This window comes from Panicum hallii, chromosome 2 (genome assembly GCF_002211085.1).
Source record: "Panicum hallii strain FIL2 chromosome 2, PHallii_v3.1, whole genome shotgun sequence".
Classification (NCBI taxonomy): domain Eukaryota; kingdom Viridiplantae; phylum Streptophyta; class Magnoliopsida; order Poales; family Poaceae; genus Panicum; species Panicum hallii.
The window spans coordinates 56,566,654-56,670,226 of record NC_038043.1 but is presented as its reverse complement, the minus strand read 5'-3'; the positions used below and the strand labels follow the sequence as shown (position 1 = coordinate 56,670,226).

Sequence of the window (103,573 nt, the reverse complement as noted above, 5' to 3'; positions counted from 1 at the left end):
GCCGAACGTTCGTGCCACGGATCCTTCCGTGATCCGCGATAAATGCACGCGCCTTCAAGGCGGGACATGCGTCTGTACGCCTGCGCTGCGCCGATCGTATCGTGTCGTACGTAGGTACGTAGCTTTTCAAGTAGTCCGTCTGAACCCTACGGCGTCCGTGGAAATGCAAGGCACCAGCCGTCTGACGACAGTGCTGTCGTCTGTCACCGCGGCTAGCGCTGCTGGCACTCCGTAGGGTGCGGCGTGTTCAGGTCGGTCCATGTCAACCAATGCAACCTTGTTGTAAGTGACCTGACCGACCTCTGCAACACAAGCCGCTGCCTCGTTCTCCTCGGAGATTCGGAGAAAGATACCGGGAGCTTGACGCCTCATCGGACCAGGCCTGAGGCCTCCAGCCATGCAATGCAAGCGGCCAGGGGAGCGCCGTGAAAGACGGCACCAGTTACTACTGTAGTTACTACGACGGGGAGAGATGACAAAGGATGGGCGTGCGCGCGCCTTTTGAATGGAGTGCTGCAGCTGCAAGAAGGTGCCAAAGGTTGGTGCCGCCTCTAATGGCCCTGTCGAGCTCCGATCGATCCGCGCCGGACCTGCACCGATTGGCGACACGTCGACACCGCTCCTGACTGCAGATTGGCCAGGAGAGAGAGAGAGAGAGAGAGAGAGAGAGAGAGAGGACCTTATCAGGATCACCTGATCTTGTTCTTGTGTAGTAAAAGAAACGGGTGTATCTGTATCGGGCAGGCTATCAAGCCATCAGGTAAAAAAAAGCAACACCAACGACTCCTAATCAGGGAGCGCTCCAAGCTGCCATCATGCATGCACCATGATCAGGCCGGCTCCCTCCACTCCAATGATGTCACCATCCCTGCCGAACGAGATCCGCGCCCGGAGCCGGAGGCCCCCTGCCGCCTGGCTCATCGACGCGGATCACCGCGCCTGCACGTCCGGGCCCACCGTACCTGTCGGTCTTTGCACGCCGCCATGGAACTGCTTGCTATACATGGCTACCGCGCTTGGTGGCCCGTGGCCATTATAAAGGTTGGCTGCCTAGGCGTCCACCCCTCCCTTGCCACCACCTCGAGCCTCAACAGAGCGCCAGGGAGTTCAGCTCGCTTCTCGCAGCTTCAGCTTCAGTGCTCTGCTCCACGCGACGAGCTCCACTGAAGCTAGCTACTCTGCCTCTAGGCTCGCCATGGCGTCAGGGGAAGCAGAGCCGCTGCAGTACACGGTGAGCCAACGCGAGGTTCTGCAACGGGTGGGAGGGCGTCTCGCCTGATGAGGCTACACACCTGACCTCTCGCCCTTTCGTGTTTGCAGACCACCGTGCTGCGGGTGTCCATCCACTGCGAGGGATGCAAGAAGAAGGTCAAGAAGGTGCTCCACAACATCGAAGGTACGGTATCTGACGCGTTGGTCCTGGTCGGCAATTGAAATCCCCTCGCTGTTCGTCGTTCTAGCGACTGATCGAGTGGCTTGGCCGCTGTGGAACGATCAGGAGTGTACAAGGTGACGGTGGACGCGGCGCAGCACAAGGTGACCGTCACCGGCAGCGTCGGCGCCGACGCGCTCGTCAGGCGGCTGCACAAGGCCGGCAAGCAGGCCGCGCTGTGGCCGGACCCGGCCCCTGCCGCGGTCGTCGAGGCAGCCAAGAAGCCTGAGGAGGTCGCTCTGGCGCCGCCAGCGGCGGCAGGGGAGGGCGACAAGGTCAAGGAAGGCGCGGACATGGCGGAAGCGAAGCCGAAGGAGGCGGCCAAGGACAAGAAGCAGCCTGAAGCCGAGGGCAAGGAGAAGAAGCCGGAGAAGGACAAGGGCTCGGATAAGAAGCCCGAGAAAGCCGAGGCCGCGAGACCCAAGGACGAGGCCAAGAAGGACGTCGATGTGACTGCACCGAAGGAGAAGGGCTCCCCTGAGCCGGCCAAGGAATCCGCCGCCGCCGCCGAGGAGGCGGGCGGGGAGGAGGCCGGCAGCGGCAAGAAGGGCAAGAAGAAGAAGAACAAGCAGAAGGACGGCGGCGAGGCTGAGGCCGCGCCGCAGCCGTCGGTGGCAGCGCCGGTCCCGGCGCCCGCGCCCGCGCCCGCGCCCGCGCTGGGTCCGGAGCGCCCGCCCGCCGGGTTCCCCTACTACGCGGCGCAGCCGGTGATGAGCTACAACGTGGCGCACCCGAGCTCGAGCGTGTCGTACTACGCGCCCACGCCGGTCGGGCCCATGCCGCCAATGCCGACACCGCCGCCGCCGCAGATGACGCCGTACGGGTACCCGCCGTACCCGCCCATGATGCCGCCGCCGGTGCCGGAGTTCCTGTACGGCCCGCCGGGCATGCGGTCGTCCCCGCCGCAGGAGTCGTACAACAACATGTTCAACGAGGAGAATGCCAACTCGTGCAGCGTCATGTGACTTCCGCGCCTTCGCGGCCGCCGCCTCCTCGCCGGACTCCGGTCGTTGGCTGGTCTGGTGCGCCGCTGCACGGCGTCGAGTTGTAGTTAGAGAGAGGCTCTCGTAATGGAGGCCTCTCTTGTCGATCGTGGTTACTAGGGAGTAGAGAGTGCTGGAGTACTGTCAATTAGGTAGTCAAAGCTTCTCTTGACCAGAATTCTCTCTCTCTCTCTCTCTCTCTCAATCTCTCTCCTTATTATAAATTAAATTGCTCTTAGTGCACGCACCTTACCATGTAATCAGATGATCATATTCTAGTACCACTACTTGCAATGTGTCTTTTTGCTAGTACTTGAGCTCCATCTTTTGATGTTAAAACAAGAAACATGAAGCTTCTCAACCGTCCAATTGGAAAAGGAGCTTCATGAATTTTCACCACGAGCAAATGCAAGAAAGCAAATAATTCAGGCAGGCAGGCAGGCAGGTGGGTGAGTGGAATTTTAAAGGCAGAGGTGTTGGTGGGACAGCGAGTGATGGCAGGTTTTAAATGTAATTGGTGGGTGGGGGCAATCCCTCTTTAGCAGAGGCAGAGGCAGAGGCAGAGAGGGGGCGGGCCCTGCCCCTGGGGGCTAATGAAGGTGGCCTGTTGGTTGACAGGCCTTTTCTGTGATGATTGCTGGTCTGCAGGCAGGGAATGTGTCACAGTTTGTCACATGTAGCGCAGTGATTCCCTGCATTGCATTCTCGGTGATTGATTGGTACTCCTACGTACCGTTTCCTTTCAAAACAGGAGGAGAAGGTAATAGTTTGATACGGTACCTTCATGATTTTATACTGTGTCTGTAGCATTGTTTTACAGGGCTGCTCTGCTTGCATTCTTCCGTGCACGCAGTTCGTGGTTAGATTTCCTGCCTCCCCCGTTCCGTTCCGTTGCTTTGTCTAGAGTTACTAGAGGCCAGCTCCGGGCGGCCGGTGACGACGAGGCGCGGCCTGGGGCGCCGCGCCAACCGGCCGGTTTGACCGCTGCACCTCGCGGCCTGCCGTGGCGCCGGCCGGGCTCGTCTCTCTTACCTCTACCTCAGAGTGAGTGGGCATCGGGAGCCATCAGGGCTCGTCGCCGCCCGGCCGGGGGAATGGATGGCTTTGCGCCGGCGGATGCGGCGCCGAATCACGGCTGTAACCTCTGTTTGTTCTCTAGCGCATGGTGTTTTGCGAGGAGTGGAGGTTGGGCGGCTGATCCCCAACTGCAACGCAACGCAAGCGCAACAGCAAATGTATGAACGAGGGATCGAGGGTTCAGGGTTCAGGGTGAGCATCTACGATGAGGCCTGGCTCAGGGTTCGCCTCAGACCAGACGGCTGCGGCGGCATCGAGGGGAGGGACAAACCTGGCACTCTGGCACGGGGTTTCATTTCATGGCCCTGCCCTTCCTTCAATGGCAATGCCAGAGGACTGAGACCCCGCAGCAGCTCGGGACGGGCATTCATGGCGCCCCTTGCCATTTTCCAACTAAATACTCCTCCATGCCAACCCAATCCAAACCCCTGCAGTTGCTGCTGCTCCGTGACGCGTAAATGAGCTGACAGGCAGGTGGGGCGATCCATTCACCATGCCATTCTGCTTGACATGATGATCGTAACCACTCGTCTCTGTCTCTGTTAGGCCTGGCCTCGCAAGATCTAGCTAGATCCTTAGCATAATATAATACTAGCGTTGCAACGCAGTAGATTATGCATGCTCATAGGTAGGATTAGCTCGTCCGTCCTTCCATCGATCCACAATGCAATGCGCTCACCACCGCACATGCACGCTATGCTGCAAGTAGATTGTAGATTCCTGAGACCTAGCTGATCCCTTCTCTGGAATCATTTCACCTCTCATGGCGCCGCATGTGTCGATCTGCATATGCAGGTGTGCATCTGGCTCCCAACGCTTAGCCATCACCATGGTTCGACTAACCAACTTGCGAATGCCTCCTCTGCCAAAAGACTGAAAGCTTGTCTTGTTTTGCTTTAACATTAGTCCCGGCTTTGAATTTTGAGAGTGCTAATCCAGGCTGCATCATAATGGGCTGACGCATACCAGTACGACATATCTAGGGTAATTCATAGCCTGTAGAATACAGTATGTACAGTACACCGTGCAGCAGCGTAATTTTATTGAGAGTAGTATTTTCTTGCTTCATTTCACCTGAAAAAGGTGTGGGTGGCCTGGTACGTACTGTACGTACATGCGCCCAGTATCTCTTGGTACCGTACGTCCTGAAAGATCCGGGCTCAGAGCTCTGAGCTCGAGATCGAGCAGACTAGCTAGTAGCGGCCAGTAGAAAAGCAAAGGAAAAACAAATTCGACAAGGGCCAGCGCCACACTGGTGCTGGCGACGACTTTACAAAGGCTGACATGGAGCTGTGTGGGCTGTGTGCTACTGCTATGCTAGCTCCATGGCCAAACTCTCCTGCATTGCTTTTTATAGCGCGCGCACACGCAAACGCACACGCACCAGCGAGCTGCAGGTCCGTCTGAAAAGGAGATCTTGTTGGGTCCATTCAGAGCGCAGGCACGCACGTACTCCCTACGTGCCATCACTTGAGATGTCTGATGTGTGTGTGCCCCTCCAAAGTCCAAACTTCGGAAGCAATGCAAGCAATAAGCCCCAGCGTGACACGCCATGATTACCGTGGTTGAAAGAAAGAAAGAAAGCTCGTTGCATGGCCTCCGTTTCTGATGCAGCTTCATCAACGCACAAAAAGTTGGATGTGCAAGTGCTGTACAGCCGTAGCCGTAGAGGGGGAGAAAGAATATAGAGAGGCTTTGGCGGCGGCGTCTGAGAAGCTTCAGTTCGGGTGTCCACGTCGGACGGGCCCAGGTGGCAAGAGAAGAAGCTTCCAAACCGGCCAGGTCAGTCGGCTTTGCTGGCAGCTAAAAAGCTTGGGCCCGGCCTACACGCACGCGTGCATGGCGTCGCATTCTACTCGGCTCTCTGTGGCTCTCTGCACGTACCGTCATGTATAGCGGGGCGTCTTTGTCACTTTAGGTCCGACACCGTGGGACAGCTCGTGGCCACTTCCCTGCCAAGCTGCCATATTGCTGATTAGCTGTTGATCACAACGGATGACGAAACTGTGCAGTGCAGGGCAGTTGATCGCAAAGGCTGACGAAAATGTTGTAACCGAGCTATATTTAGGCCCAACATAACCATAAAAACTTTAGGCCCAGAAACCAACTCGGCCTGGTGTAGCAGGCTACCCGTAGCAGTCTAGCAGATTTCAGACTACCAGGTATGTTCAGAGTTTAAACAGCAGAGGCCAGTTTCTATTAATCTGCAGAAACATATGGTTGTCAGTGTCCATAATCGTTATTGCTCTCTTGAGGGAACATACGCATGCTCCATGCTGCTCTAATACAAAATCATACAGAGAATCGCATTATATGGATGCAAGCACGCACATACAGTACCAAAGAAGAAAAGATGAAGTGTATGCGATAATAAACTCAGATGAAACTTCTCGAATTATTTAAATTTAACAGAGGAGCTTCTGAACAGTGAAGCCACACAAACCAAGCGAAAGGCGAGGGAAAGCTCCTCCTCACAGCGCATACAGTGAACAGAGAGCTTGGAACAACCTCGGAAGCATAGCACACCAGATCGCTAAACCTGAAAGCTTACACAGTCCATTCAGGATCCCGGGGGCTAAAGAACGAGCCAGTGACCCTGGAATTGAGCAGCTTCAACGCAGGACCGGACTCGACGCATCTCGGAGTTTTGTACTGGTTAATGGAGCTGCCCTGGCTGACCAGCAGATCCATTAGACCATCAAAGGCGCCAGCTTCAACCAGCCGGATCTCCAGCGGCCCTACCGACTTGTCGTGGGCTCTGCAGCGCCTGTAGACATAGTCGAGTGCCTCCTCGACAGCGATGCAGCAGCTCTCAAGGAGCTGGGCGTCGAGAGGGACGCACGGTGTTGCCGCGCCTTCATAGGTGGTAGATTTGATCTCCCAGAACAACACGTAGTGGCCAGGGACAGTGGAGGTGTCGGTGCAGCTAGTGTACTCCAAGAGGAGGTAGTTTCGGTTCTCCAGGAGTTTCTTGGCCCGAGTGACGCTGTTGTGGAGATCCTCCTCGTTGGTCTTGTCTGAATCAACGGTGAGGATCACATTTCTCCGGCAGACGAATTTGAACTGTGGTGAACGGTTGTAGAAGCCTGTAACCTGAAGTACATCACCTACCCTGTACCTGTAAAGACCTGAGCGAAATATAAAATTCAGAATGTTGCTCTTCAAATAAAGTACACAGCAAGTAAACTGTATTTTTGTTAAAATAAAAACCGCTAGCAGGCTACATGTGTCAGGGCAAAGATCACTGTTCCAGTAAGCAGTATTATTGTTTTCAGTTAACCTTGGTGCGTACTCCACACAAACTTGAGCTATCAGATACTTGCAAGAGGTTTCTTACCGGAAAATGTGGTGACAACAAGCTCATAGTAGCATCCGACCTTGACATCCACCAGGCTGACAAGCTTGTCATTCTCCACTACCTCATCATCCTCTATCAACTTGAGACCATCCTCCAACGGTATGAATTCAAAGTAGGCCATGTTTGGAAGGATGGTGTAAGACACGTCTTCTGGGCTGCACAATGGCCTCAGATTGACACCAAAGTAGCTCTCTGAGGAAGCATACATGGTGCAGACCAAGGGAATCTTGCCATCACTGTAGAATTCAAGCATGGGGATATATTGTGCCATCGTGCCTGTAAGGACAGCTTCAATGTACTTAACATTAAGCCAGAGCTTGCCAAGAATTCCCTTCCATGACTCAGAGCTGCATATCGCCTCAATTTCATCAGCTAGCTCAGGGTTGGGCAGTGCAAGAAAACTTTGTGTGGCCAACCGGCACGTGGAATTGGTGATGTTGGAACTGAGCTGACCGATTCGGATGTCATTAACTAGGTCACACCAATGTTGCTCAAGAAAGCTGATTGATCGAAGGAATGCTGAGGCAAAAACTGCTCCAAGACGAAGGACATGCTGGCGTTCTACCAGTCCACAAAGTAGTTGGCAGTACATGCTTTGCTCGCTGTCAGGACAAAGAATGACCTCGTCAGGACCGGTATACTTGTTGTACAGGTCATGTTTCCGGTGCAAGAAGTGAGGGCTCTTATAATAGCTAGTGAGGACTGATCGGACTGGAATGCCAGCGTTTGTCAATGTTTCAGCTTTTACAAAGAGAAGATACATCGCCTTCCCCTCACCAAGGCCTCGTATATACCTGCAGATTTGACTAGGTCAGAAGTTGTTACCCGCCAACTAAGGGTTTTATTTAATTATATTCAGTACATGCAAGAGCAAAACTATGAGGTGAATATAACACATGCAGGAATTCAAGCATTTAATCCAAATTGAGGTTCAGTATCATGCTAAAGCAAAATACCTTATGAGACCGCTACATGATCTAAGAAATACTGAAACACCTCCATTAACAGGCTAATTTCATAGGTTAAGTAATGGTTGTGTATGATCTTTCACTCTGCTATAGAAGAAATCGAATATTTCAATTTGTTTTTTAACTAATAAATTGAAGGGACCAGTTCAACTTGTGTACTGCAACTGGACCCAGCTTATGTAGCTAACATAAAAATACAAAAAAAAATGTCATTGATCAGGAGACATCCAAATTGGTGAGTTGCCTTGAGAGCTTCTATAAGAAAGAGAGGTAAGAATCATTTGTCATTTAACTCTTAAATAGCAATCGCGAGAAGAAACTTTGGATAAATATCATCATGAATTAAGCTATCTCCTTTCGAGAGAGCAAGGAGGTGGGTCAAACAATATGATATTTAGAGTACAGACGAATCTTGATCTAGCTCCATTTATTTGTCTTTGCTAGTGCCATGGCGAGTGATAGTGAATCTATAAAAAAAAAGCAAAACCTTACTTGTTCATGATAGGCATGATGAGACTATACAGGTACGTTCGACGATAAAGATCCTCTGAGATGGATGGCATCAATCTTGGCTCACCACGAGAAGTTCCAGAGCTATAAATTAATAATTTTGGTTAATATCACTCACAGATCTTAAAAACAGTAAAAACCTAGCACTTACATCAATCAGTTCTTTCAAGAAAGAAAATAGTGATAAGCTTTCATGCACATTTGCAACTTTAATGTTCTACTAAATTTCCATTCTTCTTTATGGGGACAAACAGAGACGATCTGTAAGGCGTATGGTTCACAAAGTGAAAGATAATTGCTAGCAGAGAATGAAGTAGGGGAGAAAGGCATTCAATCCGTCCTGGCAGCTCAGAGAGCGCTGCATGACCTAACCTACCAAAATTTGGAGAAGACTAATAGTGAAGCAGTCCCTGAGAGTTACTATCAAAAGAGAGTCACCAGAAGTAAATAGAGGAGAAACTATTTTCACCACATTAACAACATATAAAAAGGTTAATGCTTTTTCACATAGGTTAATAGACTTTTCAGATGTGGGGCTATGGAGAAAATCCTCCTAAGCTGTTCAACACATAGCAGCAACCGGTGCTAGATTGGATGGGACATAGATGCAAGTGCATAAAGGATGAGAAAGCATGAGTAGAAGATCCTGTTGGTTGGGGGGGGGGGGCGCTTTAATAGCTTGAAATTTTAGCACAGATAGATATTTCTTCAAATACTTTAAGGGCTGCTTGTCAATTAGTTACAACTTATTGAATAGGTATTATATTGTCACATACTAAGAAGAACGCTACCATGAACCTCTCAGGGTCGAAACAATTTGTAGGCAAAAGTGGAAAAGCAGGACAGAGCATTTCCATTTACTAACAGATCAGAATTTATACCCATTATATGAAAACCTTAACTAGTGCCGGATTTTACTTTACATGTATTTGAATAACCAATGGTCTAACATTAATGCTTGTTTTTCCTCCTATTAGTCGCATTATACAATAAAACCAGCTTCGATCGGTACAAAGGGACTACTAATAAATGTCTGATGATCCTTATAGCTCTACTGTACGGATGCAAAAGCATTAACTACTGAGAAAATCAGGAAGAGATGCACACCTTCTGAGCAGCTCTACAATTTGTTCTCCGCATAAAATTGAAGATGGTTCACCAGCTGCAATCCTTGCAATGTACGGTTGGACCACATCATATGTCACTACTGGAACCTGGCTCTTGAAGGCAGAAATGTCTGTGGACCCATTCATGAATTGGTTCAAGTATTCAGTAACATGATTCTTCTCAAGGATTTTTCTCAATATAAGCTCTTGGGCTGCTTTGGCATTCAAAGTCAGTATTTCAAGCTCTTGGAGAACATCATTTCCCTTGTAGCCTAACTTATGCTCATCCATATTAGAAGCAAAATACGAAATAAAGATGGACCTACTTTGAAGAGGAAGACAATGGCTCAGAGTAATGATTTCTGGAGCTTGTGCACCCCTTTTATAATGTGATAGTGCATGATCTGAGACACATATCTTCTTAATATTTCTACTTTATCAGAGAGATTCTGGACCAGTTGGACAGAACACCCCATGTAAGATGATCCACGTACAATCTTTCTAGACGCGACAATATGTTTCAGTATATGTGGAACCCACTATTACTATTCTACAGAAAAATGTAGTGCAATTCAATGGCAGATTTAAATTGTCCCTGTCTTGACTTTCTTCTTTAACCGTTACCTTGTTTTATCTAATCACATAGTACCCTACCTGTGTTCCGATGTTCTCATGATGTGCCTGTAAACTACAGCTCTGCGGCCTTGGAGAGACATTGTGCAATGTAGGTCAATTTTACCTCCAATGGTATAGGGGAACTGTACTGTGCCAACACCTCTATTCTGAAGGGCATGGCTAAAGTAGTTAGAGGGATATGATAAACTGGTACAGAAACAACAATTTTGGAGATTCTTATTTTCTTTTAATCGCAGTAATTTTCATATTTCTAGTTATCCTAGTAACAAATACTGACCACACTTTCCACATTTGGATAATACCTAAAACAACCTTGATGCTTTCTCTGTTAGACAATCCCATGGACCTTAGAACAAAGCTACTGAAACAAGAGATCAAAAGATGAACCTATTAGAATTGACATTTTATTCTTATCATTACTACAAAATATCTGAAGACTACTTTTTACTTCAACAGGCCTGAAGCTAAACATCCAATCAGAACATACAGGCAACATAATATCTCACAGAAAAACCTACCCAGTAACACTTGTGAGACAAAAGGTGCAGGTGGAGAGACAATGATAATTGTCTAACCACCCCTAAAGCTACCAATAATACACCTAAGGAATGCACGCGATCTGCCAGGATATAGAAGGCAGACGCAACCAGAAAGTGGGCAGCACTGGAAGATAAGAACGCATTTAAAAAGTTATTCTTGAAATATTGTATCGGCACCTGAAGGCTTCATATGACACTATGAAAAAGATGAAGAGTTACATCATAACCTAAACGCAATATGTGTTCCGTACATTATGCGGTACAGGTGCTTCAGCAGGATCGAAAGAGCGCAAGCCTTAGATTGCATAGCTAGGCCCCAGCTCCACTGAACCCATAAAACATGTGACTATAATCAATGCCAAATGTCTACTTGAAGGATCCAAGGATCAAACTCGACCATAAACATGGGCAGGCTGCTTATAAAGTAGAGATGTGTATATGTGATCAATTAGTAAGCTCAGTATTTAACTAAACACCATTAGAAAGGCGGTGGTTGCAATTTAATTGAAGAAACGTCTCATGCCTAGCAATTGGTGGACACATTCTCCTATTAGAAGTGGCAGAATTGTACAGCATTTCAAAAGGAGATGTAGATGGAACGAGTGTGTACCTGATAATTGCGGCAGCTGTACTTTCTTTGTGTTATTGTCCAGTCAATTCAGGATAAAGGGTGTGGATTCACAGTTTGCGGATGCTCGCCGCATATGGTGGCCTCCTGGTGGTGGTGCGACATAGATTGCTGGCGTGCGTGCCCCCTACTCCGCATCCATCAACTACCTACAGAAAAGGAAAACAGTGCACAAATTCTTTGCTAAAGTTGCAGTGTTTAATGAACCTTATTCGATCATTTGTAGCCTTGTTCCTATCATATCTCCTCACCTTTCATGTCTTTCGTCCTTGCTAGATCTCGCCTTCTTACTCGAGCAGCAGAAACTAGAGTGAATGTCCTCTTCAAAACGGATAGCATGCATCCACCACTATCAGAATAAGGCCATGTGCACGCACAACTCCACAGATACATTACAAGATCTCCTCGCCTTGTTACTCGATGGCAGAAGCTGAGTGCCCCCTTCGAAGAAGCCAACCTGCGTCCACCATGATCAGAATAAGGCCATGTGCAAGAAATGCACAGTCCATCAAGTGTATTACACATATCATACAAACAATACTGCAGAGTTCAACTCAACCGTTTTGCCGAACAGGTGGGCAGTGGGCACGGCATAAAGCAACGTTACGATCTGCTGCTTAAAAGGTAACTCGAACAGATCTCTCCGTATATTTGTTCTCTTCTATACTTCACTCAAGTCACTATCACCCAAAAGACTGTCTGCATAGTATCTCACACATCGCAATTCCAACGTAACTACGTAAGTGTATCACAACCAACTCTGCTTTAAAGGAGCCAATTCTATACCGAAATCCTTGGTATTTAAGAAAACCAATAATTCCACCAACCTCTAGTTAAATGTCGGTAAGACAGGTAATTTTGGAGATCAGACCGCGCACCAAACAGCCGGTTTCTTCCAGCAACCAAAAGGGGATGAAAGGACAAAAGAAGTATAGGGTTGAGGGGGAGGAGGAGAGCACTTTCTTGATGGGAGCGCATGCGCAGCGTGAGATTGAGAATGCTTGAACTGTGTTTAGCACAAGAAGCCGGACACTGCCACATTGGTGATTCCGGGGCTTTACATCAAGTAGAGTAGTAGGGGGGTAGTGCCTATCCAGCTCTGGTTTTCTCTCTTGCTTGCTTTGTGTGCGTGTGCCCGGCCCTCCCTGACCTAGATTAGTAGCTTCACTTTGGAGGAGGATGAAGGTGGGAGACACTCACTGCTAGGTAGTGGAGCATAGGACCAGCCTCGGCGCCTTACGGTCCGGCCTCCGGCGTCAGCTCCTTGCTTTGGTGTCGAAGTGCCGATATTTTACAGTAAAATACACTGCTGGTTCTGGAACTTGACTCCGAATTAATACTAAGGGCCTGTTTGTTTGGACTTATAGATTATACTATCCAGCTTATTTAGTAGCTTATATAATCTAGCTTATTTTTTCTGGATTAAATAAGCTGAGTCTTGCTGTTTGTTTGCCTAGCTTATTTGGCCCAGCTTATTTGTCCTAGACGTGTAAAGACAACAATGCCTTTAGCGTGGGGAGCCAGCCAGGGAGAGGGGCGCGTGGGGAGGGGAGGAGGGAGTGGGCTGGTGGGACCCAATGGCAATTGCGGGTAATTTGCTCCTCTTTGCCATGGGTAGTGGGTCTTTTGGGTAGAAATAAGTTGAAATAAGCTCCACTTGACTAGCTTATGAGATTATGGTGTTTTTGACTCTAGATTATATAATCTGAGCAAATAAGCTGCCTGTTTGTTTCCTTTACAGATTATTTAAGTTGGTTTGTATAATCTACAGCTTATTTAAGCTCAAACAAACAGGCCCTAAGTCAGTCTCTAAATTTCCAAAATGCATATTGATTCTCAAACTTGCTAATTATTATATATTAGATCTAAGTCACAGTTATTTATGTTAAATTATATCATGTGGTGCTGACTGGATTACTCGATATTGAGATAGATCAGGCCACGGGTGAGCATGAGCCGCCGCGAGCGAGCGCTCTGCCCGGCGCGAAGATAGAGAGGATTTTGTTGCCGCAAGCAAATATTTACCTCGAAAGGCTAAATTCCCCTTCCAAATATCTAACGGAGGTACCAGCGTCCCGAAATCCGATGATAGATTTTTCATCGGACACTCCGATGCAACACTAAAAGTTAGCTAAGGCAATATTGAAAATCACTGCTTGCAATATTAAAAAGTATGTATAGAAATGACTATCCATCCAATTCGAAGATGGAAAATTCCCGCCGCAATATGGCACCGTGTTTCATACAACATTTATGGATAGCAGCAACATGCACAAACAAAGTTCGCAATATCGATGTGTTCTTTTTCAACATCTAAAATATGATAAAAATAACAGCTCATTAACATTGGATCTCAAGAGATTGTAAGAAAAATAAACTCCTACCGCAATAAATAGAGATTCGTAATTTTTTTCTTTAGAAGAGGGAAAGATATGGATGGAAGGTGTGGGGGAAGTACTATAATGATATACCGTCGGTGAGAGCTTTTTTTCGCGAACGTGTCCGAGCACGTATTTTATTAAGAGGAAAGCAATACGACCATTACAAACCTTAATAGGTAGACGCTATTAACATGGATATAAAGTACCGAGCAAGTGACGGGTGACCTCAACAACAGACAAGAACAACCGGGAGGAGACTAACCCGAACCTACGCACCGAGCCAAAACCAAACAACTGCACTTGCTAAAGAATACTACAATATCAAGGTGCGAAGATCGACAAACAACAAGGTGGCAAAGCATCCACCCGACCAACCAACCACGGCAGCAAAGCATCCGCCCGAACGATCTCCAACCAAGACGACGCCGGCAGCAAAGCATCTGCCAGAGCAGAGCGGCGGCAAAGTATCTGCCAGTGAAGAGAGAGTGGCAAAACGTCCGCCAACTGACGATCAACGCAATCCGGACAATGCAGAAGAAGCTAAACGAAGGCAGGTGCATAAGTGGAAACTCTCCGAGGAGAGCAGAGCAGATGGCTGCCACCAATAAAAGCTTCCAAAACGACACCTCCAGGGAGGGAGCGACGCCATAGGCGTTCTTGTTGTCCGACCAACGTAGTCTAGCTTCTCACCTGGAACGCCCACCGGAGAGGAGGGAATAAGGGAAAGAATGACGCCTCCAAGAAGGTGAACGGCGCCCGAGGACGTCGCCATCATAGGCTTTCACCTCCACCCCATTCCAATCCCAAAGCCGAAGGCCGACAAATGCCGCCACAACGCAAGAGAGCCCATCGGCACCTTACCCAAGCCACAACCAGAAGGGGCAGTAGCGGAGGCAGCAACCAGACGATAGGAGGCCGGCACCCCAGGCCAGAGACCGGAGGCCGGCAACCAACCCCCACGAGGACGGCCCACCGCCACCCGAGGATTGTGGCGGCGGCGGCGCGCGGCCAACGGCCCCAGCCACCCGAGGCACAGCACCCGGGGGGGGGGGGGCGGCGGCGACCACCCAAGGGCGGCAGTGGCGTGCGGACAAGGGCCCTGGCCACCCGAGGCACAACACCTCGGTGCGGCGACAGCACGCGACCATGGCCCCTAGCCACCCCGAGGCATAGCACCGGGGACCCGTGGGCAGCGGAGGCGGCGGTAGCGCGCCCTACTCGAGCCACCGGGGCACAAGGCTCCGGGGCAAGCGGCGGCGGCGGAGGTGACCCCCACTCAGGTCCGGTAGCAGATCTGGCTAACGGGACCCCGGATCCAATGAGGAGAAGGCTGTTGGCAGCGGCGGAGGGCGACGAGGTTGTAGACCGGAAGGAGGGTGGTGGGGGGAAGAGAAGGAGAGGTGAACCGTCGGTCGGAGCTTAATACAACCGGAGGGGTGGACCGCCTGGACGACCGAGGGCCAGCATTACCGAATACCTAACCTTAGCTTGCTAAGCAGATCCGGACTCGAAAACAAAAAAGAATCTATGTACGATATGGTCTCGGATACGGATCTACTCCTCTATAGGAGTAACTATGAATTGGCCGGGTAGCTAGGGATTGCATTGCGTATTTGCATGCGACTACTATAGTTTACGCGTGGCTTTGGCGGCGGATCATCGGAGGCCATGGCCGCCGCCGGTCACCGACCGCTTCTGGTGGAGGAGGACGTGGAAGGCCACTGTTCCGTCCACGACATCACCATCGAGGATGAGCAGACTGTGGTCTACATCATGTCACACCCCGTCGTTGAGCCGCTCCACTACCGTCCCCTCGCCGTCTCCGCCAGCGGCACCATCCTGGGCGTCACCCCACCAGCTGCGGTCCACATAGGCCCACCCATCATGCTCGCCGTCGGAGACGACACGGTCATCAGGATGGACACGGTCGTGTAAGGCGACTCCTCCCGCTTCGAGATGCTCCGGCGGCACTTCCCTGGCGGCGGCGGCGGCGGATGGAGCACCATCCCCCTCCCGAGGCCGCCTCTCCGAACCCTCCGGCTCCCATCCCAGAGTGTGTCCATCTCGGCCTACTTTGTCATGGGCACGCGCGTGTGGATCTCCGTCACCGGCGAGGGCACCTTCTCGCTGGACACCCAGCTGGGCATTTGGCGGATGGAGTTCCTCGAGGAGCTGCGGCGGCTGCAGGGCCGCGCCTTCTTCGTGCCGGAGCTCGGCTCGGTCGTCGGGCTCACCGGCGGGGACGACAGGTTCCTGTGCTCGTACAAGCTCAACGACGGCAGGGAGAAGGGGGTCCCGTTGACGTGGCAGCACACGTGGAGCGAGGCGGTTCCCTGGGAGTGCTGCGACCACGGCGAAGCCCCCTGGAGGGAGATGGTCAGCCTCGCGTACCTTGGTGAGGGCAGGTTCTGCATCTACAGGCCCATCAAGGTGCTAGGCAGTGCCCTCAACTTCAACTCCTTCCTGGTGCTGGAGCTGAGGCGCAGGCCGGACGGCAAGGAGCTTGAGATAGCTAAGCGCGGAATGGCAACTACCATGGCATGTGGCCGGACCAAGGGCTTTACCAAGACTCTACTTTATTCAGCAGTGTACTGTACACGTTGGCTCTCCCATTGAGCTAGGTCCAGTTATACCTGTCTGCAAGTCCAATTCCGAGCGAAATGGGGTATTCTCAAGTCATCACTGGCAGGTACCCAATAAAGCAAATCTTGGCTTTCCCTTGGATCCAGCGGTGGGTCTGGAGGGGCTCCTGCCCCCCGCCCCCCGGCGGCCGGACCCATGAAGCCCCCCCCTAAGCCCACCTACAATTTTTTGCCATGGATGCACTGCGAGGAGAGGCTGAAGTTGTGTGGAGGTGGAAGAAAGCCCCCCTAGCAATTATCGTGGATCCGCCAGTCTATCTGTCCCTGCAATATCATCAGCATCGCAAATGCAAAACTGAATGTTTAACCCAAGCACAGTGAATTATAGACCGAAAAGATGAACTTTCGTTTTCAGAAACGGCACAGCCATCAGCCAACATGCATCCAAAGGATCAACGCAGCAGTTAAAGAACACATCTGGGCTCTGGAGTAAATAGGTAGTTCGGAGTTCAAGGTTATTCTCCAGGACTACAACATAGGCCTGCACTTTCACAATACCCACCATTGACCATTCATAGCTATAGGACAAACATCCGTTACAAATTCTTCAAGGTTTACTAATAATAATACGTCAAGGTCTACCGAAACCTTCCATGTAAATTCATCTACTGTTTGATCTCAGCCCTTTTCTTCTGCCACAGCCTGTCCAAAGAACTGTCAGCATCACCCTGCAAAGCCAAACAGTACAAGAACCTCAGAAAATATCGCAGAAGCATTCTAACATCGGTGCTCAATAGATAATAATATCATTTGCACAGGCACCCAACCAGCTCCCTGCGTCATCACAAAGTTCAAATCACGGCGAGCAACTGCAAGAATGCTAATGCCAAACATTACCAAACCATGCAACTAATCCACAAATATTCACCTCCACAGGAACTGTTCTGTTAGCAACAAAATTTCAGAGCATCCTTGATATAATACAAAAACTGGTTATGGAATAAACACAAGCATTGGTGTAATATCATTTCAACAACAGAATTCATACTAAGACCTTTGAAGCATATATCATTAGGCCCAAAAATCATGGTCTAAGTCATCACACTAAGATCCAGTCAACAAAGGATAAACACATTTCACAAGAATGATAGCACAGAACAAAAAGCAAGTTAATATGCAAAATAAAAGCATACAAGCTACTGTCAGGATAGCAGGAGTACAGAACCTGAGCACGGACGAATCCAGAGAGAGCAAATGTGGTGAAGCGGCCGTCATACAGCCCATTCTCATCCAAGTGCCCAATGTTGATCTGGACTGAGGCATGGTCCTTCGCAGTAATGATCCTGTTCGTGGCAGAGCTGCCAAAAAAAAAAACAGCACAAGCAAGAATGAGAGGGGTTGCCATCGCATGCTAGTATTTCACAAAGCTCTTACACATAGAAGATGACTACACATACCACTTCCTGGGGACGTAAAGGTCCACCATCTTACCCTCCTCGTTCTGCATGATGGCAACTTGGGGGGATACGACAACAATGGATCCTTCTATCACAGAATAAAAGATGCAACCAATTAGAAGCACAATTAAATACAATGGATGCTTCTATCACAGAGAACTCTATATGCTCTAACTATGAATTCATATGGTTTATCCCAATATCTCCCTAACAACCACCAAATTCTATTACAGACAAAGCACCTCAGGCAAACAATTAGCATGATAAGCAAGTTATCATGTGAGTGAAAGTTAAGAACCAAACGAATCAAACCATCACAGATACTCATGGCATTTCATCGCAATTGACAACCAAGATTAAATTGTACACTTCTTCTAAGTCTACTCGCACCCAATTGGAACTACCACTAAACAAACATTGGTTACCTCGCTAACTTTTTTTTTTGTTTTGCAGGAACAGAGACAGACCCCATTTTCTCTTCGACGGCACATCCCAAGCATCATACAGAATAGATGGACAAATGTACAAGCACACTCGCAGGTTCTAGACAACAATTTTCGCAGACCCACATCGCTACTAAAGTATAGCAAAAAGATTTCCAGAACAACCGGATCGAAAAGGCGTACGAATTGAAGGAGGTTCGCGGCAAACTGGCACGGAATCAGCTTAAGACAGAGACAAGAGTTATCAAAGAAATAAATTCGAAGAATTAGGGGATGAGGAATCACCTCGGGAAGGGGAAGACGAGCACGAGACGTGAGCTGCGGCGGCGTGACGTCGAAGAGAGATGAGGGAAACAGGTGGTCGGGATTGGTACGTGAAAGGATTATAAACCCTAGACCTTGTTCTGGGCCTAAACGGCAGTTAGAGGTTTGGGTCCATTGGGCCCTCTGTGGGATATTGGGCTTTCGTCTTTCTTCTATTTATATTTTTATTGTATCATCTTTTAGCCCATTTTTTTTATAGTTTTATGCCCCTTTGTTTGATATGATGCTTCGATGTTTTTTAAGATGTGGCATTTTTCGTGTAATTACTTCTCTTATATTTATTTTCAAATGAGACATGGAGGATGCGGTGTTCAATCCTTAGGCCAAGAGTTTATGCACAACATTATTCAATAGGTGATTAGACAAAAGGAGGAAGTCAAATCTAAACTGACAATCACATTCTTGATCCTCCTGTTAGCGAGTTCTCTTTTGGGGAGAACATATATATCCTGTTAGTGGTAGCCCAATCCTAGCAACTGCGAAGAGAGAGAGCTCCAAAGTCAATGGCAGCTGGAGGCCCGGCTGTCCAAATGATTCCTCCTCCCCTTGGCCGTCTCGTGTTTAAAATCTCTGACCTGTGCGCGCCCTTGCCGGCCATATCACAAGTTCTCGACACAGCGCGAGATCGAGAGACTCCCGCACGTCGTCCATCGTCAATTCGCCATGGCACGGCACGCTCCGCTGCTCTTCACCATCGCGGCCGTGCTCGCCGTGGCCGCGGCGTCGGCGTCGGCCTACGTGCGCGCCGCGGAGAACGAGCTGATGATCATCGGCGGCGACGACGACGTGTTCGGGCTGGGCGGCGTGATCGGCGGCAGGCGGCGGCTGGACGACCTCAACGGGACGAGCCCCGACGCGAACGCCACGAGCGCCGACGCCAACTCCACGAGCGCCGACGGCGCCGCAGCGAAGGAGCACATCAGCTACCTCGCGCTGTCCAGGGACAGCGTCCCGTGCTCGCAGCGCGGCGCGTCCTACTACAACTGCCAACCCGGCGCGGAGGCCAACCCCTACAGCCGCGGCTGCTCAGCATTGGCGCAGTGCCGCGGCTGAGGTAGGCGCAGCGCAGGGCCTGTTCCAGGGCTTGCTGTCTCCGCTCCGCCATTCGCGCCGTTCTTTTTCTTTGCTTATTAATTTGTTGGTGCTTCTCTTGGGTGCGAGCAGCTGAAAAAGAATTGAGTTGATGTTTACCATTTCTCCGTGTAAATTGTTGCTATTTTTGTGCTATGGGTGACGTTGTGTGTTTGTGTGATGTATGGCCATATAACCATATACAGTATATAAGTCGATTGATTCTTACAGCATTCAAATGCGTGCTGATTTTTCTCAGCTATTTTGGGTTTGATCCACGCAATGCAAGGTCCCCTTGAAGCCGATACATCAATCTTTTTCATTCAGCTGTGCATTGCAGAACTGATTATCATAGGGAAAAAAATGCAGTAATCTGAACTCTGAGAAGACGCATCGTCGTCCCTCAGCAGCTGATTGTAGTATGTTCAAGTTGTATTCCGCTGCCATGGATGATGGACGATCTGGTGATCTCTGCGCTTTGGCTGCTTGATGAACCGTCCGAATAGAAGAGGGTCACTGAAAACCAAACGGTGTGGCACCGCCTGCGCGTTTGTGCAGCGCGTCCTGCTTGATGCCAGTTCGTATGAGAAGTTTCAGTTGTGAACTTCGCTGCAGCATTTCCTGACGATTTTGCAGCGGCAGCGATATCAAACCTGTTGTTCTGAGCTGCAACCAGCACTACAGAGAGGCCTACAGCTGTGCAAGGACTGCTGTTCCACCACTTGATGATTGGCGGTTGACCCGGCTGAGATAGAGGACATGCGGACCACTAAACTCCCCTACAGAATGGAAACAGAAAAGGAGGTAGCGATGGAATGAAGGATATCTCTAGACTTCTTAATCTTTATATTAGTAACTTACGACGGTTGCAGATGCTGCGATGTTGGAGTGTTGGGGAGATGTTTATTGATCCGATCATGGCGGCAAGTTATCCACTGGCATCTTCAGTTTAGGTGTTTTTATTTTTCATTTTTAAAGAGAGTATAGCCATTTGGAGTGGAGGAGGTTGTCAAGTGGCCCAATCCAAAATGCGAAATCGCCCAAACAACTACGGACCCCACAAGCGGACATTGGCCCACAAGTGGATTGGGCTTTCATTCAAACAAACCCAATTACTCCCAGAATGTCCTGAGAGCCCAATTCACAATTTACCCGATTTAGACGGGGGCATTAACAGCAAACCACTTGGCACTTGCACACGGTTGCGAAAGCGGCGAGCTCGCACGAGAAACCTGCTACTGACTCGTGGGCCCACTCGCCCGCAAACTCTGACGCTGGCGGCGGGGTCCGCGTCGTCGTCTCCTCCTCCTCCAATAAAAAAGCTATGCCTGTACGGGCCTCGCCACTGTGTGCAGGCCAGTCCACCCACGCGTACAAACAGCAGCTCGCCCTCCACGCGAGCCAAGCGCCCCTCCCGCCTCCGCCCCCACGCCCAAAACCCTAGCCCCCCGCTCCACTCCCCCGCCCCAAACCCTAGGCGGCCTCTGCGATCCCGGGGTCCCGGGCCCAATGGCGTCGCCGGACTTGTTCCAGAACGTCGCCTTCTCCGACTTCTCCGCCGCCGCCGCGCCGGCGGCCGAGGGGGCCACGGCCGCGTTCGGCGTCGCCGCGGCCACCGGAGGCCCGCGCCTCAGCCTCGTGAAGGCTGGGAAGCCCGAGGTGGAGCCCACGATCGAGATCGACCTCTCCGACGCGCAGGTAGCCACCCTGACCTCAGTGAATGTGATTTGGGGGTAGCGGGAGGGTAGTGGCGCTGTGTGCTGCCTCTGGGAGTGATTTGGCTGGACTGGGCGTGGTTTTGGGGAGGTGCGCGCTGCTTCCGCACGTTTGGGGGCGTAACACCGTTGGATTTTGCAGATATTTAAGCTGGGGCCGAGTGAGTGGCTGTGCTTGTGCGGCGAGTCGGAGGCTAAGGCTGGCGTCGAGGAGGTAATATTCTGTTTATTCGGCGATTTGCTCGTTAGTTTCGTGCTTTTGTTTTGTCGAATTGCCTGTGCTGACTTTGTGGAATAACCCGCTGTGTAGCGTGGCAGGTTGCATTGCATTCTGTTTCTGGAGCACAGATGTTTTTTCGGCATATTTTCTTCTAATCACGACTTAGTCAAGAGTATACAAGTCAGCAAACCTTGCGATGTTTATGTGAAATGATGATGTTTCTTGATGTAGTTGAATGTAGCTTCAGATTTGGATGGCAAACATGCAGTAGCACTGTTTTTGTCCACCTTCACTGGCTTTGACCCTATGCTTTTGAGTTTTGACAAATGAAGCATCAAGCTGTCAAGTACTAGTTAATTATACACTATCTTCGCTGAATTAGAGCATAAATAGCACTCTGATAAGTGGTTACTATATGTTGGCATGACATAAAAAAGGTGCATGTATTTAACATTCTGTTGCCATAATTGCTGACATACTAACGACTTTGTGCATAAATTCCTTACTGTGGACTAGATGTGTAATAAAGTTAATATGTGAATTCGAAGATCATTCTCTGTCCTTGTACGTTAAAACTTTCTTGTAGTACATATTAAATGGCTTCATGTTAACTCTCAATTCTTTGAGGCAGAAGTCATTTTCAAGAGCAATTAAGGTTGTTCTTAGGACAGAAGCTGAGAGCAAAGCCTTCTCTTTAGCTTTTCAACGATGGAAACACCAAGTTATTAGTGGAAAAGCTGGTTTGTCCTTTCATGACTTGTTTCAGATAATTTCAGCAGTACGTTTTGTTGCATTGTTTGAGTCATTTCCTTAATGTTGGTTGTAATACCCACATACATAGCACTGAATGTATCTCCCCATAGTCACAGTGTGAAACAATCGCCCAGTGCTTTAGTAAATTTCAGAGTACATGCTGGCATACTGACTTGCACTGTGGTTTCTCATGCTCATCTAACCCTACAATGTGATGAAACATCCGAAGAATTTTATTTCCATATGCACTTAAATTTATTTACCTTCATGACGAGAAGTTATGTTCTTCGTCATTTCCAGAACATGCATATTTTTGCTTTGTATCTGCACAGCCAGATCTTCCAGAGTCTAACTGTCATTCTATCAATCAGAATATTAGAGTAACCTGCGCATGATTTTAAAAATTGTTTGGCAAAGTTGCACAAACACTTGGGCACCCTCAGAGCATCAAAACAAAGATAAACATAGAACAGATATGTCGATGGCATAACTTATGCCGACATGAATGCAACAAAATTAACAAATCTTGTTTTCTTTTTTATGGGGAAAAATGTTTATCGGTGCTTATATGACAGGCGAGCCATTGGAGAATGGATCAATAATTGCTTCGAAAAGCAAATTTGATACAAAAATTGAGGCATCATCAGCAAAGATGTATTTCCATTACTATGGTCAGCTCTTACATCAGCAAAATATGCTACAAGATTTTGTGAGAACAGGTAACCTTTTCACTGAGACTCAGTTCATTCTATTCCTCAATCCACAGAATGTCATGATAGTCAACTTTCTGAATAAATATCAATAAGTTCTTTCCTTTCAGGAACATATTATGCTGCTGTAATGGAAAACCGGTCTGACTTTGAGGGCCGAGTTGTGGTTGATGTTGGAGCTGGTAGTGGTATTCTTTCGTTATTTGCTGCCCAGGTGAGCTTTAAACCTCCATTTCCTCTCCTACATCTGTGCGTGATATAGTAATATGATATGACAGATTGTGTTTGGTATGTTAATGTTAGGCTGGTGCCAGACATGTTTACGCAGTTGAGGCATCTGAAATGGCTGAACATGCTCAACGGCTAATCTGTGGGAACCCATCTCTTGGTCAACGGATCACGGTTTGTTTTGTATCCCTTGGATCTGTACCCTTTTTGGTTGCCTTTGGCCCTCAACTGATACTTTACCCCCTCATAAATAGGTCATCAAAGGCAAGGTTGAGGAAGTAGAACTTCCAGAGAAGGCTGACATACTGATTTCTGAGCCTATGGGTATGGTGGCTTCAAACACTCGCTTTATTTTCTGCCTTGTCCTGGTCTTTTTTCTTTGTCTCTGTCCAGATCCTAAAATCCTATTTTCTTCAGTATGCTGTACATTGATTACTTGTATATTATGGTATTCATAGTCTTTGCCGCTGGGTAAAGAAAATTTAATGTTATGTTGCAATGATGCGTTTAACCTGTTATTAATGACAAGTGTATCAATACGCAAAACTTTTTTTTGTAAGAAGTGTCATTCATTTTATGAGCCCATTGTATTAGCTGGGGCCAGTTGGTAACCTTATACGATAGGTGACAATGACATCACTTGCTTAAACCATTCATTGAGTCTTATGGAGAGTTGCTGCCTGAGCTACACAGGAACTAATATTTGTAATGTTTCACTCTTGTCGTTTTATTTTGAAAATATGGTTTAGAATTTACTTTCTTATATCAAATATACATTTTTAAACAATTTTAGTATAACTCGTACATGCTCATCTAAAAATATATTGATCAAATTCACTTTACTTTGGTTAATTAGTAGCGAATTATTGTTATCTGGATGTTGTGGCAACTGGCATTGTCCATACACCAAACACCTAGAAGGTATCATATATCACTTTTCAAACAAGTTTAGTTTATGTCAAATTTACACTATTGCCCATACACCAAAACTTTTTTGAGGAGTAATGATATATCAATTCGTCCCCCCTCCCCCCCCCCCCCCCCCCCACACACACACACAGATTGATTTGCATTCCTTGCTTTTAGGAACCCTTTTGGTTAACGAGAGGATGCTGGAGTCCTATGTTATAGCTAGGGATAGATTCCTTGCTCCAGATGGTAAAATGTTTCCAACGACAGGAAGGTATGTTTTGCCATAAGAGTTACATAAAAAGTTTAAATTGCTTTGGAACCAGCATGGTCTTAAGTTATTCTTGATTCCTTTGTCTGTTCGCATTCAGTTGGCATCATGCTTGTGTTACGCGGGGTTCATTTTTTTTCTATCTTGTGCAATTTGAGAACATGTCACTTTGGTGGCTCTCTTAATAATGGATTGCGAATTTTAAAACATGTAAAAACTATCAATACATTATGTGTGTCATACAGCAATAAATGTTTCCAAGTCACCAATTTACATGTTAGTATGATCTTAGACTTGGACCAACCTCTGCATTTGTTTGGTTCAGTTACATGTATTTATTGTAGCAAACTTACTGATCTGCTGCTTCCTAAGGTTTGAGGTATTGTTTGAACCTTGTAGTCAGGCACCCATGTTTTGGCCTTTGGCCATGTTGTTTTTGCCTACTGCTACTTAGAGAGTCACGCGAACGGGCCTTGAAACGAACCGGATTCCCAAATTGAGAATCCGACTCCCTGTATCGTCATGATAGTCCTTGGATCAAGCGTTATCACATACACAACTCATTTCAGGCATACTATTATAGTCATACTTCGCATAGGGTCAAATATGGGTTTAATTATTACATATTCCAACAGGAATGTAGTACGATCCCATTACAAGCCTCTTGGGCTAAATTGAGCAAGCAGAAAGCGGTAACTAGGCTTCTAGCTTATCCTTCATCTTCTGGAATCTCTTCATCTTCTGGAATCTCCACCATAGACAAACTTGAGCGTAGCACGGGCTTCAGTCAAACCAGTCATCATCGTTGGGGTTGAACTCCGGGTCGGATCTTGCATCGCACCAGGCTATCCCCAAGGAATGGGATAAGTCCACATCACCATCCGTATGCACGCTTTAAAGTGGTCTATACTAATGGTATAACAAAAGTTCAAGGAGATAAGCTGGGGGTTTCCTATGCATGCGCATCATCAAGTATATCTTCCAAACTCCGAACTCGGGCCATTCAGGCATCCCGGACTCCCGGCTCAACACACACCTTCCAAAACCACCAAGTCGGTGCAAGGACTCCCACTCCTCGCACCTCAGTTGCCCCCGGGCAGGAAGTATCCACTAGTGGGAGGTAGAAAACAAGAGTAACACTACTCTATGAAAGCGAAGCCGGATCAAGAGATGTTCATGACCGAGGATGCGGCTATACGTATAGTTTTCACCCTGCAGGGGTTGTACACTTGGACCCACTCGAATCGAAGCCAGCCGGGGATCAGGCAACTGGACGACGGGACACTGGTCTACTGAAACAGGACTAGGAGCCACGGCACCATCTAGCTTTCTCGGCTCTTGGGCGTATCCTCCTGCAAGAGGTGGCCCCGGGACTGTGAAGCCGCCCTTGCGTCTCGGGAAACGTGAGGTCAGCACCTCCTCCCCCTGCACCAATACTCGGTCCTCCTATCGGCTTGGTATCGCACGTGCTAGTCCCGGACTGGACCCACCCGCATAATGGGTAAGTAGTGTGCACGCTTAACATAGTTCCACCACCAGGTCCACTAACTCGGTCCTTACTCGCCGAAGCGAGCATCTTCGTCACGTGTATCCACCGCAATGGTCCGCAACTGCACTCATTACGGGTGCCACCAAATCCTCAACCAAGTAACCACAAAATTTTACCCGCCACAAGTACTCCGTATGGTGTGCCAAGATACACACCCCAAGCCCTCGATCCAAGATCGAGTTAAGTTCGCTCGCTCCCGCTAAAAAGCCCTATGCACCAACTCCTCAGAAGTGTAACTCCACTCACGCCAAGACTATCCATCCCTTCTCACACATACACATGCAAAGCATAGCAAGGTATTTCATATTTGACAAGTGTATAGGATAGCAAGGAATTCAGGTAAATAAAATAGGCTATGCAGGCTCATCTCATCATAACATATCTAGGAGCAATAGCATATCTAGCAAGCAATGCCTAATAGGGATTCAAGTCGAAGACGGGCGTGAACCTGGCGGCTCTTCGTAGTCCTCCTGGGCCTCCGGGTAGTCCTGGTCGTCGGTCAGCTCCTTGTAGCCGGGTCCTATTCGTGAATACGTATAAGGGCAAGGACCAAAGCGCAAAAGTGCACAAAAGGCATTCAAATAAGGTCCAAAACACAACAAAACCTTCTACAGGTAGATCATGATTTTAGAAAAATTATGAAATTGGTTTCATATTTTCGAAGGTCCGGTTGATTTATTATGAATATTCTAAGGAAAAACCTATTTCTGAAATTAATAAATGATTATCGAAAAAGAAAAAACTCAGCAGTGACTCGTGGCAGCACCAGAGCGTGCCACGTGGCATGCTGACGTCAGCATGGCATCGCTGGGGGGCTCAGATTTGCTGACGTCAGCAATGGGCCCTGCTGACGTCAGCGTTGACTGGTCAACGGTCAGTGGGACCCTCTGGTCAGCCTCACCCTGAGGCTGACACATGGGGCCCCTGGGTCAGGTTGGGTTAAAAGAAAAAAGGAAAAAGGAACACAGCTTGGGTTTTGGGTTGAAAGCGTTGGGCCAGCTCGATCCGGCCCAACGACTTGGCTCAGCACAACGGGCTGGCTCGGCTCCAGGCTTCCGGCCGGCTCGGCAGCTTGGCTGGTTAAACGGGCCGACTCGGCCTGTGGCTCCGAGGACCGGCTTGGGTCTCGCTCGGCCAGACAGGCCGGCCTGACTAGATGGGCTGGTTTTGGTCGAACTAGTCCGTTTCTTCCCCCCCCCCCTTTTCTCTCTTGTAGGGCGGACCCACGGGTGAGCGGCTCTCACTCGCATGCTGACGAGTGGGGCTCGCATGTCAGCCTGTCCGCTGGATCCGGTGTGGCTGCGCCCAGATCCGGTGTGGGAACTACGTGTGCGTGCGTGCGTGCGTGTGTGTGCAGCGGTGTGTCAAAGATGGCCGCCGCAGGGTGCTCGGCGAAATGCCGTAGTGGGATCTGCAGGCGCCAGGCCGCAACGTCGCGGGGGCGTGCGTGGTCACCGTGGCCGCGGCATGGCCATGGCGCAATGGTACAAAGGCTCGGCCTTTGGTCTTGCGGGTGCGCGCGCGTGCGTCAGCGGCATCCTGGCTTCCCAGGGCCGCGGCACAACGCCAGCAAGGTGGAAAGGTGGTGCTCCGGCGGGTTCATGGCCAAAGCTTGACCCTTTGGTCGGCTAGGTTCGGGTGCGCGCTCACGCGCGCCGCAATGTAGCCTTGCCATGCGGGCGGGGCGCTCCGGGCCCACGGCACGACATGGCAGCGAGGTGAGGCGACGGCGGGTTGCGGGGTGCAGAGGCGGCGCGACGGGCTCCTGCAGGCGAGGCAACCAAGGAGTGTAGGGTCCTACGGTTCTTCTACAGAGGGCTCATCGGCAGCGCCGGCAGCACTAGGTTGATGGGAAAAGGGCGGCGACCTACCGGCGGCTCGAGTGATGACGGGCTTGGTGCAGCGGAGAGGCGAGGCAGGCTGGTCGTGGCCGTGCAGGATGCACGGCTTCGTCATGGAGTCGATCGGGCGCAAGCCTGGTGAAGCTCCGGCGGTGGCTCCTCCTCCTCTCGGTGTGGCGACGGCGAAAGGGGAAAACCCCAAGGGAGCTAGGGTTTTGAGCAGCGGCCGAGCAGGCTTTATAGGGGCGTTGCTAGGGTTTGGGGGCGTGGCTGCGGCCGGCGGATTTCGGCGTCCGGGTCGAGACGTGTGGCGGCATCGCGGGATGTGGCGCTAGGGTTTCTGGCGCGGGCGGTTATGCTTTTTTGGCTGCTAACGCCCACGGTGTGGGGGCGGGGCGCGGCGTGGCTGGTCGCAGGGTGACTTTGTCGCGGAGCGGGTGTGGCGGCGTCGCGGAAGAGAGCAGGTGAGGCGCGGTGGGAGGAAGGGGGTGAAGCTAACATGCGGGGCCCGCATGTCAGTGGCTCGGTGGAAGGCAGGGATAGGGGAGCGGTGCTGGGCTGTGCAGACCAGGCTGGGTTGGGCCGTGCTGGGCCGCTCGCGGGTTGCAGGCTGTAACGGCCAGCTGGCTTAGCCCAAGGCTAGGTTAGGTTCCTTGGCCAGGCTTTGTAGGCTTTGTTAAAGGGGGTTAGGTTTTGAGTTTAAATTCAAATAGCCCATTTGAATTTAAACTCCACACAAATTCCACAATCAAATAAAATCCGAATAAAGCCAATTTCAATAAGAACCGAATGTCCACACTAACAATTATTCTCCTTATTTCAATTAGGTTCTTTACATTGCTAGGAATTCTTGAGGGAGATTAGAGGTCAACCTTTGATCACCCTACTCTATTATCACTTGCACACAAAAAGTTTTTGAAAACTGCACTTTTTGACTTATAACATTTCGTAAAAATCACGGGATGTTACAGGCCTCTAGTTGAGTTGGTTAGAGGGCTCTAGTAGCACCTCCTTAGGTCCTGGGTTCGACTCCCCGTGGGAGCGAATTTCAGGCTGGGGTTAAAAAATCCCCTCGTGTGTCCCGTGCCCAAGCACATGGTCAAGAGCCGGTCTGATTCACACAGGTTACGGTTCCCTGTGTAAGGGTGGGGCAAGGGTTCGGGGATTTTCTCAGCCTGTGTGAGAAACCTTCTTTCACTGACGCTCAGGGGTGGCTAGCCCCTCGCAGGCCGAGTTTACTTAGAGTCACAAGTATAGTCATTCTGTTTGTTAGCATGCACTTGTGGAGTTGACTTGAAATCATCATATGCCAAATTGCCAATAGAATGGCACACCGTAAGGATGCCATTTGAAATTTGGGTGGGATTGGAATATAATTAGGACATCATGTAGGGCTATTTAGAAGGTTGAAGTGCTTTCCCTTTTCAACATAGGTGTTTAATGATCTTATAATCAGTCCAGTAACATTTGAAATAATGGGCTCATAGTCATGCATACTTCGTCGGTTTTTTGTTTCAGCCTTTGCTATCTCAAAATTACTCATTGCTATTTCATGTCTTGAATATTTCTAGGATTCACATGGCTCCCTTTTCTGATGAATACCTTTATGTTGAAATGGCAAACAAGGTACTAAATCACCGTGGGTTTTTTATTACATTCTTGTTGTCTAATGCCTTTTTAATGTTTTATCATAAACATTCATTTGCAAAATTGCAAATGCAATCAAAGAGTTTGTTTTTGCTGTCTTGAGTACTTGTCGACTTTTGTTGAGACTATATGTAAGAGGAAATAACACCCATTCTTGATATTGCATGCTCAATCTTTCTTATCCACGAGACTGAAGGGCTGAAGGCTCAACTTAATGGCTACCGTGCTATTAAAGTAGCAGTATTGCCTTGACTGAGGCTTGAAATCCAGTGCTGCATCACTGGGCATTTTTACATATCCAAAGCAAATATTAAGGTGGATCTGTGGGCCAGTAGTAGGCTAACTAGATAACCATAGGGATTCTGAGCCTATCGAACTACCATGATATTTTTGTTCATCTTTTATTTTGATAATTAAATGTTGAAACCAAGTCTTTATTGATGCTTCCTATTAGCCATCTATCTAATATTAGAGCATGCTTTAAAAAAACTGCCTAGGTATTAAAGTAGGATAGGAAGATATCATCTGCTACGTTTGCTAGATTAAAGTGATGACTTCACTTCGGCAGCAATTTTGCTTATCAATCATTGATTTTCTTATGTATGTTGCCATCTTGTTTGCTTTCCTAGAATGTTGTTCTATTTGCCGGAAAAGATGAATCTTATTGATTAAACACTCTTAGTAATTATTTTCTCTGTGTGTCTTTATTTTTAATCTCAGATCTTTCTCAGGCAATGTTGTATAATAGGTTGTGTATGTATGTGCTTGCAGGCTCTCTTTTGGCAGCAGCACAACTTTTTTGGTGTTGATCTTACACCATTACATGGTTCAGCGTTCCAGGGATATTTTTCACAGGTTACATCTCACAGCACCACTCTATATTTTGCTAAGAGATATATTTACACCCTATTTGGCTTTTGTACTAATCTCTACTGCCGTTATGTGTGCTTGTAAATTGGAACAACGGGCATAGGTTGGGGTAGATATGACTACCGAATCACTTGTGTAGTGAATAGTTCTCCTGAGTTTTCTTCTATTACTCTTGCCTGGTCCGTTGCTAGAGATGGTCTAGTTAGTCTGAGTGGTTGTTCTTCTATTAAGAATCTAAATGCGTATTTTATTCTCATCATGCAGCCTGTTGTTGATGCATTTGACCCAAGATTATTGATTTCTCCACCAACATATCATACACTTGATTTTACTAGCATGAAGGTAAAAAAAGTGCTCTTGGGGACGAGGTCAAATTTACATGTGAATTCCTGAAAGTTTTATTGCGTTACTTGCAAAATATGACATGCTTATCTTTCTTTTCCAGGAAGAGGAGCTTTATGAGATTGATATTCCTCTGAGTTTTGTAGCCTCTGTTGGCACTAGAGTACATGGGTTAGCTTGTTGGTTTGATGTATTGTTCAACGGGAGGTCAGTTTATCCCAAATTTTATTGGAATTCTGTATAGACTGTAGTAGTACTTGAGTTGCAGCTATCCTTTTAGATTTGTCTTCCATTTTTCAAACATGCTACCTATACTGCAGCACTGTGCAAAGGTGGCTTACCACTGCTCCAGGTTCCCCTACCACTCATTGGTACCAGCTGCGATGTGTGCTTTCACAGCCATTGTATGTCATGGCTGGCCAAGAAATAACTGGTCGTCTTCATCTGGTAGCCCACAGTGCTCAAAGCTACACAATTTACTTGACTATGTCAGGTTAGGACCTCTCCCATTTTTTTCATCTCTCTTCAGTTTTCTATATTTGAAACTACAGTTCTTATCCCTGTTTTTTTAATAGTTTGTTCTTATGCTCTTTCGATTCGTTTCTTGAAGCTAAAATGTGGGGAGTGGGTGCGGAGCAAGGCGGTATCCTACAGACATCCACAGGAAAGCTTGAACTCAAGGAGCCATACTACAGGTTGTCTCAGCCACAATCCTACATGTTGCAACAGGATCAGCAGCAGCAGCAATTACCATCTTTGCAGCCGCAGGTAACTATTTCTTAATTCTGCCCTTCCAACCGTCCAGATCATGGTTCATCATCCTGTACTCATAACTCTAAAGCATGGTGGTCGATGTGTCTGTTGACCTGCTGCGCTCTATCCAATGCGCATGCATGGTCTTAAACTCGTACTGCTCTAGCAAGGTTTGCTAATAGTAGTGGTATTCTTATTACTACAAGTCACTTGAGGAAAATTCTTACAAAAATTCTAGGGATAGACATGGTGGGTACTGTGATATTTGTACCATGGTTGACATGTTGCAGCACTGAAGCAATGCAGCATGGCTCCTGTCCACTCCAGGGCCATCATAGTGGACAAAAATAGTTGTCTGGCCATTAGCCATTGCCATGAGATCATGATTAGGTAGGGCTCATATCCAACATATGGGTTGTATGTTGTTAGATGGATATTTATATTTTGCCTGAGAATCACCTCAGGTCCCGTTTGGTTTTCTAATTGCTATTTCAGTTTTCATTCAGCATTTTGTTTGCAATTTTTGCTGCATTCGTCATATGTGCTATTGTAACATTTGTACCTCGAACAGGGATCTGAGCAGCAGATGCAGGAAGGGCTTAGCCCAGGCATCACTATAGATCAAGTAGACCAGGAGTGTGGCCTTCACTAGATAGCGTGGAAACCTGAGTTGCATGCTTTGCTTCCCGCAACGAGCTCAGGTCTGTACACCAGTTTCAGTGTGCCCCTTAGCCTTTGTCGTTAGGCGTTAGCTGCCAAAGGCCAACACCACGTTCGAGGTGTAAGATCATTCTTGAGTTGTGCAGCTGCAGCTAATTGTGCTCGTGTCTGCTCCGTTACTTGCAAGGGAGTAAAGAAAACAGCAATTATAAAGTGTATCTCGTTTCAGGCGAAGCTAAACAGCGGAGGCATCTACTAACTGGGACAGTTGTATGTTGTTTCCTATATTCTTGTTACTAGAAATTAACTTATTTGGTCTTGAATACGTATTCTTGATTCAGTTGGCTGGATACTGCGTTTGTTTTTATCGTGGAGTGTCTTGACGCACGAATCTGCCCGGCATAGCCTTGCGGCAGGCAGGAGTTTGTTTTGGCCCCTCCTGTGTCAACTTCCGTTGGAATGCCCGGCATGTGAAATCATCATGGCCGCCGGGTCCGTAGTCTGCGGCCATCAATCGAGATGGAGTGGTGGTTTTGATGATATTTCTGATGGTGGATCTGTTCCTACTGTTAGAGTTGAAGCTCTGGATCGGCCGCGGTGTGGGAGAGATGCTGAAGGCTGGATCCGATCTGAATCCGCCGAGCTGCATAAAGAAGGCCTATGGCAAAGTTGAAAGGCGGCTGGAATCCGACACACGTGAGTCCGTGCAGGTTGGTTTGATCGATCGCAGAGTGCATCAGCCATCAAGCCATCAGCAACGCCGCCGGCAGAGGAGTATCCCTATGACTTGGGGTGATTCCCCGGTGTGCCATTCGTCCGTGGCGCGCGAGTCTGTCGTCTTCATTCTGGCACAGCATGAGCATGTCGTCGTAGCCACCTGCTATTCATCAAACTGCAATAAAATAAACAAAACTGAATTTTCGTACTAGCTGTGACTCCTGAAATTTGCAATGTATCTATCATCCGGTAACATGCTGTCGATCAGCTACGACTTGGAGGGAGATTTTACAGGCCGAAAACAAAACTGAGCAAACGGAAAGCCAACGTCGCCAAAAGAAAAGGTTCTCAAAAGGCAGCGTCTCGTATTATCTCCGTCAAATTATGCATTCCCAACCGAGACTTCTAGAATTTGGTGTCGACATCATCTGCTCACATCACCCCAGCAGCCCACACTGCCCTGCCCCACCGTTGCCGTCGTCCCAGCCCCACGGGCCAAGCCCTTCAACCACAACCACTAGTCTGCGCGCACACAGATCGATCCACCACGAGTAAAAGATACAGGCCGGTTACGCTGGTGGCGACGTGGCGGCCCCGCTCCAGAGTGTTCTCGCGCCGTCCCGACGGCCCCGATCGAGCGCCCCCCGCATCGGACGGCCGGAGGGCGCCGCTCGCCTCCTATATAGCCGCCTCTCCCGGGCCTTCCGTTTCCCTGTTCCCAGCGCAGCAGGAGAAAAGAATCGTCTCTTCTTCCCCGCAGTCCGGATTCCCGACCAAGGTTCCAGAGAAACCCCGTCCGATTCGCGAGATGGCGGAGCAGCCCAACCCCCAGCCGCAAGTGGTAAGCGTGGTCTCAATTTTCGGTTTCGAATCGGACCGATTGGTGCTGATTTGGTTTGGGATTTTGGGGGTTTTGATTTGATGCGATCTGTCCTTCCGCAGGAGAAGGAGGTGGTGGTGGAGCACCAGCAGGAGGCGAAGAGGGGCCCCAAGCTGAGGTACCTGGATTTCGTCCATGTGGCGGCGGCGCAGGCCGCGGTGTGCCTCGCGGGGCTCTACGGCCTCGCCAAGGGCCACGCCGGCCCGCTCCGCCCGGGCGTCGACGCCGTCGAGTCCGCGGTGAAGGGCGTCGTCGGCCCCGTCTACGACCGCTTCCACGGCGTGCCCCTCGACGTCCTCGCCTTCGTCGACCGCAAGGTAATCATCCCGCCCGGTCACAAAACCCCCTGCTTCTCCTACTCCCGCGGTTGGTCGTCCGGCCGCTGGTCTCGCCGTTCCTTCGCGGTCGCGGGGAAGCACGGTCCATCTCTGGCGCGGTTTCACACCGGCGGCCAGGCCGAGACGCCTGCGGCCGGCCGTGTCATGCATGGTAGTTTGGATGGTTCTGTGCCGCCGTCTAGATATTTTTCCTTTCCTTGTGCGGTGCATGATTGCTGTGCGGCCCCACGCGAGCGGTGTGCGGCTCACTGAGCTGCGGCCCCAAGCACTCGGGGCCTACTCGGGGTGGGTGTGCGGTGGTGACTTTGTCCTTGTGTTTGCGGGGAATCCGCCCATGTCTCGAGTGCCATCGCGCCAGATCCCCTTGATTCCGGCGCATGTTAGTGGCACCGGGCGGAGACTACGATGCTGGTGTCGCCAACGAAATTAGCAAGGGTTAAATTTGAATCTTAAGCTTGCTTTGTTACACATTCAGTTATGATAATCGTCTTTTGGGAGTAATTATTAGTAGATTTCGAGCATATATGGTAACAAAAGAGTTTGCGTGTGTACGAACAATGGCAGGTGGACGACACGGTGCACGAGCTGGACAAGCACCTCCCTGGCGCGTTGAAGGCCGCGTCGGCGCAGGCCTACTCGGTGGCCCGCGGCATCCCGGAGGTGGCGCGCGAGCTGACCGCCGAGGCGCAGCAGTCCGGCGTGAAGGGCGCGGCCCGCGCGGCGCTGGCCAAGGTGGAGCCCGTGGCCAAGGACGTGTACGGGCGCGTGGAGCCGGTGGCCAGGGACCTGTACGTGCGCTACGAGCCCGCGGCGGAGCACCTCGCCGTCTCCACCTGGCGCTCGCTCAACGGCCTGCCGGTGTTCCCCCAGGTCGCGCAGATCGTCGTGCCCACCGCCGCGTACTGGGCCGAGAAGTACAACAAGGTGATCGCCGCGGCGGCCAACCAGGGCTACACCGGAGCCAAGTACCTCCCGGCCATCCCCACCGAGCGCATCGCCAAGGTGTTCTCTTCGTCGACGCCGGAGTCCGAGCCTTTGGCCGAGACCAAGTAGTGTACTGTGTGTTGATTCCGTCAGCGCATTATAGCGTTACCCAGGTCATGGGTAAACTCTGGATTCCCCTCCAACTGAACTGAATAAGAGTGGGAATCCGGGGTCCTAGAGATGGTGGTAATGTTGTACTAGATATGGTGGTGGTGATGATGATGCTGTACTCCAGTAGTCCACTAGCTCTGCTCTGTGTGGTGCTCTGCTTCTTGCTTTTTGTATAAAAGCTCGTTCGATGTCGCAATCTCTCGCTAACTCGATGCGATTAGGTTGCTTTGTTGCGTTTGTTCTTGTGGCCCGGTTACGGGCGAAGCCGGTAAGCTGTGCCATTGGGTGGCTCCGGAATCCTGTGTGTAGATTGTTGATAGGTAGGTTTCGTTTTGGTGGGGGATCTGTTGGCTCGGCCTGTTGTATTTGCCCATCTGGTTGCGTGTAGAGAGCTCTAGGTGCCATGCTGCCATGGCGGCGTTTTGCGCGGCTCATCGTCATCGGTAGGGCCGAAAAAGTCGGCTGGTGCTACTCCAGAAATGTTATCTTGGATACACTGCGCTCTGCTTTATCTCATTCTGTTTGGCGTTGGCCGTTGGCGATGTGAAAGCCGGAACGACACCACGCGCGGTGTCTGTGACGACGCCCAATCAGTTGTTCTTTTTTGTGCGTATGCGTTCTCGTTTGTTTTTTTTGCATTGATATGCGTTCTCGTTGGTTGCGATCGCCAAGGAATTCAGGCCGCCTTCCCCGAATGTTTTCGCTCTCGGCGCCGTGTGGCCAGCAGGACCGATCCCACTCTCCCAGTGCGCTTCGTCTATGATGATAGCTATGATAAGGACGAGGCGATGGAAAGATTTTATTTTCATTTCTTTTGGTGGTGGAGTGTCGCCGCGGTCCACGGTATATCTTCTTCTCTGGGGTTGGGTATAATCCGTTTCTGAAGGCATCTACGGGCCTCGGCCCGTTCGTACATGGCCCGTGTGCGAAGAGGAGGAGGAGGAGCGCGCACCGCTGCCCGCGGCCTACCTGGGCCCAGGTTCTACCATGGCCCCAGCCCGTGCTGGTGGGCGCATGCGCCACTGCCCACCGCTGCCCGCGGCCTATCTGGCTCGGATGGTCGGCTGCCACGAAGGCCCAAACACTGCCCTGCCCTGCCTGCGCTCTTGTTTCTCAGAAGCTCTCCTCTGCTCGACGGCGATGGCAATCCTGCTGCCTGCCCTATTGCGGGCGGCGCTCCGGTAGCTCTGAATCCTCCTCGGTCCTCCGCTTGGACGGACGTTGCTTCACGCGGACAACTGCGGCGAGGCAGAAGACTAGAGCTAGCCGAAAATGTGAACGGCGATTCCCTCCCTCCCCGACGGCAACTCATCCCTCCTTCACATGTACGTAACAATACTCCAATAAGCATTTAAGATCAGCTCCCACGCGATAATTGAATTTACAGATGAGCTCGATTCTAAACACTTCTTTATTTAATTTTAAAAATAGATTGCTACCTTATAATTATGTTATGATTATGAACTAAGGTAAGGATAAAAAAATACTCAAGGAAAAGGAAGGGCTTGGAGGTGTGATGGACCAGCAAGGGAGCCCAAGCCGAGGTGGAGGCCAAACTGAGTCGACTTCGGGACCGTTTCGGTTGAGGAGCAGTCTGTGCTAAAACTGGTATCTCGATTGCATACAGGTTCGGATTTGGACATTCTTTATATGTATGGAAACTTAAGAAGACGACAGTTCCAATGGCTCTAGTCTCAGGCTCGAATTTGTCCGAAGTCGTTGGGAATCGTCAAACAAAGTTAACGTCCAGAATGTGATTCAGTGTTGCGATGCTGTATTTTGGCCTTTGGGCCTTGTACTGTCAGAGGAAATCTCCAGCCGGGTGCCGAAATGCACCCGCCTAATCCTAGTCTAGAATGAGTTTGGGGGAAATCTAGAGACGCTTGATCAAAGGATGGATGAACACGGAAAAGACACGGGAATTTAGAGTGGTCCGGGCCGCCGGAGCGTAAAACCCTACGTCCATTGTGTGTTATATTGCCTGTGAGCCAGTGAGTCTTGTGTGTTGTTGGGCTTGAAAAAGCTCATATTCTAACGGGCGCACTCTCCATTTTGTAGGCTAAGGGGAGTGCATGCACTAAGCGGGGCCCCGACAGGTGGGCCCGACTATACATTAAACAATGCACCGACTGGAGCCTGTAATGTGAGAGATCCAGAGATCTTCCTCTCCAGCTCCTTCCTGTAGCCCTCTCGATCGAGAAGTTGATGTGCGTATCTACAGCCAGGATATGGTCATGTGCCGCCTTTCCGGCACAGTGCCTGCTGTCAGTGTTACGCACAGTGGAAGACGTGTTGTCACTGTTGGGTTAGTACCCTCTGACAGGCGAAGGGGATGCGCTGACTTGCTGCGCCGCTGCCTCCGTACACACTGTGGCAGCGCACGCCTCAGCGCTCCTGCAGCAGGCCATCATTTCCCTTTGCTCACGCGCGCTGCGTTGTGATATGACTACACGCCGCGCGCAGAGAACAGTGATGTGACGCGCCGCCTTGGAAACAGGCGGGCTTACCGTGGTGTCAGTATACCTGCCCAGTGTGTCAGTGGGCAAACCATGCCTTGTCTTGGGCACGCGCGGCCCACCTACCCGCATTTAATGCGGTAGTTGGGCTGGCGTCCCACGGAAGGCCTTCTGCTACGGGCACGTGGCAGGGTTGGCCCAGCTGTCGCCACCTAGGCGGCGCGTGGCGGCTCCGGACCCCTTCCCGGGGGAAGGGAGGTCCGGGCCCCCGAGGCCAGTCCAGGTGGACAGGCCCATAGGGGTCTAGTTCCCACACGTGGCGGCGCCGGACCCCCCCGGGGGGTCCGGACCTGTGGAAGCCATTCCCGAGCACCCTGCCTTTGTGAATACGTGTAGGCGCTGGACCTATAAGAGCACCGGAGGAGGGGAGGGAGGTCCGGGGACCATGATCGCAGCTGTCAGGCCCGGACCGTACGCCTCGTCACCCAAAGGGCAAGGGTGAGGTCACGGATAACCTTATGTCCATCAGGTTGGGCACTCTGGCGGATGATTCCCTAGCGGACGAGACCGCCGGACATGTAGATCTCCTCGCAGCGGACTACCACGACCTTTCTGGTCGTTGAGCAGCTCCTTGGCGATGATCAAGGAAAGTCGGCCGAGCATGTGGTGATACGCGTTCACCACGATGCGCTTGGCACACACGCCAGAGCTGGACACCCTAGCAGGAGGTACCCCTGTCCGTATGTACCGACATGTACCGTGTTGGAACCCATTAGGGTTGCGTCCAGGAGGTTTTGCACGACCCTAGACTCCATAAATCAGTAGCCGCTGCCCAAGATTAGATTTTGAATTTTGCTTTAGATTAATCTGTCTTCGAACAGTCGCCGTTCATCGGTTTGTGAAACCCCAACTTCGTATGCTTAATTATTCATCTGCAGTTGTCACTTTCAATTGAGAGCTATGTTCTTTCGAGTTCTTGCTTGTGTTCTTCGTTTCGCAGGTAGAGATTAGTCTTCTCGATGAGGTCAACCAGATTGTGACACGGTTGATAACCAGAGGAGTCGTAATGCTAAGATTATACGGTTCGAGTCCGCTGATTTGAAGCCGGATAGGTGTATCGTGCTCCACGAGAACAAGAGTTATCCTCAACCTGACCCAAGATCCGAGCCCTACTCGCCATCAGCAACGGGATAGAATAGAATAGAAAGCAAGCGGAGGCTTTTCATTTGATTGATTGATGCGCGCGGTGTGGGGCTCCTCTGGCGGCAACGTCGCATTCTCAACTTTTTGGTCAGTGAGTGTGCCCAGCTGAGGACTGAGGTGAGATGAGATCGGCCCCTGCCTGCGTCAACGGGCTACCGGGCGTAGAGGTCCCACGGGCACGCCAAACACGTGCTGCTTTAACGCTGGCTTATTACCCTGATGAGTCGGCCACTTACTCTGCCAGCGACTCGGTCGCCAGAAGCAAACACCAGACCTCGTGCCATGACGCTCATGGCCACGATTTTCACAAGGTAAAGACAGAAATCCCCTCCCTTGTATTCCTGATGTCCATGATGAGGCATGTACTTGTCTGCAAACAAAGCGCACTTAGATGCGCACGTATAACATATATTTTCATAAGATCAAGAAGTTATATCTTCACCCTCTTACCTGACTTCAGGATGACACAACGTGCATAATTTTCATCGTAAGATAGAAAAAGAAGCCTCTCTCTCTCTCTCTCTCTCTCCATCCTCGCGTATTCCTGATGTTTTAGCTCGTTCAATGCGCGCTTTATCTTTTCGTAAAAAAGGATTTAGCACTTCCTCCTGGTAACAAAATGAAGTTCATTGCTAGATATTAACAAATATAAGCTCAAAATGCAAGCCAAAGTGAACGAAAAACAAAGGCACTATGTAGACCTAGCTACTTTCTTGCGATATAGGCCCGCAGTCACAAAAGCAGCACGGAAATATGCAACCGAGCATGTCTGTCTTTGGATAAATGTCCATATGCATAACATCACGTTCCCACCAAATAAGTGCCTTACCTTAATATCACCCTTGGAACTTGTAGGCTTATCGTGAAGCAAAACTATGAAACGAAAGTGGAATTCGAGACGACACCAAGGTGTCTATTTTCAACAATTGTGGTAAAAAGCATTTACTTATATACACGGAAACAAGACTTACCTATACTTCCGTGTAATATATATTCTTCAAGGTGAAAGGGCGAAGCTATCTCTTCATCCTCCTGTAGTTGTTGTATACATGAAATATGAGTCAATATACAATTGAGACATACTAAAATTTCATATTTGTGGAGAGCTTTTGGTGGAAGTGATATCATGCTTGTGGATGTTCCTTCAAAGTCAAATGAGCTCAACGTGAAAGGAAACGACGAGCCAAAGTGAAATGTGGTAACATGGGGCGTTCATATTCAATGTATACGTCAACACTTTTTCTTGGCATCAAATACCCATAACCGTAGCAAGAATGTATGTGTAATGTACGTGCGTTGCGTGCACGGTATTTCAAATAAGAAAGTTATTGGATCTATGCCTACAAGTTTAGCCTATCTAGCCAAAAGTTTTACTTTTACACTTTGCACAAGTAAAAACTGATGATCTATATACGCCAGGCATGACAGAACATAGAAGCCGAGTGTTCCGGACATGGTTTCTTCCTAAAATGAACTTGGCTGCCTGTAGCATGGTAAGATTGATATTGAATTTTGAAATGAGCGATAATAAAGTTCCACGCAAAGCATAGTCACCACGTACTGCTCTACGGATAAAGATTCGCCTAATAAGACGACGATGGAGGTCATAAAACCCCTGTCCCTGTATAATGATGTAACAAAGAAAGAGGAAAGACGAAGATGCGGCCAAAAACCATCCCATCTCCCCGGGAAAACCACCGAGGTCGACACGCCGCCGCGGCGAAAGCCGTCGTCGTTTCTCCCGATCCCAACCGCGCGCCTCCCTTTGTACACCGCGCACCTAAACGCCAGCCACGGCCGAGCGGCGAGCAACCACCCGCGGGCCCCACCCCGCCGAAGAGCCAGCGTCGACCCCGCACCCAACGTGTCAACGCCGACCGGATCGGAAGCCCCCGCAGCGCCGCGCGCACGCCGGCAAGGATACAGCGAGGCGACTGGGATTCACCTCGCCTAGCTCACTTTGGGTGGGGTGGGGTGGCTCACAAGTCACAAGTCGGCAGCGGCCAGAAAGGCTGCGCCGCTTCCAGAAAACAACTTGTCCCCGCCGGTTCCCCCGAGACGAGATAACTTGCCGTGAACCGCCACCGATGGACGGACCAGCCGGCCGGCGGCAGGCTATATATAAGCGGCGCCTCCCCTCGCCCGCCACCTACCCACACTCCGCGCGTTCCGTAAACGGAAGAGCAAGGAAAGGAAAGGGGGAAGAGACACCCCCCCCCCCCCAACCCAGCCCGGCATCTCGCTCCCGTCCCGCCGCGAAATTACGTTCCAGCCCTCCCCGCGGTTGCGGCGCGGCCGGGCCGGCCGCCTTGCGTCGCCGATCCGGAACCGGGAGCCGGAGAGAGCCCCCGTCCCCCTTCCTTCCTACGCGGGCAGGCGGGCGGGCTCGAGCGATGGTCGAGACCAGGCGGAGCTCCGCGGCTAAGCGGCGAGCCCCGTCCGAGGAGGCCTCGCCGACGCCCGCGTCCCCGACGGCGGCCGCGAGTGCGGCGCCCGTGGAGCCCGCTCCGTCGTCCCCCACGCCGCCTCCGCCTCGGAGCCGATCGGGGAAGCGCGCCAAAGTCGCGGTACGGCAAACGGCGCTGCATGTGTGTGTGTTTGGGTGGGTGCGGATTTTGGGAGGGGGGGATTGATCTGACGCCGTGGCTGCGTTGCGGTGATGGTGATAGGTCGCGAGGGCGGAGGAGCCGGGGACGGCCGGCGTGAAGGCGGCGGAGCCGGCGGCGGTCGATGTGCTGGACAGCTCCCTGGATAACCTGCAGGGCGTGGCGCGGTCGACCGTGGACGTGGCGGCCTCGTCCGCGGTGTCCAACTCCGGAGGTCCGATATCCGGTTGATTGGTTGCGTGGTTGGATTGTCGACTGCGTGTTGGACCTTGGTTTGGGTTTATAGTCGCTGGAGATTTTGATTCTGTTCTTTCTTGTTTTTTTTTTCAGGGAGGAGGAAGAAGAATAGGCCAACAAGGTCCTTTCCCACAGACGAGGGGACGCTCTGGAAGACACGGCCTATTTCGGCCAATGGGCGCTCCGAGGCTTGGGGTAGATTGATTTCCCAGTCTTCTGAGGTTGGTTGTTGAACTACTGAATCAATAGAAATGATAGTCCCCACAGACTTCAATTTTGAGATAGATATTTTAATGGACTCTTTCGTAACAACCAATGCAAATGATACAATTTTACTGTACAATCAGTCAGGAATAATTTATTGGGTGGTGAGCTGAACTGTTGTTGCCAAATCATCACATACTGCCAAAATAACTAGTAAGACCTGAGGAGAATAATAAGCATTCAAATTAAACCATTTGAATAGATGAGCAAAATATCTGAGTTTTTGAATGGATGAGCAAAATATCTGAGTTTTTTTTTGAATGAATGAGCAAAATATCTGAGTTTTCTTGCAATGTATCATCTTATGAATAGGCTGCTAGAGCTAGTGTGAATTGTGTGATGTATTACATCATCCATGAGTTCAGGTGGCAACATACAACCATTATCTGCTGCATTATCCCATTAAAGTAATGCTCCTGTGCTCTTATCAAACTTGAGAACATGGTGTAGTTTATCCCATTAAAGTAATGCTCCTGTGCTCTTTTCAAGTGTGCACTCTCTCTCCTGAATCATGATGTTGTGCTGCCAACATGTATCATGTCTTTGCATATGTCTCCATTAAGAACCTTGAATGTGTGCTCTAAATTCGTGTTGTAGGCTGGTAATTTATTAATCATCATTCTAATATTGGTTGTGTGGTCTATTTCAACTTAGCTATCACAAGCTCCGTGTTACCAGCATTGCCAATTTACCCTGCTAGGCCACCCGTTTATGTCAACAGAAGATTTTCACCTCGCAATTTAGAAAAGGTCTAAACAACACACCTTCATTTTTAATGGCGTAGTCCCGCATTTATCTGATATCACTTATTGAAGTTGATAGACATAAGTTGTCAGGTGGGATAGGTGGGGATTGCCTAGCCCTCGGGATAGATGGTGCATGTTCACCTTACGAATGTCATTGTGGTTGATGATGGTGGGCAGAGGCCATCCAACCTTGCCCCTTAAGAGGCAGTTCCATTAGTCTACTGTGTTAGTGTGTGTGCAGTGGAGTTATAATGCTTTTGTATTAATTCTATGCCATTTCATCTCCAGTATCCCTCGATTCCCATTTATTCTACTCATTTCACTATTGGCCACGGCGGAAAGAATGACCTGAAGCTCACTGAGTCATCTCCGGGGTCACCTGTTTGCAGACTGAAGCATGTTAAGGTGCTGTTCTTTTCGTTGCTTTACACACTCTACTTTTCTTGCCTGTATTCTGACTCTCAATAATGATCTCTTGCACCAGAGGGGTGCTGCCCTTGAGATCTATGTATCTAAAGTTGTCCATGTCAACGGGAAGGCCTTGGACAAGACTGCTAAGGTCACCTTAATTGGTGGTGATGAAGTCGTTTTTAGTTCTCTTGGGAGGCATGCTTATGTATCCTTTCCTACCACCAATTACTTTCTTTAATTCTTCTCTATGCTCTATTGCTCTTATTGGAAGCCTTCTGCTGTTATGGTTGATGGTTTAGACACACCCGTTTGGATATGAAATTCCTTAATGTGCTGGCAGATATTTGAGCAACTTCCAGAGGAAAAATCGAGCACATCTTCTTTGTGTTCAACATCTGTCACTCAACAAGACCAATATCCACTTGTGAAAGGTACACGGGATCATCTGTCGTCTAAAGCAGCCAAAGTATCAACACCACTTAACTTTGGAAATGGCCGACCTCCGTTGGTTCCTCATGGTGAGCATATATTATAGCAGCTTTTATTTTCCACGACCCCCTGCTAACTTGTGATACTTGGAGTTAGCATGTGCCATTCAAGATAATTTCAATTTTTTTTCATGTCTCATTCTTCTCAAAATTTGTGATATTTTTAGATTGCACTACACTAAAAGAGAAAGATAGTTTTAAGTAAAATTCTACCGTTTGACCTTGGACAGATAAGGAGATAGTCAGCAACTTAAGATTTTGTGATATTTTTTAATTCCGCTGCACTTGTAAAAGCCTGTACCCAGTGTTGATAACTCCAATACAAGGTGGGGATACAGGGAAGGGAATTTCTGGGCAGTCTTACGCCCTTGCTATTTTGCAAGGATGCACTGCACTAAAAGAGAATTATAATTTTAAGGTGAAGTCTACTGTTTGCTCTTGAACAGATAAGGAGATAGTCAGCAGTTTATGTAAGACTATGGAGGAACAAAAGTACTGCAATTCTGAAGAAAACGTGCCATTTGGTCGACATCAACTTTTAAAGGACGATCTAAAGAAGGCAACTATAAGTGCAAGTGATATATCAGAATCATTTGATAATTTTCCATATTATCTTAGGTATACACTCACATTACAACAGCTCTTTTGTGTTATTCAGAACATTATATATCTTCATGGCGCAGTTCACTTAGTAAAATTCCTGAAATGTTTGAAGTAATGATAAGTCCCTAATTTAACCTTGTAATGTTTGAATCTGTGATAACACATGTTTTTTTTCTTATTAACATGTCATAATTACAATGACACAGTACTTCTGGATAATATTGCTAATTTCTTATCGACCTGTATTTCCTTTGTTTATTTACTAAATAAAATTTGTCTTCTCATTTTCATTCCTCGATCTGAGTGCAACAGTAATTCTTCTAAATAATCTTGCTTCACTAGTAATGCATCAGAGCTACTGAATAGGGTATATGTTTTCCTCGAAGTTAATGGGCGTGTTGATTGATTAATCTCTTTGTATTTATGAAGTATTTTTTAATAGTTCCTCATCCTTGCAGTGGGACTACCAAAAATGTTCTCCTGTCATCAGCATATGTAAACCTATGCTGTAAGGAATCGACCAAATTTACAAAGGGTATATCTTCTCTTTGTAAAAGGGTACTATTATCTGGTCCAGCAGGTATCACTCTTGCTCTATATGATCACCAATCTTTTCAATTAGCAACTTTTGTTGCTACATTTATTTAAAAATATAAATTAACTTGCCTGCTTATAGGATCCGAGATATACCAAGAATTATTGGTGAAGGCGCTCACCAAATCCTTTGGTGCTAAGCTGCTCATCGTAGATTATTCATTACTGTCTGGTGTAAGCCTCTTAACCATATTACTTGCATAGTAGTGATACTATTATACAATAGTTACAAATTACATCACAGCTAAGGGCATGCTAGGTTATTTGCCTACCCTTGGAGCCTTTGTAGTGGTCAAGGAAATCCTTGCTAATGAAGAAGAACCATTTGCTCTCAACAAATGCATGAAACCTTTTGGCTTTATTACATTTCTTACCCATTAACCTTACCAGACAAGGTGTCACAGAAGAACCAAACATGCTCCAATTTCTCCTTATACTAGCCTTTGGCATTTTTTTTCTTTTATAATCTGCTATTGTTTATTAGGATCATCATACGTTTTGCTTCCCCTTAGAAGCTTGGCTTTTCAGACAATCTGTATCACGAAACTGCAGTAAAATTTTGCAGTATTTCTTCTATTTACAAGTGAATAAAAAAATCTGGAGCGTTATCTTTTCGCAAAATAATTTCATATCTTGATGCCTGCCTAATGTATGCTGTGATGTAAATTGGGATTTATTGTATCTGGTGGAAAAGTTCTTCTAGTGCAAATTTATGCTAGCTTCGAAGGAGGAGGAAAGTTGTGCACTGCATTTCAACAAAATCCAATAATCTAGAAATTTCCTTGAAAAAATCTAATAACATTATTGACTAAGAAAGAATGAACTGAAAAATTAATCAGAAACAGAAAAGGGAAATAAGTATCACATTCTATCTTTTTTTGTTTGGTATAGTGTCAGTTCAAAAATAATTTGGGGCTTGATAATATATTTGTTTCAGGGACAGCCTTCAAAATTGAAGGATGAGTCATACAAAAAGGGTAAGATCATCCTCACCCCATTAAACCTTGGCTAATTTGTGCCACTGTTTTGGTATTATAGCTGTAAACTGTCAAACTGAGTATACTAGCCTTCATCTACATTGTAGAAAATTGTAGGAGCTTGCAGTATTTTCCCATAATGTTGTATGGCAATAACAAAACCTCCTGTGATCTATATATATCGTTTATTTATTCCAGGCTGTAGTAATTCTTCTGGTTTGTTTCAGGTGATAGGGTGAGATACATTGGCCCTCTTCGATCGTCAGGGATTACCCTTGAGGGACAGAGGTATGTTTGTAAGTTCAATTGTTATGGCTGGTTCCTTTTGCTTCAAGTTCTCTTGCTTCGCTGGCATGAATGCTCGAAGAAGTTTTTAGAAGTAGCTATTCACTTTCTGTGTTACATCAGTAGTGAGAATATGATGCTCTGTGTACAGACGCACTAGGGGGATGCAGCTGTTATGTAGAAAGCTGGCATGTCTATTGAGATAAAATACACCTTCCTTTCTTTTGTTGTCAGTACATAAAAAGAATTGTTACACTCCCTCTGGTTATTCCTGACCCTTTGGACATGGCGCGGATAACAATGAGTACCTTTGACCACCAGTTTCTACTAGAATATATTTATAAAATCTATTAGTGCCCTGAGATTATTGAAGTATTTTATAAGACAATTCATGCATAATTTTTCATGTCTCCAAACTAATATTTTGAAAGGTATCGTTTCGCGATTGTGGCCAGATCTTGGCCTTTGTGGCTGGAGGGATTAATAGATAAGATTCAAGGTCAAGTAGGCTGCACCATTTGTACATTACAAAACGGATAATTTTCACTCTAATTGTCTTCGACTCTATGTCCTGCAAATGATACATACGCTGAATTTATGTTATCTAATGTGTAGTTGTATAGTCTTCCTGATTGAACAATGACCCTGTGCCCGTATAGTCTAAAAAGTGGTGACTTATGACTGAGCTTCAGTCAATTATATTATATGTCTAAATATTTTATCACCACTCTTTGTTTTTGGATAATCTCTTGAGTGTTGCCATTTCTTTCATTTAATGACGTCTAGGCTGATACATTAATCAATCTGCAGAGCCCCTGATTATGGTTCACAGGGTGAAGTTAGACTTCCTTTTGAGGAAAATGGTTCCTCAAAAGTTGGAGTCAGATTTGATAAACAGATCCCCGGGGGCATTGATCTTGGTGGCAACTGTGAGCTTGACCATGGTTTATTCTGTTCTGGTGTGCCTTTCTTGTTTTCTTATTTTTTCAAACTTCTATAACTAGATCAGACATAGATGCTCAATTTTGTCATATTATATCTATCTTTCAAATTTTTTAACTCATGTCTTGTATTCACTTTTATCTGCCAGTTGATTCTCTATGCCTTGATGGTCCAGGATGGGAAGATAGAGCCAAACATCCATTTGATGTTGTGTTTGAGGTGATACAGGCTTTCTGCATTTGATTGTATCAGTATATCTTGTTCTTTTGTTAATATTCATTGGTTTCTCTTCACAGTTTGCCTCTGAAGAAAGTCAACATGAGCCTCTAATCCTATTTCTTAAGGATGTTGAGAAAATGTGTGGAAATAATTACACTTACCATGGTCTAAAGAATAAGCTTGAAAGTTTCCCAGCTGGAATTTTTATTATAGGGTCCCAGACTCAGACGGATGCTCGGAAAGATAAGGTACTGCTTCTGAAGAGAATTCACACTCAACTCTGTTCTAATCATTCGCTTCTTCTTGTATATAGCTAAAGTTTAATTGTATTATTTGCAGTCAAACAGTGGGTCTCCTTGGCTCAAATTTCCTTACAGCCAAGCAGCAATACTTGACCTTGCATTCCAGGTGTGGTCAACAGTTGATTTTACTTGCATTGCAAATTGAAGTTTACTTTCTATCATATTCTTCTGCTTCTGTGATGCCTTTGTATTCAAATACCAAGACATTTGTATGCTGGCTCCCTGCTAGCTTATTGACTATGGGCCCTCCACCGGCTCCTCCTGGCTCTGTGAGAGGGAGGGGACAGGAGAGAGGAAACCGGCTCCAGTAAACAGTATTTTGTCAGGAGCAGCCGGAGCCGGCCGGAGCTCTCCCAAACGGCGGGCTCTATATCTGCGTGCCATCCGGTTCCTACATGACACATTGTAGGATGATGTGGGATAGAGGGTTAATGTTCCTACTTATTGCAATCTAGTGTTGTAGAGCATCATCAAAGATAGGATGATGTGGGATAGAGGGTTTATGTTTCCTACTTATTGCAATCTAATGTTTACTTGTTGCCATCTTCCATCATTTGATTGACCTATCTCGCTACTAAATTTCAGGTTTTGATTGCACTGTACCCTTACACTTCTTATTTTGTCTTCTACAATCTGGTCTCTTGTAAATGCAGGATAGCTTTGGTCGGGTGAGTGAAAAAAATAAAGAAGCACTGAAGATGTCAAAGCATTTAACTAAGCTTTTCCCAAATAAAGTGACAATAGAAACGCCACAGGTCTGGCATTTATGTTAGTTCTCGAGTGATTTATATGTCAAGGAATTTTCTGCAAGTTAACTCTGAAAATTTGCTACAGGATGAATCAGAACTCTCCCGGTGGAAACAGCTATTGGATCGTGATGTTGAAATTCTTAAGGCAAAGGCTAATGTTTTGAAAATCCAGTCTGTAAGTATCTGTGTATCTCCTACTTGACTCTGCTATCTTTCTGATTTCAGTAATTGGTGCTGCACTGTTAGCTTAATTGTTCTTTTTCTTTGACCTGTTTGATTTAAAAAACAACTTCACTAGTGCTACTATGCTCATTTCGAAGTCAAGTAATTGTTTATTTGCACATACCTTTGCTTTGAGTATCATGCCTATTGCACATCTTTAGGCATAAGGGGTATATGACAGATCTGTTATTCTGTTAGACAAACATTATAAAAACATTATATTAAATGTATCGTTTGTGATTTCTGTATGGGCTTATTACAAAGTTCCGAGAACTATTCATACCTTCAGTGATTTTTATTGGTCTATCTGTAATTGTATGTGTACGTTATTCTACATGCCAACATCGTGGAATAATCACATACTGTAGGGACTTTTTACTTCACTCTGCTGCCTTTTCTGTTTCTGTGTTATAATCTTGAGACTTTGCTAATATATTGCTGCTACTGGATGCAGTTCCTAACTCGCCATGGTATGGAATGTACTGATGTAGAATCAGTGATTTGTGTGAAAGATCGTATTCTTACAAGCGAATGTGAGTAGAAGTCCTTTTAGTGCTGATTTGGTATAATTTTGTCCCGTAGCATCATTAACCTGCTAATTGTGTTTCCAGGTGTCGATAAAATAGTTGGTTATGCTTTGAGTCATCAACTCAAGGATCGCACTATTCAAACTCCTGGAAAGGACGTGAAAGTTGTCCTTTCTGGTGAAAGGTATTGTATCTAAGCTCGTCAGTTTGTATTATTGGCTTGTTACCTGAAAGCTTGTCCCCAGTTTTATCTGGTCACTGTGTTGCTGATCCTTGCTAAATTGCAGCCTTAAGCATGGAGTTGATTTGTTGGAGTGTATCCAAAGTGATCCTAAGAAGAAGAGCACAAAGAAATCACTCAAGGTGAACTTTTTTCTTGAATTAAGATCGTCTCATCTTACGACTGCAACACTATAATAGTTTGTTTGTTTATGTACAATATATACTGCGACATGGAGTGGGCAATAAAGGAAAATTGTTATTTTATGATCTGCTATTACCATGACTAAAAAATACATTGGTGCCACTGTTAGGATGTTGCCACGGAGAATGAATTTGAAAAACGGCTTCTTACTGATGTGATCCCGCCAGATGAGATTGGTGTTACCTTTGAGGATATTGGAGCACTAGAAAATGTCAAGGAAACTTTGAAGGAGTTAGTTATGCTTCCTTTGCAAAGACCTGAGTTGTTCTCCAAAGGACAACTTATGAAGGTATGTATATACCATTCTCCAAACTTAAGCTTTGTGAAACTATTATTGGAAGTTCAGTCCTTCTGGAATCCCAGCATGTATGTATATTTATTTGTGGAGATTGGTTTTTTGCTACATTTTGTTCATTAACTCCATTGTTTTCTGTTTCCTTGAGTGCACTGTTTTTCATTTGACTTTGTTAATCGCCTCGTGTTGGGATTATTTTGGGGTATTTAGAGGCTTTTTGTTTCCTTGCAAAATGATTTTTCATGTGTATCATATCCTGTACTCCTGAATTAAATTGAAACAATGGACTTGCTAACTATAGTTAGGATGCTGAATGCTACTTACTGGTTTTTTTTTATTGTTTGATTTCGTCTGGTGTTTTTTTCGCCCCAACTTACTCCATGTGCACTCATAGTTATGACTATCTATGTGTACCAGCCATGTAAAGGGATATTGCTTTTTGGTCCACCCGGCACAGGAAAGACCATGCTTGCTAAAGCTGTTGCAACAGAGGCTGGTGCTAATTTTATCAACATATCAATGTCAAGCATTGCTTCAAAGGTACTCCTGCAATATCATATCATTGAGTTTGTTCTTATTATTTTGCTTGATTTTAACCCTTTAATTGTAACAGTGGTTTGGAGAGGGAGAAAAATATGTGAAAGCTGTGTTTTCACTTGCAAGCAAAATTTCTCCTAGCGTTATTTTTGTGGATGAGGTTAGCCACAGAATTTCTTAGTTGTCACAGATGATGTGCCTATGACTTGGCATTGTTTTGGCTTACTCAATAATTTGTTTCCTTTCTGTCCCTTTTGTATATTAGGTTGATGGCATGCTGGGAAGACGTGAGAACCCAGGGGAACATGAAGCCATGCGTAAGATGAAAAATGAGTTCATGGTGAACTGGGATGGTCTGAGAACAAAAGACAAAGAGCGTGTATTAGTACTTGCTGCTACTAATAGGCCATTTGATCTTGACGAGGCTGTTGTCAGGAGGCTCCCCAGGAGGTAGTTTGCATTGCATGTTTGTGGTCTATACTTCGATGAATGGTGCCATGGTAATCAATAACTCGTGTACAACTTTCCTTAGGTTGATGGTGAACTTGCCAGATGCACCCAACAGAAGAAAAATTCTTGGTGTAATACTAGCCAAAGAAGATTTGGCTGCTGATGTAGATCTGGATGCACTAGCTAACCTGACCGATGGGTATTCAGGCAGTGATCTGAAGGTATTTTATTTTGATTACTTGTTTCCTTTTCTATTTCCTTCCTATTTCACTTTCTTTGTGTTGAGGGCCACAACTATTTTGCAGAACCTGTGTATTACTGCGGCACATGGTCCCATAAGGGAAATTCTTGGAAGAGAGAAAAAGGTCAGTTTATATTCTTGCAACACTTATCTATTAGTTTCTTACTGTGTGCAAACATAAATTGTTTCCAATAGTTGTGCTTAATATACTCTGATCTAGATACAATCAATGTTTACAATGCTGAAATTTTGTATGCGAAGAGCATTGACATGATATACATTATTGTATGGATCTTCAGTTTGATCTGCTGCCCATTTGGTTGTTACTACAATGGTTTAACTTACGCAAACTTAACTGATTATTTTTTGTGCAACGCAGGAGATCGCCTTAGCAGAAGCAGAAAATAGGCCTGCGCCACCTCAGTGTTCTAGCAGTGATGTCCGTTCCCTAAAGTATAGTGATTTCAAACATGCACATGAGCAGGTAAATGTTATGGCCACTTCCATTCCTTTTATTCTCGTGTATAATTTTTGTAGTGCCGTGTACAATCTAATATGTTGCTAACATGTCTTGCTGCCTGTTTAGGTTTGCGCGAGTATATCATCGGACTCGAATAATATGAACGAGCTCATCCAATGGAATGACCTCTACGGAGAAGGCGGATCGAGGCAGAAGACATCGCTGAGCTACTTCATGTAGCTTAAGGATTGAGATGATTTGTACATACAGCAGAAAGCAGCCGAGAAGATAGAGGCAAGAAATAGCCTTTTGTATAGGCGGTTTCCAGATAATTTGTTGGAAACCTTTATTCATGCTGGGGTTGGTTGCAAGTTAGGACGACGGCAAATAGTGCCGGTGGCTTGGTGCTTTATCGTCTCTCTCCCGTGGAGCCTGGATGTCTGTATGTCACCTGAGATTGTGATCGGTTAATTAAAATTTATTTTGATGGCAAATGCAAGTTGTTTCAGCATGTTGGTTGTCGTTGCTTTAGATGTGCGAATTTTGAAAATCTAATACTATTGAAATTGAAGTAAAGAGTGGCACTGCTACGCCTTGGCGCGTGGAAGGAAATCATGCGTTGTCACAAATGTAATTTTGCCGGTGTTAACGGTGGAAGATTGGCAGAATTACCTATTTGTTTCTGCTTTGGATGACAATTGCCCTCAAAACCTCCTCAAAAATGCCTTTGGACAGCAGACCGCCTGGACGGAGCCACTCGGACATGCTCAAATGGACTTGCGCACTGTGGCGATTCTGGTCATCTGGACAATTTGGATGGAAAGAGACAATAGGATTTTCAACCGGAAATTGCGAACCCTGCAACAAGTGCTCATGGAGATCAAAGGAGTTTTGGACAGCCAGGTGATGGCGTTCATGAACCGGGCTCAAAAGCTCCGAGATTCTTCTTGGCGGTGACATGTACAACGTTTTCACGGACTCATCAACTATACAAGGGGTCAAAATCCATGAACCACGTGGCAGTCGACACGGACAAAGCCTGGCCGCTCCGCTTCACATGCTTCGGTTCATGAGGCCGCACACGAGCAGTACTAGCCCCACGACGAGCGCGAGGTCAGTACCAGGCTGCACCACCAGGGAGAGCACGTCTTCTCCTAGCGCCACCCCGCTCGCCGTCACCTTCCTCTTCACCTCCGCGATGACGAGCCCGGTCGCCTCGTCGACGATGCTGCACCCCTGCTTCCCGCTCCCGGCGCGGCACTCGTCGGCGATCGTGTACCGCGTGACGCGGCCGGTGCTGTCGCACCGGAACTCGCACGACGACGACGACACCGGGCGGCCGTGGCTCCACCCGCGGAACGGTCTGACCGGGCGTGTCACCGTGAACCATGGCCGCGTCTCCTGCCTCTGGCCACGCCACTTGTAACCCTCCCACCTGCCAACTGCTAACTTCTGCATACGGGTACCACCATGGACAGGATCAGAGGTCAAGAACAACGATAAGCGTCAATGCAAAAATCACACGGCCTGGTACCTTTTTGACAACGTTCAGGACGACCGCGCCGTCGAGGTCCATGAGGCAGACGCTGCCGCTGCACCTGGAGCCGTAGTTGTCGACGCGGTAGACGATGCCGCCGCCGGAGTCGTACACGGTGCAGCCGTGGCCGTTGAGCACCAGCGACTTCATCCACACGGTGAACACCTTCCTCTGCTCGCCGGTGCACGCCGCTGGCGACGGCGATGACGCAGGAGACGACGAGTGCACCCGCGGCGCCATTGCTGCCCGGATTATCCGCTAGTTGCCTGTTGCCCGATGCACCAAATTTAAGGAGGGGATGCAACTAGCTCGCCAGTCGAGAGTGACGTGGTTTGCATTTGGTAGTTAAGTTTAATGGATGGATGGAGGGCCTCGCGATAGTACTCCTCCTTTTCCTTTTATTTATTTATTTACTATTATTTTTTTTTTAAAAAAGGTCTCTGCTCGTAGCCAAACATGACGGGGCACCCTTAACATGACAGGCACTCCTAAACTGACCCTTCAGATAAAGTTCATAGTACTATTAAAAGCGACCTGACCCGTTCAGCTTCTGGTACATGCATCGGATGATGACAGTATGCTTAAGCAAAGAAATAATGTTAAGTACTGCTGCTGTTTCCCGCCAAACATGTAAGTATAGTCAGTCTTAGCAGGCGGGATAGATTAAGGGTGTTCACGTCATCAGGCGTGCACGGCCACGCATGCAAAAGTGCACACAAGCTTCCAAGCAGATGCATGCATTGCTAGTGTCCTGTTGGTGTCCGTGGTAGAAAAAAAGATTCAGAGTTCGGTAGAGGTCCGTCACTGAATGTTAGCTTTCCTCCGAAATTTCAGTACATTGCCACGTCTCGATCTTCGGAAACCGTATGGGACATTGGAACGAGAAAGCACGCGCAGGCATGAACTGTTCCTGGCCGTCTGGTCAAATTTGAGATGACAAGCTTTGCCTCGTCGACATCACGGTGACGTTGCTCTCAGGCGCGCCCGTGCTGGGCTTCAAGTTAAGATAATACCTCACGGACGGAATTGGTATTGGTATTGGTATTGGTATTGGTATTGAGGGGATAAAATTTTAAAGTTGTGGCACTGATAGAATTTCGAAGCCATATTAATTTTATCGTGTATGTATATCCATCCCATTGCTTACGACGTAAGCAGCAAGTTGGACATCGAAATGGTTCAGTTTGCGGACATGCCGCCACGTCATCCGCGCTAAACTTTTTTTCTTTTGAGAAATCATCCACACTAAACTTGGAAGTCTATAGTGAAACTAAAATAAAAACAGGATTACATGGGTACATGGGCCATTTTAAACACATTCAAACAGCCCACAACGGCCGAAGGTGACTGACTGGGCTTCAACGAGCGGGCCTAACAATACAATTCAGCAGCACATGCAGACCAGCCAGCACTCCAGCTCAAGGTCTCCAGCGACGCAAACGAAAATTCAGTTGGGCACGGGCACCCGCTGTCCCTTGCCGCAGAGCCGCGCGATGCGCCGCACCAGCGCGCCGACCTGCGCGCCGTCCGCGTCGTTCCGCGCTACCACCTCCCGCAGCTCCCCGGCGCGGCGCCTCATCGCGCGCCCCTCCTCGCCGCGCACCACCACACCGCGCACCGCGCGCGCCACGTCCTCGGCCCGGAACTCCCCGAACCGCTCCTGCGGCACGCGCGCGGCGGCGCCCAGCTCGGCGGCCAGGTTGGCGCCCAGCGGCTGGTCGATGTGCAGCGGCAGCGCCACCATCGGCACCCCCGCCGCCAGCGACTCCAGCACCGAGCTCCACCCGCAGTGCGTCAGGAACGCGCCGCAGGCACCGTGCGACAGGATGCGCCGCTGCGGCGCCCACCCCTCCACCACCAGCCCGCGCGCGGGGGCGAACCCGCGGGGCAGCGCGCGCGCCGCGCCGCGGTCCTCGTCGCCGGGGCTCTTCGGGAACCGCACCACCCACACGAAGGGCGCGCCGCTCAGCTCCAGCCCGCGCGCCATCTGCGCGATCTGCTGCTCCGACATGAAGTACTCGCTGCCGAAGGAGGCGAGCACCACGGAGCCCGGCTCTTGGCCGTCGAGCCACCGCATCACGCGGTCGGACTCGCCGGCCGCCGTGCTCTCCGGCGGGTCGCCGGAGTCCACGAGCAGCGGCCCGCAGGGGATGATCTCCTTGCCTCCCAGTAGCTCGGACAGGTAGTCCATGTACCTGCGCTCGATGTCCGCGCACGTCTTGACGGCCACGAACCCCGAGGAGCGCCCCAGGCTCAGAAGCAGGCGGTCGCGCTCGGAGACCAAGGCGGCGGGGTCCTCGCGCACCACGAACAGCTGGGTGTACTTGGCCTCCTCCTCGGCGCTGCCGAAGCCGATGGACTCGAAGGGGAACGCGCGCGGAGCGCGGTCGGCGCTGAGGCAGTGGAAGACGAACGACGTGGCGGCGGCGCTGCAGGTGCTGAAGTGCGCCGCGGGCACGCCGCGCGCCGCGGCCTCGACCGGCGCCCAGGGCTGGAGGAAGTCGTAGAGCAGGACGTCCGGGCGGAGCTCGTCGAGGAGCGCGCCGAACCGCGGCGCGGCGAGGTCGCAGGCGCGCTTGAGGACCGGCATGAGGCGAGGCGGGAGGTGCTTGGTGGTGTGCAGCGCGGGCGGCAGGTCGGGGAGGGACGGGAGGTGGAGCTCCACGAGCCGGATCCTGTCCGTCTGCCGGTGCGCGATCGCCGCGAGGTTGACGGGCGTGGAGACCAGGTGGACGACCACGTCGACGCCGCCGTGGTCGGCGGAGGTGAGGCGCCTGGCGAGCTCGAGGTACGGGTTGATGTGGCCGTGCGCGAGCCACGGGAACATGACCACGCTCAGCTGCTCGCGCTCCGCCTGCGCCATGGCGATCCAAGAGCAACGTATGCGATTCGTGAAAATGAATCCGTTATTCGCGGCCGCGATCGGGGTGTGATGATCGGAGCGCGTGGAGCGTGGATGTATAAGCTTGGAGCGGGGCAGCACGAGGTGATCGCGGAGAGGTCTGGGCGGCGACGGCGGCATGCAGCGCCGCGACGTGGCCGGCTCCTCTCTGACAAGCGGCCACGTAGGGGACGCGCGTGCCGAACCCATACGCTGCCTCGGTTATCTTCCAGAGGCGCGCCAGGGTGTTCTGTCCCCTTCCCTGTGTTACAGATGGCGCGTGATTTAGCGAGCCTGATGTAAACTTCCCTCAGTTGGGGAATTTTCCACGCCTCGATTCTTCATCATGATCCCAATTATTTTACCTCCGATTTCATCCACTCTTCGTCGCACAATCGACCCAATGCGGAGCTGTGTGGTCTCCAGAGACGCGGAGACGGCTTCGGCCTCCGAGTGCCTGATAGACTGCCGGACTCCTCGCCGGGGTCGGCTTCGGCGGGCCGAGAAGAAAGCGAAACGACGGTGGCCGGCCAAGCAAACGAGTGGAATCAAATCGGAGTATATTATACTCCCGTCGCGTACTCTCCAACGATCCCAATCCATGTAGAATACGCACACGCGATCCCTGGCGGATCTCAGGGGAACAAAGCGGATTCGTCAGGATCTCAACCCACCCACAAACACAAAGGTCTTAGGTCCGTCGCGTTCATCGTGCGTGGTCATACACAATTAACTAGTCTTCATACAGGTGCTCCTCGTTGATCCGAAGCCGCGTACCAACTGTTCCAACTGCTCAGACTGCGAATCTCCATTGCAGCTCTGCTTCACAATCGTACACTACGGAGCAGAGGAGAGATTGCAGCATTGCAGGGAGGGGGCTCGTCTGGACGTCTGCGCCCGGCTACCATACCAGCACTCCACTCCAGCAACATCTCCAGTAGCAGAAAGCGGCAGAGGAGCTGCACCCGCGGTTCCGGCCTCCTGCCCTGTCGCTGAAGCTTGCATTCGCTGTCGCCATCGCCGTCTCCTGCTGCGCCATCTCCCCCTCCGCGGCCCACGCATCAGCAAGGCCCTCGCCGCGGACCTCCTCGCGGTACTCGCCGGCCCTCGCGCCGCGTCGCGCGTGCCGGCCGCGGAGGCCGCGCGGCTCCGCTCCTGCCTCCGGTTCATCTCTCCGGCCAGCCGTGCCACCTCGAAGGTCTCTTCTTGGCGGGGTGGAGGCGTGGAGCCGCCTCCCGGAAGGTTCTTCTGGAAGGCCGCCATGCAGGCGCGGGGAAGGCAGATGAGTTGGTGATGTGGCCGCCGGCGCCGGTCATGGAGCTCGCGCGGCTCGCCGTCGATTCCGGAGGCGACCCCGGGGCCATCCATCGCGCGCTGGACCCAACCATGCTGCCTGTGAGTGCTCAGGGAGTCAAGGTACTCCATTTCTCAATTACTATTCCTTAAACTTGAGGAGAGCGACAGCTAGTTTTTATCGATACACAGGATGCCGGCAGCTGAAGTTGAGAATTCTGTTTCCATTTGGTTAGATGATCAAAACTAGGAGAGCGACTGAAATATGCATGTTCTTTTTAGGTGCCAGATGTTGAGGCGTCGCAGGAGAATAGATGCGAGCTCACAAGAACACCATACGGGAGGCGCTTTGCCAATGAGGTCCAGATTTAGCTGAAAGTGTGCTTGGATTTCCTTCTACTCATAGTTTGGGCAATTTGTTCACATGTTTTACCCCGTTTGTGTTATTAACAGGAGATCAGTTCGTACTTTGCATTCTTGTTTGAGTTGATTGTGGCACGGGGACCTTCTGTTGGACTAAACGTATCCCTGAGTCGGTACGATTTGTTCCATGGGCAGCTTTTCCTTGCATCTAAAACAGGACGCCTTGGAATTCTGTAAGTGCCTTGGATCAATGCATCGGCTTTGTTCCCAAACTTTCTAGTGTTCATTTCTCAGACCACTTTTTCAGTAATTGTTGCACAATAGGTTTCTGATTTAGATATCTCACGATTTGTCAATTTTCAGATGCCAATCTAGATCTATAATCTGTATATATATCATCAGCAAACTGAGGCTGGATGATGGAATTTCTAGGGAGAAAGCATAGAACTTTGATCTCTTAAGCTAGTCGAGTTAACTGAACTGTATTAAAGCCACCTTTTGTCTCAGTGTTATCATAAGACTCATGTTAATATATCTTCTTTTATATGTACCCTGTTGGAATTATGGGCTTGGCCCATTTATTCTAATCAATACAGTAAAAGAATTTAAAGCCCACTATTAAATGCTAGGGAATCAATTGCTTAATTCCATACTGAGATTCGAGGAGGATCTCAACCGACTTAAAGGATGGACTTCGTGTACACCACTTGTGAAGCCGGTAAGAGGAGGTCGGTGAACCGCGCTCGCCTCGCCTCGCCTCGCCGAGGCCGTGGGCGAGGTGCGGCGCGGCGCGGCCGGACGGTGCGGTGCGCGTGCGGTGCGACGTGCTGAGATGAGAAGAACGTTTTGCTGTTAAGAGCATTAAAACAGAGAATAAACGTTGACAGTAATGACTGGAGAATCACACCAGTAACTGCCGCTCACCAATAAGTTTGTGGCCGGAGGTATTATCTCTAAGCTGCCACCTTCTTGTTGGGACTTTGCTACTTCTCTAAAACACAAGAGACAGGGATTCACCATAGATGGACTCATAGGGACTCTTGATGTTGAGGAGAAGGCGAGAGCAAAGGACATACATGGGAAAGGAGTTGTTGATGCTTCTAGCGCTAATCTTGTTCAGAAGAACAACTCCCACAAGAATAAGAAAAAGCCACCGCAGAACCAACCAAAGACTAAGCACACAACCACCTTCAAAAAGAAAAAGAAGGGAGCTTGCTATGTGTGCGCTAGTACGGAACACTTTGCTGCAAAGTGTCCGAACCGCAAAGTCAACGACTCCGCCAACATGGTCATTAGCGAGCCTGGAGAAACATCGGGGTACGGTAATTTATTACCTACAGTTCTTTCAGTTTTTTATTTACCCGAATGGTGGGTTGACACTGGTGCTAATATTTATGTTTGTGCTGATGCTTCTTTGTTTTCTTTTTACCAGGACGGCGGAACTTCCTCCTTGCTGATGGGAACGGATCGCATGCGCGTGTTCTTTGTGTTGGTACGGTAAATCTGAAGTTTACTTCGGGGAAGACCGTGCAACTGAAGAACGTGCAGTATGTCCCCACCATCAAGAAGAATCTAGTCAACGGCTCTCTACTGTGTAGAGATGGTTTTAAATTAGTCTTTGAGCCCAATAAATGTATCTTGTCTAAGTTTGGTACTTTTGTTGGAAAAGGTTATGAAAGCAATGGCTTGTTCCGTCTTTCTTTGCCAGATGTTTATAATAAAACTGCATACAATGTTATTAACGTTGATGAAACAAATGTTTGGCATTCGAGGCTTTGTCACGTTAATTTTGGTTGTATGATGCGCTTAGCTAATTTGAGTTTAATTCCAAAGTTTACTTTTGTCAAAAATTCTAAGTGTCATGTATGTGTTGAATCAAAACAAACTCGCAAGTCTCGTAAAGCCGCGGAGGCGAGTAGCTTGGCACCCGTAGAATTAATTCATTCCGATTTGTGCGAAATGAATGGAGTGTTGACAAAAGGTGGTAAAAGATATTTCATGTCTTTGATTGATGACAGTACTAGATTTTGTTTCATATATTTGTTGAAGTCAAAAGATAAAGCTTTACACTATTTCAAAATCTATAAAGCTGAAGTAGAAAACCAACTTGAGAGAAAGATCAAAAGAGTTAGGTCAGATCGTGGTGGCGAGTACTTCTCAAATTTATTTACTTTATTCTGCGAGGAACATGGTATTATTCATGAGAGGACGCATCCCTATTCACCTCAGTCAAATGGGGTTGCTGAAAGAAAGAACCGCACTCTAACGGATTTGGTTAACGTCATGTTAGATGCAGCGGGACTTTCCAAGGAATGATGGGGTGAGGCTATATTGACTGCATGTCATGTCCTAAACCGTGTTCCTACAAAGAATAAAGATAACACCATTCGAGGAATGGGAGAAGAAAAGACCAACACTTTCATACTTACGTACATGATGTTGTTTGGCAAAAATGAGTGTGCCAATAACCAAGAAACGTAAGCTTGGACCTAAAACTGTGGATTGTATCTTTCTAGGTTATGCTATTCACAGTGTTAGGTATAGATTTTTAATAGTAAAATCTGGGGTACCTGATATGCATGTTGGTACTATAATGGAGTCCAGAGATGCTATATTTTTTGAAAATATTTTTCCCATGAGAGATGAAACAAGTTCATCTAGGCAAGAGTTCATCGAGGATGATAGCTCTGTTGAGCCGATAGAATACAATGAACATACACTTGTAAAAAATCCTGAGGAGGATAACAATAATGCTCCGAGAAAGAGCAAGAGACAAAGGAATGTAAAGTCTTTTGGTGATAATTTTATTGTATACCTCATAGATGATACACCCAGAACCATTGAAGAGGCATATTCATCTCCTGATGCTGATTATTGGAAGGAAGCAGTGAGGAGTGAGATGTATTCTATTATGTCTAATGGAACCTGGGAAGTCGTTGAATGTCCTTATGGATGTAAACCAGTTGGATGTAAAGCAATGAGGAGTGAGATAGATTCTATTATGTCTAATGGAACCTGGGAGGTCGTTGAACGTCCTTATGGATGTAAACCAGTTGGATGCAAGTGGGTGTTCAAGAAAACGCTTAGGTCAGATGGTACTATTGAAAAATACAAGGCTAGACTTGTGGCCAAGGGTTATACCCAAAAAGAAGGAGAAGATTTCTTTGACACTTATTCACCAGTTGCCCGATTGACCACAATTCGAGTGTTACTTTCCCTGGCAGCCTCTTATGGTCTTCTCGTTCATCACATGGACGTTAAGACGGCTTTCCTCAATGGAGAGTTAGAAGAGGAGATCTCTATGGATCAGCCGGATGGGTTTGTATCAAAGGGTCAAGAAGGAATGGTTTGTTGAAATCTTTATATGGTCTCAAGCAAGCATCTAAGCAGTGGCATGAAAAGTTCGACAGAATTTTGACGTCTACTGGCTTTGTTGTGAACGAAGCTGACAAATGTGTCTACTATCGCTATGGTGGGCTGAATGAGTGATTTTGTGCTTGTATGTGGATGACATACTGATCTTTGGCACTAGTCTTAATGTGATTAATGAAGTCAAAGAGTTTTTATCTCAAAGTTTTGAGATGAAGGATCTGGGAGAAGCTGATGTTATCTTTAATATAAAGCTGGTAAAAGAGAGCAATGGTGGGGTGATTCTTACATAGTCTTACTATGTGGAGAAGGTGTTAAGTCAGTTTGATTATAGCGACTATAAACCTATCTCAACACCATATGATGCCAGTTTAATTCTTAGGAAGAACAAAAAGATAATGCGAGATCAGTTGAGATATTCTCAGATCATTGGTTCATTGATGTATTTAGCTAGTGCTACAAGACCTGACATCTCGTTTGCTGTAAGCAAACTGAGCCGGTTTGTTTCAAACCCGGGAGATGATCATTGGAAGGCTCTTCCAAGAGATGATCATTGGAAGGCTCTTGAAAGAGTAATGCGCTATCTATAGGGGATAGTGAACTATGGAATTCACTACACCGGATATCCAAGGGTACTAGAAGGGTATAGTGATTCAAACTGGATTTCTGATGCTGATGAGATAAAGGCCACAAGTGGATATGTGTTTACACTTGGTGGTGGAGCTGTTTCTTGGAAGTCTTGCAAGCAGACCATCTTAACGAGATCAATTATGGAAGCAGAACTCACAGCATTAGATACCGCCACTGTTGAGGCTGAGTGGCTTCGTGAGCTCCTTATGGATTTGCCGATAGTTGAAAAACCGATACAGGCAGTTCTAATGAATTGTGACAATCAAACGGTGATTGTCAAGATGAACAGTTCAAAGGATAATATGAAGTCATCTAGACATGTGAAAAGGCGGTTGAAATCTGTCAGAAAATTAAAAAACTCCGGAGTTATAGCCCTGGACTATGTTCAGACGGCTAAAAATCTGGTAGATCAGTTTACAAAGGGTCTTTCACGAAATGTGATAGACAATGCATCTATAGAATTGGACTTGAGACCCACGTGAGTCATTCTATAGTGGAAACCTGTCCTATATGATCGGAGATCCCGTGAATTAGGATGGTGAAACAAACTAAAGTCTGACTGAGAGAAGAGAATCTTTATGAAAAGGGCTCATTCCGTGTATAAGGTGCATTTCTTTTCTAATCTGTATGGTAGGTTGGTCCATATCTTAATGTGTTCCAGGTGGTTTCTTTAATTTCTTTAAAATAAATGAGTTGTTTTCTTGAAACAAAGATATTGTCGTACAGAACATCTGAAAGGAACACACCTATATGAGTTTGACTACTGGTCATGATCTATGAGAACTGGGTATTCTCTAGAAATTCATGAAGGGCCTGGAGTATGATTATAAGCTCCAAACCGCGGGGATGCTTTTGCAGTATAGTACCAGTGTAGGGCTCTGGTCAAATTTGTTTGCACAAGACTGGCAATTTAAGGTATAGTCCATTGTACAGTTATGAATAAGTGTAGCTTTTGTCCTAGATGGAAGTTCAACTTAACAGTCTCTGTCAAATACTGGTATATCAATGAGGGAATGAGGGCATTTCTAGTGTGGTTTGAATTTCTTGGTGGGGATTGTTGGATTTCTAGTGTGGTTTGAATTTCTTGGTGGGGATTGTTGGAATTATGGGCTTGGCCCATTTATTGTAATCAATACAATAAAAGAATTTAAAGCCCACTATTAAATGCTAGGGAATCAATTGCTTAATTCCGTACCGGGATTTGAGGAGGATCTCAACCGATTTAAAGGGTGGACTTCGTATACACCACTTGTGAAGCCGGTAAGAGGAGGTCGGTGAACCACACGCGCACGTGCTCGCTCGCCTTGCCTCACCGGGCCGAGGCCGTGGGCGTGGGCGCGGGCGTGGGCGAGGCGCGGCGCGGCCGGCCGGACGAGCGGTGCGGTGCGCGTGCGCGGCCGGACGTGACGTGCAGGTGCGACGTGATGTGCTGAGATGAGAAGAACATTTTGCTGTTAAGAGCATTAAAACAGAGAATAAACGTTAACAGTAATGGCTGGAGAATCACACCAGTAACTGCCGCTCATCAAAGCTCTTTACGACGTCTAGGTTCGTTGAACATGAGGCACCACTCATCAAAGCTCTTTACGACGTCCAAATTCGTTGAACCTGAGGCACCTCCACGCCTATATAAACCACCCCTTCCTCCTCTCATCTACACACACAATTCAGCACTTATCCAGGTACTCCTGCTTAGGAGACCTCTCCCTTCTCCCTCTGTTGCTTTCTGCCGTTTCCATCGCTAGTGCTGCGCACAAAACTCTAGCGAGAGCAGACCTCCGGAACCTCTGCTCGCTGAAGGTCCTGCACGGAACGCGGGCAATCAGGTTTTTGGGGAGCGTCTTGACGCGACTGCTCGCTCCCTGATCGACTACTTCGTCTACTTCCCGGCGTGAACGGACGACTACTTCTTCTGCTTCCTGGTGACCGTTCGTGGGACTGCACTGCGAATCTCTTCCTGCATCGACATCGTTCGGCTACTTCAAGCAAGGCCAGTCGAATAGCATGTCTATTCCAGCTGGGAACGGCGCAACCGGTGCCTCCGGCACTGGTCCCACCTTGGGGTACACTCTAAACCTATTCTGGTTTAACTTTTTGTCCATACTTATTAGTAAGAATAATAAGAACACATGCACATATCTTATTCACGCATTATCACTCATTTATGCCATAAAATTGCTAGTAATATTTGGAATTAAAATATACCGAAAATTGCCTAGTTATCTAACATTTATCTATTCCAGCTGGTACCGATGCCTCCGGCACTGTTCCCGCCTTGGGGTACACTCTAAACCTATTCTGGTTTAACTTTTTGTTCACGCTTATTAGTAAGAATAACATGAACATATGCACATATCTTATTCACACATTATCACTCATTTATGCTATAAAATTGCTAGTAATATTTAGAATTAAAATATACCGAAAATTGCCTAGTTATCTAACATACCCCTGGAAATATTCATTGTGGTTTCAAACTTGCGTCCAGTGCAAAAATGCTAATGTTTTAATTGTTGTTAGGTTTAGTTATAACCCCATAACGTTTCGCTCCCAATGCAGGAGGTTCCATGCTAAAGAATATCCAGCATTTCATAAGGTACTGTTTCCTAATAGTTTGGGCCAAGCAGGTATGCCTTTGGATTTTTAATGGAGACACATAATTTAGTTTCCTTTCAGTAATGTCGTCATACTTAACCACTGTACGTTTTCCCTTTTTTTTACTTCATAGGATCTAACGTTGTATATGACCATTCTATGAATTTGCGCAATGTCCTTTGGTTAGCACCATTGCCATCAAATGGAACAAGAACTTGGTTAGCACCAGGTATGATGATATACTGACTACTCAATTTTGTTCATGTATTCTACTGACTGCCATGATCTTGTTTCCTGAAAATAGAGCTGTTTGCACTATAGGCTTGGTGTTCATACCTGTAATCCCTTTCGAGTCCCAATTTCTCTACAGGAACTGACATTTCATGGCTAATATTCGTATAATGCTGCAGGGGTCAGCTGTTCTGGATGCACATCCAGGTGGAATTATCTATCAGGACATGATACCTGATTACGTTCAAGTTGTAAGAACAGTATACGAAGGTTTGGTTCTGGCACTATACTTTGCCTCGGCAGATAATTTCGGAGAGGTAGCTCGGCTCCGGACTCCGGTTCGTCGAACCGGGCGCACCTCTCCCGCTCCTTGCTGCGGGGATCGCTGCTTCGGCGGCCTGGGCGAGATGGCGCATTTCTCTTACGGTTGGGGCGCCGGGTTGTATGGACGCTCGACGGCGACAGCCGCGGCCGCCGGCGGACGGCCCGGAGCAGGGGACGATCCAAACCAGGGGTCTCCCTGTAAACGTCGTATCCAAAACGAGGGGTTTCTTGATAAATATTTGGGTTTATTTGCATAACTAGGGGGTTATATATAAATATTTAGGGAGTTATTTACATATAACCCCCCTAGTTTGGATCGCGATCCGAATTGGGGGGTATTTTGCAAATATTCTCGCCACGCGACACGGCACCTCCGGCCAGATCGCGCTGCCGCCGGCGATCCCTATTAGCCCCGGTTAGCCGCCGCCATGGGTTCCCAGAGATCCTCCTTCAAGTCCACGCGACCCAGCTGCTTGCTCGGAGACTCCTCGCACGCTGCCGCCGTCTCTCACGAACCAATCTCCTCATCAGATGCCTCGCGGTGCTCGCAGGCTGCCGCAGTCAGTGCCTCCGAGGAGAGTTGAGACGGAGACAAGCGCGTCCATGGTGCAGATGAAGCCACCCGCGCTCCAAGCGCCTGCCGACTGCGCCGTGAGCTCAAGCGCGCGGCATGGCTCAGTCCTCGTGGCCTCGCAAAACCGGCAGCAGTAGCCGCCGATTCGTGTGGGTCGGGGCACATATCCATCACCATCAGAGAGTTCGATGCCGTCCTGCGTCCAGCATGTTCATTGTGTTCATATAAACTAGTTCGTCTGGGCATTGATTGCCATCTCGATCACGGAGCGGCCAGATCCAATCATCCACTTCTCAGCTCGTGGGTCTCCCCTGAAAATCTGCTTCAAAATCGTAAGCACACAGCAGCAGTCTTTTTGATATCTTCAGTGACAGAAGTTCAGAGGGACAGAGGATGCCTCACCGTCTGTTCCGGCCTCCTCCCCTCCCTCTGAAGCTGGCCTTCACCATCTCCCTCGCCGTCTCCTTCTCCGTCTCCTGCTGCGCCACCCCTTCCTCACCTTCGTCCCACACATCGGCCGGTTCCCGGTACCCGGCTCCCTCCCCTCAGGCCGTCGCCGCGGACCTCCTGTCCGTCCTCGCTGGCCCGCGCGCTGCGGCGCAGGTGCCAGCCGCAGAGGCCACGCGGCTCCGCGCCTGCCTCCGGTTTCTCTCCCCGGTCAACCCCGCGGTCTCAAAGGTCTCTTCTTGGAGCGGCGGGGGATCCCGGAAGTTTCTTCTGGAAGGTCGCGATGCGGGCGCGGCGGAGGCGGACGAGATGGTGATGTGGCCGCCGGCGCCGGTCATGGATCTGGCGCGGTTAGCCGTCGACTCCGGAGGCGATCCCGGGGCCATCCACCGCGCGCTTGACCCAACAATGCTGCCAGTGAGTGTCCAGCTCTCTCATTTTGTCAGTTATTTTCATCTGCACTTATGGGAAATTTTGCACTGGTTACTTAACGAAAAGTTTGAAGGAGGATGCTATTTGATATCTTGAGGGTAGCAAGAACTAGTTTAGATTGATACACGCGATGGTGCATGGCTGCAAGCATTCAGTTTGAATTTGGTGTGATGGTAGCAAGAACTAGCAGTGTTTACTTGGAATAGGCATTACCATTAGGCATTTGCTTTGCTTTTTCCTTAGTTTTTATGTCCTGAATTATGATACCTTTTGTTTAGTTATATTTTGTGAAACTTGCAAGTGGCTTCTTGGTGTACACAATGATTTAAGTCATTGGCAGTAGTTTTGAGGTCACATATTAGGATTTTCAGTAGCCAAGACTGAAATATGATTCTTTTTTCAACTGCCTAACAAAATCAATCATTGCAATAGGTACCAGATGTTGAGGGGTCGCAGAAGAACAAATGCCAGCTCACAAGAACACCGTATGGGAGACGCTTTGCCAATAAGGTCCATATTTAGCTTAAATTGTGCTTGAATTTCACTGTTCTCGTAAGTCGGGCAGTTTGTTCACATGTTTTGGCCCCTTTGTGTTAACAGGAGCTCAATCAATATTTTGCGTTCTTGTTTGAATTGATTGTGGCACGGGGACCTTCTGTTGGACTAAATGTATCACTGAGTCGATACGATTTGTTCCATGGTCATCTTTTCCTTGCATCTGAAACAGGACGGCTCGGAATTCTGTAGGTGCCCTGAATCGCTGCATAAGCTTTGTTCCCAAAACTGAATGGCAACAAGATTTCATTAACTGTTGCAGAATTGCTATCTGAATTTAGTTATATCTGTTGGTGTCACAATATTTCAGTTTTCATGTGCCAATTGCCCAATCTAGACCTAATCACCAAAAACCTACAGATGTATCCTCTGCATAGTGAGGCTGGAAGTTGAATTTGTTTGGGAAAAAAAAATACATGGAAACTGGATCTTCTAAGTTCTTAGTATTCTAGTTAACGAAGCTGGACTGAATCGGATTTTATCTTAGTATTGCCATAACATTCCTGTCAATTTATCATAATCTACTTAGAGCAAAATTGTGTCAAACTGTAAAAATGCAATAATGTTATTAATTGTTTGGTTAGTCATAACCTCATGATGGTTCTCTCTTGATCCAGGTTCCATGCTAAAGAATATCCAGCATTTAATAAGGAATTATTTCCTTATAGTTTGGGATATTGCCAAGCAGGTATGGTTTTAGATCTTTTGTAGTTGGATACATAATTTACTTTCCTTTCCATCACTTTATATTCAACCATTATTTTGTCGAACTCTTTTCCCTTTCTTGCTTTACAGGATCTAATGTACCATATGATGATTCTATGAACTTGCGCAATATCCTTTGGTTGGCACCATTGCCATCAAAGGAGACGAAAGCTTGGTTAGCACCAGGTATAGTGATATACTGAGTGCTCAATTTTGTTCACTTATTCTACTGTGATCTTGTTTTCCTGATGATGGTTGTTTCCAGTATGCCTTGTGTATAATTTGTTGATGTCTTTGTAATCCCACTTCCATTAACTGGCATTTTACATTTGCAATAAACTACAGGAGTCTTGGTCGTTCTGGATGCACATCCTGATGGAATTATCTACCAAGAGATGATTCGTGACTATGTTCAGATTGTAAGAACAGTATACGAAGGTTAGGTTCTGGCACATCCTGGTCACCTGTTGTATTAGTTTAATGATAGATGCCCAACTGACCTTTCAAAATTTCTGCAGATGATTTCGGGGATAATGCAGTTGATGTCAATTATCTGAATGTGGCCAATGCAGCTTCTGCAGAAAGGATTTTCATCTGCTGACGACCCTCCATATTATTCACCTTCCCATGATGTGAATTGATATATGGGACATTTTGATTTAACCAGAGATACCCAAGAGAACAACGCTTAGCAATCGCAAGTTTTATCTTTTGTTGTACTTATGCCATGCATTTATATTTGATTAGTTCCAGAAAAGTATGTTTGATTTAAATATCCCTCTATCACAGAAGACGATCAAAACTTTGATGAGCATCATACACTAGGTTGATACCTACAAAAGGGCAGTTCACCAACAGGAGTATAGCAGCACCAGGGGATGGCCACGAGAACCATGAAGTGACAGAAAACGTTGCTAATCTGTATTCCTCAAATTTTACACCAGGCTATATATAGCAACGTCATTTGTTGTGCAGCAACAATACAGGATACATGTTATACCCATGGTGCACAACGGGGTACTAGAATGCCACAGCATCGGTCAAAAAAACATCAGAGCGGTACAAAGAGGTAGATAAACCACAATAACAGAATTTCAGTATGACCCTACACTAGCAAGACAGCATTGATGCACCCATCATTTTCCGGGTTGTTTGTAACCTGAGCATATTTACCTGCAACACAAGAAATTTGGTTAGAACAGGATTCAGGGGAGATCGGGCAAAAGAAGTACAAAGATATGGATCTCTTACCCCAAACAACTTTTCCAGCAGGAGTAACCAGACCAAGTTCACTGACATTCACCTGAAAAGGAAGGCCATTGTAAGCAGCAGTTTTGGAGAGGGGGGGGGGGGGTATACAGAAAGATAGATCTCAATGACTACAAGCAACTAATATAGTCAGCTAGATAATCAAATACCAAGAGTATTGACCACAATAATTATGCAATAATTGGCAAAAATGCTTGACATACCTCAATGATTGTTCCCCTTGTCATAACACCAAGAGAAGTGTACATTGGGCCATTTGGGTTTTTCTTGACAGAAATTATGTCCAGGTTGAAAGTACATTTCAGTTCTGGGTGAGTCACATGAGCTTTGGTGAAACGCAGACCAGTTGGCCGAATGAACCGTTCGTACTTTGGCGGCTTCCTTGTAAATCCAGCTCCAACAAAGGTGGCTTTAGTAACCATCCTCTTCCACTGCTTTGCTGTGCAAGGAAAATGTGATCAACCATAATATCCAGATCGAAGGAAAAGAAATGTATGATTTTGTGTGGTATATTATGAAGTGTTTCTAAGATCTTTAATAGATGATGAAACACATTAGTTACACAAATCAGTTGTCTTGCAGGCTTGTAGCATATCACATTTCCTCAAAGCATGAAGATATCGATGCATGTCACACAAAAACTGAATGCCAGCAAGATTCCACGTTCATTAACAAATCCCATCACTTACTTTTTCGCTTGCCAGTTCGCAGAACCTTAAACATCTCTTCTTCAGCTACAGGTCTGACCTGGAAGGATTAAAATTGTGACAGTATTTGGTCAATGTACAAAATAACATACTGAGGCAGCCAGGAATGGGCCTTTTTGAGTTGAGAATAACCTTTGGCAAGGGAACATCCCATTTTCCAGCCTTTTCCTTCCTCTTTTGCTTGATCGTGTTGCTAAGAACCTGTGTTTCATCAGACATCAATGATCAATGCCATAAGATGTTACTGTCTCACAATTAGCTGGCAAGAAGCCAAGAACAGTCAATTACCTTGGCACGCTGTGTCTGATCACGATCAAGCAGATATGGGGGAAGAGCACCCTCTTGGACATTATCATCAGCCTTCTGCCGCGAAGTTGATTCATCATGCATTTTCAGGCTGTAAAAGAGACAATTTAAGTAAAGTCCGCATGAATACAGAAAGGCATGTTACACATTGTAACGTCAGCATTTTTTCATGCTCACACTCCCTGACCCTAGGCAGGATTCAGGGTACAATATATCAGTCGATCAGTAAATTCAGTAGTTCCACATATACTTGAAGTGTCAGCGCACCAACTTCAAGTAACTCATATCTAGTGCTTAAGTGTCAATAGAATAACTGAATTAGCAAGCAAGCACTTACGTCTTCTTCATCTGCGCCTTCTCGGCATATCGCTTCTTGGCAAACCTCTTACCCTTAGCACCAAGCAACTGCGATAGCAGAAAGCACGCAATCATCAGCAACAGGAAGACATAAACAGCAATCCAAAACGTGGGTAGACTATCAGATCAGACAGCACCTTCCGGGCATCCTTCGAGCGCTTGTGCACCTCGCGCGCCTCGCGTTTGCGCTTGCGCTCCTCGTAGTCCAGGCGCCGACCATGCCGCTTCTGGTGCAGCTCTATATGGTCTCCCTGCGGCTGCAGCCAACTCGTGCACGGGAAAAATCAGCACAACATTTCAAAAAATAAAAAAAATCGCGAAATCGATGAGCAAATGGAAGAGCCAGGGAGTTCGAGATGGATCAGAGATAAGGAGGAGCAGATTAGGTGGGGAGCTCCATGATTCGAGGTAGTGAGAAAGGGAGGGGACTTACCATGGCGGCGGAACCCTAGGAAGCTCGGGTTTTGGGTTGGGGGAGGGAGGAAAGGTAAGGGAAGAGGAGGCGAGTCGAGGCTTATAGATTTCCTATGGGCTGCGCCAAGTATGGGCCGGCCCTAACATTTGGGTTCGTATCATGTGGCCCATATGTAAATTTCATAACAACAGCGTGCCAAGATCAATCTCCACTTGATAGACTTTGTAACCCATGCATAACACCTGTAATAATCCATCGCATCGGTGATTTAATTTAACAAATACACACGTCTACAGAAGCCTTGCAGACAGGAGCAGCAGAGGGCAAGGTTTTACTTCTGGATGACAGACCAGTAGGGTATGTGAATGGATGTATATTTTCAGGAAATGCAATTCTCAATAAAAGTCTGTGTTCTTGATTTACACTGGGACGGTGTAAAGCTCACATATCAAAAGGTCAAGATAGTCTTGGTTACATCATATGAATAGTACAATCTACAGAAAAGCACATGGCATGGAGATTAAAAAAATCCACTTGAAGCAATCCAGTGACATAGCCTGCAGACTTCATTTTCCAAGCGCTAGTTCTTTGGCGAGGTCTCTTGTGAGACTGAAGGCTAATGTGTTATGCCATGGGAAAAGGGTCCGGGTAACTGGAAGTTTCCTCCGAAGATCCTGCGCCAAAATTATGAACAGTTTCCACACATGTAACAAAGGTCAAAGGAAATATAACAGTGACGATGTAGCACTGTAACTAGGTATTATGGTATCAAGCTGTCCATTCCTGCCTACCTTGAAAGTTGCATCAGACAAATTCAAGTATGATTCCTGCGCATAAAGAAAACACAGCATTACTCAACATTCGCATCAGTGGCTGACTGGTTGAATAAACATCAGACAGAATCAGACCTCAAGGGATGACAAATACTCAGACTCATGATGTCGAATGATGTTAGTTATTGAAACTGCACAATCATCAGGTGACTGAAACATCGAACATGAGAAACATAACATTAGAGGCACGACTTCAGTTTAATCCTTTTTTTTCAAAGGAAGAAGAGAGAATCAGGTTACATTTCAATCACACTGAAGGTAGACCTACAAAATATAGATCCTAAACCATAGCAATGATGCATTATAACGAAACACATAAACGGAATAAATATACCATGTAGATACAATATTCTACATTGTAGAATGTACTAATCTGTGCAGGTGAAGTATATGAAACAACAAGTGACAACCATTGAAACAGCGGATGGACTAAATGTATGATGTCAGATGAAGAGAGGATGCCTTCATAATATTCAGGGCTCAAAATTAGTGTATTAACTAACCTGCATTATGGTGGAGTCCTTGCAATCAATGTTAGTATCCAGCTGGACATTTCCCTCTTCAAAATAGTGAGCATCTACCTGGCGTAGATGCAAGTGATTTTGTTATACTAAAACATAAATTAGAGCTCTTAGCTTCAGTTAAGTAAAAAAGGCCAACCTGTATCTTTCCCTTTATATCAACAAATTGCAACTCATAATTGAAATCCATAGTCCAAATTGAACGCCAGCTGCCATTGCTGGATGACACAATATTCAGTTGGCCTTCATCAGAGGCTAAACGATTAAAAGAGCAAATCTATAAGGAACACACTTAACACAGTTCTAGTGAGATTATGTCAAGCAATTCTTCAGACAGAGAAACAGAAAGAACGTGCAGGCTTTAAACATGTCATAAAGTTCTAGGCAGATGATAAACAGTATTCTGTTACTCACAGAACAAACAACTAGTTCAGAGGGATATTGAAATATCACCCATGAAAAATGTAATGATCAAAAGTTGCATTCCTTTGTATGCAAGAAGAGTAGAAGACATGGACAGAAAACTAAAGTTTATGAAATTTTCCTGGATAAAGATCTAAAACTATAGAGAATCTGGAAACAGGGAATTGATAAATCACATTAACGGTTAAAAAGGGTCCATAGAAATTTTAAGTCCTACTATAATGCAGAAGACTACTCACTAATCCATATGTGCAAGATTAAACAAACATTGTAACTTTCTTTCAATGTTATTCAGTCGTCCGACTAATCGCGATTAGTCGTCCTGGTCGGTACTGAGGCGACTAGGTAAAACACCGATTAGTCGGACTTATCAACCAATTAATCGCGACTAATCATCCGATCAGGACCTTATCGGTGCCATGGCGACTAGGTTCGATTAGACGATCGTATAACATTGCTTTCTTTAAGAACAAGGAAAAGACAGAAGGCATGAGTCGGACAATACCAGAAGTTCTGTGGGCTACATTTAGCAGCAGAAATAACTACTGCAAAACCAAAATCTGCTCCTGGTCCCTCTATATCCTTTCCACTAGTACAATAAACGGCACAAACCCCTTTGGGATAAGCTTCAGCAACATATTTTGATAATTCAACATCTAAAGCACTCCTGTATTAATACATAAGATTAGGCAACATATGTTGAGTTGCGAGATAATATGGAAGCTGAGAATAAGTAAAAAGGAAAGAAGCAGAGCTAGTCTACCTAAACTCTTCAATGTAAGCTGACGGAAGCTCCTCATCTGCAGCAGGCCTCAATTTTGTACAAGTCTTTTATCATAAAATACATAAAGATTATGAATTAATTTGATGAGGATCTATATTTGAGTGACCATCTATATACTTGCAAAAAAGTTCACCAAACACCTTAATCTACTTCGGTGTTAAATAACTTGTATCTTGCAGATCTGCCATTACCAAGGCTTAACGCTATCGTTGTTCGAAATAGCTCAGATAAAAGTATGTGATTAATTAGCTAAAGAAGCCTAACACTGCAGCTGTGGAACATCATGTAGGTTTTGAGATAAATTGGAAAATCATTTTTTCCTTCCTCATACTGAGTAGTGAGTATATGTTGAAATTCGAAATGAAACTTGATTTAAGCCGGGGAAATAAAAACATATGGTTATTTTAGTAAAAACATCCAATCTATTCTACAATTTACTTTATAAACCAGAACAGAACAACATGTGGGATCAGATTCTGGAATATACAGCTTGTCTCTACTGCTAATTCATGTGGGGCATATTGCATTGTGGTGACATATTCTTCATGAGGTATGTCAAATCAACTGCATGAAATTTAGGCAAGAAATATTAATGCAATACTCCCTCTGTTTTTAAATGTAAAACACCTTATACTTAAAAAACCAAGGTATATTTCAGATGTAATACTCCATTTATCAAATGTATCAGAATATTCAGATTATCAAGTTCAAGATGCTGGAGATACATATTGCAGACATGAAGCTTCTTGATAAATTATTCTCTGGGGTCATTAGATTGTTTAGTGCTTTATACTATGTTTTCTAACATGTTAAAACATCAGCTGCACAATTTGCAGAGCAGATCTGTTCAGTATACCAGGAGAAACATAGTGTGTGATGTGTAACATTACCTGTTTAATATGATCCACAGTAGCAACTTGAGCAGTCCTGGGATCCAGATAATTGTTCCTGTCAAGCTCCCCATAAGTTGTGATGATTATCTGCAAGTATATGTCATGCAGTTGAAATCAATATTTCAACAGGAAGCATGCTCAACGCATTATACCCAAGTTTTAGTCGACACACCATTTCAACACGAAATGCCAACTTATCTTACCAAATAGGGATCCACCAAAAGGCATTATAAGCGACTCGTTTGGTTGGGGGTAACTGGTGCAAGGGAATGGAATTCAAAGGGATGAGACTAAAATTCTCTTGTTTGTTTCGTGGGAGGGGGAGTTCACTGGGATGGGGAAAGGGAGTTTAGAGACTCAATTCCCACCGATCTCTTCCCATGGGGAGGGGTGATAATTGGGAGGGAATTCTGCTTTAAGATGAAAACCTTAAAAACAAATGATCTTAACCGTTCATCATGACTTATGATATGATTTCACACATCAAAACCCACATACCAAATAGAGGATATGAATTCCCTCTCCAACTCCCTCCTTTAATTCCCTCCACGAATCAAACAAGGGATTGGGACTAAAAAATAAACTCCCAAGTGAATTCCCTCCATCAACTCTCACTGCTAATTCCCATGCCTCCTATTCAGTTGCCAAACGCACCCCTAGTTCTCACAAAACAACAATTATGCTGTTCGCATGTGCTCTGAGCCTCTGAATCTAAAACATAGTCCGGGGTAATCTAACAATGATTGATGCGAAGGAAGGATTCCTATGACTTAATTGCTGATTTACAGATGCCAATGCTATCGCAAATTTTGCCTTCCGTTTCCAACTTCATAACCACTGCACATATAAGAATCCGAAACGCCAAACCGAATTAGCAAACGGAAATCGGGGAGAGATGCTCACGTCGCCACTGCGGTCGGGGAGCTCGAGGGACACGAGGTGGGCCTTGTTGTACTCCGGGAAGGCCTCCGCGGCGGCGGCCTCGTACACCGCGTCGTCCCCCAGCAGAGCGCGCACATCTGCAGACGCGCGCCACGCATCCGGGCAGGGTCAAATATTGAGCCGGATTACATGCATAGGATGGGAAGGAATAGAGGAGGGGGAGGCGGGTTGCCTTTGGCGACATAGTGAATCTCGCCGGCGGGCGCGTTGGAGAGGAACCAGACGGCGATCTCCCGCTTCTGGCTGTCGCTGAGCGGCTCGCCGGCGCCGCCTTCGTCTGACATTTCGGGGGCTGGAGCGGCGGGGGCGGTGGGTGGGGAGGGGGGGAAGGCGATGTGGAGTGCACGGGAAGGGTGGGAGAGGAGGGAGGGCGTGGGGAGAGGGTCGATGGCAACACGGACGGACGGCACGTGGGAGCAGGCGGGAGGCGGGTGGTGTGGTGCCGGCTCGGGACGGTTGAAGATGGCCCAAGTACCCATCGGACGGACTGTAGCCGGTTCGTTCGAACTTCGAAGGTTTTTTTCCTGCAGGTCATGGTAGAGGAGCTTTCTCGATTGTCACTCGCGTAATAAAGTTTAAGAAATCTAAATTTGTTGTTATGTTATTATGATAGTTTTTAAATGAATTTTCTATGTTTTCAGGCTCGCCTTCTCCTTTATCATCACGACACAGTCGTGAAATTCGATCTAAGTTTTCAGTTAGACTGAAATCCAGTCTTGATAAGGTTTCGATATGTTTACGGTTTGTACTTTGTACCGTAATCAGAATTACACGCGAAATTACCGGCGGTTTTTTGAATGTCTGATCCCGTCGATATGCTGCCCCCGATTTCAAATCCAAAATCCAAACTCCGGTGCCCGCATCCCTCCTCCCCTTCCGCCTTCCCTCCTCTTCCTCCTCACAGCCGTCGCCAAGCACCAATCCTTCCCAGCTACCGCGCACACGCCGCCATCCATTGCGCCGTGCCTCCGCGGCATGAGCAGCGCTGCAGCCCTCCACTGCCGCAAGCGCCGCCGCGACGATGCTCCCGGGGACGCCTCCTCGACTCACCGCCGCCTCCTCGCTCCCAGTCCGTTGCCCGCCGTCCGGTCCTTCGGCCTTCGCATCGCGCTCACCAGCGCCCCTCACCAACCCTGCAAGCATTGCCACGGCGAGAGCACCTACTCACCTCACCTCTGCCGTTGCCGCCCCCGCCGCCGCCTCAGCACCAGCCCGTTCCCTGCCGTCCGACCTAATAGCCTCCGCGTCGCGTTAGCCTCCTACCCGCGCCGCCGCCGCCGCCGCCGCAATCTCAGCATCGACTACGCCCACCACCCCGTCTCCACTTTCCGCCGCCGCCGCAGCCCTGCTTCCAGGGTTAGGCGATTCCCTGGCCTTCGCCCCTTCGCCCTCCGATTCCTCATCGACAGCGGCGCATCAGTCCCTCGTCGTCGCCGGAATCCCGCTGCAGTAAACATGGGTAACTTCTTCTCACAGCTGTTGGGGAAGACAAGCAGCGACGGTGGCTTGGAGGTGCACATGGAGCGGCTCGAGGGGTCGCCGGAAGTAGTGGATCTCACGTTGGAACCGGACCTTGAACCGGAGAAGGTCGATGTCGTGAGGAGGACAATTGGCGATAGCGTCCCTGCATTGGGTTCGCCGACGCCGCTGGAGAAGATGGCGCCGTTCCACAATGAGGCCCTCGAGTGGACGAAGTGGCGTGATGGAAGATTGCGTGAGTCAGCATTCGAGGTGAGGCTCTACGAGCTCAAGCATACCGAACTCCCCGGTGTGCTGGCCCATAGATCCAAGTAGGTAGCCATTATTGATTCATGGAGTATATTGAGAAAACAAATACATGGGTTGTTAATTCGACTAGGTAAATTGGCTAGTGCACCTGAGGTTTATGAATTGTGTTCTGTGAAATAAACTTTTGGAAGTAACTCATCTAAATATTTTTTTTGTGCATTTGTTAGCTAGGGTGAATACAACCTGTTCAGGAGTATTAGAACTTCCTTTTAAGCCTTAAATTTCAGTGGACACTATGATCTGTATACACTCAATTTTAAAAGTACACCCCCCCCCCCAACCCAAACCCACCCACACACAATGGTATTGGCTTTGCTTTGGTAGTTTCTACTCTGTCAAACGTATAAATTAGCATATTGGTGAATTACCCTGAATTGATTGTGACTTCTTTAATTACCTTTTTATATGTAGTAACATTGTTGACACATAAAAAAAAATCTTGTTTATTGCAGGATTGTTCCAAACTATTTACACCTCTAACCGACAAAGATGAAAGAGAAGTTAACACTCTTCTGTATGGTAGTGGTGATAGGTATTCTTTGCATTCAGTGCTTCATTTTGTTAGCAACTTTTGCTTGATATTGTTGGCATAACTAAGTGGCATACTGATTTCTCCTCTTACTTTTTGCAGTAGCGAAATCATAGTGATGCATGGGCCTTCTAACATTGAGATTACTAAAGAGAAACTTGAATGCTTGAGACCTCATGGTTGGTTAAATGACGAGGTGAATACTTATACTGAATGTCTTTTCAGCGTTGAAATAAAACATATTGAAGGAGATGTTAAATGGTGCTTCAACATATCTGTGTGATGGGTTATATTGCTACCTCTGTTGTTATATTTTTTTTTTTGTCCTTGCAGGTCATCAATTTGTATATTGATTTGTTGAAGGAGAGGGTAGAAAGGGAGCCCAAAAGGTTTTTGAAATGCCATTTCTTCAATACATTCTTTTACAAGAAGGTTAGTTGATCTCATTTTTTGCTTCCTGTACTGCATATATAGAATGTCGTTTAGAATGTTGTGCCTATTTACATATATTTTTTTCTCGAACAGCCTATTTACATATATATAAATCCTGTTTGGGAATTATTATCTTATACTGCATTGGTAGCAAAAGCATAACCAATCTTGGATTTAATTATTGGTTAATCAATGGTTTATGTCTTGCCAAGATGGATGTTAGCTGATATCAGCAAGTTTGCTATTGGACATTTTTCTTTCAAGAATATGCGATCATATAATAATTTTTGAACAAGCATCATAGTAGATAGCCTCTTTGACAAGTTAACTGATCCAGAGTGATTACTTGATTCCGGGCCCTTACCTTGAATCTCACAATACATGTGTTTGGTCTTCTTATGCTAAATTGGCAAGTTAACTGATCAACATAGTGATTACTTGATTCAGGACCTTTACTTTGAAGGGCTGTTTGGAGTGCCGCCTAACCCGCCACGGCGCGCCACACTTTTTCAGCCGCAGGTGTGGCGGCTGTTTTGAGCGCCACAGGTTAGGCACGCCGTGGCAGGTTAGGCGGCACTCCAAACAGCCCCTGAATCTCACACAATACAAGCGTTTGGTCTTCTTAAGCTAAACTGAACACATTTTCCTGTTCTCCTGGAGTTCAAAAAAATGGCATTGACAAATCAGCTTCTGCCAGAACTCCTTACTATTTTTATTGCCTCATTTACAAGCAAGAATTAAACATCTATAAAAGGACAGTTTGTGCTGTCTTAGCATTCATCTCAGTTTAGTTAGATTAGAATACCTGCATATGATTGGAGTTTAACTCTTCATTTATACTGCAAATTAATTCTTCTCATTTGTTTTAGCATTTGGCTAGTGTCTACCAGATCTAACAACTTCTTAATTATTTCACAGCTTACTTGCGGAATAGCTGGTTATGACTACCAGTCTGTTAGAAGATGGACAACCTTCAAAAAGTTGGGTTATGGACTTGTTGAGTGTGAGAAAGTAATGTTGCTGTTTTTCCCTTAATTATATTATACTGTCCTTTTCCCCTTTTATATGCTTATCCCCCATATTCAACTTATTGTTAGAATTTATCATACAGATCTTTATTCCAGTACATAGAGATGTACATTGGTGCCTGGCAATTATAAACATGAAGGATAGAACTTTACAATATCTTGATTCTCTTGGAGGTCTGGGCCATGATGTACTGAGAGTACTCGTAAGCTTACCCACCAGACAGAATTTTACATTACTATACTAGAGTACAGTGTCTCAAATGCATGGGGTTGCAAACTATTCCGGTTTTGTGATTATTGTATATACTATTGTGAAGTTGAAGGTCTGAATTATATTTTTTGTTTGTGCCAGGTTAGATATATCATGGATGAATTGAAGGACAAGAGCAACATAGAGACTGACATCTGTTCTTGGGTGGTAAAAGTATCAGACTGTCTTCCTTTGCAGCACAATGGGTACTTCTTGCTTCTAGTATTGATCACTGCATATATTCAGTGTGTGATTGTTTATTTCTTTATTCCAGAAAGGAAATCATATAAAGTATTAAATTCCAGTGTTGAGCACAATACTACATTTTCAACATCCAAGTGTTTTATATTCTAAATTTATGCTGTACATACCAATCAGCAGCCTGGATATGTCTGACACCAACATTTTCCTTGTTACAGGTGGGACTGTGGTATGTTTATGCTTAAATACATCGATTTCCATAGCAGAGGTATCGAACCATCTTTCAGTCAGGTAAGTTGATTGGTCAAATATATTGTTACATGTATAGTTTTAGAAGGAAACTATCTTTATGCATTTTACCTTGTGTTCATGTAGATTGCATTCATCTAATTCAGCTATTATTTGCAGGAACACATGATCTATTTTAGGAAACGAACAGCAAAAGAGATCTTGAGATTAAGAGCTGACTAAAGAATGACTATATTATGACTAGCATTTTTTGACATTCTATCAAGTCAGGTAGTCTTCTTGCATTTTTTTTTCCAGCAAACATACAAAATAAATATGTTTTTCTGTCAAACACTAGAGATGTTATTATAAGCTGCTGGTGTCAAATCATGTCCATGACACCACATCTTTGCAGGTATGTATTATCTAGGGCCTGATTTTGCTAGAGTAGGGAGAAGGGAAAAGAGAAGTTGGGTCAGGTGATAACGCATGGTTAGAGAAAGGTATGAGTTGAGAAGTAGTTTGACTCAGTGCTCTCATCCTTGTAACTGAGGTAGTACAAGTAACTGACACATAGTTTGTTTTGGTCCCTTTGACATAAACATAACATATGCTGTTGGAAACTAGAGCTAGTGATTGCATGACTCCAGTGTGAATCTTCTTCAGCGTTATGCATTTGGAAAGATTTTGGTTATCCATTAGTGCATGGACGCAGTAGTCCTGCGATCATAGGTCCTATACTCCTATATAAACACTCAATGATTATGGACTCAAACTTGTCCAGAAAAAAAAAAGATGGAACTACTTCAGACTTTAGGATAAAATCACAAATGTGAATCAAGAGGGTTACATATAAACACATGCAATTACAACTTGAACTACAGTTGCTCTCTTTCTGCAGCCAAGCTAGGCGCACAAAAGTGAACCTCTTACAGGTAAATTCTATCAACAGGGGGTAGATCCAACTTTATCATCAAAAGAGTTATGATAAAGCAGGATCTACCAACAACAATCTTACAAATCGAATCAAGTTTCCACTGGTAGAAGCTCACTATCTAGATGCCCAAGAATGCTCTGCACTGTGACTCCCAATGCTCCTTAGCCAGGCGAACACGCTCAACTCGCTCTGATTGCATTCTCTTCTCCCAGTACTCTGGACAACTGTTGGGATATTAACAATTGAAAGTATTAGTAATGCATAATCACGAGATGAAAAATAGAGCAGTTTTTTGTCGCTCGTTAATCCTGGGAAGTTGTACTTGTATAGGAACACTTACCTGTGGCTCAGTAGCATGTTGAGTTCATCCAGGTGCACAGCATCAGGAAAGACCCCTTGCTGCAATGAAGGTAGAATGGTTAGCTGGGCAATGTCCAAGTATCTGCTTATTGAAATTAATTAACAATTTATTTACCTGTCGACATAGGGGACATTTTGATTTGTGATCTGCGGACTTCAGCCCGTCAACAATGGTCACAGATGCAGCAGAACAGCAGCACAGGTAGCAAAAGATGTGACCACAAGAAAGAGAGACTGGATCAAACACTGTGTCCTGCAAAAGCAAGAACGGAAAAGGGAGAATTGGATGATGCACTTAAATATCACAAAGAACAAGTTACAAAAGCAAGATTTCTTTCCTATGCAACTTGGACACTGCAACCAGCATATATTATTGCCATAATGGAAGTTCGTAGAGAAAAAGTGCACTATTGTCAGAAGTTAGCTCACCAAGCAAATGGAACATGTCAAGCTAATGTCGACACGCATAGAGTCAAAGAGGTTGCATGAGAGCGTTGGTCTGTCGTCATCGAATATGAGGGAACAGTCGCCAAAGAGCTCCATTGCAGCCTTGTTCTTCTTGCTCCTTCTCAAGTTCATGTAGAATGCCATCAGCTCACAGAGCCATGGGGATTGAAGTATCTCAATGTGCAGGCTCTGAGCTTGAGCTTTGAATTCTTGCCCTTGCTTTGAGTAATGTATCTGCAAAGGAGTTGCCTTTAATTAATCCTTTGTGACTGCTTATTCATATCTAGTTATTTTAGTCTGAAATGCAAATATAGATGGATTTGTATTTGATGGATCTAGCTCCTTTTCAGTCCTTAAAAATCTGCAATGCAGCTCAAAGGTACAGTTATATAACCTAATAACGCACCTTATAGCACCTTGTGCATTTGCAATAACGTCCTGGAAAATGTATGTAAACTTCCAGGACGCTTCTAGTTATTTTTCCTCCCCCGCCACCCCCCCCCCCCCCCCCCCAGCATTACATTAAGAATCGAAGTGTATTGTTTTCTCAGGTACTAAAACAGGGCAAGATGCTTGAGTTGAAGGTCATGCCTTGTCATACTTCTTTAAGATCTTCCTCATGGCCACGGCATTTATAATAGCATACGTAACCAAGTCTTTGCCTTGCTGTATCAATTTCCCATGGCTCTTGTCACCCTTGTTGGTGAACCACATGGTGTATTTCTTGAAGCCTGTCGCCAAGTGCAGCTCCAGCAGCTTCTTGGCTTTTTCGTTGAAGCAGCCGACAACGACCGACATCTCATTCAGAAGAGATGGAAAGAAACTCCCATCACATACTGCACGTTTGTTAGAAATTCGTCAGTGAACCGCGCATGGCAGGCAATATACAGAAACTGAGTAATTTTATCTTTTGGGGGGTATTGAAGTCATCCCAAAACCAGTGTAAACAAGTCTTAATGCGCCATTCAAAAGCTAGAGAAAGATGTATAAATAAGCTAAAGTCAACATGCTCGATGGCAAGTGGCCCTCTATTTGTAGATGTCATCATCCTGAGCACCTCTGCACTGGAAGAGTGTAGGCACTTGCAAAATTTTTTAACGTTTACGACCTAGGGCGGCAAATGGCCAATGGCTGCACCACAGATGCCCGTCTACCAAGGTATATTCTAGTTGATTAAGCTATATCAATCCAGGACTAAAAAAAAATCTGCAGTGCTGGTAGAAATCTCCCACCCACAACATAGCTAGGTTATATATACAGGTTTGCAACAGCCTGATCGATGGCCTCTGATTTCTTGGTATGTAAAAGAAAGTATCTACTATGCCCTCACAGCACAGGGGTATGCAATAGGGTGAAAAGCTTGGTGAAATCCTGCTAGCTCATGCTTTGTCAGGAAGGATCGACCTGTAGAAAGTCGGAATAAAAAACTTGTAGGACTCGAAAACCACCAGACAGGTGCCAACAGGACAGGCTACATGTTCCGTGCAAAATTTATCGAGTGGATCGAACCTGCAAGCATGATGCGCCTACAATGCAAAAAAATTGCCTACATACTCGAGGTTTAGTTTGTTGTCCTTTTGCTTAAGAAGGGCTTTTTTTTTACGTCTTGGCTAGCTTAAGCATGCATTGCAGATGGAAATTAGCTTAAAAGGAATATAATGGAAATCAGGAACAAAATAAAGGCCAAGATAGTTGTCGTGTTTGCTTACCAGAGCAAAGCCCGGGGCACCGGCCGGCGCCGGGTGAGGCAGCGACATCCTGCAGGGGCGAGCGGTGCTCGGAGTCGGAGCGGCATTTCTTGAGCATCTTCTTGAGGCGCTTGAGCCCCACGGCCGGGAGCTCCGCCTCCATCCCCCTCATGTACGTCGCGTACTTCTTGGTAAACTTCATGGCTGTGGGGGGCCTGGGGATCCGGCTGAGCAAGAGGGCTCTGGCAATTGTCCAGCGAGGTCTGCGTGTTCGAGGTGTGGGGGAATCAGAAGAGTCTCATGGGATGATCAAAGGGTAGCGAATAGAGAAAGGCTCCGAATTCGGGCTGGTTGAGGATGAAATGGGACGCGGATTCGGAGATGGGAATTGGGATTGCTGCAGTGCTGCGTTGGCTACGACGATTGAGGTCGAGCAGAATAATCATAGGATCGGAGGAGGAGAGGGAAAGGAAAGGAAGGCTCCGGATTCCTTTTGCAAGAGGCGACGGGCTTTATAGGATCGGAGGAGGAGAGGGGAAGGAAAGGAAGGCTCCGGATGGCATAGCCAAAGAAATGAACCGGGGGAGCGGTCGACACGTGGGCCCGCACGCCATTTCTTTCCGTAGCGGGGTTGCCGCCAGCGCCGCGCCTTTCGTCCTCGTGCACCGTCATGCCTAAACTGACGAGCGAGGCCTCTGCATGGAACTCGTCTCGTCAGCATTACTGTTAGTTTGATGAAGAAGAAACCAGCCTGCGTTCGATTCCATCAGTCTAATTCGATACACTCTAGCCAAGCAAGGTCTGCGTGCGGCCGTCTAATTGATTCCATTTGCAGCGAGGTCTCTGTATCAGCTGTGTATTGTATCCTCCCGAATTCCGCAGCGTTACGTTAGTTCGTTCTGCTGGCATGGAGAAACTGAAGAAGGCGCCACGGTCCATCGGATGCATGGGAAGCAAGACGTACTGCAGCGTGTTCCCCTACTTTAATTTTTGACGACAACGCTAGCCGAAGAATTCTTGCTTTTCAGACACAAGTAAGAGCCGGCCGGCAAGCCCAATGAATTTCCTCTAGCTAGAGAGACCTTAATTTGAATACAGGTCAAAAGGCAATGCAAAGTTAAGTGGCGTCTAGCTTTTCCCATCGCCGATCAGACCTCCGGACCACGCCTCAAGGACAAAGACTGGGCCGGCATGCAGGTAATTTTCCACGATAGAAAAAGGTCCCAACTAGTTATTTTAGTTGACCCAGAAATTAAAGAAATTCCTGTGTATCTAGTTGCACTATACAGCGGCAGTGCCGCCATCTGTGCGCCTGTCTCAGGTTTATTTACCTGGTCACATCATGAGTTTGCAAGGAAAAACAATTCTGCAATCTTCTCAGATGATCATGCGCCTTGGTTCGTCGAAGAAATAAAAACTGCTGCTTGAAAAAAAAAAGCTTCACAATCTTGCTATTCTGGCCCATATGTCAATGACTCAACTGCTCTCTCTCCGGCTTGGCATTAACACACAATGATAATGTCACCGCTTCCAAAGTGGCAATTATTTCAGATGCCCATGCCATAAAAAGATCAGCACGTGCGGACGACGAGACGTACGAGCGCGACTTGCAACGTGGTCAGTAGATAAGACTTCACCCTTCACGATCATGTATCTCTTGGACTTCTTTTTTAGTGGCTAAGCTCAAGTGGTTGGATCGTGCTGCGTGTCGATGATGGTGCCGTGCGGGCAAGGCGATGTCTTTTTTCCCCCATCGTGATGGTGTTTAGGCGGCCTAGACGACTAGGCAAAGTCCATGCATGTTATAAGTGGCGTTCGAGCTGGATCATCAGTTTTAATGGCTCCTATCTTTTCGGGATAAAATAGGAAAGCATGCCCCAAGACTGTCTTCGTTCTGGTCGATCTTCCCATTCCCAGCACTAGACCGAGATGTACATGCAGGTCAAAAGGCAAATTTCCTTCCCACGATCAAAAAACAAGTGTCAACTAGTTGCGACCGAAGCCTGAAATTCCTGTGTATATATCCCTACTAGTTGCAGTATTTATACGGTGACAGACTGACAGTAGTTAGTGCATACGTGCTTGTATCAGGCTTTGATTGGTCAGACATGCAGCATTTTATTCTGCAATAATCTTCTCAGAATGTCAGGAAAAGTACTAGCATAATCAGAAGTTGGTCTTTTTTAAAAATATATTATAATTATACCTTAATATAAAAATAAGTATGTCCACGTACTCCATGTATGATCACATACCCAACGTATATACGATCACATATGGGTCTAGTATGATCATATATTGCACGTACATGCTCTTTGTTGAGTCAGATAAATCCTACATCATGAGGCACATATGTGGGAGTAGTTATAAGTGCATGTAGAATAGATTTTCCATATATAGATAGATAGATAGATAGTTTGATTTGCATCGGTCGGCAAGCCCAAGTTGATTACCTGTACATTCATCTTTAATCTGCTTGCACGAGTAACAGCATCCCGTGACCGGTCACATGTATACCGCTGTCCCAGCTTCTTTAAGCTGCTGAATGGTGATGTATGGAAGCGGCCAGCATCCATCGGGTGGTGTAGCCCGCAGATACTAGGGGTCGCGCATGCAGAAGAGGTGCTGCACTCGCTGCAGGTGGATCTTGCCACCAGAGTTTGAGGAGGGGGTTGCTGGGGTTTCCCGTGGCCTCCGGGCTCAGAAAGGGAAGAGAAAAGGTGGTAGGGAGGTCCGGCGGCGGTGGCGGGTTGAGAAGGTAGCGTGGCGAGACGGCGGAAGCCGCCGGCCACCAGTGGTCGAGAAGACAACCGGTGGGCCAGGCACAGGTCAGGGAGCGTGAGAAGCTGTTAGGACGGTTGCTCAGCAGCGGCAGGTGGGCCTTCTACGAGGCTTCCGCTTGCAGTTGCACCTGCAACCCCGAGCAGCCCCGTGTAGGTACAGGTGGTAACGGATCATAGTTCTAATGCTCTCTTCATAATCTAACTTAGCTCTATATATATTTAGCTCAAAATTAAATTAGAGCCCGATCCTTTCATAGCCCGATTCTTAAATTATCTTGATTAAAATTTAAAATCCTTTACTATCTCTACGTGCAGGTGTAGCCTACAGAATTAATAGGATAGCATCGTAGAGAAACCATCTTATCTTGTTTTCGAAAGGAACAGAGAAACCATCTTTATGGTGTGATGGTACACGTACATACCATTTACTTTTTGGAGGTTTTTATCTTTAGAGAGTTTTTCTCACAGTCTAGGTGGTGTATGGAATTGAAAATTAAGTAGATTGTTATAGTTTGTTGTGGCATGATATATGATGTCATAAGCTATGTTTATCCTATCTATCTAGAGGCTAGAATAGATCTTATTATGATTGTTGATATAATCGTCTAATATTAATTAAAGAACTCCTTATAAAAAGCTTGAATACAAAAATAGTGATGCGAGGTTAGTGATTTGCACATGCGGCACATCGCTAATATTCTATTAGTGATGGCCCCCACATAACTAATCATTTATATGACCTTGCGGTCAGGCCTGATCATGACCCATCACTAATTGCTAATGGATTGTCATTAGGATGGCTTCTAAAAAGAGCCATCACTATTAATAAAAGTGACCGTTCCTAGGACAAGTTATTAATAACTGATGACATTTTGGTATGTCACTGTCGGTACATACAGATAGGGGTACCTCCTGCTAGGGTGTCCAGGCCCTGGGACTTCTCATAATCCACGCTCCCCCTCGCCTCTGGGCCACGTGGCATACGGCCTCCGGACCTGACTGCTGGGACCACGGTCTCCGGACCCTCCCCGTGCTCCGTGAGGTCCGGGGCCTTTGCACACCCACGTGGGCGGGAGAGCTCTCGGGTAATCCCTGCGGACCCGGCCTCCCCTGGGAGGTCCGGGGCCGCCACGTGTGATGGCCAGACCATCACAGGTCAGCCCGCTCCGGCCGGCCACGGGGGCCCCGGACCCCTCTTTCCCCCGGGAAGGGGTCCGGAGCCGCCATGTGCTGCCCGGCGGGAGGAGCGGGGCTGACCCCGCCGCGTGCCTGCGGCCGGAGGCCCCTTACGGGTCGCCTCTCCACCTACCAGCATTCAATGCGGTAGGTGAGCTGGGCGCGCCAAGGTCAAAAGGTGCGGCCTGCCACTGACACACGGGGCAGGTAAGCTGACACCACGGTAAGCCCGCCTGATCTGAAAGCGGCGCGTCGTATCACCGCGCACAGTGCGCGGACTGTGTGCAGTCCCGTCATAGCGCTGCGCGTGTGATGATGGTCTGTAATAGGCGTGCTAAGGCTTGCGATGTAACAGTGCGCATGGCACGAGTCGGCGCTGGCTCGCCCCCTGACTGGAGGTTCGATCCCAACAGTGACAGCACGGCTTCACTGTTGGACAACGCTGACACCGAACACTGTACAAGACAAGGCTGTACACGGCCGTATCCCGACTATGGATACGCACATCAACTCCCCGATCGAGAGGACTACAGAGAGGAGCTCGAGGAGATGACCTCCATATCTCTCGTAGAACAAGCTCCTGTTGGCCGGACCCACATGTCGGGGTCCCGCTCAGTGTGAGCATCCCCCTTGGACTATAAAAGGGAGAATGCACTCGCTAGAACACGGGATAAAAAAAACACTCACGCTAGACGTTCTAAGTTCCAGGCTGCATAAGCACAAGCTGTATGCTAAGCTTCATCCAGTCTTCAAGCAAAACAACACCAAAGTGGACGTAGGGTGTTACGCTCCGGCGGCCCGAACCACTCTAAATCTTCGTGTCCTTCCTGCGTTCATCTGTCCACCGATCGAGCGCTCCTAAGTCTCCTCCAAACCCATCCTTAACTAGGATTAGGCGGGTGCTTTCCGCCACCCGGCTGGAGAAATCCTCCGACATTTGGCGCGCCAGGTAGGGGTCTTAGGTTTGGTTTGTGTTCGGTCGACCACCGTGACCTTGATGGCGCAGGAAAATGGTCACCATGACCTCCTGATCGGTGAAGAAGTGGCGTCAACGGCGCCACGCGCCTCGCGCCATCCCGCCTCCAGGGTGGCTCCGCGTGCTGCTCCACCACGCGCAGCGGAGCGGGACTCCGTGGCCCAATCGGTGCTCCCACCGAGCGGGCCGCTCATGGCAGCCAGGGAGTTGCTCCGCAACCCCCCTGGAGAGGCGGCGTCGCCAGACGCGCACAGACAATGGCGTGACGACGTCGACCGCCTCCTCTACCTGGCACAGGCTTCCCCAGGCTCAGCGGGGAGATCTGTGTCCAGGCAGCGCCGTCGTCAAGGCGGCGCATCCGGTTCTGTGCACTCACCATCAGTGAGGAGTGCACGGACTGAAGACCTCCGGGCAAAGCTCAACCGCAGGCATGCGGGAGAGGATGCTAGGATCTCCATCGAGCGAGCACGCAACCGACGGCTCAACATTGAGGGTCGGGACCTTGCGCCCGAGCTCGATGCGGCTGTGGCCAGGCCGCAAGGACTAGCCCAGGCGCCGGTTTCGGGCGTGGGCTGCGCAGCGCTCGCAGGCCACCTCCGAGCAGTCGCCTGGCCGTCCAAGTTTCGGCCTCACCTGTCGGAAAAATATGACGGGACTTCCAACCCGTCGGAGTTCCTGCAGGTCTACATCACCGCCATCACGGCGGCTGGGGGTAACGAAGCCGTTATGGCAAGTTACTTTCATGTAGCCTTGACCGGGCCGGCCCGGACCTGGCTCATGAACCTTACCCCGGGATCCATCCACTCCTGGGGAGAACTCTACGCACAGTTCACTGCGAACTTCGCCAGTGCGTATCAGCAGCATGGCGTGGAGGCCCACCTCCACGCCGTGAGGCAACAACCCGGGGAAACCCTCCGGGCCTTCATCTCCCGCTTCACTAAGGTACGTGGAACCATCCCACGTATCTCCGATGCATCTATTATCACGGCTTTCCGACAGGGGGTCCGAGACGAGAAGATGCTAGAGAAGCTGGCGACCCACCAGGTGGAAGCCGTCACCACCCTGTTCGCTCTGGCGGACAAGTGCGCCCGAGCAGCAGAAGGCCGTGCGTGGCACTCTGCAACTCAGGTAGGACCCGCTCAAACGAGTGGGCCCAGTGTCGCTGCCCCTGGCAGCGGCAAGAAGAAGAACAAGAAGAACCGTGGCTTCGACAAGTCGCGGGTCGGGGGTCCGGCCGTTGCGGCTGCAACGACCGGGGGCCAGAACTCCCGCGGCAAGCGCCCACGACAGCAGCGCACCGACCCCGGGTCGTGCCCTGTTCATCCTGGGGCTCGCCACAGCGCCGCTGAGTGCCGCGAGATCCAGAAGCTCGCGGAACGCCTCAGCAAGAGGCGTGACCAAGCCTCCAAGGAAGGCTCCTCCCCTCCGCGGCGGTCCGGCAAGGAGAAAGCCTCTGATGCCGACGCAGCTGCGACTGAGAGGGAGTTGGGGTATCAAACCCCCAATAAAGACCTCAAGGGACTGTTCCAGCAGTCCGATTCCGAGTCCGGCGGGGATGAGCGCCGCAAAAAGCTGTATGTTATGTACGGTGGCAGTTCGGAGCTCGTCTCCCGACGGGACGTGAAGGCCCTTCGCCGGGAGGTCCTCTCGGTGAAACCAGGGGTGCCGAGGGCGGCGCCCCACCAGCGGTGGAAGGGCATCACCATCTCCTTTGGGCCATCCGACTGCCCAGAGAACATGGCGGGTGCAGGGGTGCTACCACTCATCACGGCACCCACCATCGCCAATGTACGCCTTCACCATGTGCTGATTGACGGAGGCGCCGGCCTCAACGTCATCAGCTATGCGGCGTTCAAGCATCTGCAGATCCCGGAGTCCAAGCTGGCTCCATCACGCCCATTCTCAGGAGTGGGCCCCGATCCCGTGTACCCGGTAGGGACCATCACCTTACCGGTTACATTCGGGACGGAGGACAATTTCCGTACCGAGAACGTGCAGTTCGAGGTCGCGGAAGTTAACCTCCCCTTCAACGCTATCATCGGCAGACCGGCCCTGTACCGGTTCATGGCCGTTGCCCACTACGGGTACCTGGTTCTAAAGATGCCCTCTCCGGCGGGCGTCATCACCGTCCAAAGCGATCGGGCCGCTGCTGTTGTAGCGGTCGAAAAGCTCCATGCGCTGGCTACGGGGCTTGCCCCTGCAGCTGGCACCCAGGGGTCCGACCCCTCGACCTCACGAGCCAAGGCCCTGGCCAAAGCACCGAAGGTCCGTCCGTCTGACACGGACGATCTACCCGTGAAGACCGTCCAGGTCGGAGCGGAGACCTCCCAGACCACCCGCATCGGTGGTAACCTGGGAGAGAAATAGGAAAGCGCGCTCATCGCCTTCCTCCGGGCAAATGTTGACGTGTTCGCTTGGGAACCGTCACAGATGCCCGGGATCCCTAGGGAGGTGATTGAGCATCATCTGAGGATCCACCCTGACGCCAGGCCGGTCCGGCAGAAGCCACGCAAGCAGTCCATCGAGCGGCAAAACTTCATCCGTGAAGAGGTCCGCAAGCTGCTGCAGGCTGGCTTCATCGAGGAGGTCTACCATCCTGTATGGTTGGCCAACCCGGTTGTAGTCCCAAAGGCCAACGGGAAGCTTCGGATGTGCATCGACTACACCAATCTTAACAAGGCATGTCCAAAAGACCCTTATCCACTCCCGCGTATAGATCAGATTGTGGACTCCACCTCCGGGTGTGATTTGCTGTCCTTCATAGATGCCTATTCTGGTTTCCATCAGATCAAGATGGCTAGTGATGATAGGAAGCATACAGCTTTTGTAACAGTGGATGGTCTTTATTGTTATATAGTGATGCCTTATGGGTTGCTTAATGCTCTACCCACCTTTGCTCGAGCGATGAACATCACTCTAGGTGATTTGGTTAGAGATATAGTCGAGGTGTATGTTGATGACATCGTTGTCAAGACTAGAGAGTCGAATTCCCTCTTAGAAAACTTAGCTCAAGTCTTCGACAAGTTACGGGCGACTTCCACCAAGCTTAACCCCGAGAAGTGCGTCTTCGGCATATCGGCGGGAAGGCTCCTTGGTTTCCTGGTCTCCCACCGGGGGATCGAGGCCAACCCGGATAAGGTCCGGGCGATCGAGGCAATGAGGCCTCCTACACGCCTCAAAGATGTACAGAGGTTGGCGGGGTCCCTTGCAGCCCTCAGCCGTTTCATTTCGAGGCTGGCGGAGAGGGCACTGCCCTTCTTCAAGTTGTTGAGGGGGTCCGGCCCATTCGCATGGACCGAAGAGGCAGAACGTGCCTTCCAAGAAATGAAGCAGTACCTTACCTCCTTGCCGGTCCTGGTCGCTCCGGACCCAGGTGAGACACTGTTTCTCTATCTTGCAGCAACGACCGAGGTGATCAGCATGGTGCTGGTCACCGAGAGGTCCGAGTTTCTCTCGCAGGGGGCCCCTGTGGACCCCCCTGCGGGAGAAGGAGGTCCGGCCTCCTACACTCCAGCAACCGGCTCTGCTTCGGAGGGTCCGGCCGGGCTCCGACCCGGAGAAGCACTGAGCAGCTTGGGGGCCGAAGGGTCCCCAGCCCAAATTGAAGGATCCAGTCCACCTGGCAGAGTCAGGACCGTCCAGAGGCCGGTCTACTACGTCAGTGAGGTCCTTCATGAGACAAGGGCCAGGTATCCTGAAACACATAAGCTCCTTTATGCTATACTTGTTGCGTCCAGGAAGCTCCGCCACTACTTTCAGGCCCACAGGATTGTGGTGGTGACCGCCTATCCATTGAGGGCCATCCTCCACAACTCCAACGCCACAGGCAACATTGCCAAGTGGGCTGCAGAGCTCGCGGGGTTCCAGCTCGACTTCCAGCCGCGTCACGCCGTCAAGAGCCAGATCCTGGCTGACTTCATCGCGGAATGGACGCCGGCACCGAGTGCCTCCGGGGGTCCGGACCAAGGGACGGACCCCCCGCGTCCGGAGGACAGGGCTCCGGTCTTCACCAGGCCTCACTGGACCCTCTTCTTTGACGGGTCCGCCCGCAGCAAGAGGGCCGGGGCTGGTGTGGTCCTCATCGACCCACGTGGCGAGCAGCTAAAGTACATGGTGCACCTTGATTTTGAGGCCACCAACAACATGGCGGAGTATGAGGCCTTAATCTTCGGACTTACGGCGGCTCTGTCCCTGGGGGTCCGAGCGCTCCTGGTCAAAGGGGACTCCCAACTCATCATCAGACAGGTCCGGGGGGAGTGTTGCTGCAACAACCCCCAGCTCGCAGCTTACCTCATTTATGTGAAGAGGCTGGAGAAGGACTTCGATATGCTGGAACTGCAACATGTTCCACGCGAAGGCAACACAGCAGCTGATGCACTCTCCGCGAGCGCATCGACCCAGGCACCCGTGCCGGAGGGCGTCTTCCAAAGACGTCTGCTGAAGCCTTCCGCCCAGCCTGCTGACCTGGGCGATGGGGGTCGGACTAGCACCTCGAAGCTGGCGGTCCCGGCGGCGCTCCATCCGTGGTGCCCGCCAAGGGTCGTGTGCTCCCTTGAGGGACCCGGAGACCTCAGGGAGCCACGCCCAGCTCCTCAGAAAGGTCCCGATGCATGGATCTCTAAGGTCCGGGACTACCTGAAAGATAATTACCTTCCTGAAGATCAAGCATCCGCTGAGCGCATTGTCCGGATGGCTAAGCGATACACGGTGGTAGAAGGGGATCTCTATCGCCGTGGCGCCAACGGCGTCCTCATGCGGTGCATCACCCAGGAAGAGGGCCGCGACTTGCTTGCGGAGATCCATGGAGGAGAGTGCGGAAGTCATTCTTCATCCCGCACGCTGGTTGGAAAAGCTTTCCGGCATGGCTTTTACTGGCCGACAGCACTCCAGGATGCAGCTGAGTTGGTAAGGTCCTGCAAAGCGTGTCAGTTCCACGCAAAGCAAATACACACTCCAGCTCAGGCTCTGCAGATGATTCCTCCCTCTTGGCCCTTTGCGGTGTGGGGGTTGGATATCTTGGGACCTTTCCCTAGGGCCGTTGGCGGGTACCGGTACCTCTATGTTGCCATTGACAAATTCACTAAGTGGCCGGAGGCAACCCCAGTGATCAATATCACCAAGGCGTCAGCAACTGCTTTTCTCAGGTCAATTGTGTGCCGGTTCGGGGTCCCGAACCGCGTCATCACAGACAATGGGACCCAGTTCACGAGCCAGTACTTCCAGGAGTTCTGTGAGGATATGGGCATTCAGCTCTGTTTCGTCTCAGTGGCGCACCCCAGAAGTAATGGCCAGGTTGAGCGGGCCAACGCTGAGATCCTCAGAGGGCTCAAGATCCGGACCTACTGTGACCTTGAGAAGCATGGCGCAAGGTGGATTGAAGAACTCCCAAGTGTGTTATGGGGGAACCGGACCACACCTAGCCGGGCAACAGGGGAAACCCCTTTCTTCTTGGTTTACGGGGCCGAGGCGTGCCTTCCCCCGGAGATCACCATGGGCTCTCTGCGAGTCCGGTCTTTTGATGAGGAAATGCAGGAACAGGAGCGTCGCCAGGATGTGGACCTCGTCGACGAACGCAGATGGCGAGCAGCAGTCCGAAACGCACGGTACAACCAAGCGCTCCGGCGCTACCACCAACGGTTTGTGCGTTACAGGGAGCTCCGGGTCGGGGACCTAGTCCTAAGGCGGATCCTGAACCGAGAGGGTATGCACAAACTCTCCCCCAGCTGGGAGGGGCCCTTCAAGGTTACAAAGGTGTGCCGTTCCGGATCTGTTCGTTTGGCTGCGGAGGATGGAATGCAACTACCCAATCCGTGGAACATTGAACACCTCCGTAAGTTCTATCCCTAGTACCCGATTGAGGAAGAATTTTTCCCTTGTAATTGGTAGCATTAACGTGCGGACCAGGGCGGTGGAGGTCCGCCCTCGTAAACCCGGCCCCTGGCGTACATCGCACAACTCTTCTGTACCAATTCATTAAGGGAAAGTTTGTTCTCGAATGTGTCCTTGAAGTCTATACAAGTCTACATCTTTTCGCTTCTTGAATTACGCTAACCCCTCACATGTTTTCCGCGTCTGTGTCATGGCGGCTTCTTAAGTTGCGTGGCTCCGTCCCAGCCCCGGACCTCTGTCTCAAAGGAAAAAAGGAACCGGACCCCTGTTAACTGGCTCCAGGGGAACGCGCTCGCCCTTTGCTAGGGTCCAGGGCTGTGTAGCCGCTTAGCCTGGTTCCGCACCCTAAACCTACACGCCCTGCCCTCCTAGGGTAAGCGCCGTTGCACCTTGAACCATGTACCAGGGGACCGGGACCCCTTTTAGCCCTTAAACATGGGTCCTAGAGCTCTGACTCGCTTCGCAACTTAAGAGGCCTCTGCTGGCCAGACCGAGAACCTGTGGGGATGTCTACTAAACGTCGATCATAAGTTATGTGCAGGACCTCGGTTCTATGGCAGCTAGTCCCGACTTATCGCGACTACCTCCCAGGGGGCCAGGGGACCTCGGTGTACTCGAAAACAGCTAAGTTTTTCAAAAAAGTAGACGCACGAAATGTTTAAATGCATCACTGATAATATGCACAGCATTACGAAGTCATTTTACAATAACAAAAATTATATTACAAAAGAAATAACAAAAAGATACTAGCACTACTGCTCTGGTGGTCCGGAGGCGCTTCCGCTCTCTGCAGGTTCGGGACGTCGCCGGAGGCGGGCCGCGACCAGGTCCACTGCCTCCTGGACTCCTTCCCGCGCAGCGGCTACCGTTGCCTGGAGGGGCCCGACCAGGACGGGAGTCAGCTGGACGGCAGGATCATGGCTCCGGAAGCTGGTGAGGATGTACTCCGCCATCGCCCGGGCAACTGCTCGTCCTTCTGCCTCCAGGAGCTCCTGTAGGCCGGCCTCCGCATCTTGTAGCCGCCTGGCGGTGGAGTCCAGCAGCTGGAGTGCGGCGCCGTAAGGTGAAGGGGCCTCCGGCACCCAGATGGGGTTGGCCCCGAGCGCCTCTAGCAGAGGGTTCACCGTGCCAACCCATCTTGTCAACCGATTGGCGCCGGCGTGCTGCTCTGCCAGGAGCCCCTCCACCTTGGCCTCCCTCTCCTGGAGCGCTGCCTCGCGCCCCTGGAGCCTCTGGTACCCGGCTGCCAGCTCCTTCTTTACGGCCTCTTCCCGCTTCTGGAGCTCCTGCAGCCGGGCCACCTCCTCTGCCTCTCGGGCGGCCAGCTCTTCTTCTTTCTTCGCTGCCGCCGCCACCTGTTCTGCAAGGGAGGCCTGTTGCGCCTCGGCCGTTGTAAACGCCTCCCTCGCCGCCTCCGCCAGCTCCCGGGCGGCCCGCTCCCTGGCCGTCGCCGCCTCCTTCAGCCTCTCCGCGACGATTTGCGCCTCGAGGGCCTCCTTTTCCCGCCGGTTGGCTGCTTTCTCCCGCTCGAGCGCTGCTGCCTCTCGATAGCGCGCCTGCTCCAGCTCCTCCCGCAGGAGCTCGCGTCCCTGTGCGAGCTTGGCGCGCTCTTCGGCGTAGCGGGCGGAGACAGTGTTGATGCGGTCCCCCAGGCGGACCTCCCAGTCGGAGAGCCGCTGGCGCTCCGCCTCCAGCTTCTCCCACTCCCGTCGCATGCCAGCCTCTAGCTCCAGTTGAGCTTGTTGGCATTTGGCTATGAGCCGGGGGAGTGGGACCTCCGCTGTGCTCGGGAGGAGAGGCCTCCCCAGCACCACCTCCGGTTCCTCCTCCTCCGCTGGTGGGGCGGCGCTACTGGCGACTTCGGCGGCCTCCGGAGCCGCAGCCTCTGCTGCCTCCGGAGCCGCCACCTCCGCTGCCTCCGGTGCCGCCGTCGCCGCTGCCTCTGGCCTAGCAGCCTCCGCCGTGGCAGCGACTCCCTCAGCTGCCGGTTCGGCTGGGGAAGGCCCGACCTCGGCGCCCGGCGCTGTGGCCGGGGCATCTGCCGTCGCAGTGGGCCTGATCGCCTCCTCCTGGGGGGCGGCTTCTGGACATGGCAGCATGGTAGCCTCCAGCTCCGGACCACTGGGACCGGAGGCTTCAGGGGCTGCTCCTGGCGGAGGCCCTGCTGGGGCCGTTGCCGAGGACTCCGGCGCTAGCTGGGGGCCGGGTCCCCCAGTTGGAGCATCTGAAGGTTGCGGCCTGCCGTACCACCTGTTTGGTTAAGCACCAGAAGCTGAGGAAGAAAATGAAAAACCTTGATAAGACCACTTACGGGAAGTCGTACCACTCCCATCTGCCCCGGGCGGCCGGGGGGACCTTCCTCCCTGCCGAGGACCCTGGCGGCGGCGTTGGGGACGGAGGTCTGTTCTCGGGCGGCGGCGGTGGTGTCGCTGGGCGCGGCCCTGGCGGTGGTGGCGGTGGAGTCTGTCATCCCGGTGGAGGCCGGTGCTGTGGGAGAGGAGGAACAGCACCGCTCTGCTCCTCCACTCCCGTGGTTTTCTGGCGCTTGGGCGCCGGCTCCCCCACCAAGGAGCCGTCGCCTCGCTGGAGCCTCCGGGACTTGCTCCCTTCGGCTTGGCTGCGCCGCTCGGGTGCCGCCCCCTGAGCCTCGCCGCTCCTTTGGGCCGAGGCAGCACCCGCACAGTCTTTCTGCCGGTGCTCTGGCACCGGCGCTTTCTCTTTTCCCTTCCCGCCGGGGCCGGACCTCTGGGTCCCGGCTCCCCGGCACCTCCGCTGGGGCGTTGCTGGCGGTCCGGTGTGGCGCCAGGGATCTGGAGCCCGCGGTTGGGGTCCCCCCCCAGTTGCCGGACCGCCAGGCCGCCCTCGTCCAGGGTCGGCATCGACGCCAGGACCGTTGACCGCAGAGCCTGGTCCTCGCACAGGGCCTTCACCCCGCTCGGGAGGACCAGGGACTCTGGAACGAACGCCTCGCCGGTCATCGCCCGGATCGCCGCCTCCAGCTCCGCCCGGGTGAAGTCGCCGCCGGGCCCCCGCGTGATCCTGCAGCAGTCGTTTAGCCCCGTGTACACGTAGGCCATCCGGGACCGATGCTGCAGGGGGGCGATTCGTCGCTTCAGGAAGTCGCCCAGCACCATCATAGAAGTCAGGCCGCTCCTTGCCAGCTTCTTGATCCGGTTCAGGACTGGGTCGAGCTCTGCCGGAATTGACGGCCTGGCCTTCCAGGTGCTCCGGTCGCTCTGGGGGCCCCCTTCCGGCAGTTCTAGGCGGTCGTGGGGTCCGTCACCGCAATGACCCAGCCTTCACGCCAGTCCTCCCACTTGGAGCTGGAGAAGGCGGCGATGTAGGCGCCCGACATCCCGTGCCGGAGTTGGAAGTAGTAAGCGCCGATCTCGCCGCGCTTCTTCCCGGTCCCGACCAGGGAGTAGAAGTGCTTGAAGATGGTGGTGCAGGGGCGCACCCCCACGAACATCTCCATGAAATGGGCGAAGACCGCCGCGAGGAGAACGGAGTGGGGGTGAGATGATGAAGTTGGAGGCCGAACTCCTCCAGGAGCAGGAGGAAGAAGGAGGAGATCGGAGGAACCAACCCGCACATAATGTACGAGTTGAAGAGGACGAACTCCCCCGCGGCAAGCTCGCGGAGGGGGACCTCACCGGCCTTGACCTTCCCGACATTCGCCGGCGCAGTCCACCCTAGAAGGCGTCGCACCGCGTCCAGCTGATCCTGGGTCTGGAAGCGGCGCGGGAAAGGAAGTGAAGCCATGGAAATTGTTGGGGTGGATCGCGAAGGAGCAAGGTAGAGAGAGGTGCCGGGCGCAAGGAAGCTGATCGCGGAAAAGGATGCGGAGACGAAGGGGCGCTACGGCGTCTGTTGTTGGCGAGAGCGAAAAGGTAGCCGTTCCCTTCGGCGCATACCTTTTATGCAAAAGACTGCTCCTCCCTTTGTGTCCCGCGGCGACCGAGGGGAAGCCGAGCGGTCGCCAGCGCCGCCTTCCCCTACCCTCACACTCAATGACCGGTGGGCTCGGGTCCACCAGTCATTGGCGTGGGCGCTGGAGGATCGTGGAAGGGCGGAATCTGAACCGCCCGAGCCGCGCGGCGGTTCGAATGAGACAAAAATCTGAACCGTCTGACGGCCCCGATGCGCGCGGGAGAACGGGTCCCTCGGGTTCCCGCTACGGGCGAAAGGACATCCGTGCCCTCGCCTGGCGGGAACGAGCTGTACACCCGGCGCGATGTTGGGATTTGCCCCACCTGCGGGTTCATCCCTCTCCCGAGTGGGCCCGGGGCCTCTGTCGGCACATACAGATAGGGGTACTCCTGCTAGGGTGTCCAGGCCCTGGGACTTCTCATAATCCACGCTCCCCCTCGCCTCTGGGCCACGTGCCATACGGCCTCCGGACCTGACTGCTGGGACCACGGTCTCCGGACCCTCCCCGTGCTCCGTGAGGTCCGGGGCCTTTGCACACCCACGTGGGCGGGAGAGCTCTCGGTAATCCCTGCGGACCCGGCCTCCCCTGGGAGGTCCGGGCCGCACGTGTGATGGCCAGACCATCAGGTCAGCCCGCTCCGGCCGGCCACGGGGCCCCGACCCCTCTTTCCCCGGGAAGGGGTCCGGGAGCGCCATGTGCTGCCCGGCGGGAGGAGCGGGCTGACCCCGCCGCGTGCCTGCGGCCGGAGGCCCTTACGGGTCGCCTCTCCCTACAGCATTCATGCGGTAGGTGAGCTGGGCGCGCCAAGGTCAAAAGGTGCGGCCTGCCACTGACACACGGGCAGTAAGCTGACACCACGGTAAGCCGCCTGATCTGAAAGCGGCGCGTCGTATCACCGCGCACAGTGCGCGGACTGTGTGCAGTCCGTCATAGCGCTGCGCGTGTGATGATGGTCCTGTAATAGGCGTGCTAAGGCTTGCGATGTAACAGTGCGCATGGCACGAGTCGGCGCTGGCTCGCCCCCTGACTGGAGGTTCGATCCAACAGTGACAGCACGGCTTCACTGTTGGACAACGCTGACACCGAACACTGTACAAGACAAGGCTGTACACGGCCGTATCCCGACTATGGATACGCACATCAACTCCCCGATCGAGAGGACTACAGAGAGGAGCTCGAGGAGATGACCTCCATATCTCTCGTAGAACAAGCTCCTGTTGGCCGGACCCACATGTCGGGGTCCGCTCAGTGTGAGCATCCCCCTTGGACTATAAAAGGGAGAATGCACTCGCTAGAACACGGGATAAAAAAAACACTCACGCTAGACGTTCTAAGTTCCAGCTGCATAAGCACAAGCTGTATGCTAAGCTTCATCCAGTCTTCAAGCAAAACAACACCAAAGTGGACGTAGGGTGTTACGCTCCGGCGGCCCGAACCACTCTAAATCTTGTGGTCCTTCCTGCGTTCATCTGTTCCACGATCGAGCGCTCCTAAGTCTCCAAACCCATCCTTAACTAGGATTAGGCGGGTGCTTTCCGCCACCCGGCTGGAGAAATCCTCCGACAGTCACTATTGCCTCTAAAGTGATGGGTAATGTAAGGAAAATGACCCTTAAGTCATTATTTATGATTTTGGTAATTGAATAACAACATAACCATTGGGACTAATGATTTATCAAGATATAACTTTGAAGGTATTTATTAGGTTCCAAAGATGTAATGGTAGCCAAGTATGAAAAGATTCGCGAAGAAACGAAGCCAAACAAGCATAGATTCCTCACCAACGCAATTGAACGACTAATACTCTCAGGGGGAAGAGTGACCACAGTATTAGTCGGTGGTCCATGGATCCTGTGCAAATTCAGATTACACTGACAGATCAATTTGGTCCTCGTTGAGTGTACCGATAGTATTAATTGGTGGTACTACGCTGAGGCAGCTGAAAAATTGGTGGTACTATGCTGAGGCAGCTGAACTCTAGTTTTGCCTCATAGATTCATTCGGTCCTCATTGAGTGTACTGATAGTATTAATCGGTGGTACTGTGCTGATGCAGCTGAACTCTGGTTTGGCTAACAGATTAATTCAGTCCTTATTGAGTGTACTGACAGTATTAATCGTGGTACTGTGCTGATGCAGCTGAACTCTAGTTTGGCTAACAGATTAATTCGGTCCTCACTGAGTGTACGGACAATACTAATCGTGGTACCGTGCTAAGGCAGCTGAGCTCTAGTTTTGCCTGACAGATTAATTCGGTCCTCATTGGGTGTACCGACAGTATTAATCGGTGAGATTATCAACTCTTGCAGACCTCTATGGATTGACAGTAAGGTTCGGTGATGTGAAGAAAAGGCTCATACCGAATCAATCGGTTAGTTGCCAGTGATCGTTGGCCTTGTTTGAAAAGGGAGCACCGATTAAATCCGTGAGGCAAATATTGCCTGACGGTATTAGTCGGTCAGTGCTGCGTCTACAGCATAAAGGGCAACGGCTAGTTTCTTAGTTGTGGCTACTAATACACCATATGTCCGGCCATTTCAAGGGTGTTAGAGCTTGGGGAAGTTGTAGACTTGTGTTCCACACATATTCAAGTGCTCTATTGTTGGCGGACCTTAAATGCAAAATCTCCCCATCAACTATACTTAGGAATAAAGGAAAACTATACAACTTACTCACACATTTATTTGTATCACGAACCTAGTTCCACAGATGTATTTGTATATTTGGCTATTTCAGGATTCAAGTCTAAAATAAGAAGAAAACACGCAGAGGATGCAAAAGAAATACACAGAGGATCCCATCCTGCGTCACACTTACAAGAAGGGCCCATCCAGCAGGCCAAACCGACGTATAAAGGTGGCAAACAATAAGATCAAGGATGAGGACCCACCTGTCAACACCCTGGCCAAAGTCGGTGGACAAAGGGCCCACCAGGGGTTCGGCCAACCCCAAGGTTCGGTCGACCTTGGACTGAAGCCCATCTAGGTGCATTTTGGTGGGAAGCCTCCCACCGCCATCCTACGTCGGTTCCTGATTGTTTCCATCCTTAGCTCCACCGGGAGCTGCCCTTGGAGAGTATAAAAGGAGGAGAAGGAGCCCTCTCATAACACACACCATACTTGAAACCTCTCTCCCTCTCTCTACTTGTGACTTGTAATCCTTAGGATAGTGGAGCTAGGCTAGTCATCTTCCTTAGCAAATCCAGGTCTCCCTCAGGTCGTTGAGCAACCTTCAGCCTCGGTATGGCTTTGTATCCAACTTGTCGATATTCTACTCTTAATATAGAGTTGATTCATGGTTATCTTACTATCTTGATAGTATGCCTTGCCATGTCTTATGCTCCCTCAAGTTATATAATCATGTTGAGCTTAGCTTTAAGTATCAACATTGATTTGGTATGCATTCAGGCTTGCTCTAGTCTGACGCCTGTCTATCATCATGGTGGGGGTGCCAGAGGGGTTAGATTAGTGATTCTTGTGCATGGACATGGTGCTCCGGGCATGAGGGATGTATCCAGTATGACTGCATCCCACAGTCTGTTGGGGTAGGCGGCAGGTGGTGACAACCCTGTCCGTCCTTCATAGTCCCCCATGTTCAGATGTGGTGTATGAGTCTAAAGTGCTATCCAGGTGTTGATGGTCCTTAAATGCAAAATCCGACCGTCAACTATACTCACAAATAAAGGAAAACACGAAGAAGACGTAGCATAAATACACAGAAGATCGTCCGCTGCACTATACAGGATTGAATGGCCCACAAATCAGACCAAACGGGCGTGCCAAGGCATGAATCACCAAGGATCAACACCAGGACCCACCTATCAACTGTCCAGAGGAAGGCAGACCCGGGGGAGGGCCATCTGGGTTCAGCCGACCCCAGGTTTGACCGAACCTAGATGCCTTCCTGGCCCCAGATCTTTGGCCGGAAGATCATCCTTATCTCCTCAAGGGCGGTGGCTGGTGTTTCCATACATAGAGATGGTGGGAACCGACCCTGGAGGGTATAAAAGGAGGCCTCCCCCCTCATTCAACACACACCACAACTTGGAGCCTCTCTCTCCCTCTCACTTTGTGACTTGTAATCCTTGGGCTAGTGGAGCTAGGCTAGAATTTCTCTAGCGAGTGCAAGTCGTCCTTGGGGTCTTAGCTCAACCTTCGGCCTTGGGTATGGTTTTGTATTCGACTTGTCAGTATCCTATTCATAATGCAGAGCTTAGTCATGGTTGTTATGCCATCTTGATAGTTTATCATGCCATTCCTTGCTTTATCACAAGATATCCAATATATGTGTTTAGGCCAAATGAACTAAGTAAGGATATCAGTTCGTTGTGCCTTTGGGCTTGCCTTAGAGCTTTACTTGTCCATTCGAAGGGTGGGAGACCCGGGGGTGCTAGGGTAGTGACCTCATATACGGGCATGGTGCTCGGGTATGCGGGATCCTTCAGATATGACCATGCCCCACGGTGCTGTAGGGATAGACGGCAGGTGGTGATAGCCCTGTCCGTTTGCCATGGTTAGTGTAGTCCCCCAAGTTCGGGTTTGGTGTAGGAGTTCTGAAAGATGTAACAGGACTTATTGTACACCAGTGTGGAACATTCTCCCTGATGTCTAGAACCTTAGTTCTGAGCCCTAATCATGTATCTTGTGTAATCCTTGCTTGTATGAATAGATGCTATTAAAGGGTGCCTTTGGTTGGGCTTTTGCACCTGCTTTTGCTTTTGCAAAAGCCAAAAGCCAACCAAAGGGCTTAAATGGCCCAGGTGCTTTTACCCAAAAGCAGTTTTCACCCTAGTACAAATGCAAAAGCACCTCCCCCTACTTTCAGTGGCTTTTTAGGTAAAAAATTACCCACCTGCCACTAATTATGAAAAAACGGTTCGTTCTATCCACCTCCCGACCCCATCCGCTCCAGCGTCCCCATCCCAACCCCCACCCCCCGCTCCTCGCCCGCTGCCGCCCGCCGCCCGGTCCGGCCGCCCCGGCGCCGCCCGCCGCTGCCCCGCCTGGATCCGGCGCCGCGCCGCCCTGATGTCGCCCGCTCCGCGCCACCCCAACGCTGCTCGGCCTGGCTGCCTCCACGACACCGCCCGCCCCGACGCCGCGCCGCCCAGCGCTGCCCGATGCTGGCCGGCCCGGCTGCCGCCCCGACACAGCCCATATGGATGAAAAACTTAGAAAATTTAATATTTTTCTTTCCAAAAGATACATTCACATGCGGAATAGTGAACATATTATGTTTGTACGAGTATTTTGATTTATATACAGTATCACAAACCTTCAGGAGTATTATAGATATTTCACCCACAGCACACAGTTTCCTACAGCTCACAGCTGCTCTAACCAAACGGTCTTCTGCTTTTCCCACAGCAGCTTTTTCACAGCAGCTTTTCCACAGCTCACAGCTCACAACAGCTTTTTCAAAAGGCACAGCCCAACCAAACACACCCTAAGACCTTGTTTGTATGCCTATACTCCTGCTAACCTTAGGTTTATTCGTTATTCTTTATCTCGAGATTGGATCGAGCGTGTGTGTCACATTACCCTTATTCATATCATTTATTATAACTTACCTCTGTATGAAATATAGTCTATATCTTATTCATATTGTCCTGATCATGTACCTGTTGCCGATCATTAACTCTTATCTTTCGATGGCTAATGTTATATAAAAATGGATAAAAATCAGGAAACACCATAGCTCTAGGCATTTATTCTGACATATTCCACAAGTTTTGGTGAGTTTACAATGCACATGACACATGGACCAAAAATCAGCCCAAACTGAGGAAGCTCTAGTTCAGCCGAATCCAAGTTGAACTCAATTCCGCTCAGACTCGCACACATGCAAGGAAACATACTTTAAACACATCCTATGCCTTGGTTTGATGTCGGTTCGATCCGATGGCTGAGTGGAATGAGCTTTGGATCCATGGGCCCACCAAGTGACTGAAATAACCGAGTTCACCTGCAAACCCACCTGGGAGAACATCACAAACCGTCCAAGTGTAGAGGCGGCACATCGAACAACCCCGAGGGGCTGGGTCAGGTTCGGCCGAACACATATGGTTCGACCAAACCCAACTTGACCCCCACGGGACAACAACCGCCTTGGCCAGATCCTTACCAACCCTAGGAAGCCATCCATGTCGTGCATTGGTCGAGGTGGTGCATCCAAGGCTTCGGCGAAACCAGGAGAGTTCGGCCGAATCGACTCCACTACCAACCGCCTCGCCCATTCTCCTACAAGTACCCCATGGCCTATACTCCACTATAAATAGGTGTTTTGGTGCTGGGGATCGAGATACAACTGAAGAGA

At 48.9% G+C, this 103,573-nt stretch overlaps 15 protein-coding genes and 1 pseudogene across 20 annotated transcripts; 9 read left to right on the top strand and 7 right to left on the bottom strand.

Annotated features, from left to right (window-relative positions):
* Nucleotides 1-1,077: 1,077 nt before the first annotated feature.
* On the top strand, nucleotides 1,078-2,715 carry LOC112882312 (heavy metal-associated isoprenylated plant protein 35-like). Its single transcript, XM_025947337.1, has 3 exons — nucleotides 1,078-1,231; nucleotides 1,321-1,396; nucleotides 1,499-2,715. Exons 1-3 carry the CDS (start codon nucleotides 1,196-1,198, stop codon nucleotides 2,395-2,397), a joined length of 1,011 nt encoding a protein of 336 aa, XP_025803122.1. The 5' UTR covers nucleotides 1,078-1,195; the 3' UTR covers nucleotides 2,398-2,715.
* Nucleotides 2,716-5,906: 3,191 nt separating this feature from the next.
* LOC112883103 (probable indole-3-acetic acid-amido synthetase GH3.11) lies at nucleotides 5,907-9,725 on the bottom strand. Its single transcript, XM_025948335.1, has 4 exons — nucleotides 9,436-9,725; nucleotides 8,311-8,412; nucleotides 6,830-7,644; nucleotides 5,907-6,620 (listed from the first exon to the last, which is right to left on the bottom strand). The coding sequence occupies exons 1-4, from the start codon at nucleotides 9,723-9,725 to the stop codon at nucleotides 6,040-6,042; spliced, it is 1,788 nt and encodes a 595-aa protein (XP_025804120.1). The 3' UTR covers nucleotides 5,907-6,039.
* A 5,714-nt stretch (nucleotides 9,726-15,439) lies between these two features.
* On the top strand, nucleotides 15,440-16,234 carry LOC112881356. The gene has a single exon (XM_025946017.1). It carries the CDS (start codon nucleotides 15,575-15,577, stop codon nucleotides 16,232-16,234), a length of 660 nt encoding a protein of 219 aa, XP_025801802.1. The 5' UTR covers nucleotides 15,440-15,574.
* Nucleotides 16,235-16,664: 430 nt separating this feature from the next.
* LOC112881797 (40S ribosomal protein S21-like) lies at nucleotides 16,665-18,479 on the bottom strand. 2 transcript variants are annotated; one of them, XM_025946664.1, is made up of 4 exons: nucleotides 18,386-18,479; nucleotides 17,658-17,745; nucleotides 17,426-17,558; nucleotides 16,665-16,928 (listed from the first exon to the last, which is right to left on the bottom strand). In XM_025946664.1, exons 2-4 carry the CDS (start codon nucleotides 17,705-17,707, stop codon nucleotides 16,866-16,868), a joined length of 246 nt encoding a protein of 81 aa, XP_025802449.1. In that variant the 5' UTR covers nucleotides 17,708-17,745; nucleotides 18,386-18,479; the 3' UTR covers nucleotides 16,665-16,865. The 2 variants fall into 2 exon arrangements, with proteins under 2 accessions (XP_025802449.1, XP_025802450.1); XM_025946665.1 differs by having other exon boundaries at nucleotides 17,658-17,742; nucleotides 18,386-18,451.
* A 561-nt stretch (nucleotides 18,480-19,040) lies between these two features.
* LOC112883440 lies at nucleotides 19,041-19,735 on the top strand. Its single transcript, XM_025948737.1, has one exon. It carries the CDS (start codon nucleotides 19,088-19,090, stop codon nucleotides 19,475-19,477), a length of 390 nt encoding a protein of 129 aa, XP_025804522.1. The 5' UTR covers nucleotides 19,041-19,087; the 3' UTR covers nucleotides 19,478-19,735.
* Nucleotides 19,736-20,838: 1,103 nt separating this feature from the next.
* Nucleotides 20,839-32,934, top strand: LOC112879854 (probable histone-arginine methyltransferase CARM1). 3 transcript variants are annotated; one of them, XM_025944270.1, is made up of 15 exons: nucleotides 20,839-21,193; nucleotides 21,353-21,424; nucleotides 22,062-22,170; nucleotides 22,759-22,902; nucleotides 23,004-23,107; nucleotides 23,197-23,295; nucleotides 23,376-23,445; nucleotides 24,208-24,304; nucleotides 29,263-29,317; nucleotides 30,110-30,193; nucleotides 30,473-30,550; nucleotides 30,654-30,757; nucleotides 30,871-31,043; nucleotides 31,161-31,318; nucleotides 32,537-32,934. In XM_025944270.1, exons 1-15 carry the CDS (start codon nucleotides 21,005-21,007, stop codon nucleotides 32,540-32,542), a joined length of 1,542 nt encoding a protein of 513 aa, XP_025800055.1. In that variant the 5' UTR covers nucleotides 20,839-21,004; the 3' UTR covers nucleotides 32,543-32,934. The 3 variants fall into 3 exon arrangements, with proteins under 3 accessions (XP_025800055.1, XP_025800054.1, XP_025800053.1); XM_025944269.1 differs by lacking the exon at nucleotides 32,537-32,934 and adding an exon at nucleotides 31,875-32,330 and having other exon boundaries at nucleotides 20,840-21,193; nucleotides 22,065-22,170; XM_025944268.1 differs by lacking the exon at nucleotides 32,537-32,934 and adding an exon at nucleotides 31,875-32,330 and having other exon boundaries at nucleotides 20,841-21,193.
* Nucleotides 32,935-33,364: 430 nt separating this feature from the next.
* LOC112879855 (stress-related protein-like) lies at nucleotides 33,365-35,200 on the top strand. The gene is made up of 3 exons (XM_025944272.1): nucleotides 33,365-33,521; nucleotides 33,623-33,877; nucleotides 34,463-35,200. Exons 1-3 carry the CDS (start codon nucleotides 33,489-33,491, stop codon nucleotides 34,949-34,951), a joined length of 777 nt encoding a protein of 258 aa, XP_025800057.1. The 5' UTR covers nucleotides 33,365-33,488; the 3' UTR covers nucleotides 34,952-35,200.
* A 5,606-nt stretch (nucleotides 35,201-40,806) lies between these two features.
* On the top strand, nucleotides 40,807-51,739 carry LOC112880416. 2 transcript variants are annotated; one of them, XM_025945029.1, is made up of 28 exons: nucleotides 40,807-41,219; nucleotides 41,322-41,472; nucleotides 41,589-41,716; nucleotides 42,794-42,910; nucleotides 42,990-43,121; nucleotides 43,257-43,434; nucleotides 43,851-44,022; nucleotides 44,466-44,587; nucleotides 44,684-44,775; nucleotides 45,545-45,578; nucleotides 45,806-45,866; nucleotides 46,674-46,822; nucleotides 46,954-47,024; nucleotides 47,102-47,272; nucleotides 47,364-47,432; nucleotides 47,980-48,081; nucleotides 48,161-48,250; nucleotides 48,752-48,830; nucleotides 48,909-49,008; nucleotides 49,112-49,187; nucleotides 49,358-49,537; nucleotides 49,961-50,083; nucleotides 50,157-50,240; nucleotides 50,346-50,530; nucleotides 50,613-50,751; nucleotides 50,836-50,895; nucleotides 51,151-51,255; nucleotides 51,358-51,739. In XM_025945029.1, the coding sequence occupies exons 1-28, from the start codon at nucleotides 41,046-41,048 to the stop codon at nucleotides 51,469-51,471; spliced, it is 3,258 nt and encodes a 1,085-aa protein (XP_025800814.1). In that variant the 5' UTR covers nucleotides 40,807-41,045; the 3' UTR covers nucleotides 51,472-51,739. The 2 variants fall into 2 exon arrangements, with proteins under 2 accessions (XP_025800814.1, XP_025800813.1); XM_025945028.1 differs by having other exon boundaries at nucleotides 45,539-45,578.
* A 340-nt stretch (nucleotides 51,740-52,079) lies between these two features.
* LOC112883387 (protein LURP-one-related 11-like) lies at nucleotides 52,080-53,012 on the bottom strand. Its single transcript, XM_025948681.1, has 2 exons — nucleotides 52,766-53,012; nucleotides 52,080-52,683 (listed from the first exon to the last, which is right to left on the bottom strand). Exons 1-2 carry the CDS (start codon nucleotides 53,006-53,008, stop codon nucleotides 52,285-52,287), a joined length of 642 nt encoding a protein of 213 aa, XP_025804466.1. The 5' UTR covers nucleotides 53,009-53,012; the 3' UTR covers nucleotides 52,080-52,284.
* Nucleotides 53,013-54,179: 1,167 nt separating this feature from the next.
* LOC112883158 (beta-D-glucosyl crocetin beta-1,6-glucosyltransferase-like) lies at nucleotides 54,180-55,807 on the bottom strand. The gene has a single exon (XM_025948409.1). It carries the CDS (start codon nucleotides 55,788-55,790, stop codon nucleotides 54,216-54,218), a length of 1,575 nt encoding a protein of 524 aa, XP_025804194.1. The 5' UTR covers nucleotides 55,791-55,807; the 3' UTR covers nucleotides 54,180-54,215.
* On the top strand, nucleotides 55,789-63,966 carry LOC112881355 (annotated as a pseudogene).
* A 1,355-nt stretch (nucleotides 63,967-65,321) lies between these two features.
* On the top strand, nucleotides 65,322-67,937 carry LOC112883154. Its single transcript, XM_025948404.1, has 7 exons — nucleotides 65,322-65,892; nucleotides 66,340-66,417; nucleotides 66,508-66,650; nucleotides 67,080-67,150; nucleotides 67,258-67,353; nucleotides 67,513-67,605; nucleotides 67,686-67,937. The coding sequence occupies exons 1-7, from the start codon at nucleotides 65,422-65,424 to the stop codon at nucleotides 67,766-67,768; spliced, it is 1,035 nt and encodes a 344-aa protein (XP_025804189.1). The 5' UTR covers nucleotides 65,322-65,421; the 3' UTR covers nucleotides 67,769-67,937.
* Nucleotides 67,938-68,066: 129 nt separating this feature from the next.
* LOC112883157 (ribosome biogenesis protein NSA2 homolog) lies at nucleotides 68,067-70,310 on the bottom strand. The gene is made up of 9 exons (XM_025948408.1): nucleotides 70,240-70,310; nucleotides 69,944-70,063; nucleotides 69,787-69,854; nucleotides 69,432-69,540; nucleotides 69,276-69,344; nucleotides 69,126-69,183; nucleotides 68,640-68,875; nucleotides 68,419-68,470; nucleotides 68,067-68,340 (listed from the first exon to the last, which is right to left on the bottom strand). Exons 1-9 carry the CDS (start codon nucleotides 70,240-70,242, stop codon nucleotides 68,273-68,275), a joined length of 783 nt encoding a protein of 260 aa, XP_025804193.1. The 5' UTR covers nucleotides 70,243-70,310; the 3' UTR covers nucleotides 68,067-68,272.
* Nucleotides 70,311-70,579: 269 nt separating this feature from the next.
* Nucleotides 70,580-74,962, bottom strand: LOC112883156 (F-actin-capping protein subunit alpha). The gene is made up of 10 exons (XM_025948407.1): nucleotides 74,790-74,962; nucleotides 74,579-74,694; nucleotides 73,673-73,762; nucleotides 72,762-72,826; nucleotides 72,504-72,665; nucleotides 71,715-71,793; nucleotides 71,558-71,635; nucleotides 71,130-71,204; nucleotides 71,013-71,048; nucleotides 70,580-70,895 (listed from the first exon to the last, which is right to left on the bottom strand). Exons 1-10 carry the CDS (start codon nucleotides 74,899-74,901, stop codon nucleotides 70,788-70,790), a joined length of 921 nt encoding a protein of 306 aa, XP_025804192.1. The 5' UTR covers nucleotides 74,902-74,962; the 3' UTR covers nucleotides 70,580-70,787.
* Nucleotides 74,963-75,427: 465 nt separating this feature from the next.
* Nucleotides 75,428-80,637, top strand: LOC112883153 (sentrin-specific protease 1-like). Of its 2 annotated transcripts, XM_025948402.1 has the most exons (12): nucleotides 75,428-76,348; nucleotides 76,858-76,937; nucleotides 77,037-77,130; nucleotides 77,268-77,366; nucleotides 78,285-78,377; nucleotides 78,478-78,597; nucleotides 78,747-78,850; nucleotides 79,064-79,136; nucleotides 79,254-79,364; nucleotides 79,489-79,576; nucleotides 80,341-80,420; nucleotides 80,498-80,637. In XM_025948402.1, exons 1-9 carry the CDS (start codon nucleotides 75,593-75,595, stop codon nucleotides 79,314-79,316), a joined length of 1,482 nt encoding a protein of 493 aa, XP_025804187.1. In that variant the 5' UTR covers nucleotides 75,428-75,592; the 3' UTR covers nucleotides 79,317-79,364; nucleotides 79,489-79,576; nucleotides 80,341-80,420; nucleotides 80,498-80,637. The 2 variants fall into 2 exon arrangements, with proteins under 2 accessions (XP_025804187.1, XP_025804188.1); XM_025948403.1 differs by lacking the exon at nucleotides 79,489-79,576.
* Nucleotides 79,867-83,054, bottom strand: LOC112883155 (probable E3 ubiquitin-protein ligase BAH1-like 1). The gene is made up of 6 exons (XM_025948405.1): nucleotides 82,527-83,054; nucleotides 81,409-81,653; nucleotides 80,800-81,051; nucleotides 80,486-80,623; nucleotides 80,351-80,409; nucleotides 79,867-80,234 (listed from the first exon to the last, which is right to left on the bottom strand). Exons 1-6 carry the CDS (start codon nucleotides 82,705-82,707, stop codon nucleotides 80,129-80,131), a joined length of 981 nt encoding a protein of 326 aa, XP_025804190.1. The 5' UTR covers nucleotides 82,708-83,054; the 3' UTR covers nucleotides 79,867-80,128.
* Between the last annotated feature and the right edge of the window lie 20,519 nt (nucleotides 83,055-103,573).

Excerpts from the sequence above, each read along its gene's own strand:
- LOC112882312 (XM_025947337.1), top strand. The coding sequence starts at position 1,196 with ATGGCGTCAGGGGAAGCAGAGCCGCTGCAGTACACG. Across the intron at positions 1,232-1,320 it reads CAGAGCCGCTGCAGTACACG|ACCACCGTGCTGCGGGTGTC; the intron begins GTGAGCCAACGC and ends TCGTGTTTGCAG. Across the intron at positions 1,397-1,498 it reads GGTGCTCCACAACATCGAAG|GAGTGTACAAGGTGACGGTG; the intron begins GTACGGTATCTG and ends TGGAACGATCAG.
- LOC112883103 (XM_025948335.1), bottom strand. The coding sequence starts at position 9,725 with ATGGATGAGCATAAGTTAGGCTACAAGGGAAATGATGTTCTCCAAGAG. Across the intron at positions 8,413-9,435 it reads ATTGTAGAGCTGCTCAGAAG|CTCTGGAACTTCTCGTGGTG; the intron begins GTGTGCATCTCT and ends ATTAATTTATAG. Across the intron at positions 6,621-6,829 it reads TGTTGTCACCACATTTTCCG|GTCTTTACAGGTACAGGGTA; the intron begins GTAAGAAACCTC and ends TATTTCGCTCAG.
- LOC112881356 (XM_025946017.1), top strand. The coding sequence starts at position 15,575 with ATGCTCCGGCGGCACTTCCCTGGCGGCGGCGGCGGCGGATGGAGCACC.
- LOC112881797 (XM_025946664.1), bottom strand. The coding sequence starts at position 17,707 with ATGCAGAACGAGGAGGGTAAGATGGTGGACCTTTACGTCCCCAGGAAG. Across the intron at positions 17,559-17,657 it reads CTTTACGTCCCCAGGAAGTG|CTCTGCCACGAACAGGATCA; the intron begins GTATGTGTAGTC and ends TTTTTTTGGCAG. Across the intron at positions 16,929-17,425 it reads CTGGATTCGTCCGTGCTCAG|GGTGATGCTGACAGTTCTTT; the intron begins GTTCTGTACTCC and ends TTGGCTTTGCAG.
- LOC112883440 (XM_025948737.1), top strand. The coding sequence starts at position 19,088 with ATGGCACGGCACGCTCCGCTGCTCTTCACCATCGCGGCCGTGCTCGCC.
- LOC112879854 (XM_025944268.1), top strand. The coding sequence starts at position 21,005 with ATGGCGTCGCCGGACTTGTTCCAGAACGTCGCCTTCTCCGACTTCTCC. Across the intron at positions 21,194-21,352 it reads TCGACCTCTCCGACGCGCAG|ATATTTAAGCTGGGGCCGAG; the intron begins GTAGCCACCCTG and ends TGGATTTTGCAG. Across the intron at positions 29,318-30,109 it reads ATGTTGAAATGGCAAACAAG|GCTCTCTTTTGGCAGCAGCA; the intron begins GTACTAAATCAC and ends ATGTGCTTGCAG.
- LOC112879855 (XM_025944272.1), top strand. The coding sequence starts at position 33,489 with ATGGCGGAGCAGCCCAACCCCCAGCCGCAAGTG. Across the intron at positions 33,522-33,622 it reads CCAACCCCCAGCCGCAAGTG|GAGAAGGAGGTGGTGGTGGA; the intron begins GTAAGCGTGGTC and ends GTCCTTCCGCAG. Across the intron at positions 33,878-34,462 it reads TCGCCTTCGTCGACCGCAAG|GTGGACGACACGGTGCACGA; the intron begins GTAATCATCCCG and ends GAACAATGGCAG.
- LOC112880416 (XM_025945028.1), top strand. The coding sequence starts at position 41,046 with ATGGTCGAGACCAGGCGGAGCTCCGCGGCTAAGCGGCGAGCCCCGTCC. Across the intron at positions 41,717-42,793 it reads TGATTTCCCAGTCTTCTGAG|TATCCCTCGATTCCCATTTA; the intron begins GTTGGTTGTTGA and ends TTTCATCTCCAG. Across the intron at positions 49,188-49,357 it reads GCACAAAGAAATCACTCAAG|GATGTTGCCACGGAGAATGA; the intron begins GTGAACTTTTTT and ends TGCCACTGTTAG.
- LOC112883387 (XM_025948681.1), bottom strand. The coding sequence starts at position 53,008 with ATGGCGCCGCGGGTGCACTCGTCGTCTCCTGCGTCATCGCCGTCGCCA. Across the intron at positions 52,684-52,765 it reads TCCTGAACGTTGTCAAAAAG|AAGTTAGCAGTTGGCAGGTG; the intron begins GTACCAGGCCGT and ends ACCCGTATGCAG.
- LOC112883158 (XM_025948409.1), bottom strand. The coding sequence starts at position 55,790 with ATGCCGCCGTCGCCGCCCAGACCTCTCCGCGATCACCTCGTGCTGCCC.
- LOC112883154 (XM_025948404.1), top strand. The coding sequence starts at position 65,422 with ATGCCTCACCGTCTGTTCCGGCCTCCTCCCCTCCCTCTGAAGCTGGCC. Across the intron at positions 65,893-66,339 it reads TTGACCCAACAATGCTGCCA|GTACCAGATGTTGAGGGGTC; the intron begins GTGAGTGTCCAG and ends TCATTGCAATAG. Across the intron at positions 66,418-66,507 it reads GGAGACGCTTTGCCAATAAG|GAGCTCAATCAATATTTTGC; the intron begins GTCCATATTTAG and ends TTGTGTTAACAG.
- LOC112883157 (XM_025948408.1), bottom strand. Across the intron at positions 69,855-69,943 it reads GCTCGAAGGATGCCCGGAAG|TTGCTTGGTGCTAAGGGTAA; the intron begins GTGCTGTCTGAT and ends CTGCTATCGCAG. Across the intron at positions 69,184-69,275 it reads GGGATGTTCCCTTGCCAAAG|GTCAGACCTGTAGCTGAAGA; the intron begins GTTATTCTCAAC and ends TAATCCTTCCAG.
- LOC112883156 (XM_025948407.1), bottom strand. The coding sequence starts at position 74,901 with ATGTCAGACGAAGGCGGCGCCGGCGAGCCGCTCAGCGACAGCCAGAAG. Across the intron at positions 72,827-73,672 it reads CTGTGGATCATATTAAACAG|ACTTGTACAAAATTGAGGCC; the intron begins GTAATGTTACAC and ends TTATGATAAAAG. Across the intron at positions 71,049-71,129 it reads AGTATTTGTCATCCCTTGAG|GAATCATACTTGAATTTGTC; the intron begins GTCTGATTCTGT and ends CTTTATGCGCAG.
- LOC112883153 (XM_025948403.1), top strand. The coding sequence starts at position 75,593 with ATGAGCAGCGCTGCAGCCCTCCACTGCCGCAAGCGCCGCCGCGACGAT. Across the intron at positions 78,378-78,477 it reads GACTTGTTGAGTGTGAGAAA|ATCTTTATTCCAGTACATAG; the intron begins GTAATGTTGCTG and ends TTTATCATACAG. Across the intron at positions 78,851-79,063 it reads CTTCCTTTGCAGCACAATGG|GTGGGACTGTGGTATGTTTA; the intron begins GTACTTCTTGCT and ends TCCTTGTTACAG.
- LOC112883155 (XM_025948405.1), bottom strand. The coding sequence starts at position 82,707 with ATGAAGTTTACCAAGAAGTACGCGACGTACATGAGGGGGATGGAGGCG. Across the intron at positions 81,654-82,526 it reads GTGCCCCGGGCTTTGCTCTG|TATGTGATGGGAGTTTCTTT; the intron begins GTAAGCAAACAC and ends ACAAACGTGCAG. Across the intron at positions 80,235-80,350 it reads AACATGCTACTGAGCCACAG|TTGTCCAGAGTACTGGGAGA; the intron begins GTAAGTGTTCCT and ends ATATCCCAACAG.